This window comes from Sceloporus occidentalis, unplaced genomic scaffold, assembly GCF_023333645.1.
Source record: "Sceloporus occidentalis isolate IW3139 unplaced genomic scaffold, rSceOcc1.0.p SCAF_81, whole genome shotgun sequence".
NCBI classification, from domain to species: Eukaryota; Metazoa; Chordata; class Lepidosauria; order Squamata; family Phrynosomatidae; genus Sceloporus; species Sceloporus occidentalis.
This window is the reverse complement of record NW_028317061.1, coordinates 2,837,246-2,981,424: the sequence shown is the minus strand read 5'-3', so window position 1 is coordinate 2,981,424 and position 144,179 is coordinate 2,837,246. Positions and strand designations below refer to the sequence as shown.

Sequence of the window (144,179 nt, the reverse complement as noted above, 5' to 3'; positions counted from 1 at the left end):
AACTACCAACGTGTATTTGCATACCTAGATAGCTAAATTAGATGGGACAGGACTGGAAAAAAGCAGGACTATCCCTGAAAAAGTTGGGTCTGTTGGCAGGTATGTGGATGGAAAAATGTTATAGTATGAAGTGTGAGTTATAGCGTTAATGCTAGTGAGTGTAGAAGTGAAGGCCAGGACAAATAACAAGAGGAAAGGTCCTTGTGATTTGTGCATTGTACGTGTATGTGTTATGTGTGTTATGTTTGTTGTCACTGTGTGTTATATGTGTTGTGTGTTATGTGTTATGTCACTGTGTTATTTGTGTTATTCTGTGTGTTATGTTTGGTTGGTTGGTTGTGTATCAGAAGGAAAATAATGAAATGGAAATGGAAAAGGAAATGGAAAAGGCGAATGAGTGGGCAATTGGCGACCCACTCACCTGTTTCACCCCAGAGCAAAGCACCCAAACACTGTCAGTCCTAGACGTTTGGCAGCGGACTTCCAGAGCTCAGAACACAAGGCCCTAGCGTAAACTGGCCACTCCGGCGGAGGTAGCAGGCGTTGCCACACCGCAAACAGACGCAGCCAGGGGGGAGAAACTGCCCTTACCATTAGGGACATTTTGGGCATGACTCTAGCCAGGAAGCGAACTGGCAGAGAAGAGATGCTGGCACCACCACAACCACCACCACCACCAGCAGCAGCAGCATTGAAAAATGGGAAAGGCGAATGAGTGGGCAATTGGCGACCCACTCACCTGTTTCACCCCAGGGCAAAGCACCCAAACACTGTCAGTCTTAGACGTTTGGCAGCAGACTTCCAGAGCTCAGACACAAGGCCCTAGCGTAAGCTGGCTACATTGGCGGAGGTAGCAGGCGTTGCCACACCGCAGCAAGTGCAACCAGGGGGGAGAAACTGCCCTTACCATTAGGGACATTTGAGGCATGACACTAGCCAGGAAGCAAACTGGCATTGAAGAGACGCTGGCACCACCAGCAGCAGCAGCAGCAGCATTGGAAAAGGCGAATGAGTGGGCAATTGGCGACCCGCTCACCTGTTTCACCCCAGGGCAAAGCATCCAAAGACTGTCAGTCCTTGGCGTTTGGGAGCAGACTTCCAGAACTCAGACACTAGGCCCTAGCGTAAATTGGCTACACCGGCGGAGATAGCAGGCATTGCCACACCGCAGCAAGTGCAACCAGGGGGAGAAACTACCCTCTCCATTAGGGACATTTCAGGCATGATTTCAGCCAGGAAGCGAACTGGCAAAAGATGCTGGCACCACCACCAGCAGCAGCGTTGGAAAAGGAAAAAGGTAAATGAGTGAGCAATTGACGACCCGCTCACCTGTTTCACCCCAGGGCAAAGCATGAAAGTCTGTCAGTCCATGGCGTTTGGGAGCGGACTTCCAGAACTCAGACACTAGGCCCTAGCGTAAATTGGCTACACCGGCGCAGGTAGCAGACGTTGCCACACCACAAACACGTGCAACCAGGGGGAGAAACTACCTTAAACATTACAGAGAAAAAAAATTAACTTTCCAAGCTAAGAGCTGGGTAACCCAACTTGGGCAGATTGAATTTAAGAAAGGCAATCTGCTCCATCAGATGAGGTGCCATGCGTGAGCGCTGTGGACTCAGTATGTTTCCAGTCATAGAAAACACGCGCTCACTTTGAACAGTGGTTGGCGGACATGATAGTAGCTGCTGCGCAACCCATGAGAGTGCAGGCCACACACTCTTCTTTTCATCCCAGTAGCTAAGAGGATCAACATTAGGCGCAGAAGGAACTTCACAGAGGTAAAGTTTGACCATTTCAGCAGCACTACTCTCCTTTCTGCTGCTAGCTCTGTCAGATGGTCCAACTATACTCCCAAGTGCCTCTTCCCAAAACGCAGCTGCTCCACTCAGCTGTGTTGTGCTGCTTGTGGCACTGCTGCTGATGCTGCTGCTAGGAGTAGCAGACCACATCATCTCTTCCTCCTCCTGCACCTCTCCCTCCTCGGACAGCATTCCCATTTTACGCTGCCAGTCACGCACCTTGTTGACCAATTGCTCCCGGTAGCTACTGAGAACATTACATTTCAAAGCTAGCTTTCCCTTAATTCTTGGATCGCAAAGGCACGCTAGCATCATTTCGGGACTCTCTTCCATTCGTTTGCGAAGGTGTACTTTTAGCAGATCCTTCAGCTTCCTGACTATGGCTGCTACGTCAGGATGTAGAGTGCCACCTTGAACAGCCTCACGGTTTCCAAGGAACACATCCATCTTGCTTCCTAGATGGGAGAACACTGGGATTACCTGGGCCAGACTGGCAGTGTTTGAGCTTAAATTTTCTGTGGCATCCCTGAATGGTTTAAGGACTGCCACTAGCTGGGCGATCACTGTCCAATCCTCCCTATTCAATGGAGAGGTAATCCCAATATTGTGCTCTGAGGCAAGATTATGGATTGCCCTCTGCTGCTCCAAAATCCTCTCCAGCATGTCTAACGTGGAGTTCCACCGTGTACTGACATCCTGACGTAGGCAGTGTACGGGAAGACCTGACCTCTCTTGCTCTTCCCTCAAAAGTTGGCTAGCCTTAACACTATGGTGAAAGTGCCCAGCGATCTTTCTGCAGCGGGACAGAACTACTGCTGCCACATTAGTTCCTTCTGACATTGCTGCCTTCACTACAAGATGGATGATGTGGGCTGCACAGCGCACACCAACAATATGACCATCTCGCAGTGCTTTCACCATATTGGCACCTCCGTCAGTTACCACAAAACCAACTTCAACATTGGTGCCCGCCTCTGCTCCCAGCCAAAGGCTAAACATTTTCCTCATTGCATGCAGAATATTTTGGGAAGTGTGCTTTTCATCCATCACTTCTGCATGGAGAAGGAAAGATCGGTAGCCTGCTGCAGCAGCTTCCTTAGACACACCGGGCTGCCACCAGTGTGCTGTCAAAGAAAGAAAGGCATGCTGGTCGCTAGGTGCACTCCACAAATCTGTAGTGAAATGAACACACTGACCAGCAGCCTTGGAAAGCTCCTCTTTCACTGCTGCAACACAGGACCGATACAGCGAGGGGACAATGTTCCTGCTGAAAGTGGAACGTGACGGAACTGTGTATTGTGGAGCCACAGCCGCCATCAATTGTTTGAAAGGCTCCCCTTCAATCATGGAGAAGGATGCCCCTCCAACAGCAATGAACTGACCAATAAGTCGCGTTACTTTATTGGCCTGCTGTTTGGGCATCGTTCTCTTGGAGTGGAATGCCCCAAATTCTTCCAGGGTGGGCTGGGCATGCAGTGCTCCAACCTGCCTTGGTCTCTGGCTGCCAGCACTAGTTGCTGCTGCTGCTGCTGCTGCTGCTATTGGCTCAGAAGAAGAAGCTGTTGGGGTTTTTCCACGGCCACCAGCTATGCTGCCTGCACTAAGTTTTACCTCTGCATCTTTCCCCAATAGCACAGCGTTGTGTTGAGTGCTGAGGTGATGCTTCATGCTAGCACTGGTAAAATGGCCAGACACTTTCCCTCTGCTTATTAGCTTCCCACAATGTTTGCACTTTCCATAGCGCCCTTCTTCAACATTTTCAAAGTGCTCCCAAATTGGGGCGCGCATAGCCTTGGAGTGTGCCTTGGGTGCTGCTCTTACTGCTCGGGGTGGATGAACAGAGGCAGAACTAGTGGTGGTGGGACTGGTGGTAACAGTACTGGCCATAGTGGGACTGCTAATTGCTTTAGATTTGCTAGGTTTTGCTGCTGCTGCTGGTGGTGGTGATGGTGATGATCGTAGCGGAGAAGGTGGAGGCTCAGGGGAAAATTGTGCACTAGTCATTTGGACACTGCTCCCTGAGGAATCTGATTCCTGACCACTCATCTCCTCTACTTCCTCTGGCTCATAGTCTAGCTCTTCATTAGCCAGATCGAATGGAATTCCTGCTAGGCTGGAGCTAAGACTGATATCGTCGTGAGACTCGTGACTAGTAGTAGTGCGAGCAGGAAGAATAGACTCTGCACTTGGCCTCTCAGTCTCAGGCTCCTCTGCTACCTCGCTAGGTGGAGTTCCACTATGTGTAGCCCTCTCTCTAACTGTCTTTACAAAAATTTTGTAAGGACTTGGTGGCTTGCTAGAGGTACTAGGAGGACATGGCGTGGCGGTACCAGTGGGAACAGTAGGCGCAGCACTAGTGGTGGTAGAGGCGGGGGTGGTGGTGGTGGTGGTTTTCCCTACAAAGGAATGAGATCGCTTTGGTTTGGGACCCCTCTGAGTCTTGCTGCTAATTTGGCTCTGCTTGGTACCTTGCATGCTGCTGGTGGATGGGGAAGATGCTGCTTGGGGCAAAAGGCACTTCTTTTTAGTCACTGGGCTGGTACTACTTGTGCTACCCTTTAACTTTGAACGTGCTTCTGGTGCTTTAGGCTTTCCGTAAAAAACCATAGAGCTTGTGGGCCTAGCCGCACTACTACTGCCTGCTTTTGGTGCCTTTCCTTTACTTGATGATCCTTCAAGCAATGCTTCCCCAAATGATAAGCGAGAGCTTGGCCTACTTGGCCGACTAGACTGACGCAAAGGCTGCATCTTAGAGCTGGTGGTGGTGCTGGTGGTGGTGCTGGTGGTGGTGGTGGTGGTGGTAGATGGAGCTTGTCCCTCCTTAGTCCCAAAAGGAGGATCCATTTCAAATTTTGTGTTGTGTGTGTAGTGTAGTGTAGTGTAGTGTAGTGTAGTGTTTAAAAAACTATAAAAAAAAAAATAAAAAAATAAAAATAAAAAAAAGGAAAAACGAATTAAAGACAAAAAAATTAGAGGAAGTTCTCTTCAGTGCTACTGCTTAAAAAGTAAAACTATGCACTACTGCACTGTGCTGTGTGCAATCTGCCAAAATCCTAAAGTTATTGAAATTATTAACTCAAGATTAACTATTTAATAACTAGCAGTATTTTATTTTTAATTTGAATTTACACGGGCCTAAGAGCTTAGCCTACCACTATGCTAGCCTAAAGCTATATTTCCTTACTATAAGTCTACCTCTAGGCAGACGCTCTCAAACCCACTAAGCTAAAGTGAGGTTAAATCAGATTCAGTATATGATTTATTAATTAATATTAAGTTATATAATATTAATAGATTAGAACTAATTTACTTATATATTATGTATTATAGATAGAAGAATATAGATTATGAATTAGAATTTAGAATTAGAATTACTTATATTATAGATTATGAATTAGAATATTATTATTTATAATATATTATAGATTAAGATTAAAGAAGATTAGAATTATTTTAGTACTACAGCTAGTAGCTTGAAGCTTTGCTTAGTACAGCTCGTCACAGTCAATTTTTCTTGAAAAGAATTAGAAATAAAATAAAATGTCACAGCAAAACGGTTATCTTCACTGCTTGCTGCACTCACTAGCCCAACAAGTTCACTTCACTGATGGACTGAGGTGAGCAAAACACTAAGGGTACTTTTAATAAAATTGAAATAAAATGTAAAATAAATGAGAAAATCTTTGCAAAACAGTTAACGTCACTGCTTGCTGATCAAAAAAAAACACAGCACTTATGCGGCTGCACTCACTAGCCCAACAAGTTCACTTCACTGATGGACTGAGGTGAGCAAAACAAATGAAATAAAATGAAAGATTAATTAAGAAAAATTGACTTGGTCTCTTACTGTTGCTAAAACAAAGCACAAACTATAGAGCTGCAGCACCAGTACTAATAAGATTAGCTGAACTATACGCTAGTAGTAATTAATTAATATTATTACTTTTATTTATAGCTAATTTAATTAACTATTAAGATAAGAAAGAATTAGAGAATTATTGATATTACTGATTTTAGATTAGACACTAGTAGATGTTCTGAATGTCTACAGTACACTCTACACTAGTATACTATTACTAACTATAACTGACAAATATATATATAATTTTATAATGAATTCAATTATTAATTATATTAATTAATATTACTGATTTTAAATTAGACACTAGTAGATGAATGTCTACAGTACACTCTACACTAGTATACTATAGTATATATATATATATATGACTGACAAATATATATATATATATATAATATTATAATGAACTATTAAATTATAGATTCTATTAAATTGTAATTTATAAATTCTATTTAATTTATTTAAGCAGGACAGGCAATAGGCACTAGTGCCAGCCCAGGGCAAGGGCACCCCAGTGCCACTGAGGCACTGGGTGCACTGTCAACTCAACAGCACTTACACTAAAGTTGATGACAAATTAATTTTAAAAAAATTAAATTAATCAAATTATTATTATTAAATATATTAATTAAGTAGCACTGAAGTGAGGATGAAGTACACAGTGAGAAATGGCAGGCTAAGGCTTACCAGTCTCACACAGAACAGAACAATCTCTCTCTGTAACGCTCGGATGCAGCACAGCAGTGTTGCCAAAGCAGTCACAGCGAAAAATGAATGGATCTCTCAGGCAAGCTCTGGTCTTATAAAGGCGCCTTCAGAATTAAAAAAACAGCAGCACAGGCATTGGACGAGACCCTTAGCGTTACGTCACAAGAGTGAGCTGATTGGACAGACGAGGATCAGCTCACTCCTGTTTGAAATTTTGGCGGTTGCGCGGCAAAAACGAAGACGATCACGAAGAATCTTCGATTCTTCGTGATTGTGAGTCTTCGTCTTCGCCTACGGTTTGCCGGCACTGTATTCTGTTCTACGTTCCTTCGGAACGAACAAAAAAACGGCCTCTTCGTGCTCGTTTTCATGTTCGCCCGAAGACGAATGCACAAGTCTAATTTAAACCATACTCTTGGATAAAAAGATTCATAGTCTAAAAACGAATGAGGCAAAACGGAAAATTTCGTCCAAATCCATTTGTCTTGCTGTGCACAAGTCTACTAAACCACACAAATCCACACAAATGATATATTTTGCTTTTTAGGGCAAGAAGGGCTTTCACTAGGTAACATTGTTTTGATCATATCTACTTTACCATTAAAATAAATGAAAGATTTTTTTTTAAAACAAAATCTTTTACTCATCTACAAAAGCTAATGAAAAAGCCTGCTAACTAGATGCAATCTACATGCATTTAAAACAGGAATTACAGTTAAGCACAAATATGGTAAAATGGCAAACATCTCCAGGATTTAAGGAACAATATACCAAGAGAGAAAAGAGGGATTAAAATGATAAACTGGTTTTGACCATTATTATATATATATATATATAGATATATATATTGTAAATATCTCTATGTATGTGGAAGCATAAAACATGGGCTATTGCTCTAAATCACTGTGATGTCACAATCCTATGTCATCGTGGTCACCACATAAACTAGGTATTTCTCTAGTGAAATGTCATTTGATGCTCCTGCTCTTAGAGATTTGGATTCAAAGAATTTAATTTTGACAAAAGGAGTAGGTAACAGCAAAATGAGGGTGTTTGATCTTCTTCCAACTGATGTGGAAATGGTGGATGCTGAACATTATTACAGGAGAGCACTGAAACAATCCTGGCAAGGAGAAGATGATGGCCTTGCTGTTACCAAAAAAAGAAAGATTGAAATCTGTGAGGAAAGCAGGAAAGCTATAAAGCGGCAGTTGGAAGGTGAAGAGGATGACAGTTTGACACCAAAAGGGAAGAAGGGAAAATATTTTGGAGAAGGCACGACTCCTGTGAAGCGGTCCAGGGATGGAGATGATGGGGACACTTTTACGGCAAAGTGGAGGAGAGTGTGCTAGTTACAGCGCCTAGCGCTACTTATGTGATGTTGAATAAAATGTTTGATTTCATTTGGTTCTCTTCTGTGAATGTGATATCTGATGCATGTGTACTTAGTATGTATATATATATATATATATATATATATATATATATATATATATATATATATATAATAAATGAGAAACCGTAACTAGAGATCTATTCATCCAAATTGGTCCAACTTTGGGAGGAATTCAGTCCCATAGCATGCTGCTAGGTGTGTGTGTCCATTAATGTAGTGCTGTTGTAAATGGTGATGGTCCTGCATGCAAACAAGTGTATGGATGTCTTCCTTAAACTTGAGATGCTGCTTCTGTAAGTGAAAGGTGAGTCTAGAATGTGGCAGGGATCTCCCCTTTGGAAATGCCCCTGAGTTGTTGCAAAATCCAAAAAGCCCTTAGAATTTAAACCATACTCTTGGATAAAGAGATTCATAGTCTAAAAACGAATGAGGCAAAATGGAAAATTTCATCCAAATCCATTTGTCTTGCTGTGCACAAGTCTACTAAACCACACAAATCCACACAAATGATATATTTTGCTTTTTAGGGCAAGAAGAGCTTTCACTAGGTAACATTGTTTTGATCATATCTACTTTACTATGAAAATAAATGAAAGATTTTTTTTTAAAACAAAATCTTTTACTCATCTACAAAAGCTAATGAAAAAGCCTGCTAACTAGATGCAATCTACATGCATTTAAAACAGGAATTACAGCTGAGCACAAATATGGTAAAATGGCAAACATCTCCAGGATTTAAGGAACAATATACCAAGAGAGAAAAGAGGGATTAAAATGATAAACTGGTTTTGACCATTATTATATATATATATATATATATATATATATATTGTAAATGTCTCTATGTATGTGGAAGCATAAAACATGGGCTATTGCTCTAAATCACTGTGATGTCACAATCCTATGTCATCGTGGTCACCACATAAACTAGGTATTTCTCTAGTGAAATGTCATTTGATGCTCCTGCTCTTAGAGATTTGGATTCAAAGAATTTAATTTTGACAAAAGGAATAGGTAACAGCAAAATGAGGGTGTTTGATCTTCTTCCAACTGATGTGGAAATGGTGGATGCTGAACATTATTACAGGAGAGCACTGAAACAATCCTGGCATGGAGAAGATGATGGCCTTGCTGTTACCAAAAAAAGAAAGTTTGAAATCTGTGAGGAAAGCAGGAAAGCTATAAAGCGGCAGTTGGAAGGTGAAGAGGATGACAGTTTGACACCAAAAGGGAAGAAGGGAAAATATTTTGGAGAAGGCACGACTCCTGTGAAGTGGTCCAGGGATGGAGATGATGGGGACACTTTTACGGCAAAGTGGAGGAGAGTGTGCTAGTTACAGCGCCTAGCGCTACTTATGTGATGTTGAATAAAATGTTTGATTTCATTTGGTTCTCTTCTGTGAATGTGATATCTGATCCATGTGTACTTAGTATGTATATATATATATATATATATATATATATATATATATATACTTAATATGTATATAATAAATGAGAAACCATAACTAGAGATCTATTCATCCAAATTGGTCCAACTTTGGGAGGAATTCAGTCCCATAGCATGCTGCTAGGTGTGTGTGTCCATTAATGTAGTGCTGCTGTAAATGGTGATGGTCTTGCATGCAAACAAGTGTATGGATGTCTTCCTTAAACTTGAGATGCTGCTTCTGTAAGTGAAAGGTGAGTCTAGAATGTGGCAGGGATCTCCCCTTTGGAAATGCCCCTGAGTTGTTGCAAAATTCAAACAGCCCTTAGAACAGGGGCATCCAAGTTTTTTCTGCAGTGGGCCACTTCATCAGAATTGTATACGTGCGAGGGCCGCACTCATTTTTCACTGAGGGAAAATATGGCCTTTAATAAGATATGCAGATTAAAATAAATTAAATGACACAAAACCTTTACTTTTCCTCTCACTGATTTCTGGGCCTAGAAAGTTTTGTGACTACAAATGCAGGATTCTGTATAAGTAAAAATAAAATAATTCTATTAATTTTAGCGATGCACTAAAATGAAAATTCTGGACCAAAACCGAAAATTCAGGGTTCAATTAGCCGAAACTGAAAGTGACCCCCCACAGACTTTTAATAAAAGTAAGTTACACACCAAAATTGTACAAAAAATTATATATTATGATTGTTAACAGCAATCTCAGGCATACCCAGATTCCAGCATGTACTGGTTGGCTGGGCATTGTACCTGTATTTTTTGTCCAATTTTAGTGTGTAACCATGCTTTTATTAAAAGTAACACACCACAATTGGACAAAAAAAAATCAACAATATGACCTGGCATGATAGGAGTGTGATTGCTAACAGCAAACACACTCTTTTTATACCCAGGCAACCAGTAAATGCTGGAACCTAGGCATGATGGGACTGTGATTGCTGTTAGCTGTTAGCAATCACACTCCTATCATCCCAAGTCAGCCAGTACATGCTGGTACAGGGTGGCTGTAAGTGCAGACCCCATACTGCTGGCAGCATCAATACACAAGGGGGCAGCTAGCCAGGTTTCAGCATATACTGGCTGACTTGGCATGATAGGAGTGGGATTGTTAACAGCAATCACAGTCCCATCATGCCTAGGTTCCAGCACTTACACATCCATGCTATCACACACACAAATTCATTCATTCACAGATTCATTCCCTCAATCAGGCATACTCATTCAAACACCCTCCCCCACCCCCTTACCTGCACTACAGCTCTCTCAATGCCGATCACAGACTTCAGCAGGGGGCGCGGCCTCCCTCGTTCTCCCCACAGAGGAGGCAGGACTGGAGCAGAAAATAGACCCTCCCACAAGTAAGCAGCAGGGCTCTTGTGATCCTGGCTGCCGATCTCACGCGGGCCGCACCTCGAGGTCCCGTGGGCCGCATTTGGCCCGCAGGCCGCATGTTGGATGCCCCTGCCTTAGAATTTTAACCATACTCTTGGATAAAGAGATTCATAGTCTAAAAACGAATGAGGCAGAAAGGAAAATTTCGTCCAAATCCATTTGTCTTGCTGTTCACAAGTCTACTAAACCACACAAATCCACACAAATGATATATTTTGCTTTTTAGGGCAAGAAGGGCTTTCACTAGGTAACATTGTTTTGATCATATCCAGTAGCGTACCTAGCGGGGGGCGGGAGGGGGCGGTCCGCACCGGGTGCCGCTCATCAGGGGGGTGCCAACTTGCCGGCACCCGGCACCCCCTCCAGAGACGGACAGTAATGTCCGCCGCTGGAGGAGCAGGCTCGCAAGGGAGCGGTATCGGAGGTCTTTAACAGACCTCCGGCTCCCTTGAGTGATTTTAAGCCAGGTTCAACCCTTGAACCCGGCTTAAAATCACTCAAGGGAGCCGGAGGTCTGTTAAAGACCTCCGATATCGCTCCCTTGTGATCCGCGCGGCAACAGCTGCTGTGCGCCGGGATTTGTTGTCAGATCCCGGCGCACAACACTGAAGCCGCGCCCACTGAACCGGAAGAAGACAGAAGAACTGAAGAAGAGGAGCGAAGAGGAGGAAAAGAAGCTGTAAGGAGAAAAGAGGAAAGGTAGGAAAGCATTCAGTCAGTGAGAGTGGATTGGTATATGTGTGGATTGGTATGTGTGGATTAGTAGATTAGTATGTGTGGATTGGTATGTGTGGATTGGTATATGAGTGGATTGGTATATGAGTGGATTGGTATATGAGTGGATTGGTATGTGTGTGGATTGGTGTACGTGTGGATTGGTATATGTGTGGATTGGTGTATGTGTGGATTGGTATGTGTGGATTAGTATATGAGTCAGGATTCCACCCTGCTAGCCCGGACCATGCATGATGATTTTTGCGTTTTGTCCGGCTGTTACCACTAGTGGCCACCCTCTCCCTCTCTCTGCAGTGCTCAGGATCAGATTACCAGGTCAGCTGGGTCTGATCACCTGGGTGGTACCTGCCTTTATTGACCTGCCCTGCCCTGTAATCAGGGCCTTTGCATTGAAGTGCATGGACCGCTCTGCTTTGGCCTTGTACCTGAACCCGTGTCCTGTACCTGAGCTACCTGCCTATATCGTGAGCTACCTGCCTATATCGTGAGCTACCTGCCTATATCGTGAGCTACCTGCCTGAACCGTCAGCCCTGCCAGTGGGCCTCCGTACCAGTCAGCCCTGCCAGTGGGCTTCCTGCCGTCAGCCCACCCAGTGGGCTTCCTGCCGTCAGCCCACCCAGTGGGCCTCCGTACCCGTCAGCCCTGCCAGTGGGCTTCCTGCCGTCAGCCCACCCAGTGGGCCTCCGTACCCATCAGCCCTGCCAGTGGGCATCCTGCCTAGAGACTACTGCCTTTACTTGCTTGTGATATCCTATATCAATACAGTACCTTTCCTCGTATTCTGTTGTGCTGTGTGTTATTTCGCCTGTCCGTACCACATCACTTACCGTCATGCATCGTGGGGTACAAACAGAACCCCTTGTATCCCCTGCTACTGGGCTCCTACCCAACCTGCTTACCAGGGTCGTGACAATATGTGTGGATTGGTATGTATGGATTAGAATGTCTGGATTGGTATATGTCTGGATTGGTGTATGTGTGGATTGGTATGTGTGTGGATTGGTAAGTGTGTGAGAGTGATGGGTGTTATGCTGTACCATTTCCAATGTATTTTTCATTATATAATTGGTGTGTTACTTACTTTAAATACAAGTGTTAGATTTTTTTTATGGTGTGTGTGGGGGGGTCATATTCGGTTTCGGCCAGGTAAATGCTGCATTTTCGGTTTCAGTCCAGAATTCGTATCGGTGCATCCCTATTACTAATGAAGTGGTAGGCCTACACCACATCAATGTTTGGCTTAGTATATAGTGATAGGAGTTATGCTGCACTATTGTCAATGTCTGCCTCAGTATATAGTGATAGGGATTACGATGTACCACCGTCAATGTGTGCCTCCGTATATAGTGATAGGTGTTATGCTGTACCACCGTCAATTTCTGCCTCAGTATATAGTGATAAGTGTTATGCTGTACCACCGTCAATGTTTGCCTCAGTATATAATGATAACAGTAAGTGTTATGCTGTACCACCTTCAGTGTCTGCGCCGGTATATAACGGTAGAAACTATGCAGTTTTAAAGTGTGTGTGTGGGGGGGGTGCCACATACAGGATCCGCCCCAGGTGCCAAATACTCTAGGTACGCACCTGATCATATCTACTTTACCATGAAAATAAATAAAAGATTTTTTTTAAAAACAAAATCTTTTACTCATCTACAAAAGCTAATGAAAAAGCCTGCTAACTAGATGCAATCTACATGCATTTAAAACAGGAATTACAGTTAAGCACAAATATGGTAAAATGGCAAACATCTCCAGGATTTAAGGAACAATATACCAAGAGAGAAAAGAGGGATTAAAATGATAAACTGGTTTTGACCATTATATATATATATATATATATATATATATATATATATATATATTGTAAATGTCTCTATGTTTGTGGAAGCATAAAACATATGCCCCATAAATACCCCATTAACCATAGCTGCCCCTAAATTAATTCCATGTACTCCAGATAAATTACCTAATAAATTGGTATGGTTGATGGGGTCTTTAGTAATAATTCAGGGGTAGTTATGGTTAATGGGGTGTTTATGGTTAATTTAGGGGCAGTTATGGTTAATGGGGTTTTTAGGGTTAATTTAGGGGTAGTTATGGTGTATGGGGTGTTAAGGGTTAATTTAGGGGCATTTATGGTTGATGGGGTGTTTAGGGTTAATTCAGGGGCAGTTATGGTTAATGGGGTCTTTAGGGTTAATCTTAGGGGCAGTTATGGTTGATGGGGTATTAAGGGTTAATTTAGTGCTGCGGACTGAGGGTTAATTTAATTAATTTAATAAAGTTAATTTAAGGTGCAGTTAGAGGTAAAGGAGGAATTTAAATCCTGGGGGCAGTGATGATTAATGTATTCATTTATAAAAGTATGATGATATTCCCTGAATGATTCGAATCACTGTAAGATTCGGATCCCTGTAAGATTCGAACCTTTGAACGATTCTCTGCCTTCAGTGACACCACTAGAGTAGGCAGGCAGAAGGGTTCATTGGCTTTAATGGAAGGGGCGGGGCCAATCGTTAGTGTGCCTGCAGGGAGGGACTGGGAAACAGTAACTCCTGTGAGTTACACTGAGTGATCCGAAGATTCGGATCATGAATCGGATCATTTCAGTGAACGAGCCGAAATGATCCGATTCACTTTGCACCTTGAATAGGCTGTGCAATTTTGGGCACCTATTCTAAAGAAGGATATCATAGCACTAGAAAGGGTGCAGAGGCGGGCTACAAAATTAATAAAAGGAATGGAGCACTATAGTTACGAAGAAAGGTTAACTAATTTAAATCTGTTTAGTTTAGAAAAACGGCGCCTCAGAGGGGATATGATAGCATTATATAAATATATTCGGGGCCAATACAAACCATTGTGTGGAAATCTGTTCATAAACAGGACTATGCATAGGACACGTGGTCATGCGTTCAGACTGGAAGAAAGGAGATTTAGACTAAAGCAGAGGAAAGGGTTTTTTACAGTAAGGACAATAAGGATGTGCAATTCTCTGCCTGCAGAGGTAGTTTTATCGGAGTCTGTACAGACGTTTAAACTGCAACTGGATGGATACCTGGAAAAACATAATATTCAGGGATATAATCTTTAATTATGGGGAAACAGCTTATTGATCCAGGGAGAAATCTGACTGCCATTTTGGGGTCAAGAAGGAATTTTTTTCCCTGGTTAGTGCTAAATTGGAAAGAGCAAAACCGGGTTTTTTTTTGCCTTCTTTTGGATCAACAGCAACAAAGTAACAGATATAGGAAAGGCTGAACTTGATGGTCGCATGTCTTTTTTCAGCCTATAATAACTATGTAACTATGTAACTATGTAACTTTAATGATCCGAACTTCCCATCACTGTGTGGCAGGGATCTCCCCTTTGGAAACGCCCCTGAGTTGTTGCAAAATCCAAAAAGCCCTTAGAATTTAAACCATACTCTTGGATAAAGAGATTCATAGTCTAAAAACGAATGAGGCAAAATGGAAAATTTCATCCAAATCCATTTGTGGATCCATCCACATCCAAAATATGTGTCACTCTTGCTTATTGCAGCTGAGCACTTTAAAACTCGGCTGTCTTTCTAATAGGCTCTATCACCCACTTGGGTATAATTTTATCACAAAACTCGGCTCAGATTTGGGATTGAAACATTCTGCCAATTTTCAGTTGTGGTCCCAATTACCACTTCCCTTCATTTGTGTAATAAACCTTATTAAAAAAAATTTTTTGCCTTGGATACTTTATAAAATTCAAATAATCCCACTTCTATTAACCAACCAAGCCATTAATGCATTTAATAGGGTAATGTCAAGTGTTATTTGAAAGAAAAAGTTTTAAAAAAGTAATGCAACCAAGGGAGTCAAAGGGAGTGATAGGCTTAACCTCAGGTGGTATAATATAACACGTATAGTCCTTGTAGTGCGAGACTTCACAGATAGATAGATATACTGATTGGTTGAGAAAGGGACTAACAATTTATTCCCTATTGTAATGTAACCTTCTTGTTGCATGCAAGACCCTCACAGAACACTGTAATCGCAACCCATTGATATATTCCACTATACAAGTGTGTCAAAAGATCAGAGCATATCACTTCTGTAATAAATATTCATCTTTATTCTTTCCCTTCATAAAAATCCTACTTTTCAGGATGCATCTGTGGACCCTAGATTTCACTTGTGGACAAAAAATATGTATGTTTTTTGCCTATTGGCTTTGGAATATATATTGACAGCTTGGCCTCACTACAATTATGAAAAAATAGAACTCAACATTTCATACATACCAAGTGGTTACTTGCTCCGAGAAATAAAGAGCAGAAAGGTATGACACATGGGAGCCCTTATTAGTTCTTTAGATAAAGATAATGATTAAAATATAGTGTTAAGCGTCATTCATGAATAGTTGGATGAGCTTAAGGGCTTTATATGACTTGCCTGTGGTCCAAACTACTGATGCACAGGTTGGAGAGGTTATACCAATTGAGAGAGGCATGACGGAGCCCCGGTACACGGAACCACCACAGTTGAAATACCAGGGTAACATCAGCAGGCAAAAAGAGCATTTGCTAATATCATCCAGGTTAAAAGATTTGGCCTCTTTAGTGTTTTTTTGTTGTTGTTCTCTCTGAAAGAACAGGGTTTGATGGCTTTAGTTTATTATATTATTATATTATTAATAGTGTGAGATCATCAACAAAGCTCCTGACTTAAGTCGTACTGCATAACACTCACTTTGCTTTATGAGATGGATCCATGTTAGACTGCCAGCCTGGTCTCCAATTTAATCAAATAAAAAATAGGCATATCACTTATGCAGATGACTCCAAACATAGGATAATGTGGAAAATTAAACCATTTCATTATCAGATTCAATTAAATGAAAAAACTGCCAGCACTGCAAGGATTATTTTTACTTTTTTACTATGTATTTTTTTTTATCTCCTTTTATATTGGTAACATATTGTACTAATTGATTTCTGGGATATATACAGGATATGTAATAGATACCAATCAAAGTAGTCATTTTTAGTGCACACAGTAACAAGTTTCAAAGGTAACAACATGGTAACAAGGTTCAGAAAGAGAGGATTTTAAGCAATTAAGCTGGAGAGGTTTTTGGCATGAAGCCCAAACAAATTAAATTTTAAATGGAGAAAACAATGTTGCAAAATTTTTTTATAAAAATTCAATATGTTACATTCACTGGCAAATGTCCCAGAAATCAATTATATATTTGCAGTGTCGGTACCTATATCTGCATTCCCAGCATTAGGCACCACTACTTGCGTTAGGAACATGTAAAAATGTGGTACAGTGAATCAAGCCACAAATAAGCTTTTATTAAAAATAATTAAAAAAATAAATTAATTTGAAAAAGTGTCAGTAAGTCAGAAGCTGTAGCCATCCGTTATAATCTTTGAAACGCTTCATATACAATGAAACTACGGTAATATGAATGATGTTCTTGGGCATCATTTGCATTGTTGATTATGATATTTAATTTACCTTTTTAAAAATTATTTTGGCTTATTTTTTACTTATTCAGAGGTCTTTTGTGAGTTTATTAAAATTAGTATTAGGTAAAATGTATACATCTTTTACATATTAAATTACCACTGTATGCAAAACAGCTGTACCATAACTGTGATGATCATGTTAAAGGTTTTAAATGATTTTGTTCCATTACATAAGTTATGGTGGGTAAAGGTGATAGAAAACCCTTTCACTTAAATTTAAGGGATAGTAGAAGTATTATTAAACACTCATCTACAGACACCAGACAAGCCACAAGGCTTGTTTTTCCCTCAGAAATCTCATGGTGCGGCCACAACCACAAGGGATTCTGGGTAGGCGCATGCAAATAAGGTTAACAATGATTATCTTTTGCCTCTATAGCCACTTTATGCATGGATCCCTTGAAAGTAAGTATTTTCATGGAAGTTGAATCATTTACTGGTGTGTAACAAGTTAGTGAGCAATATTTCCCCTTTTGTTTTCTAAAGTCTAGTTTTTAGACGGGTCATTGAATCAAGTCCCCAGAATGTGGAACCACCATGTAAATGCAAAAAAGGTATGAAAGTATTATATAAAACTAACTAGTTTGCAATTAAAATTAGCTCATGTGTTTGTGTTTTTAATAATTATTTTTTTCTATATTTATCTCTGTGTATCGCTGTATTTGCCTTGAAAAAAGAGCGCTTCAAAAGTTTGTCTTCAGCGGCATCCCATGTGTTTTGGTGTTTAAGATTAATGTGGTTGCAACATTATTTCCTTTATCATAAAAATTCTCTCTAGCTCTGAGATCAATAAAATAATTGATCTGTCCAGGAGGTGTAAAAAATAGTTCTATGTTTTGATGAATATGAATACAATATATATTGCCTTTTAAGCAGTAACAAATGTGTGATTCATTGTAATGTTCCAATTAATTTTCTTTCATCTCATCATATTAACTTTGAATGCATACAGTTATTCAAAGCTCAGATGGCTTGTCATTGTAGCGAGGAATATATTTAATTCCTATCTGCTGTGAAGATTTGTGTCTTTATGCTGTACATAAAGTTTAAACATTAATGAGGATACCTTATTCTCTTGATATATAAATGAGATGAGAGTAAAATGTAATCAAAATAAATCCCCAGACATCACTAAGTTTGTAAATCTCGGAAGAAATACATCACAAAACTTTTTGTTGTTGTCACAAGACCTAAGATTTTCAAATGATTTAAAATAGTTTAGCCAAGTGTGAGTAATTTCACACCAACTCACATTTTCCATTACACTAGAAGTGTAATAGTTCTTGAAGAAACACAACAATACTAGGTAGCTGGGGGTTATCAATTATTTTTCAATCATTTTTTTAAAAACAATGTTTAATATAAAATGGATGTTTTTTCAAATAGTATTATTGTTTCTTTAAGCATATTGTGGTTTATTATCTTGCTGTAGTGCCCAGAAGATGCAAAAGGGTTAATAGTGTGTTGAAGGCATGTTGGTGTAAGGGTTAATATGTTGTTTTTCAGCTGTTCTCTGTAGTTTAAATCAAGATGATGTTATGTGAAATGTTCTAGTTTGGCTGAACCCCATTGAATATGTCCTTGGACTAGGAATGCTGGGAGTTTGGGAACCCAGACTGACAGGTTAGGGATACGGCACGCGAATCCTGTTTCTTTTTTGATTATCCACAAAATTTCTAAACAATAGTTAATGGGCACGATCACGTAGACAGATATTTACATAGAATTTCATGTATTGCTAAAGATATAAAAGTGTGCCGCTTCCAGCAATGACGAGACACGGATGAGTGTATGATGTCTGGCGTCAGCTCTGCAGCCCGTCTTGCGCTGTGAAGGAGTGTATAAGCTTCGAGGGTCTCCCAGTGCAGGAAGGGACGTAAGTATTATCTTTTCCAATCTTCTTTCATTGCTGATTATTATGCATGTATTTATAAAATAAACTTTAAACTTATAAAGTGACAATTAAAATGTGAGTTGGTGTGAAATTACTCACACTTGGCTAAAATATTTTAAATCATTTGAAAATCTTAGGTTTTGTGACAACAACAACAAAAAGTTTTGTGATGTATTTCTCCTGAGATTTACAAAACTTAGTGATGTCTAGGGATTTATTTTGATTACATTTTACTCTCATCTCATGTATATATCAAGAGAATAAGGTATCCTCATTAATGTTTAAACTTTATGTACAGCATAAAGACACAAATCTTCAAAGCACTGAGGAAGCCTGATTGGGCGAAACGCTCCCTCAGTGGCGTCACTGAGGAAGCCTGATTGGGCGAAACGCTCCCTCAGTGGCGTCACTGAGGAAGCCTGATTGGGCGAATCGCGTCTGGCATCACTGAGGAAGCCTGATTGGGCAAAACGCGTCTGCGTGTCGACGTCATCACGTTGGATCCGGAAGCCGATCGGTTGGAGAAAATCAGAGAGACTCTTATACTCAAGAGACAGACTTTCAATGTGAGCATACTGCACTTTATTTTAAACATTAAAACTTGTAAAACTTGTATACCTTACCTTTTGCCTCTCACTTCGTATCCTTCTTATCGTTACACTACCGTGTGGACGGATAACCGTTTGGGATAGAGATCCTGAGAGAACTTCGATAGGTGAAAACAGAGCCGGAATCTCCTGTCGTGTGTTCGAAAAAGTCAGAGCAAACTGTATTGCTCAAGTTTATGCGAGTGCGATACTACCTAGGGGAAACACTTTTTTTGTTTGTTTTTTATTCTTCACATGTTGATATGTCTTTGTGACACAACGGATGGAGGTCCAATTTGACAACTGAGAGAAATCTAAGTATTATTCAAATTTTCCTGTGACACATATTTTGTGTTGTTGGTGGTAAAATTAATTCATTGTCACTTTATACGTGAGCAACAATTTGTTTTTCATTATTGTTTGTGGTATCTGGGGCTATACTTCAAGTGTCTGCAGCACTAACTTTAACATTTAATAAACTTTAACATTTATTCACTATATATCTTGTTTTGATCAATTGTAATATTTCTTTAGCACCTGATCGTTATTTTAATTATTATTTGGTTAGTAAACTATTTGCATAATTCTATCACGTGAGTGAAAATGTCACCTCTGTAATCTCAAACCTGCTAACCCTTGCCTGTCAATGCAGGCATGTGTAGTCTGTGTGTTAAAACACTTGCCGCCTACTTTCAGCCATTATCCACATTTTTTCAAAAGAGCATTATCTGTTAATATTTTGTATGCTCAATGATTTTGCTCCAAATGTCATCTACGTGAAAAAACAACCTGTATATTAACAACACCCTTACCACTCATGTTTACAAAGCCTTCTAAAGTTTGCTGGATTATCCTGAAAACAATGGTTTTCTGAAGCAAGGGGAAACACACTTTCCTCCTTGGGCATAATATATTGCGTTATATAAAGTAATGTTTTCTTTGGGGGGGGGTTGGATGACTTTCCCTTCTTAAATGCCACAGAGAGCTGATTCTTTATGACAGTGCTAAAGAAATGTGTCCCTCCACGAACTTTCACTGGTCAGTGTCTGGCAGGGTGATTAAGATAGAGTCAATCTATCACTTTCCATAGACAGTACGTACAGCAGCAATAGCTTGGAGAAGACCACCAATGGCTGATTCAAAAGCCCCAACCGATACCCGCATCCAAAAAGTAATAACTCGAGAAATTGTGTTTTGATTGCGTGATTCTGTTTGTCATCGCCAGGATTCTCCAATTCTCACAGCAAAGTGTGACTTAATCTTGGTGTAATCAGTTCAGTCCTCCAATTGAATCATAGCAACAGAATCAATAAACTCATCATCAAACTATAATCATCTAAACCTTTCATTGGCCATATGAGTATTGTATGTATACTGAGAATGCTATATCACCATAAATGATGGAATAATAACCCGTTTGGCGCAAACTTGGTGCTCACAACAATTTTGAATTGTTTTTCACGCCTGTATTTAATGAACACGATATTATTTTTCTGGGTCTTACTTTAGGTAGTAGAAGGTCTCATATAGACACAAAAGGAAACTCACATTTTGTAAAATTTGTGTATGTTTAAAGATTATATTTTTATTTTATGAGTTATTTTTTTATTGTTTTTTTGTTAATTTTAAGAAAGAAAGTTAAGTTAAAAGCAAATGCAATTAACATATAATTTAAGATATTTTTCTTGTAAAAGTTCATTTTTTTACAAATAAAAGTAAAAGGGTGATGCCTTTAAACAAAGGAATACACATCGGCTCATTTTGGTTTCTTAAATGACATGTCTTCCTCCCTGATAAATTACAGCTATATCTAAATTATAAAAGAAAATTGCTTCATTTTCATAAGTCAGAGGCAATGAACTTCATCATTTATACATTTATCACAGTATCCTTTTGATGAATGTTTGCTTGAAGTTAAAGATCAATATTAATAATTCATTGGATTTAAACAAATATTTTTGTTTGTGTTGTATACATTTGAGCTAATAATTGCATTGTTAAAATGCGATTATAAATATACAAAATATAAGGGTCCTAACCTCTTTCATTCAATTTTTTAACAGGTCCTTGGCATTAAAAAAAAACTAAAAATCTAATCATAGCAGTCCTAACAATTGCAAAAAGCAATTTTCTCTTATAATTGTCTCATGTTTTCAAACAGTATTGTTATTAAATAAGTATGAATTATTGAAATATTCAAGGATTATATGACATAGCTAAATTTGTTAGAAATTGTGTTTATTATATTTCTTACTTATAGGATTCCCACCTCCCCCCCAAATTTATTCAGAAGCGGAACAGCATTACAAACAGATGATTCATTGAAAAAGGTCAAAATATAATTTCATAGGTTTAACATGTTATAAAACCATTTGTATTTCTTTTAAATATGTTAATAAAGCACATATATACAATGCATATTCAGTTCTCCATCATTTCCAGGAAAAGGGTTTCGAAGACGTACTTCTTATATATATATATATATAATGAACGTGATAGGATTCTCTTTCAACAGAGTTCCAGCTAATTGTTTCTCTGCTGCTATCACGCTACCACACAATACCGTAGTAATATTTGTGTACAGCAAGCCTGAACTAAGGAGAATGATGATGCTCTGGTTGTAAAATAACCCTGGTCCTTAAGGGGTAAAAAATTAAATTAGAGTTTCTGCTCATCATTAAAATCGTTTTTTTTCTCTCTTCCTTTTCTCTCTATATAACTTATTATGTGCAACATTGTCTATCAGCTCCTACCTCTCTACAACACTGTGGACCTCCTTCACGACACATTATCCATCAGTCCCTTTCCTGCCACTTATACAACACTGTACAGTAACCCTACCCAGTACACAACACTATCCAACAGTCCCTCTCCCTCCCTACACATAACTCATCTTCCCTCCCTACATATAACATAGTTCTCCATTCCTGCACATCAGGGAAGACAGTTTCTGCACATGACCAGCCGGGTCTTCCTTTAATCTCTGCTCACAAAACATCTAGAACAGACCTGGGCAAAGCACGGCCCGAGGGCCACATCCGGCCCGCTGAATAGCTCGGACCGGCCCGCAAAGAGTGTCCTGGTGACTCACCAATGAGTCCGGTGTCCCCCCCCGCCCCGGTCACTTACCTTAAACTCCTGTGTTGGAAGCGTTTGTCTCGGGTGCCGGCGCTTTACGCTGAGCGCCGGCATATGACGTCAGACGCCGGCGATCAGCAGTGAAGCGCCGGCACCCGAGACAAACGCCTCACGCTTCCAACACAGGAGTTTAAGGTAAGTGACCGGGGCGGGGGGGGAGATCCTGAGAAGGGGGGGTTAGGGAGTTAGAGGGGAGATACTGAGAAGGGGGGGTTAGGGAGTTAGAGGGGAGATACTGAGAAGGGGGGTTAGGGAGGGAGGTCTTACTGTGTGTGTGTGTCTTACTGTGTTTGTGTGTGTGTGTCTTACTGTGTGTGTGTGTATCTTACTGTGTCTGTGTGTGTCTCACTGTGTCTGTGTGTGTCTTACTGTGTCTGTGTGTGTCTCACTGTGTCTGTGTGTCTTACTGTGTCTGTGTGTGTCTTACTGTGTCTGTGTGTGTCTCACTGTGTCTGTGTGTGTCTTACTGTGTCTGTGTGTGTCTTACTGTGTCTGTGTGTGTCTCACTGTGTCTGTGTGTATCTTACTGTGTCTGTGTGTGTCTCACTGTGTCTGTGTGTGTCTTACTGTGTCTGTGTGTGTCTCACTGTGTCTGTGTGTGTCTCACTGTGTCTGTGTGTGTCTTACTGTGTCTGTGTGTGTCTTACTGTGTCTGTGTGTGTCTCACTGTGTCTGTGTGTATCTTACTGTGTCTGTGTGTGTCTCACTGTGTCTGTGTGTGTCTTACTGTGTCTGTGTGTGTCTCACTGTGTCTGTGTGTGTCTTACTGTGTCTGTGTGTGTCTCACTGTGTCTGTGTGTGTCTTACTGTGTCTGTGTGTGTCTTACTGCGTGTGTCTTACTGTGTTCATAGCTTATTCAGTTATTGTAATAAATATTTTAGCCCATTTTTTAGCTCAAAATATTTTTTCCTTTTTTTTCTCCTCTAAAATCTAGGTGCGTCTTATCAGCAGGTGCGTCTTATAGAGCGAAAAATACGGTATGCACTCCGAAGCCTTGTTCATTTTGTTCACTTCTGTGCTGTGCTAATAGTTATTCAGGCCTTACTTATTCAAGCACCTCTACCAATGACGTAGGCTTGAATAACTTTATTAAACAGCACATAAGTTAACAAAATGGACAAGGCTTCGGAGTTTGTAGTTTGTAGAGGTCTGGCCCTCTAAAACCATTCCAATTTCTCATGTGGCCCCATGGGAAAATTAATTGCCCACCCCTGATCTAGAAGGTCCGCTCTACCTGTACACAATACAATCTGGCATATCCTCACCCCCTACACACAACACATCCTGCAAACTCTCCTTCCCTCTCTGCATACAACATGATCTCGCAAGTCCTGGCATTTGAAATGTTGGAAGACATACATGTAGTTCCACACAATGCCAACACAGGTAACCGTTCACAACATTGCAGGGTAAACACATAAAATGTGAATAAATGTCATAATTCTAGTAAATAAACACATTCTATCTAAAAAAAAATGATGTATTTCCACAAGCATGATACCTGTTTGACCCTCTGGTGCACACAATTTTGTGGACTACAAAACCCTCAAATATAGTTAATTAACCTATTTTTAATTAAATATAATCTAAAAAATATATTCGTTGATTTATATGGAAATCATTTTATAGGCAAACAAATATTACAGTACATTTGAAAGTAGACGCCATCAAAACAGGGGCATATATTTATACAGGAAAATACCCCCCAAAAATTTGATGTGGATTCCATTGTAGAAAAATAGTTAATATCTCTTCAATTATAATTAACCTACTATATTTGTCATACTACTTGTCATATTCAAAGATTCATTAAATCTATATTTAAGCAATTAGACTTTGGGTAAAAGTAATCTTAAAATATCATTAGAACTAGAGTCAATGGTTATTACACAAGTACAGGAGTACAAAATTATACAATTTTGGTCAATGTAGAATTAATGAAATTATGGGGGAAAAGAACAATAAATACAATTTTAAAGGTAAGTGTCTGGTCACGGCAATTGGACTATTAAACTTGTTTTGCCTTTAATCCAGTAGATTTTATTACTGGAGGAAGATTAGACCAGAAATAGAATGCCAATCCTCCCATAGACTGCAGTGAAATAAAAATGAGATAAAATCCTGTGATAAATTTTAAGTCAGGTAATAGAATCTAGCAGAATATCTATTAATATCTTAATATCTTAATATCTTTAAGTCCCTATTTATTTCATGTGGTGCTTTTTTACGTCTAAAACCTTATTTTTTCATGTCATAAATGTTATATTCCAAAAAGAAATATGCCAAATTTATCTCATGAGTCAAATAAGAATTATTGATGAACCTATTCCTAGCAAAATATTGAATGTTTAGATGCATGCTCTTTATAAAATAACAAGTCATGTTAAATGGGAAAAAACACGCTTTGAAAAAGCTCTAAAACTAAACTGTTAAAATATATGGTTTTAGTCAGTCTAAAAGATCTTTATCTCCTAACCAGATGGGGACTTAATGAACTTTAGAAGGTAGGCTCATCATGGTCACGGTGAACGTGTGGTGCCTCCTAAAGTCAGTGTCGTACAGGAGATCTGTGCTTAATATAAAAAGTTATAAGAATATTTCACTGTATGTACGTAACATATGTGTCCACATGCATGTATTATACACACAACATACTGTATTTGGAGTTTGGAGCCATCTTTAATACAGGAGAAATCGGGAAGCTGACCTGGATTCAGGCTTCAGGTGGATCCCACCAGTAGCCACCGCAGTCTAGTGTAACAGTGAAAATGTGTTCCGTTTTGTTTTTTTGGGGGGGTAAATTGTGCCTTTTTGTGGATTCCACACAGATTGCCTGGTAGGCCAAGTTTGGGTCCTGATAAAAGGTTCTATAAAGGGTTATAGGTCATCATGAGCAGCCAAGAACCTGCGCTGAAAGTCAAAAGTAATCTTTAATGAAAGAAAATTGTAATAGTTCCCTCCTTTCCACCCTCTCTCTCTCTCCTTCTATTTTTTTTTTTAAGATCTTGTCGTGTGCTTTCGCATTTAGTTTATTTTTTTCTTTTGTATTATAATACATCTTCCCCTTTTTAACATCTATTAAAAATGATGTACTAAATACATTTACATACGGTAAGTAAGATTATATATGGTGTATATCAGCATCATGCATTTTAAGTGACCTCCTTCTTTTCCAAATAGATTAAGTGCTTTGCTGTTTTCTGTAGAAAGCTGTCAATCCGTTCATTTGATGTTTATTTCCTGGACATGTATGATGAGATCAGGAGAAACTTTGACCTTGTATCTTAAACAATGTTATGCATTTTGCAAGCGAGAAACAAGTAATCAAAGAGCGCTCATATATCAATAGTCCAAGAATAAATAAATGCACGTTTCCCTTTCTTTGTATCATTTATATGAAAATAAATGACTTCTTAGAAATCATTTGGAATGCAGAAGAAAACCGTAGAGTAGCCATGCAGCTGTTTAAGAAAGAATTGTTCATTAAAAAAATAACCATAGCGCCAAATACAATTTGGTTGGAAATTCTAGGCATTGATTATGTTTTTGTAATTATTATTCAAAATATTAAATTAGGGCCTAAGCGCATGTTCCTCATGTTGCCTATAGTTCATAGACCAGCCATTCTTGTCTTTAAGAGTATTATTTAGACTTATCATGGTAATTGTGTGAAATTCACATGCGCACATGAGACTTAAATATTCTTACTCTAGGTTTTCTGTAATAAAACACAGAACATGACGGTAGACTCAGTCCTGATTCAGCCCCTGGTCCTGTACTCAGGGTTACCAAATGTCTATAGCATGCATATGTTAATAACCTGTTAGACTTATCAACCACCCTCTCAGTAAACTTCCTTATATTGCATGACATGTAAGCCTTGAAACCGATCAACTATTTTCAAGCCCATAAATCTGAGATCCCTTGGATTTCTGCAATGTGTTTAGAAACAGTGCGTATCATTAATCTTGTTTATATGCTTCCCTAAAATTTTTATATGAGTCTCCTTGGACATCTTTTTGGTTGTGCTGCATACTGATCTGTACCTTACATGGATGTATGAGTAGCTTAATAGGTAGTTTAGTGGAATAGTTTATATAACTTCACTTATGTATGCTACTAAGGCTTTTTGTGTATTTTTTTAATCTAAAAAAGCCATTGGCTGTACTCCACTTTTTTTTTCTTACTCCAAGTCTTTGACACAGGTTACGCCATTGATTTGGACCTTTGGCATGAATTATTTTAGGCTCATGAAAATTAATAGGGAAAAACATTTTCTCTTTGCTATACACAGTAATGGAAATTAGAATTCATTAAAACCTGTTTTTATCTAATTTTGTTTTATTAAATGTCCTTTATCTGCAGACCTGTGGGCGGCCATTGTTGTCAATCAAGTGATATTTGGGTGTCCTTCCCTGCTCAAACACCACACTGAGGTATGGCTACATGGCAATGCCAACAAAGTCTTGCCCGCACAGTGAATTCCTTTCCACTATACACTTTCATCAGAGTGGCAGGTTGGGTGACTAAGACCTGGCCATTCTATTATTTACCAACTTTTTCTGTTTTTTTTTCTTTTATCTGTTACTAATATTATTTTTGGTGTGGTTTCCACTGTAAATATCCATTATAGGTTATCATCTGCACACACCCATGCCCATGTACTTAAAAAGTTATGTGCAAGGTTTCCATGAATCAAAAACAATGTTTTATTGAACATTAAAGCAATATTGCATTTTTTGTTAATCTGGGCAGTCTTTTAGAACTAACCTTGATTGAATTTACATAAACTGGGTTTCAAAGTCATCACAACAAAAGTGTGAAATTATATAAAAGTTAAGAATTGTTGTTTAACTAGTTTTTGCAGTTTGTATTAGTTGGAAAAACTCAGACTGTTCTTGGTCTTTTGACCTCCTTCTTGTTCACGATAGCCTTGCCCATATCATATGAATTAGACATGTGCACGGCAAGCAAAATCGATTAAAAAAATATTTTCGTTTCAATTTTGCCACATTCGTTTTCAGGCAACTAATTTTGTTTTCTGGTCGTTCATTTCAGACAAAATTTGGGGATCTTTTTTTAATCCAAATGGCATTCTGAGGGCGTTCCCAAAGGGGGAGCTCCCTGACATCTTCTGGACTTACCTTTCATTATAGAAATTTAAAAAAAACATTCCTAAACATTACTATTCATTATGAAGAGCCAACACTGGCATATGTTTCCAACAAGAAGGGCTGAGCTAGACCTGTATAATGTATAATTTAATGAATTACAAGATTGAAGAATTCTTACTGACTTCATCATACATTCTACAGGGCCAACCAAGCTCTTTCCACGCCAGAAGCTCACTGGGGTTGAACCTTCATAATACATAGTGAAACAAAGGAGTTTAAACACAACTCTAATGCATACTCTACTCTCCCTTAAATGACTAGATTCCACCGTCATTCATTGTTTGGGCCATGCATTTTTTAATGAACACTGCTTAGTGATGTCACCAGATTTTCAACAAGTTTAACGTTTGTGTTTCAGTTGGTTTGTAGTGTTGTTCTCATAGGCAGAAAGATAGTCAAGACAAATCCAAATTTAGGGGCTGGTGACAGACATAATAATTAGGCAGACGGCAATCAAGAATTGTCCAATAAAGCAGGGTCAAACGCAGCAGATAAAGAGAAGCAGTGTCATGACTATCACCCAGGACTTTCTTCTGTGAATAGTGAACCAGTTCTGATTTGGTTTTGATTGAGGTTAAGCTACTCAGAAGCACTGACCCCTGAGGGATTGTTGTGCTGAGTTGGCTTGCGGTTAAGATTATTTTAGTGCATCGTCAAAGTGATAATTCACAAGATAAAGACCATTTTGATCCTTGAAAGAAAACCTAGTTAATAACCTTATGTCTCCTTCTATGTACCCAGGGTCCTCATTGCCCCTCATTATCTTTCATGTCATTTGACCTTAATTGTTAACTGATTAATAATCCCATTATGAAATTGGAAAAGTTTGCATTGTCAGCAAAAAAATAAATAAAATTGAATTGAAGCCGTGTCTTATTTCTTGAACAAAAAAAATATCATGAAAATGAATATGCGAGAAAAAGCAAAAGATTAGGAGATGTCATCTGCATATCCTGCATACGTTTTTTTTTTTGAGAAATGTATTTGTTAAAAAGTGAAATTCGATTTGCATGTTTATATTCCATCAGCACTTTTCAAGAGAACTGAAGCAGTAGCAGAAGCTTTATAGGATTAGAGAGGGGATTTGTGTTTTGTCTTTATAACTCTTCTGAAATATTTTGTCAAGTAGGTTACTTCCTAAGGGCTTAAAGCATAACGTCTTTAACTGCTCTCTCGCTGTCATCTGTGGTAATGTAATACTTCAACGCTCTGAATTTTTATTTCAGACTAAAATTGTATAAATATATATATAAAAAAACTAATTACATGCTTGCTATCTCTCTCTCTCTCTCTCTCTCTCTCTCTCTCTCTCTCTCTCTATATATATATATATATATATATATATATACAATGCAGTTTAAACAGACACTAATTACATTCCGATTGACCCCCTTAATGATCATGGTTATTTAACACCCTAAAATCTAGGATTTTTTTTTTTTACATTTTTTTTATAATAATTTCCCTTTTTTGCATGTTTAGTGTACACAATGCAGGATCACAGTCTGCAGATCTCACATTTAACACACTAGAAAAATACGTTTGTATATATTTAGTAAAATAAAAGAATAATATTGGACCTAGAATTAGAATTGTGGATATTTTCCTATGTCGCCATTTTTCTATAGCCTATTGATGGACTATAAATTCATACACAAAAGTGTTTGCATTTCCTGAATCTTTTAACTCTTTATTGGAAGGCATTAGCATTTCATTTTTTACTAAGCACTCTTGATGAAAAGTGTTGTTGCCAACTCTATGTAATGTTTTGTTTTTTTTCGTTTCTGTAATTGAAGGGGGAACACGATTGTAGAAACATCATCACATCAAATTTGACAGGTGCAAAACAATTTGTATGTAAATTTAAAGCATTGAATGCTGTCAGGAAGCTAAAAAGGGATTTAAGAATGTAATTAGAAATGCAGTCAAAAAGCATATAGTAAAATGGCTTCAACACGTCAAGAGATAAACTATTGGGAATACACAAAGAGGAATTACAGTCCTTAAACATTGCTAGGAAGAAATTGCAAACACCATTCATTATATGCCTTTATGAATAGCTTTTTGTTTGTTTTAACACTTTATAAGCCAACCTAATATGTGATACGTTTTTTGGCAAGGTGGACCCCAGGAACCAAGAACATATCTCATGCTTGGTGGAACTGTAGGGTCTCAGCTCTGCAATCATGGAGTACAAGTTCCATAGTGCAGGGGAGGCTGCTGGTTGGCTCCTGAGCTGACCACCAGACCTCTTTCTGGGTTCACTAATTCATGTGATTGGATGCATGGTTTGCCATAATATAGGCATCTTGTCCTGAAACAATACATAGGTTTCCCTTAAATAACAATACATTAGGTTAAAATGGATGCTTTTTATATGGTTGTCACTTAAATCTAACTATAACAAAACTCTGAAAATTGGCCCTGTCTCCCAAATAGAAAAATGTCTCACAATCCCGTGAACTCAAAGGGTTAAATATACAACGATATATTAATGTAATACTATTTTAATATTTCATTATTACATCTATGAACATGTAGCTTACTTCTTTTGATTCCACTCTGTCTCATTAATATACCGTATTTTACTTTTTAAAAACGTATTTTTAGGAATAAAATATTTCATCTGATTCTAGTTTAATCAATGCTAGCGAACCACTGGAGTTAATACATAATTTTGCACTGGGGAAAAAAAACAGTTTTGTCTCTTTCATTGTAAATCCTATTGATAAATTTGCCTGAACAACAACAACAACAAAAAACCACAAAACCATATTACATCTTTTGTAATACATTATTTGTTGCAAACTTTCCCAAACTCCAGCCCTGGGGACAGCCAACTGTGTACATCTGTTGAAGTGTATGTGGATCAATATAGGTCTCTTTATTTGGATCCACCTGAGCTAGCTCTCATCCTTAAATTTCCACAGATGACTGGAACGGTGCACAAGCTTCTTTAGAACATCAAAGCATCATCAGTCTGCAACATCTAATTCAATATATAGCCACAGGAGAATCAATCAAATTTCCATTCTCACAAAAACCTTCTTATTGTTGGGCAGGGAACAAATAGAAAGACAAAACTAAAACAACACTTTATTGAATGTTTCATGCATTTTTACATACATGATAATCATTACATTCATCTGAGTCTAGTAACATTTGAGCTATGTACCAGCAATGCACAACGTGGCTCAGATAGTTATTTTGTGCTTTATATTAATAAATTAGGCTTGAATAACCATTGGAAAAAATCATATCAATTAATGAAGAATGGGTTTAAGTCTAATTCAACTTCCCTTCTCAGATTTTTTACTCCTAAAGTGGAGTGCTGGAAATGAGCTTTAGTTATTTTATGCCTAAATATTTTGCGCCATGGCAGAAGTAGTGAATGGGGATTCCAGATGGTCTGCCTACACCCTGCTTAAATCCCTGGCTGATCACTGGTACTGCAGTCAAGAATGCAGGGCTATTGAGCCTGCTAACCAACCGGTTTGTGATCAGGTACAGTAAAAAGAGGAAGGAATAAAGTGTGTATATATATATATATATATATATATATATATATATATATATTTTTTGATTTTTTTATTTTTTTTTTTATTATTCTTATTTTTTTATTTTTTTTTTATTATTATTATTATTTTTATTTTTTTAAAGAGAAAAGTTTAAAAAAATAAACAAAAATGACTGTAAAAATAAAATTAAAAATAACAACCTTAAAAAAGAACCCTTTCTACTAGAAATATATATAATAAAAAAAACTCCTCTGCTCTCAGCACAAAATTCAATAATAATAATAATTTAAAAAAAACAGTGCAGTATGCTCCAAAACATTAAAATATGTAAAAGGGGTGTTACTGCTATTGCTGAACAAAAAAGTGCCACCTTACCTTAATCGTGGGTAAAAATGCAAGAAAAGCAAATTTTTTCAATGTTTCTATTTTTGTTTAAATATATTATTCATATAATAGTATATTATTCATATGAAATAATAGACTATATATTTGGTAACAAAACAATTTGGTAACAAAACAAAATAGAGATATTCCATTAAAAATCCAACTAAAATAAACATTTACAACATTAACAATGTCTACACTTCTGATCCCTTTGATGTTACTTGAACAGGGCAAAATTTGGTTTTCTTTCTAAATGACCCCAATCTTTTGAATGTGTATATGTACACACTATAATTTTGGAACCTTTCAATTAGATGTTTCTATAGTATTTATTACATTGATTTCAAAAATCGATTAAATGAATGCCTGGAAGGCTTACAAATGGTCAAAATGCAATTCCATTGTTTTCATTTGAGTCTACACCCGATGAAGTGAGCCAGCCTCACAAAAAGCGTAGGTCGGGAATATACAGGCCTGCTTTCACATGAAGCAAAGACCCCAGTGTACCATGTCTTCGGCCGGCAGAAGCAAAGTAATGTACCGCAGTTCAAGGAATGGTGAGCAGTATCATAACTGGAATATGGATCTGTTCATTAAAGAGAGTGTTGGCAGGACACTCTACAGGAGTCATGTATTTTTAACTCCATAACTTCATTATGAAAGGCCAAATTTGGTAATAAATATAATTTCTCCAGTTAGAAGGGCTGGCTTGGTCCATAATGCATTAATCAATGGATGATGAGGCTTTGAAGGAATCTCACTGATTTTACTATACATTATAAAGTTTCTGCCAAGCTCTTACTGCAGCAAAAGCTCTCTGGGGTTGCAATGTGTAGGGAAGTCAACAAACACTCCTGTCAACTTTTCCTTTAGTTAACAGATCACTTTATATCCAATAGAGCCTGGTGCAAGCTTCCTCCCATCCCTCCAGTAATGGAGTACTTAGTGGAGGTGACAGCGTCAGCACAGACCTCTCCACAAAAGGTTCTTCTGCACCAACAGGTGGTGTGCCATGGGGAAGGAAACATTTGCATAGAAGTCTGTGCTGGCTGTTGCATAGACCTCCTGATTATGCTGAATCTTAAGGGGGCCCAAATGACAGCTGCCAAGGGCCACTAAGGTAAGCCCGGTTCCAGGATACGTGCCTGTTTTGCTCCACATTAAAGTTGGCCCTGCACGACTCACATATAGAAGAAGTCAATGGTTGTCCATATCTTTGTTCCCTGATAACACTAATAATTACCATACTGGTCACAGATAATAATGTCCCACAAAAGTCTGTGATACCTTTACACAGGTCACCATACTTAGAGTATATATAGAAGCCACATATATAGATACATAAGCACCTGGAAGCACCTTGGCTTAAAAACAGATTCATAGATATAGATCCTCTTTGCAAGACAAAAAGTTCCACAAACTGTCACATGGAAGGTAGCCCAATAGTTCGAAGGTGAAGCAGTAAATATGAGAACCCTGAAAGATCAGGATCCCAGATGAGCACAAGATGTTAGCACTACCTAACCCAGACTGCTTATCGACAAGGGATCCCAGACCTTCATGGCACAAACATACACTGTGACCTCGATATCAGACCTCCAGATCATGCAACCATTTTGTATTCATGCAGCTATATTTTATAACACATTGGCAAGAAGAAAATATCTTACTACGGTCATCGAAATGCAATAACCCGGGTTTAAGAACTTGTGTTCATAGCATTTTGTCGATGAACCCCCACAAAGTATTCTGCAAAAGGGACTTAGAACCCATTAGCAGATATTTTAACACCGTGTTTCGTTCTCAATATTGTAGGGACACGAAGTATATTAATACTCATACTTTTGATCAGGGTGTTATTGTATTTGCTGTCAAAGCATTGAAATAGTTTTTTGATATTATACAGTTGCAGGATCTATTGAACCTGGCAAATTATAGCATCCTATTGTGTGCTGTGGATAAAAATTACTGTTCTATGCGGTAAGAACATTATTGATTCTGCTCACTTTTAAAAGTGAATGAACAACGTGGAAAATTAAGGTGGAAGGCAAGGACAAAAGTTTTATAAAAGCCAGTTGAATGACCTCAATTCCAAAGCATAAACATTGATGAAAGCATTGTTTTCCGAAAAGCTGCACTCACATTATGTCATCCACTTTGTGCCAACCTAATGCCCTAAGATACTTTTTTTTTTGTCACAATGGTCATGAACCCTTGTCATAGCGATGTTCGATTTTAGTTTAAATAATATTTTGTGATGTGCATTAAATAGAAATAGCAACTACAAGGTCTGTGTGCCAGTACAATTATTGTTCTTATCATCATGGTGAAGTAGCAATTATTTACCGGTTTCTGGGAACATTACAGAGACACAGACATCTGGAATCTCATGGCAGATGATAACCATCTGGTCTGCCCATTTTTTTTCCCTGTTGTTAAGACTCAAACCTCTATTTTACCTAGCCTCGTCTTGCATCCAGGAAAACCTTATGCCTATCCCATGCATGTTTACATGTTCTTACTGTATTAACTCATCTGTTACCGTCTGGTGGTAGGGTGCTCAAATTATCTACCACTCTCTTAGCAAAGTAAAACTTCTTTAGTTGCATCTAATAAACATATTTGATAAGATATCTCAGTAAAGCCATATTACCCTCAATGTGTTTTTTTGTAGTTCCTAAAACTGAAGTGTATCTTGTTTTTTATGGTAACCAGGAATGATGTAAAATTATAGATGTCCCACAGTGCCATGCTTGCCTCAAACAGCTTGTGAGTGCCACCTTTGCTCCAAGAAGCTTATCAGTGTCATCCTAACCCCCAAAGATCCAGCCTGTGCCATCTTTGCCCCTAAACTGTTTATATGTGCCATTATTGCCCCTTGCCCCCTACAACAAACCCTCTGGTGCACGTATGTAAACATACTTACATACATTTACACATGATAACACACACACACTCATATTCACTAACAAACACGTACACACTTATTCTTACACACACTATCTCAAATCAGTTACATATACATGCTCACACACACTTACACATACGCATATATGCTCACACTAAACACACACATACGCCTTCATGCTCACACACACTTATACATAGATAGACATGCTGCTGCTATACACTTACACGTAGACATTCATGCCCATATAGACTTATACATAGACATTCATGCTCACATACATACACATAAAAATAAGCTACAGCGTCCAGGTGTAATTAGGAGGGGTTTTTTAGGAGATCACAGCTGTTTTAAGAAGCACTTTAGATGTAAAATGTTTATCCATTAAACAATGTGATGTGAGTTATGGGAAAATAAAATATCCCATATCCATTACCAAGCTCTTGCCCAGCATAATGCCCAGTTAAGGGTAAGAAGAAATCTTACTGCATTACCTTCACACTGTGAAGGGGCAACTTTCCTTGCATTAAAAGCCCTACAGATTTATGTGAAATGTTTCATATAACCTCAAGTTGTCTACTGCTGTTTAATGTATAACCTCAAATTGTCTTGATGTTTTTCAATTGAAGCAGAAGCTGTTTGTGGAGCAGAAATTTATGCACACTTCTGTTTCACTGACTCTTTGTGTGCGGAGTGCATTTATATGATGTCACAAAATGTTTAAACCCTTTTAGTGTTCACTCAGAGATGAAGTCCTACATGGGTGAATCTCATCAGATGTGATGTTAACCTCTTCACTAAGGCATATTTGGGGAGCAGAGTGGCATATCTGGGATATAAGGCATATCAGAGGGCACTATGGCATATAGGGGAGTATAAGGCATATCTCGGGGGGACAGAGTGGCATATCTGGGGGGCAGAGTGGCATATCTGGGGGGGGCAGAGTGACATATCTGGGGTATAAGGCATATCAGAGGGCACATTATTTTAAATAAATGAAACATTTACATTTATTTTTTTATCCGATTAATCGGAAAAAAAAAAACGGCCATATAATTGTTAGTTGCAGCCCTATTCCTGTTAACTGTGTCTCAGCTAGTCCTTGGTGTAATACAAACTCTCCCAAAGAGCTATTTTACTTCTTCCATGACAGCAGGCAGCAGCAGAGCTTCCCCAGGACCCTAGAAGAAAGTTAGCCAGTGACGATGGTCAGAGTGTCCTCATTGTAATCCAGTTCCCATCACAATAAAGAAATATAACAGGATTAAGAAACAAATACTCTTTGGATACATTCATTGACCCTTTCATCTTGACAACAATTTATCTAAAAGTTACTAAAAACCATTGGTAACTTAGAGAATATCTTTAAGAGCTCTTAGGCTAGATAAAATGGGATTTTAAAGAAGAACATCTAAGACAGACAGGTATTCCATCTTTTCGTTACGATGATCCCATTACACTTTAATTTGGTTTCTGCTGTTGTAATCAGCATGGAATGTATTACGTTTAACCAACATTCTGAAGCTCCTGTAATGGAGGGCTTAATATGATCTCATTACCTGGGAAAGCTTATTGATGGTGGTATGGGGGATTATACTGCTCTTGCATTTTCCGTACTAGTTGTTGCTACATAAAACAGCGAAGTAGAGTTGTAAGGTCATTGTTAATCCACAATGATAGTAGTCGTAGTCCAAACCTAATACCCTATGTTTTTAAATTTGTTCACAGCTATTTAGTATGTGGCATTTGTGAAGCTTGATTTCTAAAATGTAATCCAACTGTAGAAAACCAGCATACATTCGTGCCCCATTTGTCTTTTAGGGGCCTTTAAAGTATCTGGGTCCCTTTACTCTTGTTTAAAACAAATGTGAATATTAACCATTATTTTTTTATTTTATTTTTAATTTTTCTATGTATTTTAATTTTATAACTCTTTATAAGCCCCCTATTTTCTTACCCTTAAAATGTGGTTCACAAAATGTTAAGTAATGTCAGACTTTGTTGTAAACAACTCTTAATTAAACATTCTCCCGTGTACGCCGAGTACAGCAGTGGAAACAAATAAGCATATCTTGATTAAAATGCAGTATAACAAAAAAAAAACCATAATTACTTCCTATGGGAAAACTAAATTAGGCTAACTCATATTCTGCTATGGTTTTACTATTTATGAGTGGTGAGAATTGCTGTCTTCATTAAAATACATATTCAACACTATTACGTCTTTAAACACTAAACCAAACTAAAGCCACTGATCTTTTAATGCCTTAAATTTAGACACATACTGTATAGTGTACCATAAGAGGCCACTTTTTATTCTAGTATCCAACCAACAGTATCAAACCTTGACATTGTCTACAGGGAAATTCAACATTTTCTTTCTTATGTTTTTTTTTTTTTTTTTTTGCACTTGATTCTTGAGTTATGGGTTTCTTAGTTCTAAGGCAGCACTTCACAAGGTTGTCACTTTATCGCTATCTAATTTGCATTTTAAGCTCTTCAACAGTTTATTTCTATAAATAATGTATTAAACTCCCATAAGATGACCGGCGGTATATGTGAAGAAGCAAATTAAAATCCAAGTAGTGCTTGGAAAAAAAAAAATGCCAGGATCTTAAAATCAAATGAAATGTGTTATTCCATTATCTGTATATCTGGGAATTTTCATATCCATTACTGTTTTTTTCTTGTAATATTTAAATGACTTAAAATCACAGCCTTGTGATTTGCTATTAAGTAATGAAATGTAAATCAGACACAATTTTCAAGCGTGAAAATCCCTTGGTATCTTGATACGAATATATATGAAATGAGTTATTTTGCAGCACGTTAATATAGTATGTTTAAATGATGCTTTGGAAGAGATAAACAAAAGTAACCATAAAATATACTATAGTTGCAGAACATGAGAAACTGGATTTTCTTGTATTTGTAAAACACAATATTCTGTGTATTCTGGTGTTCTCCCATTTTGGTTAATTCTGTATAACACGACTTTGTATAATTACAAGTACTGATTACTAACCATAATGTAATAATATATATATTTTTTTTTTTAAATATTTTTTTCTATCAACTCAAGACCGCAATCTAACAGGCCATGTCTTATACTCTTCTGCTGGAAGGGCATTTAATTTATCCACGACCTTCAGCACATCTTGGCCTCTGACCCATAGTTTTAGACTATAACTTACTCTTTTTCCCATCCTAAGATTTAACCCTATACATAAAGTAAAAAGTGCATGACAAAATGTCATTGCAAAACACTAGCTCGCAGAAAGCTTCATAGGAAAAACAGAAAGAATAAAGGGAAAAATGAGATAAAATAACAAATAATTCTATTAGATTGTAACCTCTAGAGTGGGGCCCTCATAAGCCCACCATTCCTGTATTAATTAAACAACAATAATTTAAACATTTTTTTTCTTAAAAGCAAGTAGAGGAAAAGAGTTCAGGATAGATATCTGCTATGTTTTGTGTTAAACAGTAGTCAAGACAGATATGCATATCTAAGCAGCAGCGGCAGCATGCCAACCGCTTTGAAATTAACATTATTCCTGCATAAAAGTAAAAAAAAAAAATCAACATCAACAAAACAAAATCCCAGGAATAAATGAAAATGTGAAATTAAATCACTGTTGCATATTTTGAAATATTTTTGCTGTTCTACATCTTCGATAATAAATAAATGTAACATCAACATTGCCATAAAACATTCTAAAATAAAGGCCAAGGGACTAAGTAAAGTACATTAGTATTTAAATCCTTTTTCACCATGTACATACACTGTAAAAAGCTTCTATAATCTTCCCAAGAGTGATTAACTTACGCCGCCATTTGGTATTGGCAAAATATTCTCTCTGCCTCCGGAAATGATTTTACCCCGGCCCTCGTAAAACATGTTTTAGCTGATCTGAGAAATCAAATTAAATTAAAGTAGAAGTCTGTAGTTTCTTTTTAAAATGCATATTTAAAGGACAGAGACAAGAACCAAAGCCTAGGGTTCCATTACAGGCAATCCTAATATATATAAACCGTCCAAGGGACTGCCAACTAAAGCGAAGAAGAAAGCAAATCTAGTACTGTGCAAAAGTTTTAGGCAGGTGTGGAAAAATGCTGTAAAGAAAGAATGCTTTCAAAAATAGACATGCTAATAGTTTATTTTTGTCATTTAACAAAATGGCTGTTTCTCACCCAGCTTTATTCCTCCTACACAGCTGTTTCACTTAATGATTGTGCTTCAACCTACATATTAAAACGATGAGCATTAGAGCCTGTCTTGGATCAAACACCTATTTATATACCGACACAATCACCGACTTTGTGGAAGTCTACCTAAAAGAATTGAACATTGAATCGATTTAGATTTTTCTTCTCTTAACTCACTGTACATTTTGCTAAATTATTAACATGTCTACTTGTGAAAGTATTCTTAATTTACAGAATTTTTGCATACCTGCCGTATTGTATAGAAAATTATCCCAGATTGTAAAAAACAAAACAAAGATAAACACAAACCTCCGAGGGTCACATCAACCTGCCATTAATCATTAATTCATGGTTTAGTTAATCAGTACCCAATTCATGGGGCGCTTTTTTTATTTATCTGATCAGGTTCTATAATGCATTATAAATTATATTCGCTCATCAATTGGAGACTCTCCAGCTTTTAACTATTGCCTATATTAAGAGTTTAAAGTCTTAAGAACATTTGTATTATTCCACTGATGAGATCCTAATCAAGACTATCATTAAGTCACGCCAATTTGCCTCCCACTGCGATACTAGATGACACTATTTATACAGAAATTATTTTGTCTACATAACGCTGTGCTGGGTGTTTTATAAGGTGAGTTGGGAAGTCTCTGGGTTTTGCCTGGAGACTCCGGGTGAAGCGCTGTAGGGGGATACATGTATTAAAAACCTCATGTAACATGGAAGCAGCCATCTTTCTGCTTTTAGGATCGAAACAATTATTCCTTCCCATTTTCCATCCCCCATTTTGGTACAAAATATGCCGCCATACAGATACGGCCATCTGGCACACCAAGCAAATGCACTATGGCCTGATGGCGGATGGTGCCACATACCCACCCGGTGCTGGTTGGGTGCTACAGTATGTGGTCACCAAGTGGACATGCCCGGCACCGCACGCTCTGACTTAAAGTGCCTGGGGGGTTCTTCATTGCCAGTCTGGAGTCTGGCACTCCAATGTCACATTTTATGACCATCTGACCAGAGGTTAATTTAATACAGAGCATTCACGTAGACATTAGCGTTTCTACATTCACCTTACACTCAACCTTTTATTTTTCACTTATTTACGTTAAGTTTGTTCAATATTTTGTATGATATTCCATGAAGCCATGAACACTTTTGGCTTCCAAACTTTAATACAAATATATTCTGTTTGATTTGCTAGCCTTTAAGAATTCATTATATCTACATTTTCTAGGACTTTCAAACTATCTGGCCTTCGATAACAGAATTTTATTTTCTGTTTCATGGTTAAACAGGAGATTAAGCTTTGATGTTAATTGCATAAATTGACTTTTCAGCTGTACATTCATACTTAGTTTATGATTTTATTCAAGTTGTTGGATTTTAGAAATGAGATCAGCAATTCCTTTCATCATGTTTTAGGCACCTATTTAATTACGATGCTCAGGAGATATACATTCATACAGATCCCCGTGGGAGATGCCAAATGATTCATTTTCAGCTAAATGAAGTTTAATCAGTTTAGGGATTTTAGCTCATATTTCTTTTAATAGATTCTCATTTAGTTTTAAAGGATCGGTGTGAAGATTATTACATGGTTCAATATGGTTCAATAAGTGCTGTTTGGGAAAGAAAAAAATGCAGGCGCTTAATCGATAGAATTTTTCCATAAAGAATGGGCTTGAACTAAGTGTTCTGAAGTTCCTGTTAAAAGATTTTTTTGGGAGCATTGGTGACGTGGTTAGCAAGGCTACCGAGTCCACATATTCTGCTATGTATATACAATGATGGAAAATCACGCTTGTCCAATAGGAATCACGCAAAACTTAATTAAAAAGCCTTTGTATTATCAGAAGGCCAATGCTTTAGCGTATCTGCCACTGCAAAGCACCCCAAATAAAATAAGATATTTCTAAAAGTACATAACACGACTGCATATGTAGTGAATATACATAAGGGAAATCTGGCTTTATATACTTGGCAAAGTATATACTTCCATTAGAAGTATATTAGCCATGTGCAAATGGGCCAAAATGTTTTGCATTCATTTTTCAGTTTGTTTTAGGCCCATTCTTTTTAGGACAACAAATTGCGTATCCTGCCAGTTCGTTTCTGATGAAAAGCGAGGGTCATTTTAAATTTAGTAATTAATTTTTTTGTCCGACTCCCACATTTACCTTCACTCACTCTTAGACTCCCACTCTCTCACACTCTAATTTTCATTCAGTCTCTCTTTCTCTCTGAATGTCTCCCTACCTTCTTTGTCGACCAATTGCGTGTCTTGCAGCTCCAATTCTGTGTCTTGCATCTTCTTGTTCTTCTTTTCTCTTCTCTTTTTTCTCTCTACTTTCTTCAGCCAGAATTTCAGTGAGGTTATCTCCGCAGACATAACCTCACTGAAATTTCCGCCAAAATGGCAGAGCTTCTGGTGAAGTCCTCTGTTCTAATCCTCCAACTGCGGGAGAGGAAGTCAGCAGAAGCTCAGCCATTTTAGTCAAAGATCACTCAAAGTTATTGTAGCACAAACTCACTTCCACTTACTATCAGGACCCTAACTGGTCTGTAGCTCAGGGAGGAGAATCAAAACTAATTTTAGCAGCCGCAATCTGCAGTCATTCACCGATAGTGATCTAGAAAGTCGAGCCAGTACCGGAGTTACAGAGTAGCGCAATGCTGGAGGGAGATCAGGCATGTGGTGGTTAACAGAACACAATGTGACACTTACTCCCTGACTCATGTAGGGTAACCCAACTCCATGCATTAAGAAACACAAAGAAAAAAAACACAGTGTACATAAACAAACACACACACATATATATTTGATAGATTACAAAAATGCTCAATACGATGCAAAACAAAAATTGATGAGTCTCAGAAACCGGAGTAGAAGTTTAAACGATAACTGATACACGATCTCCTTTTAGATGCAATCAAGTATTTGCAAATGTTTTCCTAGTGGTTTAAATCATTTGATTTTTAAGTAGAACATTGAATATTTGATGTTGTTTTATTGTGATTAAACAGTGTTATACTGACAATGGCTTTGTACGATTGTATATTATCAATTGTTAATTAAAAAAATGAGTTGCACCGAATGAGCTCAAAACAATATTTATTAATGGGTTTGTTGCTTTAGCCTTTTGAGAGGTCCTATTTGAGACTTCTCCCATGTTCTGATGCAAAAAGGACCAGGTTGGACCACGCATAAAAAACTGGTGGAATACCTAGATCTTCATCACTCCGATTTAACTATACCTTATGCAGGGTAAGTCAGCCCTCCGTGCTTAATAATCTTATTTTAGGTTGCCACAGGGGAAGAGTAGCAATGTGGATGTCCAGCGGCAAGCCTAGGACAATGGCTTATAGGAGCCCAAAAACAGGCAACATGTGTACATTAAGGAACCTACCCCATACACATTTATCAAGGTAGACTGCAGAGAAAACCAAAGCAAAACCCTTAGAAGGGACCCAGCCATGGTACAAATATTATCTAAATATCTTTTAACTCTATACACTTTGATGGTTTTTAAGAAGAAACAAGCTTGTAGAAGTGGCCCAAAATCTTCAGATAAGAACAGCCTGGGGAGCTGCCTCCTGCCTTCCTTGCCAGCCCTACCCTGGGTTGCCCAACTAAATAAATTGTGAAGTAAAAACATTAAGTTTCATGTCGACTATTGTTCAGGCTGCTTTCTTAAACTTTCATAAGACACAGCAGCGATATTCTAGAACGATAAATATTTCCACACCACTTTAAAAACCGCACACTCACAGCGGGTACAATTCATAAATGTGTTCATTGACCTTAAACAAAATTAATTATCTTGTTTGGGATTTGGATTGATGCTGCAGTCGTTTGATCAATACAACCACACCAGTCTTATTTACTTATAATAATGATTTTGAGTAAATACCAACAAAGCAATGAAGACAGAAGACCACAAAACCCGAATACACGGCATAACAAATAAAGAAATATAAAAGTCAACTTTATACTAGAAACACACATTTTTCTCCATGTAAAAGCCTTGATGGTTTTGTTTTAAAAAAAAAATGGACATAATGGTTATTAAAGGGTTATGCTTTTGCGCATCTGAGTTTGATCTGTAGTACATTTATAGATCATTTATACTGTATATAAATAAAAAAAAGAGAATACATATGATTCAATAGGTAATCTAAATATAACAATCAACTGGAAATTGATATAGAAACAGAATTTGATGGCAGATAACAACCATTCAATCATAATCAGCGCTTGGTATTATATTCAGGATATTTTTTTTTGCTTATTCCATGCATGCAAGTTTAAATTCCCTCAGTATATTAACATCTACCATTGCTGATGGGAGGCTGTTCCATTCATCTATCACCCACTCTGTAAAGTAAAATTTCCTTATACCGTATTTGCTCGATTATAAGACGAGGTTTTTTTCAGAGCAAATACTCTGAAAAATATTTCGGGGTCGTCTTATAATCAGACCTCAAATAGGTCTGACTACGAGACGACTAAGATCCAGATCCCCCACAGCTGCAGGGGACCTGGATCCTCCTGTCCCCCCCCCCACTTACCGGTACTGCCGCACCGGTGCGGGGAACTCTGATCTCTGACAGTCGGGGAAGGTCTGCGCGATGGACGCAGACAACCCCCGCTGCCAGCCACACCTCCTGCTGGTTGCAGCGTAAGTGCGTGGGATCTACACGCTGCCCCGGCTACATGACAGGGAAGTCAGAAGCACCAGTAAGTTTGGGGGGGGCGGGGGAGTGTTAAATGAGGGGCATAAGGCATTTCTGGAGGCAGAGTGCTCTGTGAAATGCCTTTTAACCCCCTTAATGCCACTCTGCCTCCAGAAATGCCTTTTTAACCCTCTATACGCCACTCTGCCTCCTGAATGCCTTAAACCTCCCTATATGCCACTCTTCCCCATAATATGCCTTTTAACCCTCTAAATGCCAGAGTGGCATATAGGGGTATAAGGCATTTCTGGAGGCCGAGTGGCACATAGGGGGTCAAAAGGCATATAATGGGGCACAGTGGCATATAGGGTTAAAAGGCATATCATGGGGCACAGTGGCATTTAGAGGGTTAAAAGGCATATCATGGGGCACAGTGGCATATAGGGGGTATAAGGCATTTCTGGGGCAGATGTGCATAACTGGGGGGCAGGTTGGAAAATAGAAGGAAATAAAACCAAAATATTTTTCTCATCATCATAGCTTTTATTAAAAAAAAATAGTTTAGATGAATTAACATTTACTGGTAAAACCTTTTTCCTATAGGGTCGTCTTATATTCAGGCTTTTTCTTTTTTTCCTAAATTAATATTCAGATTTGGGGGGTCGTCTTATAATCAGGGTCGTCTTATAATCGAGCAAATACGGTATTACATTTACGCATCCAACATTCTAATGTTAGAATTTTTTATGGCCTCTTGTTCTAACATTTCTCATCTTTTGAAATAAACTTCCCTCCTGTACTGTTTTAAATCTCATATATATATATATATATATATATATATATATATATATATATATATATATATATATATATATATATATATATATATATATTTGTAGTGATTTTATTTTTTCAGATGTATGACTTTTTGGATCATTTTGAATCTTTTATTACCTCCCCAGGAAGCTGACTTTTTGGACGTTTGAGGACTTCTTTATCTTTCACTTCCATCATGAAATATTAAAGAAATGTGTGAATATCTACACACCCCAATGTACTGCTCATATTTTAAGCTTTATTATACTACTTGTTTGTTGTGTCATTTTGTTCACAATTATATGCACCCATTTGGGTATTTGGAGGAATACTTTGACAGTTTGCTGCAATATGTTGGGAGTATATATTTGTTTAACATACACACATACACACACACACACACAGTGGCTACAGGGGGGCAAGGGGTGGCAATTCCTGCCGAATTTGGAATAAAGTCGCAATGTGACTTTAAATCCCGTCTTTTTTTATTATTATTTATTTTTTTTTAATGCGGAGGAGAGAGAGGCACCGATCTTATGCGGGCCACACCTCGAGCCCTGCTACTTACCTGTGGGATGGTCTTCTGTACTGCATAGAGGAAGCGGAACCTAGCAGAGTTCACGTGACATCACATGACTCTGCTCCAGTCCTGCTTCCTCTGTGCTTTACCAGAGAACACATGGAGGGGGGCCGCGCCCTCTGCTGAAGTCTGAGCAGCATCGAGGAGCTGCAGTGCAGGTAAGGGGGTGGGGAGGGTGTTTGAATGAGTATGCGTGATTGAGGGAATTAATCTGTTAATGAATGAGTATATGAATGAATGAGTGTGTGTGTGATAGCATGGATGTGTAAGTGCTGGAACCTAGGCATGATGGGACTGTGATTGCTGTTAGCAATCACACTCCTATCATGCCAAGTCAGCCAGTACATGTTGAAACCTAGCTAGCTGCCCCCCTTGTGTATTGATGCTGCCAGGGGTCTGCACATCACTTACAGCCATCCTGTACCAGCATGTGCTGGCTGACCTGGCATGATAGGAGTGTGATTGCTAACAGCAATCACAGCAAGCACAGTCCCATCATGCCTAGGTACCAGCATTTACTGGTTGCCTGGGTAGGATAGGAGTGTGATTGCTGTGTGGGCAGTGTGGTTGCCAGGGCTACCTTTTAATGCCGTGTTTTTATGTGAATTCCAATTGATCTGTACCTGCAAAGCTGGGTTTTTGCGTTATTCTGTAGATCCATATCTATATATTTCCATACATTATTTATGTATAACTGCAAATACAGTGTTTGTATGTCTTATTCAGTTGATTAATACCTGCAATGCTGTTTCCATGTATTTATTTGATCTATACCTGCAATGCTACATTTAATATACTATTGTACACCTGCAAATACAGGATTTGTATGTCTGATTCTGTTTATTTGATATATACCTTCAGTGCTGAGATCACAAGTGAATTTCAGTTGATCTATACATGCAAAGCTTGGTTTGTGTGTTAATGTGTTGATCTATACCTGCTATCGGCAACTGGGGCTAATATTAATATATATGGGCAGCAGGGGTATCAATACACAAGGGGCAAAAACACTAAGAGGGGTATAAATGACAATGCAGTGTGAAAAATCCATCCTGATGTAGACGTCTGTGACGTAGATTGTGTCCTGCTGTTTGTGTGTTTGCGTGTCAGTGTGGCAGAGCCTGTCCTCGGTGTCTGTGTATAGGTGTTGGTGTGGCAGAGTCTGTCCTGGTGTGTGTTTGGGTGTTGGTGTGGCAGAGCCTGTCCTGGTGTGTGTGTTCGGTTGTCAGTGTGTCAGAGCCTGTCCTGGTGTGTGTGTGTGTTTGGATGTGGGTGTGACAGAGCCTCTCCTGATGTGTGTGGGTGTCTGTGTGGCAGAGCCTGTCCTGGTGTGTGTGTGTTTGGTTGTTGGTGTGGCAGAGCCTGTCCTGGTGTGTGTGTCTGGGTGTCGGTGTGACAGAGCCTGTCCTGGTGTGTGTGTCTGGGTGTCGGTGTGACAGAGCCTGTCCTGGTGTGTGTGTGTCTGTGTCACAGAGCCTGTCCTGGTGTGTGTGTCTGGGTGTCGGTGTGACAGAGCCTGTCCTGGTGTGTGTGTTCAGTTGTCAGTGTGGCAGAGCCTGTCCTGGTGTGTGTGTCTGGGTGTCTGTGTGGCAGAGCCTGTCCTGGTGTGTGTGTGTGTTTGGTTGTCGGTGTGGCAGAGCCTGTCCTGGTGTGTGTGTCTGTGTCACAGAGCCTGTCCTGGTGTGTGTCTGGGTGTCGGTGTGACAGAGCCTGTCCTGGTGTGTCTGTGTGGCAGAGCCTGTCCTGGTGTGTGTGTTCAGTTGTCAGTGTGGCAGAGCCTGTCCTGGTGTGTGTGTTTGGTTGTCGGTGTGGCAGAGCCTGTCCTGGTGTGTGTGTGTCTGGGTGTTGGTGTGACAGAGCCTGTGTTGGTGTGTGTGTTTGGTCATGTTTCCTGGCACTTAACTTACAGTAGGAATAATAATAAGAGATAAAATGCCCTCCTGAAGTTGTAGTGACTTCAGGGGACAAAACGTTCAAGGCCCTGAAATCATTTAGTGGAAAAGTTATTTATTGTGTTATATTTGTTTCAAGGATTAGTCACACTCAATTGTGGCTTCAGGCTTCCCATGTAAATGATCAAGTATTATTTTAGCCCAATAACAAAAGTATAATTCCATAGCACATTACTTTTGGAAATTATGAATGCCCCCCCCCCCCCAGTTTGACTGTGGTATCTTGTGTGCCCCCCCTATATATTGTTTCTAGAGTCGCCACTGCACACACACCATAGAAGTTTAATGCTTTTTGTTGAAGCCCTAAATATGAAACATACTAACACTCCTTAAATACCTTATATTAAATAGATTAAGACTTGCAACCCAAGGTAACCATATGAGATCTAAGGGTCAAATTAAAGATGGGCTCTTAAAAAATGATTTTTCAGCTTCATTAATGAAAATTAGGGTTATTTTCTTTGGCTTTTGGCAGGCTGCCCATTTCATAAATAAGCAGTGACAGATACTTGGATGTATTGGTTCAGCTAGAGGCGCAGCAATGTGACGCACACAGCAGAAGTAGAACTGTTGTTTTAAAATTAAGTGGCCCTTTAAATATTTTATTTCATGTTTTCCTGAATCAAAGAACAAACTCATCTTGTTTGTCTTTGCAAGGCTCTACAGCTTCCGAAAATCTAATAAGATGTTCTTGCCTATTTCACCTTCAATATTTGCCAAGTTGAGCTCTAAGACGACAATTAACAAAAATGGGGGGGGGGGGGGATGATGCAGTTGAACTCTGAAGGAAGTTGATAAAACTTCAAAAAGAAGAAAGCCGTATGTCTAAAATGAAGACTCCAAAAGAAATAAAAAAAAAATATAACAAATAACAGAGCCTATAGGCTATGTGATAATTCATTTCATTTATATTCATTTTCATGCATTGTTGTATGGTCAATTTGTAGTGACAATATGACAGCCATATCCTAGGTTTTTTGGGGGGTTTTCCTCTTGGCAGCAAAATATTTGACACCTGTAAACTTTACGATCAGTTTCAGACTCAGGTTCTCTTCGATCTGTGTTTTGTTTCACAATGTTCCCATAAGCAATGTTTCTCTGCAGATCTGTAAGTACTGTAGGTCAAAAAGGTTTCTGAGCACATTGAAATGCAGAAAATTGATGCACATTTGGTGGTTGTTACACAAAAAAACAAACAAAAAAACAATCAAATCGTCAATACAACTGATTTACCTTTCAACCCATTAATATTGTTGGTCAGGGCAGGATAATATCAAAGATAATCTATTTGTTTTGATGTTGATTTGAATTTTTGCAAAGGCAAATTGAATTTTTTTTCTTTTGTAATCATGTATACATAGATCTTTTATTTATTTTTTGATCAAGCATGCCAGCTCTCTCCTGGAAGCACACCTCTACTTATTTTTCCAAAGATTTTTTTTTTTTTTGACCAAAAGCACCTCCTAATTATTGAGATAGGGTTTTTCAACCACACCAATTGCTAACAGCTGTAAAAAATCAAGCGCATACGCGGCCAGTTCCATTGTCACCTTTGCCACAAGCCAGTTAGTGAAATTTCTGCCCTGCTAGATCTGTCCTGATCCACTGTAAGTGCTATTATTGTGAAGTGGAAGTGTCTGAGTGACAGCAGCCGTGTACACTCACAGAGTGGGCTGCGGAGTGGAGCGTGTAAAAATTGCCTGCCTTCTGTAGCAACAAACACTTTCCTTCCGGCGCTTCACAAAATGGTTTTCCATGGCCGAGCAGCTGCACACAAGCCAAAGATTCACTCAGATTCATGGGGAACCTGGGTTTGGCGGATGTCAGGACAACGCTGCCGGAATGCCTAGAGCCTACTGTAATGTTTGGTGGAAGAGGGATAATGTCTGCGGCTGTGTTACAGGGTTTGGGCCCCTTCGTTCGTGTGAAGGGTAATCTTAATGCTACAGCATACAAATACATTTTGGACAGTTTGGGGAAGGGTCCTTTACTATTCCAGCTTTCATAAACTATAAACAGACTCAAAACAAGTAAAATGAGGTGCAAGAAGAGCATGGCTGGTCCTGTATAATGTGTAGTTTAATCAGTACAATCTCCAAAGTTTCCTCGTCCATTTGATTATACATTACACAGGGCCACCTTAGCCCTTCTAGCTGGCTGAACCTGCCAGTGTTGGACCTTTGTAATGAAAAGTGAAGTGGGGGAGTTGAAACCAAAACTCTCTTGCAAACTATGATTTCTTTTTTCAGAGGGTCCTCTGGGGTTGCCATATTAGTCTTTAATAATACAACAGCAATGATTTCTACAGGCTGCATGCCAGTCTACAGACTCAGCTCAGTGTAAGTTCAGTGACTTAGATGGCAACCCACAGTTCTGTATATAAAGGAAGTTTATTGGAACAAAACAAAATAAAACCTACCACTACTACATTTAACGCTTAAAGAAAACATTTATTTTCCAAGAGACTTTCTTTATTATAAGTCAGAGGGTCACCCTGGTGATTTTAACCTGAGGAATTCTATTTTTTCACATCAAGTCAGCAAGATATGAACAGAATACAAGAAAACTGCAGTAAAGACGGCGTGCAAGAGCTTGTTTATCTTAAGAAAGGCCCACAAACACAGGTTGGTTGTTTCAGTATGTAGACTCTCTTGGCCTTCACCCTAAAGAATTCTGGAATAAAGAGAATAAAACAATGGCTTGGATTTTGATACAGTTTATACTGAGAACATTTAGGTTATAATCAATCACCTAACAATATAGTGCATCAGGGTATAAATGGGGGTTTATGGAGTGTTTGCAAACATTTTGGTTTCTGTTTTGTCTGGTCGAGGAGGTTTTCACCATACATTTGATACACAATCAGCTTTACACTAACTGTCCAAAACGATACTTATATATATATGTCTATATATAAAAACAGATACAGATAGCTCATGTTTCATATTTTTTTTATTATGATTCAATAAAGTAACACTGCTTTGCTTAATATAGAGATTTGCTTTTTTATAATTTAGAAAATACTTTATATAATTGAAAGGAAATATATTAAACTTCTAAATGGTGGTTCCTTTGCTTATTTCTCAAAAAAAAATAAATCAAAGGTCTAAAATAAAAAAAAATAAAAAATAAAACAAACTGATTTCAGTTTTTACCAATGGCTGGAGCGAACTAATAAACACAATTCCTGGCCACGAATTAGACAAAAAAAAATAATTCAAAAACAAGATTTTCCACACGACTTAAGTAAACTTAAATGTCACAAACTGAAAGTTAACATTTTCAGTTGCCAGCTATATTGCTAATGTTTCATGTCCCCACTGACTTGTTAGACAAGTTACATAATTATAAAACGCTGGTGATACAGTGCAGCTGGAACACCCATCAAAATGAAAGAGTCGTACGTTACAATGAAGCTACGGTCTAAATTAATCAGTTATTTTTTGAACACGGCTATTACATGGATATGAAACACGAACAGTACCAGTCGGTGTGATGCTATGGATTAAAAGTGCATACTTAGTAGGTTGCTATTGACATTGGAAACAGGCAGCCGATTACAATCCAGTTTCATTGGATCTGCTCAGGAATTCTGACAAAATTAAGGTGTCACCAACATCGCACTTACTGAAAGCCATTTAAAGCGTGAAGAACTGGAAACTAAAGAAAAACCTGTAAGTATCTGCGTCATTCGGTATCCTGGAGCTCCAAGAACTTATATGAAAATACAGCATGAATCTCCCATGGACTGTACCAATAAACTGTTATTAAATATGTCTAACGATTATCACTGATGCATTTAATATTATATATAATAAATGTCTTTCTTTCCCAGTAAGTGAAATATATATTCTACTATTCCTGTTTTACCATGCTCATAGTATGTATGCTACATAGTGCATAGGCCAGGGTCGTCCAACCTGTGGCCCTCCAGCTGCTCCAGGACTACATCTCCCATCCTCCTCAGCCAGCCCCTTAGCTGAAAGAGCATTATGGGAGATGTAGTCCTGCAGCAGCTGGAGGGCCGCAGGTTGGACGCCCCTGGCATAGGCATAGGCCTTATAATTACATTAGAAACAATATCATATATCTTGAGTTTTGATTAAATATTAATTTGACTTTTTTTCTGGGCATTTTACCAACATCTGAACAACAGTATTTATGTTACAATTAAAGATAGAGAAACGAGTTCAATTTACGGAAAAGACTGTTACAATTAACTTGGATTAGGGAGTTTCAATTTAAGAACAAACTATTGTAATAAGTTCTGCTGAAGTTAATGGTGCTTAACAGGAACAAACCTATATGTTTCCATCTTTTTTTCTTTGTTTCCTTGCAAATGGCTTTTAGTTAGTGGGATATTGTCGTATTACGGTTCTAATGCAATCAAAATACTGTGAACAATCTTGAACAGCTAGAATGAAATGTGGAGTAAGAAATGTTCTACTTCAAAAACAACAACTTCACACTCATTTCGAATGGAGACGGGACTTCAGTCCTTAGGCACTGTCCACATTTTGAAGAATAAGAGCCACTCTGCATGGAATGTAAACCTGAAATACAGAGAAAACAATGAATTTCAAAGCACATTGACACATATAGTTCAAAATTCACAGTACTCTATGCAGCTCCAAAACATGTACATGCTATAGTGTGAAGTTTTAAAGAACTGCCACTAGAGGGCAGTAAATGATTTATAACATTTATTAAAAAGTTCTTAAAATCTTTTTTTTTCCCCAGCATTGCCAGGTTATAAGTACAGCACTTGCTACAACATTAAAGCATTTGGCAGTATTAACTGCGGTAGCTCAGTTATTTGAAGATATGAAAAAGAAAAAACTAAATTATAAAGAATATAACAGCTAGTCGAAAGATTGGTACACATATTTGAATGAATCAAGATTATGTTTGCCATTTTTATAGGACCAGCATACTGGTTTGTTTTCTTGCTCTTAAATAAGGAAGAAACAAAGATGAATCCATTGCAAACATTCACTATATAATTGCAAACCATAAACCGTAAACTATGGAGGCTGGCCATGAGGAGTGACCTCTAAATACCGTATTGGCTCGGATATAGGCCGCCCCTGTATATAGGCCGCACCCTAAAAGTTTTTTAAAGAAAGTTTTTTTCTTTGAAAAAGCACCAAAAAAACATGCTGCCACTGTCCCCCCCGAGATATGCTGCCACTGTCCTCCCCCCCGAGATATGCTACCACTGTCCTCCCCCCGAGATATGCTGCCACTGTCCCCCCCGAGATATGCTGCCACTGTCCCCCCCCCGAGATATGCTGCCACTGTCCTCCTCCTCCCCCCCGAGATATGCTGCCACTGTCCCCCCCCCCCCCCGAGATATGCTGCCACTGTCCTCCCCCCCCCCCCCCCCGAGATATGCTGCCACTCTGCCCCCCGACTTACCAGAGCAGACTCCCGGTTGTCTTGCGGGGCCGGCGGGGGACATCTACGCAATACGCGTATACAACTTCCGGTGCCAGCACTCAGCGGATGTGCCGGCACCGGAAGTTGTATACGCGTATTGCGTAGATGTCCCCCGCCGGCCCGCAAGACACCCGGGAGTCTGCTCTGGTAAGTCTTGGTGGCAGAGGTAAAACGCATCGTGCGGACGGTCACCGGCTGCGGCGATGCGGGTAAACAACCTCCGCAGCCGGTGACCGTCCGCACGATGCACTTAGACAACCTCCCGTGCCGGCACCCCCCCCCTGGTGGAAAGTGCTGGCAGGGGAGGCTGTCTGAGCGTATCGGAGAGTAGGATGCAGGTCCCCTGCACCGCTGCGGGGGATCTGTATCCTAACCCCGCTGCCTGCCCGGCGTCTGGTACTGCATGTCCCGGGCGTCGGGCGCTAGACCCCGAATATAGGCCGCACCCCCACTTTAAAGACTTAAAGTGGGGGAAAAAAGTGCGGCCTATATCCGAGCCAATACGGTATAAATCCAGTTGTGATTGAGTAAATGATTATAAGGAGACAAAGTAATAGGATAAGACTGTTTTTGACAGTTCTGGGGAGAATACAGCAATAAATCACTAATATACGTTAGCTGATTAAACAAGACACAGGAAGAGAAGGCAGGGGCGAAAAGAAGATTGCTGGACAGACAAAGGAAAGATTAAAGAGCTAAGCCAACCAGACTACAAAACAGGTAAATGAACCTTTACAAGAATCCTACTGACCCATCAAGCATACTGTTTAACACTAATGATGGCAACATATATTTCAGCTGCTGGGAACAAGCATTACATACTAAGAACCATTAAATAGCAGATAGCATCAATCCCATCTGCTACAGCAAAAACCCTAGAAACACAGTCACATATTTGTATGTCTCTGGGCAATACACTCTTTCTTGACATTATGGTCAAATTAAATGTAGAAGTAGCAATTAAGGCAGCCACATAACAGAATATTATGGTGAGATGTATCTGCTGATCACAGCCAGGATGTGGTATTTTAACGATGGCATATCTTCATTTTATTGGGATCAATGAGCTGGACGTTTTAATTATGTTGGTCTCCATATATTTTCATCCATTCCCCGATGAGTACCAGCAGAGGCTCTTTTCCCCCCAAACCGACTCTCGTTATAAATACTAGGGTAACGGGCGTCACTGATTAGATTTCCTTTAGGAATGCGGGAAAAAAACCTTTTTGTCCACCATTAAAAAGCTTTTGATGACATGCATAAAAAAGATGTAATTTCAAATATTTAACTGTACAACTCCAGTACAAATACTGCATTCTGTGAGATTCAAAGTGAATGTTTGGCTTTGTGGAAGCTGGTGAGAAAAAACAAGCGGTGGAAGAATACAGAATCTGCAAATTCCGGGGGAATTCTCCCTACACCATTTGAAAATAATTACTTTAAATAAAAGTCCAACAGGTGATGGAAAAACAAGCAAAGAAACAAACAAAAACTTACCAAGAGTGAGTAAGCACGATTATTGTAGGGAATATTCTCTGTAAAGAACTCTGTGTTGTGGCTTATTCTCTGGTGCCCTCCGTATTCTGCAGCATCAGTATCCAGAACTATCATATACTTACAATTTAAAGATTAAGGACCATATGCTTGTAAGGTGGATGACACAGCCAATACAAATTAGAAAATAAAACGACGCCAATTGTGTGTTCAATAAAATAAATGATCAAATGTAATAATTTTGAGAGTTAGGAAAATATCATGTACAGTCTATATCATGTTGCTTAATAAACTTCACAAACGGACTATCCCAATCCCTTTCCAACTATGAATCATGGACCACCCAGTGCTTCTCCGTATCTTCATATTGGTTTCTGTCTTGATGAAGCACAATACTGAGTAACTAAGCAGGACTGTGCAAAAGTGCAAAAGAGTAAGACATGTTAATAGTTTATTTTAATAATTTAACAAAAATTTAGTGAAAAGTAGAAAAATCAAATGAATATTTTGTGTGAGCACCCATTGCCTTCCAAAAAGCATCAGTCCTTTTTACACTTGCACAAAGTAATGGATTTTGTAGCCACATATTTAGGTTCATGATTAAGCAATTATACCAAACAGGTGCTACTGCACATCAATTTAATATGTAGGTTGAAACACAATCATTAAATGAAACAGAAACAGCTGTGTAGGAGGAATAAAACTGGGTGGAGAACAGCAACAAGACATAAGGTAGTTACACTGCATCTGCAATGTCTCTCCCAAGCAGAAACTTCAAGGCAGACGAGTTTCTAGCACAAAGGAACGGGCAATGTTGAGAACGGATTGCAGAAAATTCAAAATTTGTAATATTGAGTTTGGTCGCTGAAGGTCTGCGAACAGTAAAGTATGGTGTAGGTTCCTTGCAGGTTTGGGGCTGCATTTCTACAAATATAGTTGGGGATTTGGTCATAATTGATGGTCTCCTCACTGCTGAGAAGGTACATACTTATCCATCATGTAACACCATCAGGGGGGTATCTGACTGGCCTCAAATTTATTCTGCAGCATGACAACGACCCCAAACATACAGCCAAAGTCATAAAGAAATATCTTTGGTGTAAATAAGAACGAGGAGTCCTGGAAGTGATGGTACGTCCCCCACAGAGCCCTGATCTCAGCATCAAGTCTGTGTGGTATAACAAGAAGAGAGAAGCAACTGAGGCTGCCTAAATCTACAGAAGAGCTGCAGTTAGTTCTCCAACATGTTTGGAACAACCTACCTGCCGAGTTCCTTAACCCCTTCAGTACCGGGACGTACCTGGTACTTCCTGGTTAACAGTCACCGGTAGACCGGGACGTACCAGGTACGTCTCCTCCAAAAAACGCCCCCACATCACCACAATCGCGGTGATCGTGGGGGCGCTGCTGCTGCTGTCTGCCCAGGACTCCTGGGCAGACAGCACAGCCTGTCTAAGCCCGCCCCCAAGCCCACGATCACTCCCACGGAGTGATTTTGTAGGCAGAAACAGCGATTGCAGAAAAATCTGCAATCACTGTTTCAGCTGCCACAGGCAGCTTCAGGGAAGGGGGGGGGTATTGAATGGGTCCCCACACAAGTGTGGGGACCTGATCCAACACCCCCCTGCTGCCTGATCGCTCCATGAGAGCGTCAGTGCAGCGTTAACCCCTTCAATGCCGCGATCGCGGCATTGAAGGGGTTAATTCCCGTTTTTTTAGGGGGTTCTGCTGCTGGTGGTCTGCCTGGAAGCCCAGGCAGACCAGCAACAGCAAAAACGAGCCCCCAGAAGTCCTCTGATCAGTCCTGTAGGACTGATCAGAGAGACTCCTCCCCTACAATCTCCAGTCTATTGGAGATTGTGTCCCAGCTGCCAGAGGCAGCTTCAGGGACAGGGAGACAGGGTTCTTTGGTCTCCACATGAGTGTGGAGACCAGACCCCCCCACCCCCACCCTTCCTCAGTTAACCCCTACCCCCCTCTTCCTCAATTAACCTCTTCAATGCTACGATTGTGTATGACCCCCATCGCAGCATTGCAGGGGTTAATATTAGTCCCCACAAGCTTGTGGGGACTAAATATCAATGCTGTGCTTCAATGGAGCATCAGCATTGAAAGAGTTAAAAAAAAATAATGTAAAAAATAATAATAATAATTAAAAAAATAAATTAAAAAAAATTAATAAAATAATAATAATAATAAAAAAAAAAATAACAGCACTGACCTGAAAGTCCAGGGTGCTTCCAGGTCAAATGCTGGGCTGATCAGATCGCCCCTGGCCAATAGGAGTGATCGGATCATTATGGCAGCCCACGGATGACCCTGCTCTACAAAGAGAGAGGGGTCATCTAGGGTAATTATGAAAAAACACAAATTATTAATAAAATGAAAAAATCATAATTATTACCTGATCACTTGTCGGTGACATTTTAAGTCGCTGATTATTGATCGGTCTCCCTGATTGATGTCAGCGGCCTAAACCTGTCACTTACAAGTAATCTGATGAAAAAAAATATTTAAAAAAATTTAAATGCACATGTTCCAGTTTTGCCCTCATAGCTTCCTCAAAAAATACATGAACCATGCATGTGAGGCCTTGTTGGAACCGGGGGGTGTTGGTGAACAAAATGTGGTGTTTTTTTTCCAGTGTTACACATATGCTGTGCAAGAAATAAATTGCAACATTGAAATGTATGCGTTAAAAACGCAATAAAATAATTTCCCTGTGAAGTTTGGCAGACATCAGTGAAGAAATGGCTGGCTGAAAACTGTCAAAACTACCCTAGTTGAACACCTTGACTCGTCTACTGTTCATAAATATATACTTTTATGGGGTAATTTACAGTGGGGGGGCTTCCAAAATGTCCCAAATGGGATATGGGCCCAGGAAACCAATTTCTGAAAACTTGCGCATGTTCCAGTTATGGCCTCATGGCTTCCTCAAAAAATGCATGAACCATGCATGTGAGGCCTTGTTGGAACCGGGGGGTGTTGGTGAACAAAATGTGGTGCTTTCTTCCACTGTTGCACATATGCTGTGCAAGAAATAAATTTTAACATTGAAATGTATTTGTTAAAAACGCAATAAAATAAATTTTCCGTGAACTTTGGCAGACATCAGTGAAGAAAAGGCTAGCTGAAAACTGTCAAAACTACCCTAGTTGAACACCTTGACTTGTCTACTGTTCATAAATATATACTTTCATGGGGTAATTTACAGCAGGGGGCTTCCAAAATGTCCCAAATGGGATATGGGCCCAGGAAACCAATTTCTGAAAATTCCAAATGTGAAAACGAAAATGCGCATGTTCCAGTTTTGCCCTCATAGCTTCCTCAAAAAATGCATGAACCATGCATGTGAGGCCTTGTTGGAACCGGGGGATGTTGGTGAACACAATTTGGTGTTTTGTTCTGCAGTTGCACATATTCTATACAAAATATAATATAAAATCTAAAGCAACATTGCAACATATGCAAAAAACCCCCCAAAAATATAAAAATACCTCAAAATTTGGCAGCAATTGGCGATAAAATCCCTGTTTGAAAAGTGTCAAAATGACCCTAGTTGTACACCTTGACTTATCTACTGTTCATAAACATATAATTTTTGGGGGGTAATCAGTATCTGTGACAACTATTGCAGTTATTAGACTACCATGCCAAATTTGAAAAAAATTACATTTCAAAAACGTGATGCATGCCTTGCAATATTTGCCCTATACTGGTCAAAATAGATAAAAATCCTGGCCATGTTGGGTGGTTTCCAAATCAGGACAACTTAATGAATATATTTGGGATAATTTTTTCCCATTGGTTTAATGTGTGTACAATTTGTATGTATACAAAACTGTAAAAAAAATGCGTTTTTTCATTTTTTCCCCACTTTTTCCAGTTTTTTTCAAACAAAACAATGTACTACCCAGCTTACTATGGTTTCAAATGAAAGCCCTACTTGTGCTGAAAAAAACAATATATGATTTGTGTGGGTGCACCAATTGATAAGAGAGAAATTACAGTTGAAGAAAGACATGGCAAAAACACAAAAACGGCTCCGGTCCTTTAGCGACACCTTAGTATCAAAATCCCGGTCCTGAAGGGGTTAAAAAACAAAACAGTGCGCGAGTGTACCTAGAAGAATTGATGCAAAGGGTGGTCACACCAAATAATGACATTTGATTTAGATTTTTCTTCTGCTCACTCACTTTGCATTTTGTTAAATGATAAAATGTAACTATTAACTTTTGCACAGTACTGTGCTTTATTTCATAACAAGAAAGGAAATCTTACCTTAATTAAACATATTTCATTTCACTTGATACGGGTTATAATGCTGTATACATTCTGGGTTTCCTTGGAAATATATTACTTATTTTGAAAAAACAGTATAATCTGTCTATAATTTGTCAAGTCTTCTTGTGCGTTAAAGGTCATTTATCAACAATAAATCAAGTGGAATGTCACCTGATACTCTGTGTTTCTAAAAAGTTCATAAAAAGGAAACAATTTGGTATTTTTGTAACTCAGAAGCATGTGAATCCCTGGAATATACATGATACATACAATATGCGTTACTAATGGAAAACTCAAATTAACTCAAGTTTCCTGAAACATGACTTTACGAGTTCAGTTTCCACTCCAATCAATGGGGCCGTAACTCGCCTCAACCAACAGATCTCACTTATCTCAGTATGTCTCCCATAAGCTTCATAGACTAGTAAACACTTCTGCCTCTAAATCTGTCTCAACAGTACACGTGTTCATCCAAGTACTGAAAACCGCAGTTGCAACGTAAAGAAAAGTTGGGTAATCAGCTGAAAATACATGACTAGTATAAACCTGAAAATAAACATTATTCTAAAAGTGCCAATTAATTCAAAATAACAGAAAGTCAGTGCTTACAGCAGCCAAGTGAGTCAACAACTTTCAAGAGCATTAAAAAGGTAAGCGAAATCAATTAAACCTTATCTTTGTATACCATGCTTTCATCGATAATGGCCATATCAATACGATGTTAAGATGCTTCAGGGCAACTATGTTTTCACAGCATGATGCCCATAGCAAAAATACAAATAAAGTACAACTTTCCTTGACCCCCATGAAGCTGGCAAAAAAAGTTTGAGAAAAACAGGATTACTGAATATTTTTCAGATCTAGGCATTTTATTTTAATTACACAATACGTGTCCAGCAAAGGGATTGGCTACAGACTTCGTACTCTCTTTAAATCTCTCACGGCTCGTGTACAGCAACACGCAGGGGGTAGTAAGTCTCGTTTGTGATAATACCTGGAAATAGCATTCCATTAACTGCAACAGAAAGGCATTACTTTCTGTACACATAATACAGCAGTCTTGTATAGGCAGAGTAATTAAAGCCTAGACCCATAACTATGAATAATTTAGCACTTGTCCAGTTTAATGTATCATGGCCACTTTTATATATGTATCTAGTGGACCATGTATTACAGACCTATCTGATACAAGATATTGTTACTTGAGGCTCAATGAACAGCAGTAAAGAAATTATTCCCCCATTCTACCAGACCATGGTGCCTTTATTCTGTTAATATATGTTAAAGAAAAACTCACTGCTTTACCTCCTGCTTCTGAGCTTCTCCCTAAAGTAAGTGATTTAATTGTATTTTACTTTTTCCAAAGTACTTTAATTAGCTTTCCTCTTTGACGAGGCTGTGACATGAATCTGCCCCTTTAACTATAATCAAGCCTGCATGAACACCACTCAAAAATGATGTTTGGCTGAGTACACTATGTTCAGTGACATTTGTATTGCTCAGGAACATACCCTATACATCCCGACACATCCCTAAAAACATATTTTCAACAGCTTACTCAAGCATTACCACACATGGATCTCCCCAGCATAATTCAAACACAGCAAAAAATTCATAATCATCACATCCTACTGTAAAAAAACCAACAAAACATTTAACAGGGGCGCAGAAATAGCAGCCTTCCGTTAAATGGAAAGGGATATGACAAAAGTCCAAGGCCTGAGGGGGTCAGGAAAGCGAGGACTGGGGTTAATCCTCCTCATCGGGAATGCCAATGATGGCGTAACTCCCAGCAAGCCGAGGATCAGCCTGTGACCGTCGTTATTTAAAAGGCGTTGAAGGAGGTTTAAGCGCATGTACTTCACATCATCTTCTCTGTTATGGTTGATAGCTATCAATATTGTAACTGAGACATGCTTTAAAGGGGATGACAACTACAATATTAAGTGTGCATTTACTAAAAAATTTATATATATATATATATATATATACTTACCTGTCGGCTCTGCTACAGAATGCGCTGCAAACAGCACTCAGTAAAACAAACATGAGCATTGTGGGTACTTGTGTCCCACCTGGTTGCCATATTTTGCAGCTTTTTCTTTACCTCTGTAGTTTTGAATATGTCATAGCGGGGAGACGTCAACCAAGTGCTGCTATGACCAATAACGCAGGCAAAATATCTCAACCAACAAAGCTAAGTCTTTCACTTAAACTATGGATGCTTCGAATAAATTGTTATATTAATTTAGTCCTGCACAGAAAACCCTACTATATGGCATTTATATTTCCAAATGTAAAAAATATCCTGAGCTATAAGGTCAGAAATTATTGAGAATACATTCTTACAGAGAGATGTTAGAGAGGATAATTAACGCTTAGACTGGGCTTGGTACTGATCAAGCAGTAAAACGCTATAAAGTTACACAGCATTATGGAATATGACGGCGCTAGACAAATCAATAAGTAATAATTGACTGGTTATGCATCCCATATTACATATATGTATTTATTATATAAGGGTTGGCGCTTATATAATAAATACATATGTAATATGGGATACAATATGTATGTGCATATGGGGTCCCCTCTAGCCAGAATGCAGCTGATTTTAAATGTAACAAATTTCAAGCAGGTATATTGACAATATAAAAAAACTGTAATCATTAACATCAATATGTGCAAGATATAGACCCACAACTTCCATAGGTCTAAACCACACAAAATGAATACCCGAATAAACACTTTTTTTGGACTGAAGTCCAACATATATATAAAGTTCCCATAAATTATCTACTTATAATAATATGGGGAGATTTGTTTACCGCTACGTGGCAGAATAGTACATGTCAATATGTCTAGGTGTTTATGCCTCACATAAAGACAAGAATCCAATGGAAAATTGAAACAAGATACTTCCCCCATTCACAAGTAAATGAGACGAGCTCAAGGACATAATAAAGGTTTGAGATATTACAATGGGTAGAAAAATGGGCAGATTAGACAGGACGAGCAGAATTATTCCATGTTTCCATGTGTGCTAGGACAGTACAGCCCAGAGGAAACTATATGATTCTTGTTTGAGATCAAATGAGATAGTATGGATGGCATTATCCATAAGGTTAATTACTTATTGAAGACTATTGCTTATTCAGACAATCTGAATACTAATGTTCAAACCAAATGATACATTGCACACAAGGAATGCGTAATGAAACCTACAGCTTCACTAGAACGGAATGCAAATGATATTACGCGGATCAATTTTGCTTTTTAACTCAATTAACTGAGAACCATAGAAAATCTAGAATGGTTTAAAGTTTATGTAGGTTATTAACTGGCATAGTTAAAATGCAATTTGCCTCTTTGCTACAAAAGTCTACGATATAATGCAGAGTGATGCATTAAAGCTCTATTCAGCAGTAATAGGATGACCTTGCAGGGCTAATGATATAGCCATGCAAAGAGGGATGTTTGTTCTGTCTTGGAAAATCTGCTAACATTAAACCTTTCAAAATTTAAACAAAAAAACAACAAAATATTGAATTTGTTATACCTTATTTTAGATACAGTAGAACAGATCAAGCTTACCTGCTACATATGACCGAAATACCTAGAGGATTTACCAAAGGCAGCCAACTGGTGTTATAAAATATAGATGGCCACTACAATGGTGGAGAGGTAGAGGTTAAAAAAAAATATCAGGTATGACTAGAGAATTTAAACATATACAGTTTGATGAAAAGTCAAGAGGACATACTCTTTGATTTGCCCATTACTTGGGACTTTTCTAAGTTGTCATCACTTCTTCAAACTCAATACCATCAACCCAACTCCTGAAAATGAACAATCTGTTTTGCCCACCTTTGAGATCTCCCCACCAATGACTCCTCCAAATCACCCTCACTACAGTCAAGCTCGCCCAAGCCTCCCCTTATCTCTTGTCTCGTTCCTTCTCAACCCATTCATAGATTGTAAGCTCAAAAGAGCAAGGTTTTCTCCGTCGGAATCGGCCGCGCTTTATAAATAAATGTAATGTAATGTTCTTTACAAGTAAGTCAACTTAGGTTCATGTAATTGTCAATTTTCCTTTTTTTTAATTGATGCAATTTTGTTAATTTTCACTCTATTGCAATGACTCTATAGAACCTAATAAATAAAATGTAGATTGGGAGATTTCATACAAGGAGAAATGTTAGAGAAAGAGGTCAAAGATTAGAACTACAGATTCACAGATCTAGATGTAACGTTAGACAGAATTATTATTAACTGGGGGTAGATTTGTGTAAAGTCTGAGGTCTTACTCTAGGTAGAAAAAAACAATGAACTAACAGCCATAGTTTGTTAAAATTCTTCATAAGAATTTTTAGTAAGGCTATCCTCCATTTTTATCTTAGTAACCGTTTCCTTTTGGATGAGAATGTTAAAGTGTATAATAAATTAAGTACTGAAAATGCAAGAAGCTGAGCACTTGATCTCATTCCATAGTACACAAAAATCCTTTACTGTGATTACATACTTTAGAAAAAAGTTGCACTTGAAGGAACAGTCTTAGTCCCTCAGTCGCACTCCAACTGCATTCACATGTATGCTAGCAAAACATCAGTGTTCAGATAGCATAAACATACTTGGCTGCTTCCGCTGCCACTGACTAGAATGGGAGTTCTACTGAGCATGTGCAAGATGCATACTATATAGTACACTTTCGGTAGAGGCAGCTGAGGCAGAGTTAAATGAGGCAAAATAATACCTGAGGACCCCATGCACAACGCACTGCGACATGCATTAAAAGGAAAACCAGGCTTGGGTACATTTTCCCTGTCCATGAGAGTTCTAAGTACCTTTAAAGCACCAATCTGCTTGTCAACACCCATGTTAATCATGTAAAAGTTTGCATGTTTTTATTTTTTTATGGAAACATGTTACACGATGACAGTTGCCATAGAAAAGAGTTTTGTTTTTTAATCTTAAAACATGTGTTTTCATGTGATTAAACATTCAGAGGAATGAACAGCATAGTAGAGAGTGCAAATAATGTCTTGTGTAATTGGAAAAAGACAGTGTTATCCCATGAAACTCTGACTGGGCAGGATGTTACAAATGTAAAGTATCTGGTCTGGAGTTTTTAAAGCAGGAAAAAATTGGTCGCCAGATTCTGTGTTTGAGACAAGTAAGAAAATGAAGCAAAATGGTATCAAACTGTGTTGTTGAGGCTCAGAATTTGGAAATGGGTTTCTAGATAAATACATCATCTTAATCAGATTAAAAAAGGAAAAATCTAGATTCTTAAGTGTTAAATACTAGGACTGGGCTATGTGTCAATTAGCATGTCTGTTTATAAAAAAAAAAATAAAAAAAAAAAAAAGACTTCATCATATGAAGGTTAATAATAGCACCCAGTCCCAAAATAAGAAGGGCTGGGAGATTTAATGGCCAGATTAATAAAAAGAGAATATATGCATTCTCAAACATCAGTGTTTTATTGCTAATAAAAATAAATCACATTTTTCAAAGTGAATAGTAAAGCCTACAATATGAAACAAGAGTCTTTAATGAATGTAATATTATATACATAAAGGTCTCTTAAGGGTGGACACCATCCCGCCTACAGAATACATTTAAGCGTACCGTGCACACAGCGGCAGGGCCAGCTCCATTCCTATGTACAGGTATTATCAGAACGATCCAATCAGGATCAGCCACTCTCGCCGAATAGGAATGCTCTCTGGCACAGAGAGAGATAAGATGATCATGGATGAATGTGAGTGTTGTGTAAGTATGCTTGAATGTGTGTCATTAGATTCAGAATACTGTGAGCGATAGTTTGGCTGAGAGTTGTTAGTTTGTGTCTATGTTGGGTGGCCGCCACCACCGCATGCTTTTGGCCACTATTTTTTTTATTTTTTTTTTATGTATACCATTTATGATCTTCTTATGGGAAAGGGAGTACTTTAAGACCTGTTCCATTTAAAAATGATAGAACAGAGACTACTTAAAAGAAAATGTAATGGTTTAGAGAAAGAAGGAACAAAAAAAATAGTTTTTGATTTAGGTATTGTGATGAAAAATACATTCACAGGCACATGAATGCAGAATAAACCCTCTGTTACATATAATATGACAGGTATAGAATACCGATTGGGATGCACTACGCCTTTGTATAAAAAAGGACATACATTGTTAACAGACACTGACAGTTACATAACCGTACTTCAAAACAGTCTAGAAGTCAACATACTACAAAGCAGCATCTATGCCTCGAGCAATCACACTCCAGTGACTTGCTTAAATGACCTTATTCCCTCATTAGAAGATCTGGGGACAAGATGAAAATGTCATCGAGAGAAAATGTACACTTAAAATGCACACTCCTGAAACATCTGAATATCACATGGACAAATCCATTTGCTACCCGACCATTCTTAAAAGTGCTGTTAATTATAATTTACTTATAATATAACCAAGTAAAGTTTCATATGCATAGACACACTCCATAGCGTACCAAATGTAGACAGAAGGCTAATAACAACCAGCATTTAGCTTTTTTATATTAAAAAAAATAACACTTTAAACCAGCACTTTGCTTTATGCACAGTCTCCAATAGCGAACATCTGAAAACTATAAAAACTATATTAACTACCTAGTGAGCCAAGATGTATGCAATCCTCTGCATTTATCACGCTACGATATCTGCATAAACAAAAGATGCTGTACACTCTCAAGGATTAACAGCACACAAGGTGGTCGGTCACGTATTTATTTATGTTTGAAGTATCCTACCCAATACCCACACCTCCGTCCCTCTTATACAAAACCGAAGGCTCAATACCACCTCCCATCTCACCAACATAAGGACTGGAATTGGGTCAGGAGGTCTATCACCCTCAAGGTTGTTCTGGTTGAAATGAAATTGACCTAAACTGGCAATCAACTGTAGAGTAACAATGGCCACTGAACTAGAATCTAACCATGATCTTCATGAAAAAAAAAACCTGTTGCTCCTCCAGCTAAGCCTGAAAATACATTTGGGGATTACATCTAACAACTTATACAATACTCAGTATGTTCTCATGATCAAAATTCATTTTTGTTGTTTTTAAGTAAAGCTTTAAACATTATAAAAATATTCATGTGTTAATATTTATGAAAGGATATTTCCCCGGTGAGTTTACAGCCACTCTGTACCCAGTGAAACTTTTGTTTGGATGGAAATTAAAGATGAAAAGGAGATTTGCCCTCTCAAACACAATAATCTTATCATCTTCATGTTTTGCACTGACATAAGCCTAGGAGAAAAAAAAAAGAACACTGAAATTAGTTACAAAATTCAATTGCTTTCTGTGATACATGGTGAAACAATAACAAATGTGTGAACCAATATATATATATATATATATATATATATATATATATATATATGTATTTTGACAAAGTTCTGATCTGTTGGTAATATCAAAAGGTTAAAGGGGAAGTTATACCTAAGTATTTGGACATACAATTTTCCAGATTATAAATTGCATTCCATAAAAAAAAACACTAAATGTTTATAAGCAAACATATAGGAAAATAATAACCAATGTTTATTTTCTAAAAAAATTTTTTTTATGATAGACAAGAACCATTTGGTCTGACCATTTTCCCCACTGTAAATACTGAAAACTTAATTAGTCTTTGGTTCCTTCTTATATTCAGATTAGTTTTATGCCTATCCCATGCATATTTAAATCAGTTACTGTATTAACATCTACCACTTAAGCTTGGAGGCTATTTCTCTTATATACAACCTTACCAGTAAAGTAGAACTTCCTTTATATAACATCTACGCCTCTAGTTTTAGATTATGACCTCTTGTCCGAACATTTTTCCTCCTTTGACATAAAATTCCCCTCTTGTACTTTGTTAAATCTGTTTACTTATATAAGAGCTTCTATTATATTCCCTCCTCCAAGAAATACATATTGAGATCCCTTAATCTTTCCTGGTATTCTTTTATCCTGCAAACCATTCACCATTTTAATAGCCCTTCTCTGAACTCTCTCCAGAATACAGAATGAACACGGTATGCCACCGGTACCCCAGCTAGCACGTTTTCGTTTTAATCCTGCACTTAAATGAATGTAGGAGAAAAGGTAGAAGACACAATTTAAAATTAATAGGTGCCTAATGAACTGCTTCTTGGAATATAAAAGTATTCAGAATTTAAATGGTCAACAACCAGAACGTGTACTGGTGAACATAAACATAAAAGGCCCCTTTTGACTTGTTCTAGAACGTAATTAGTTTACAAACATATATAAATTATAATAAATTAATAAAGGGTTTCATGCAGGACCTTGCAAAAAAAAAAATTATATATATATATATAAATATATATATACATAAATTTTCATCATAGCTGGGCCTTCAAATAAAATACATAAGGTTAAAAGTCGTGTATACAGTCGTGTGAAAAAGAAAGTATACCCACTCTGAATTTATTGGCTTAACATATCAGGATAACAACAATCGTCCTTGTCAGGTCTAAAGATGTCTTATTTTTAACAAAAATAAAGCCAAAATGGAAAAGCCATGTGCAAAAAAACAAGTACACCTTAGAATTTAATAGCTTGTAGAACCACCTTTTGCAGCAATAAGGTTCATTAAGGTTTGCGGACATTTGTTATGCATCGCTCTTAATGTGACGCCACAGCATTTCAATCAGGTTGAGGTCTGTACCCTTACTGGGCCATTGCAACACTTTGATTCTTTTCTTTTGTTAGTCATGCTGGTGTACTTGAGATTACCGTGCTTCAGCCAAGCTTTAGCTGTCGGACAGATGGCCTCACATTTGACTCTAACACTTTAAGGAGTTTATGGTCGACTCAATTACTGAAAGGTTATCAGGTCCTGTGGCTGCAAAACAAGCCCAAATCATAACCCCTGGTATATGGTGTTTGGCCATAACGCACAGCACCACGTTTGGCATGAACCAAACATAGCATATCAGCACAAACATCTAAACTTTGGTCTTGTCTGTCCAAAAGACATTGTTCCGGATGCACCTATGGAAACCTAAGCCATTCTGCCATATTTTAGAGAGAAGAGGCTTTCTCCTGGCAACCCTTCCAAACAAACTATACTTGTTCAGTTTTTTACTAATTGTACTGTCATGAACTTTAACATTTGACATGCTAACTGGGGCCTGTAGAGTCTGAGATGTAACTATTAGTTTTGTTTTGCAATTTCCCTGAGCATGGTCTGACCTTGGGGTGAATTTGCTGGGACATCCACTCCTGGAAAAATTAGCAAATGTCTTGATGTTTTCCACTTCTGAATATTCTCACTGTAGAAAGATGGACTTTAAATTGTTTGGAAATGGTCCTATAACCCTTCCCAGATTGGTGGGCAGCAACAATCACTTCTCAAAGATCATTGCTGATATATTTTCTCTTTGGCATTGTGTTAACACACACCTGAATGCTCCAGACTACAAACTGCTAAAACTTCGGCTTTTATAGAGGTGGTCACACTTGGTGATGATCAATTAATCAAGGGCATTTGATTAGGATCACCTGTCTGCTACTTAGCATCTTAATTCCTATGGAAGCAGTAAGGGTGTACTTAGTTTTTCACATGGCTTCTCCATTTATGGCTTTATTTTTGTTGAATACACAGTGTAATAAGTAATGTGTTGTTCTTCGTCTGAGGTTGTTTTTACCTAATTGTCACACCTGCTAAGGAACAGATGATTGTTATGTTCTGATATGTAAAACCATAGAATTCAAAGAGGGTGTATTTTCTTTTTCACACAATTGTAAATCTGCATGTAAGTCACTTTCAGATTAGTCCTCAAGCAAAATGCCAATAGCATAACGTTTCACCTGCTCTCTTGGGACTTAATTATATGGTAAACATTTTCTCCCACACCAAATGTTATGAAGAGGAAGAGATGTGTACAAATAATCACATAATTAAATATACTAAACCAAGTTATTTTTTTTTTTTTAAATCGTTTTTATTGACATCTGTTGACCAAAACAAAGCATGTCGTACAACACATGAAGAGACGCAGGAGACAATGTCCAGCAGGGTTACATCAGCAAATCATGGCGAAGCAAACAAGTGTCTCAGTAAAACAGAGGAGCCGGGTACAACCGGCAGGCATAAGTCACTTCAATCCCGACATGAGAGACGTATCAGACAGAGCAAATCACAGATGCGGTTTTCACGTTTTTATACATAGAAATCAAAACAAAAGAAATAAAAGAAATGCGAACCGGGAGCAGTAAATAAAAAGAGATGAGAAGAGAGAGGAAAGGGAGGAGAATTATAAGAGAACAGAAAAGAAAGGAAGCAGAGAGGAAAAAGGGGGGACACGAGAGAAGGGGGGAGCAAGGAGGAGTCGCGCCGAACTCCCAGGGTGACCTGATGGGAGCTAAAGATGTAGCAGAGGCAACACCTGGTCCTTGTCAGCAAACGCCGTGAGCCATGGGTCCCAAATCGCCTCAAACCTGCGCATAGTGTCGTGAAGTTTCGCCGTGATCTTTTCCATAGTGATCATGTGCCATATATTGGAGTCGATTTCTCCCGCCGTAGGAGGGCGCCCCTTCCACCTGCGGGCTACTGCTTGTTTGACAGCCGCACAAATTCTATGTATCAGACTGTGGTTATGTGGAGAAAGATCTGGAACGTCCACATCCATCACCAGCAGCGCTACTTCAGGAGATTCCGGAATAGGGGAGTGTAAGGCCTGAGACAGCCGCTGAAAACAGTGGTGCCAGAGCGGCGCTATAAATTGACACGACCACCACGCATGAATATAAGAGCCCGTCACCCCACATCCACGAAAGCACCGACGATCACCCCCAGGGCCCATGTGAGATAGCTTCGCGGGCGTGAGGTACCACCGTGCTACCACTTTGTAGAGACGTTCTTTGACCATAGTGTTGATGGTAATTTTATGCATAGACTCAGCAGCATCGTCCCAAGCCTCGTCCGAGAACTCTCTGTGCAGATCCTGATGCCAACTCTGCCTATACGTAGGGGAAGAGCCAAATTTAACGGCCAAGAAATGGTCGTAATGGGAGGAAATGGAGTGGTGTAGACGCTTACGCACTAAAAATCTCCGTTCAAACAGTGTCTGGTCACCCACGTACCCCCGCTCAAGTAAGGACAGCAGAAAGTGTCGGAGTTGTAAGTAGCGGAACAATTCCCGGGGCGGGATGTGTTTGGTGTCACGTAGGGTCTGGTACGAAATCACCTTGCCTTGGCGTATCAACTGGCCCGCTCTACCAAGTCCCGCTGCTATCCACCAGGCGAATTTAGCTGGTGTAAGTCCCTCTGGAAAGGCTGGATTATGTATTATGGGGGTCAAGGAAGACGAGCGTTCTGTAAGACGTAGTTTGTGCTTATATGTGGACCATATGCGGTAAGATGCTTTCATGGTCACGAGGGCGTTTGAGTTCTGGAAGTCCAAAGTGTCAGTCCAGAGAATCAGCTGCAGTTGATGGTGTGAAAGGCAACCGCGTTCAATATCCACCCACGGCAAGACTCCCTCAGGAAAGGACCAGGCTTCCAACTGGGAAACCCTTGCAGCTAAATAGTAGAGGTAAAGATGCGGTACAGCCAGGCCCCCCTTGCACTTGGGCATGTACAACGACCTCCTCTGGACACGCGCTCGCTTGGAATTCCAGATAAAGGTGAGTATATGTGATTGGAAAGTGTCAATATCCGATTTCTTAATTGGCACAGGAAGAGCACGGAACAGATAGAGCAGTCGAGACAAAGTGTTCATCTTTATGGCGTAAATGCGGCCCAGCCAGGAGATGGGATATTGGGTCCACTGCGCTAGTTCTTTACGGAGCGTAGACAGAAGAGGAGGATAATTAGATTGATACAAAGTAGACGGGTCATTCGTAATGTTGATACCCAAATACCGGATATGAGACTGTCGCCACACAAACTTAAAAGCAGCCCCAATCCTCCGGACTAGGTCGTCTGACAAAGTAACATTCAACGCTTCAGATTTGGCATCATTGATTTTGTAGCCGGAGATCTGGGAGAATTCACTGAGTTGAGAATAAAGGTTAGGAAGAGAGATCAAAGGATTCGTTAAGGTGAGAAGAATGTCATCCGCGAATAAACTTAATTTATATTGGCGGCCGTGAGCAATTATGCCGGTGATATCGGGATTGTTTCGTATAGCGACAGCCAATGGCTCCAGGCAGAGTGCGAACAACAATGGCGAGAGCGGGCACCCCTGCCGGGTACCGTTGCGGATCGCAAAGGGCAACGACTCATGTCCCATTAAAGCCACAGATGCTCGCGGATCCCCATAAAGAGCACGAACTCCATTCAAGAACCGGCCGTCAAATCCAAATTTGGCTAAAACTTCCCACATGTACCTCCAATCAATGCGGTCAAACGCCTTTTCGGCGTCCAGAGCTAATAACATGGCAGGTTGACCGGTTGATTTAGCTAAGTCAATCAGATTGACCGTGCGCCGAATGTTATCGGGGGCTTCCCTCTGTGGGATGAAACCAACTTGATCAGGGTGGATGATGGTCGAAATGACAGCACTGAGGCGTGAGGCGAGAAGCTTAGCATACAATTTGATGTCAGCGTTGATGAGGGATATCGGTCTGTAACTGCCACAGTTAGAAGGATCTTTCCCACCTTTATGAATGACTATAATCCTGGCAGCCAGCAATTCGGGCGTAAGGGAGCCCCCATCTAGTAGTGCATTAAAGAGCGGCAACAAACGCGGAATCAAGATCTGTTGGAATTTTTTGTAATACGTGCCTGGTAGACCATCCGGACCCGGCGCTTTGGATGCTTTAAGGGAAGATAAGGCAGCCTTAAGGTCGGCCTCCGTAAAGGGCAAACTCAGGGAAGCGACGTGGGACGCTGACAGTTTCGGGAGCGACAACGAGTCTAGGAAGCGCAAGATATGTTCGGAGCCTGCGTGGTTTCTAAGAGCCTTGTTGCCGTCATAAAGGGATTTATAATAAGAGGCGAATTGTTCCGCTATATCCGCTGGGTTCACCCATGTCTTATGATTAGCATCAATGATCTTGGCTATGTTTTGCGTTTTGTTGTGCTCTCAACCGTCTCGCCAACATTGTATCTGGCTTGTTGGCTTTAGCAAAAAATTTCTGTTTCGTTAGATTCAATGAATGCAAGACCTCCTGGCTGAGCAACAAATTCAATTCACCTCTGGTGCGTATAATAGACTGTAGGGTCGAGGCATCCAACGTGCGCTTATGATGCGCTTCCAGGTCGGTAAGTGTAGTAGTGAGAGCGTTGATTGCAGCCTGATGGAGTCGTTTACGTCTGGCTGCAATTCGAAGGAAGGAGCCGCGAATGTAAGCCTTATGAGCCAACCAAATCGTCTGCGGGCTCACGTCAGGGGTGTCGTTCAGAGAAAAGTACTCTGTGAGGTCTCTGTTAACTTCAGCAACAAGCGATGGGTCCGTCATCAAAAATTCATCCAGCCTCCAGTGTCTTGCAGTAGGAGTCCGGGGAGACAAAACGATGGAGCATTCCACCGCACCGTGATCTGACCAGGAGATAGGGTGGATTCGCGCCGAGAAAGCAGAGGGAATCATATGTTGACTCAAAAATATATAGTCTATACGCGAATAGGAGCAGTGAGGATGGGAGTAAAACGAGTAGTCCAACTCTTTGGGATAACGCAATCTCCAAGCATCAGTCAGAGCTGTCGTCTTCACAAAGTCCCGGAGATATTTCGTATTCTGCGGAGTGTGCCGTAACGGGGTGCCCCCTTTCCTATCCAGGTACGGGTCCCAGATCGCATTAAAATCGCCTCCCACTATAATCTGCTGTGAGCGGTAAGGTAAGAGGAGGTCAGTGAGAAGGGAGTAAAATGATACAGCGTGAGTGGAGGGCGCGTAGACATTGAGAAGTACTATCGGAATGTTGCGGAGAGTCCCAGTAAGAAGTAGATATCTGCCCCATTTATCTGATTTCGAGGTGTGAAGCTGAAATCCCAGGGAAGACCTTAGGAAGATGCTAACCCCGTTTTTCTTTTGTCGCGGATGAGCTGCGTGGAAGTGTACATTATAATTGCGATGCCAGTAGGTAGGTATATGAGTCTTGCGCAGATGCGTCTCTTGCAACATAACCACGTCACAATGAAGCTTTTGGTAGTACCGCATGGCCATCCGTCGCTTTTGAGGCGTATTAAGACCCCTAACATTGTGTGTAATTATTTTGAGATCGCCAGCCATGAGATCCGGTGGAGAAAGAAGCCATTTAATGCGAAGGGAGGCGTAGGCGACAAGGGTGGGTCGAAGGGACCAGAATAGCATGACCCCCGTATAGAGACGGGAAAAAAAAGAGAAGAAAAGAAGAAAGGACAGACGAGAGGAACGACGAGTGAATAAAAGAAAAAAACAAATGCAAAAAAAAACATTCTCAAACTTCGTAACCAGTGAGGTGGGCTACTGCACTGACACTGTGGAGGCCCCATCTCGACAGGAGGTCGAAAGGCCTGTTGGACAGGCAGTAGATAGACCCTAACGGTCAGGTGAAATGGGGATGTAACCTTCAGCAACCAAAACGGCCTCCACAGCCTCAATGGAAAATAATGTTAAACTACCCACATAGGGAGCAGATCAGAGGGATCGAGTTAACGAAAACATGTAAACATGTAAACATGTAGGGGAACCAACCATAGGCACCTTGGTGACACAGTGCGGAGCCAAACAATGGTAACACAACGCTAAATGTGGCGTGGTAGGTAAACCGCGCCAGAATGCCATAATCAAACAATAAAAAAAAAGAACCTAAAAGAAAAACCAGGACTTAGCTGGTCCATACGTAATAAGTGTGAACGGGTGACCGGGTGCTCGAAGCAGAAGAAGTCCCCAAAAAAGGTCCAATGCGGCGGGTGGGATGGACATCTAGGCCCCAGAAGGAACCACCGCTCCACACGAACGGGGACAGCAGCCATGGCAAACGTAGCGGCCCATCTGATGCGGCGCGGAAAGCAGAGGTAGAGCAGCAAACGAAGGCACACGGAGTGTCGAAGGCGCGCACCGGTGACAGTCGGTCGGAGCACCGTCAGCGATGGGAGGTAGGTGCAGTGGATCCAAGCGACGCATCTGCGGAGCGCGGTGCGGTGTCATCAGTCATCCGGCGCCGGGGAATGTCGGTCCATGCGTCCGCGGGGTGCAAGCCGGGCTCCATCCTATTCCGTTTGCGGCCCAGGGACAACGGTGGAACATCCAATTCCATCAGTAAGTCTTCAGCCTCGGTGAGAGATTTGATGGTATAGCTCCTATCCCCGACAGAGGCCTGGAGTGCGAATGGAAATCTCCAACGGTACCTGACATTATGGGCCCGGAGGTGATCTGTCAAGGGTTTAAGGGCTTTACGTCGCTGGAGAGTCCTAGGAGCCAGGTCCGAATAGACTTGGACCTCCTTGTTGTCTAGCGATAGAGTGAGTGTCCGGGCAGCCTTCATGACGCTCTCTTTGAGAGAATAGTCGGTTAGCTTGACTATAATGTCCCTCGGTCTCTCATCAGTCTTTGGCCTCAATTTCAGGGCCCTATGCACGCGATCAATCAGGACCCGATCCGGCGGAGTATCAGGCAACAATTGAGGGAGGAGACCGTGCAACACCTGCGTCAAATCAAGGTATGTCTCCGGTACCCCGCGAAGGCGGAAATTCGCCCTCCTCGACCTGTTTTCCAGGTCCTCTTGAGCATCCTGCAAGGATTGTACCTCCGTGTGGAGGGAGACGATGTCCTCAGCCATCTTGCCATGAGCACGTTGCAGGGAGGCCTGAGCTCGTTCTAAAGTGTCCGTCCGCGTCCCAATCTCGGTGATGTCCCTCTTCAATTCTCGCAGTTCCGTGCGGATATGATCCATCAAATCGTGCTTGACCGAGAGGACAAGGGATTTGATGTCATTGATATCTTGCCTGGTGCAAGCTGTCGTTGTCGCCATGTCGCGCGGTAGGCCCAACGGCTCGGGCTGAGGCAGCGCGGGAAGCTCAGGAGAAGCCGATTTTCGATGGAAGATATCTGGGACCGTCGACTTCTTAGTGGACTTACGCGGTCCCCCGGGCATGCTGCAGAAGATCCCCGCGATTCGGAACGGCAGGGGGTAGAATAAAGGCTAATAATAGTAGTTTATGTAGAGGCTTTGTGGAGGAGAAAAGGCACTACGCGGCCATCTTGGTTCACGTCCAGCCACGCCCCCCCACTAAACCAAGTTATTAAAATAATAAGCATACTTATTATTTATGACCACTGGATATAGAATTAAAAAAAATCAGTATACAAAAATGATCACATCCCAATGCCAAATCAGTAGATTATGTATTATAATGAATTTTATATGTTTTGGGAAAATTCGCTGAAGGGAAGTGGGGGTTCAGGACTTCATTTACAGTTTACAGAGTAAAGTAGTTTGTAATCCATCTAAAATGTGGGGGAATAAGCCTTGTGCATTTATATTCATAAATATAATTATTAAACTGCACATTTTTACAAACATTTAATTTAACACATTTCCATACCCATAAAATGTAAAAATAAAGAGAAATATATATAAAAAAATGATAATTTTATGCACAAAAGTATTTTTTCCTTCTGAAAAGCTTGTCTGTTACAGACAGTTTCAATTAAGTTGGGCTTCACATTGACATTTCATAAAAAGCGGTGCCTCCTAGTTTAGGATTACAAAAAATCCCTGAGAATAAAATAGGGATGATCCACTGGTCCCTGCTCTTAATCGACTTCTGTTCTCATTTCTCTTGTAATTTACACAACCTGATGCAGTAAAGACAGCCATTAGTAGAAGTATTTTCTGCTAAAATGAATCATCAGAAATTGTGATTTGCTTAATAGAAGAAGAAAAAAAAAAGATTTTTGTATTTATCACTGTCCACTACCGCAAATCCAAAGCCAACCTGCCAATGCTATAAAATATTCCAGCAAAAAAAAGTTTTAACACTTAGCATTTCGGCCATCTTTCCTAAATTCTACATTTTGCAGATCTATATACTGAAGAAAAAAACAAACAAACATATAATGGTGTTTACATATTAAACCACAAGCTACAGGTGGTGTCATAACATTCATTTACTGTGACAGCTGTGACCGCTGTTAGCCTTTACACAGAAGGGAGAGAAGAGAACAAGAGAAAAAGAAAGAAAGAAGGTCTGAATCTTCACATTCTTTTGTTAAAACTAATGATTTGTTTACTCCTTTAATAAAAACAGGATGTAATACTGACAATAAATTACTTAATCCCTCCCACACTACAACTTGAAGAACTGTAAATGAAATGGGATATATATATATTATATCATATATCATTACATAAGTTATGGTGGGTAAAAGGTGATGGAAACCCTTCCACTTAAATTTAAGGGGTAGTAGAAGTATTATTAAACACTCATCTACAGATACCAGACAAGCCAGAAGGCTTGCTTTTCCCTCAGAAATCTCATGGTGCTTTCACAACCACAAGGGATTCTGGGTAGGCACATGCAAATAAGGTTAACAATTTCTTAGCTACCCCAAGCCTCAACTATTAAGCCAGTATCACAACCTCATGCAGACGAGTCCCATGAAGGACGAAACAGCTGTCCATGAGTGGTGATCTGGCTGTTGTACCTCTTCCTGAGTTTTGTCTAAAGGCTGTTCTGTACAGCGGGCAATTACTTTCAAGGGATCCATGTATAAAGTGGATATAGAGGCAAAGGTGATAATTGTTAACCTTATTTGCATGTGCCTACCCAGAATCCCCTGTGGTTGTGAAAGCACCATGAGATTTCTGAGGGAAAAGCAAGCCTTCTGGCTTGTCTGGTATCTGTAGATGAGTGTTTAATAATACTTCTACTACCCCATATATATATATATATATATATATATATACATATATACACACACACAATATATATTTATATTCCTCGACTGTGACCTACCTGAGGTGCTGCAAGCCAGCCCAAACGCTCCTCTAATTTATTCATGGCTCTGTCAAAATCATAAAGGTATCTGTAGCGCAGGATTTGATCATCAGCCAAATGAAACTGTCTCCTAGCATAATGGTAACTTTCGTTGTTTCCTTTCCTTGGAAAATCAAGCCATTCCGGGTGCCCGAATTCATTACCTGTATTTAAAAAACAGACGCTTATTTGTTATTATCTGTAACAATAAAAACACACAATGACGAGAACAAAAATCCTTGACATTACTTTTTTTTTTTCCAACCGTGTTCTGACTTTTACAAAAGTCAAGAGAAAGAAGCCTTTACAAAACAAAACTAATTTACAGACAGCTTTTATTGGTTATTTCCGTGGTACTTAAAACACGTAGTTTGAAACACTTGAAGGCTCTAAATGTTGTGGGTTTTTTTGTTTGTTTTTTTAAAGAGGCCACTAATACCACTGATTTATGGATATAATTTATGGATCCTATTCTGCTTGGCTTCTTTCTTACACTCATGTAAGGAAGTGAACATAGCTACCAACAGTCCCAAAATTGAAGGGATTTCATTTGTGACATTTGTCAAGAACTCATGAAGAAAGAAAAAAAAAGGATGATTTTAAGCATTTTAACAGGTTTCGTGACTGTATGACAATGACGAGTAGTTTGAGTGAACTGATTATTGGGTCTAAAGCGGGTATAAACTATTGAGCCAACCAGAGCACGTAATAACCGTCTTAGCAAAGATGTAGGAAATTAAAAAAGTTTACATTAGCGGCTATTAGTTTTTACAAAAAAACAGACTCCACTGTGTGTGTTATTTCCCTTCAGATTGAAATAATTTATTAAACTTTATCTTATTTGCCTCTAGTGGTTTTTATTTTTATTAAAAGGACATTCATCTCTTTTTCACGAAGAGCATTTTGGGGGCCATAACAGCCAATTAATACAAGAAACCCCTCTAATTTAACAAGATACTTTAAATAAATTATTTCAAACAAAAAAAACTTGCATTTCTTTTTAGTTACGAGTCATTAGCAATGCATGTTTTTTACATTTGAACATTTCTTAAGTTTAATTATACTCGGTCCACAGATCCCAAAATCACACAGATTGAAAACAATTGAAAAGATAATTAAGTAACTCCATAGAGAAATATGGATATGTTTAATGCTCTCATTGTCTCCATAAACATCAACAGTGATGCATGGATAATCGTAGAAACATTTGAATGGATATACCACGGAGGTTCTGTTTGCTGTAATTAATTTTAAGTTGTTTCTTGTAAAACTCCAAACTCTATAAAGACAAGAAGTAAGAAGAGCAAGCTATGCAAGTTAAAAACACCAGGGTGCTAATTGAATTGGAAAAAAAATTAATAAATAAAAATCATTAGTTTGTCCAGAGTTTGCGCATCCGAGATTCATAGTTTGCTTCTGTCAGTTTTCTTGTTTAATTGGATTTTCCGACCGTATTGTTTAGTGCTGTTTGCCAACTTATGAGTTCCACGAGCCAATTAATTTAAAATTCAGTGATAAATTTAGTTGTCACTTTCATTTTATTGTAAGCCATCTGCCAAAAAAAATATCTATTAAATACATAAAACAACAGGCAAACATACACATCTGTTTACCTATAGAATGTATAGGCGGTTATTCGGCTGGAATCAAACGTTAATTACCCATTCTGCAGCTTCTCAAATATCATGATGATTTCCATGAAGAAAGCGGTGTTTTGTCTAATTAGTAATCACTGGCAAAGCTCTGAGACAGACACTTGTAAAAGGGCAAGTGTGAGATGTTTTCTCGTGGTCTTCTTCAAGAAGTCTGGTGATTATGAAAGCCTGCTTTCTGAAACAAAGCAACTGCTTAAATAACTAGTCTATAGTTCTAATGAAAAGGTAAGCTCTTTAATAAATTAATTTGATGATGATAAAGGTTCTTTATAATTATTAATTTAAGAATTATTAAAACTATCCCTATGTTTTCAAGCCATTTGTACATATTTTAGGATGTTGTTTGGGCCACAACATGTTTAGATGTCCTTCATCTAATCTGTATTATGATGTCTTAATTATCAGAGTTATTAAACAGTTACATTTGAAAGGACAGCGGGTGTGTTGGAATTAAGTGGCATACAGGCGATCACACAGGGCTGGGCTTAGTATCAGACATCTCAGTCCAACTGTCTGGGGTGACTAAACCAGGGGGACCCGGGGCAGGATTAATACCCGGGATAGCCTTTGCATTAAGAACCGAACTCAAGACCTTATTTCCAAGGTGCGTTCATACTCCACACATGGTTTATAATTCCATGAGATGGGCACTTAATAGATACTGACCATTTTTTCCGGATGTAAGACTCGGTTCCACTTGTCTACCACACTTTTTATAATGTTATGTGACTCTGCACTATTATGGTTGCCACCCTCACAACGTGCAAGGAGGACTTCAGCCAGGCAGAAAATAAATAAGGAAGCACCGGTGATGGATGGAGTTCAGTGGCGTCTCCAGCTTTCATATTTAGGGGAGGCACATGGGGGGACAGGGACCAAAGTGGGGGGGCAAAACGCTAATATACTATATATATATATATATATACACGCGTTGGACATCCATTTTAACTGCATAATATGCACTTATCTCTTTGAAGTAAATACCTTCATTGGAATATGAATTCAAAAATAACAGCTGAACTGGCAGTTATTTTTCATTCTTTAATATTAGACCCTGCCGCCAATATATACTAATATTACACCCTACTGCTAATATATATATATATATATATATATATATATATATATATATATATATATATATATATATATATATATAAATATTAGACCCTGTTGGTGGTATTATTGAGGCGGGGGATCTGAATCTTAGTGTTATTATCTATTTGAGGTTGAATTATTAAACGAGGGGTATTTTTCAGAGCATTTGCTGAATAGATAAAATCGATTCAACTAATCGATAATGAAATTTGTTGTCTTAGTCCATCAGTTTTAGTTTTGTCAGACCCTTTGAATGTAGGGACTGCGCTGCGGAGATTTACCATATAATAATATTCCAATTATGTTTGCAGTTTATTTATACCAACAGATTGATCATTGGATAACTAGCGCTGTTAGCCCTTGATAGGGTAACAAGGCATTAATTGTCTTATCACTTGTCATTCTGCTTACTGAGACGTTGTGCAAGTAAATAAATATATAAGGCGACGGGTCTCTGGCTTTAAATCCTATTTCAGCAGACACATCGAGACTAAGATCGGACCTGTGGGTGCTGTTCAGCAAAATTAAAATTATATTATGTATTGTTTTATGTAGCACCATCATATTCGGCGGCGCTGTACAATGGGTAATCAGGATGTAACGATTAGTATATAACATTACAACAGCACTGCTCAAAGGAGCTTACAATTTAAATGGTCAAACATGTCACTGTTGTAGATTTTACAAAGACTAACTTGGCTTCATTTGCAGATATGTGTTTTGTTGTAGAGATACTTATATCCCTGCTGAGATTAGATAAGTGGAACAGCCACCCATCAGTGGTGGTAAGGGGTTTTAAACATGCATGGGATAAGCATATGGCTCTAAGACAAGTCCAAGGACTGATTGAGGTCCGAGTTTTTACACCAGGAATAATAACGGGCCAAACGGGCCTGATCCGCCATAAAATTCTATGTTTCTGTGATACTAGTCAGGGAGCTGCTACAATGTCACCTACAGCTTGGGGAAAAGGATAAAGCTGTATTGGTGCAACAGAAGATGGAGTCAAATCACAGAGACATTTAATTTAAGTTTAATAAGCGAGTAACCTAGAACTATTACTGCTGGTTATATCACTTTAACATCTCCAGCTGCATGACATCATAAACTACAAGCTACAAGGATAGTGATGTCCCAATAGCAGCGCAGTAAACAAGCCGCCGTCACGGTGAGTTAGACAGTCAGTATAGACCCGTGTTGTTAGCATGATGTCTAGACAAATCCTCTTGCTGTGTATTCTGTTTTGCGGTGTGCGCCTTAGTCAAGTGGCAAGAATCGCACAATGGCTCCAGCTCTAAAGGTAATCGGGGGTATTATAAACTGTTTGCATCGTACTGGATTATTTTAACGATTCTTTGCTCCTTCTCTGAATTATGTCATTTTAGACCCAACACGATAGAGGCTTTTAATTTAAGTTAAATTTTTTTATGTTTTTATAGCTTTTCCCCTCCTTCTTCAAACTAAACCTTATTTTCAGGTTTACCTTTTTTATCTTTAAAGTTTGGATTCCAAGTCAGACTGTGAAACCCAGCAAGTCTCATAAACATTAGCTGGTTATTTTAAATGAACCAAATTATATCTATCGATCTATAAAGATATTTCTAATTTTATTTGAGAAAAAAATGAAATCCATATCTGATGCCCAGATGGGAAAAGTAATATCGTGACTGATTCACTGATTATTCAGATACGATTTGGAAATGTATATTATTTTTCTGTAAGCGATGATCATTATACAGACATTATTGCCTCTTATAGATGTGGTATTTTTGATGGGTTTTAATATTTGGCAAACAGAAAATATTAATGAAACATCGAAATTATTTTTTTTAACTTGAAATATTTCCTTAGGAGATCTGGAAGTAAAACACGGAAAGTTTTCCGATGTCCTTGTCCTAAACGCGATATATGCAATGGTCGGAGTGACCGCGACCCTGTACTTCATTTGTTTCGGCATCATGATATTCTATGTCATTCTTAAAAAAAAAGAGATCCGCGGAGCCAATATCTGTTTAAGCGGACAAAGAAGAGCGCTGCCTGTGTTCTGACGGGAGGTGGTCGGACTGCAGAAATCAAATGTCCGGAAAATCAATCAAATCCTTTTTTTTTTTCTAAATTGACTTTAATTTGACTTTATCGCTTGATTTCGCTTGTGAACTTGGATATCATTCATTCTCAGGACGCACAAGAGACAGCTGGACCCCTGCAGGCGCCTCAGACACAAGTTTCACTTGCAGACTTTGTATTCTAAATCAATAATCAATGTAGATCGTGATATTACAGATTCATTAGATAAAGATTCTTTTGTTCCATTTCCGCTTCTTAGGGCTAGATTCCAGCTGAATGGGTGCGATCACTTTACTTATATTCGTATTAGATCGGATGTTGAACGTTACCTTAGACGGGGGTCTGTTGGTGACAGGAGTCCTCTGACACCTATTCTGAAACAGATCTGTACCGTACTAAAGAGCTAACAGTCTGAACAAACTTACTTATTTCTTCACATTCTTCTACATCAAACACAGATAAATGATCTTATATGATTAGTTGGGGTTTGTCGACATTCCCATTTCTGGGGAACAACGGCTAAAATTAATTAGAGATTCCTGGGGTGCCACTCGTCGTTCTACTCGTATGGAAACCCAAATTAAAGTCCTCATGAGATGGTACGTTGTTCCTACCAAACTGGCCGAGATATATCCAAACACTAATAATTTATGCAGGAGACAATGCGGCAACGTGGGTACCATGCTACATTTATGGTGGTCCGGCTCCTGCATTAACAAACTCTGGATGGCACTATTTGGGGGAAAAATGTCAGCTTCTCCACTTCTGGATCTCCTTCAGTCCCCTATGGACGTACCTGTACGTGCAAAAACTGCATCCCAAGAATCCCCTATGGACATACTGGTACATCCTGCCCTTCTTGCAGCAGACACATCCCTGCCGCTACACGGGAGATCAGGCTGTTTGACTCCAGTGGCGTCTCCAGCTTTCATATTTACGGGGGGCACTATATACTAATAAATATATATTCAATGGGGGGGCACAGCATGATGTAAGGGGGGCCATGGAGTTCCATCTAGTTTAAGACAGTTTCTGCAGTCTCAACAGTCTGTGTCACAGATTAGCCCAGTGCTCGATAATACAGTAGTAGCTTTTCTATGTCATTAAGTGTTCATGAGTTTAACATTGACAATTTTCTATGTTTTAGCGCTTATTTAATATAATTATAGCATGCAGTAACCTTGTTCTCCAAAGGTCAAGCCAGAGACAGTAATGATAAACAAATGGCACCCAAGAGTGCATTTTATTAATGCCCTTGGAGTTTTATCCTCACTTAAGTGCAAAATGATGAGTTCCCAAAGAAATTCAGAGAATACTAAACTCTGCTTGTGTTATCAATATTTGAAGATAGACATCAGGCAGATAAGCAGATGCTAAAAAAATCAATTGACTTGACAGCTACAATCACTGATCTGAACAAATCCATTTTTGTAGAGCACGCATTGGTTTGTCTCCTCCTAAGATCAGACTTATCTGCAGTTTCTAGATCACTTACAGCAGGAAAATATGGGCGAACTACATGGACCGAATGGATCTTACCTGCTGTCTAGGTCTGTGTGTCTGTTTCATTTGAGCCAAGTGTAATATATGATAATTTAGGAAATTAATGTATTGTAATAAACATAAGGTAGAGGATTATATTTAGTATTTGTCCAAATCTATCACGAAACTGTGCGGTACCTACAAAGGGCAGAATGTATAGATCAGTATCCCTGCTAAAAGGGTTTAAAGCGCCCCTTAATTAAAAAAAAAGTCTTTACAGAGTAAACGTTGCCGCTTCTCACCTTTTGTTTCTGTCCAAACAGCTATTGGATGTACCACTTATATCTTGTTTGCCCGCTGCACAGCGCTGCAGAATAATACACTAACTAGCACTCACACACGCAAACATATTGTCCATAATACGTTGTCCATCTTAGTTATTATTTGAGACTACGGAGCTAAAAACTATAAAATAGCCAACAAATCTGCTACACACACGCACTCGAAATCCTAAAGTGTCACAGAATTCAGCGGGATGCTAATGATTACATGGGAGCCTAGAGGTCCCTTTCCTCGCCATACTGAAGTTAAAATGGTTTGGGGCTGTGTCCTGTGAGATCTAGAAGCTGGATGGGGCACAACCAGCCACAACTGGGAAGGAGAAAGGGATATCCACTGGGAAGGAAACAATCCTTAGATACCAAGTTACTTTATAAGTGAACCAAGGCAGGTTGGCAAAATAGTGAACGGTCTGGATGATAACAAATATCAGGAAAGACTATAATATACCGATATGTATAGTTTGGAGGAAAGAAGAGCCATTTAAATACTTAAAGGGCTTTAACAAAGCACAGGAGGGAAGTTTATTTCAAAAGGTTACGAAATCTTAGAATAAGAGGTCATCGTCTAAAATTAAAGGGTCAGAGGATTAGATGTGATGTAACCGATTTGTGATTGAATGCGGTGGTAGAAGTGGTAGAGACTATTACAGTAAGGGTATTTAAACATGTATGGGATAGGCATACAGCTAACCTTAATCTAAGACAAGATTAAGGACTGAATAAGACTGGATGGTTATTATCTGCCGTCAAACTCAATGTTAATAAGAAATTAGGTTATAATAACCCTTAATGCTAAGGTTTAAACAATCTGAAGGGCAACCCAATTAACTATCCAGCTACAGTATTTCCTGAAACTTAGCCTAAGTGGGACAAGGCAGGGACAAGAAGATTCTACTTGGGGCAGAACACAAAAGAAGCCCTAAGTATCTGAGAGGGTGGTTGTAGCGACCCAAACCAGAATATCCCAATTTTATCCAGCGCATGCTTCATGCAGAATTAACTTGTGGATTTTGTTAAAAAATGGATTAAACAGAGAGTTGATGGCTCTGACTGGCCGGGTTCTTTAATAGTTACTGGGCAGCAGTTTACACTGAAACACAGACAGCGAGGCCAATATGTTTACGGGGTATCAGTAAAAATGAATATTGAGGTCACTTTGATTCCTAGAGAAAAAAATAATGGTTTAACGTTACTGGTCTCTGGAGCTCCTTAGATGAGATGATCCATAAACATGATGTTATGGACAGCTCTCTATCAGAAAAGTGATTACTCTATACACTGAGCCGGACCAGGCTGCACGTCTCCCGAGCTTGACGCTGTAACAGCGCAGTGAAAGTTTATCTCTCGCTGTGTTCATTACGTTAAGCTGGTATTTACAATTATAAATCTGAGAGACTCTATCATCAATATGACTCTATATGTAAGATCATCAATCAAGGGAAAGTCTTTAAAATCCCCCACACAAGCCATACTTTAAAGAGACATATATTCTTCTACTTACAAGCCCTTTTGCTATGCACAACATGAAGAATAAATGTTTCCCTTGTTCTAAAAATATTTTAAGATTTCCCAATTAAAAAATCGTTTCAAATTTAGATTGCGTTAAGCATACAAAGATTATAAAGCAAAAGTCGGATGCCCATGGCTATATGGTTAGCAATAAAAGCAGCTGGCATACAGTAAGGTAAACGTCATTTCTCTCTGAAGGACAGAGTTTCCATGTAAACATTATTAATTGGCGGTGTTAGACCATATAACAATAAAATATTACCTACAGCCTTTAGCAATACAGAATAATATGTTACAAACTATTTTGAAGTGATTCCCATACTTCTACTTTCATGGCAGTGATGTTGCCATTGAATACAGAATGGGAGACCAATATACAAACACAACACTCCCAACACTTCTGTTTTAGGGCTTGTGGTCCCAGGTTTTATGGGACTTTGTGACCTACTGATGTCACTGAGTAAAACAGAACACCGATGTATTTTATTTACACGATTTAGTTTCTAAACCCATAAATCCATCCTTTTCATGCAAACCCCCCCCCAAAAAAATCAGAACTCTTGGAAATCAGGAGAATCAGAGGAATTTAGGTTATAAATAGAGACTGTCCCTCATAAAACAGGGGCACTTGGGAGGTATGCAACGTGGCCAGGTTACATGGATCCAGTAAACGGCATCTGTCAGAACATTGATGTATGGAGTTCATGCACGCCATTAATTTCTATTAATGTTAAAAGTGCACGTTCTCATAATTACTCATTATGTACAAGCTGCAGATCTATTAAGAGGTCTGTATCAATATGATCCTTATGCAGATAGGCCATACAGAGATGAAGGTTCTCCAAGGCATTTATAGAAATAATATATTTGCTACCAAGAGAAATTGTACGGTCTTCTTTCCAAGTAAAAAAAAAACAGCCTTGAAAAATACATGATGATCTTGCATTCCTTTAGTAGTCCTTCAAAAGGAGAGATCTTAGAGACACAAGAGGACCCAGGTGCTCTACTAAAAGATTTTTTACTCACCTATGAAATTAAGATATCCTTCCCCTCCCAGAGAATGTGTTATCAGACGCAGCATTTTATGAAGCTGAATCCCACGGTCAACAACAGCAGTTAAAGGGGACAGCACACTCATATTAGAATACATTTCAGCATCCATCAGCCAAAACGCTAGAGTCTTGTCTCCAACTAGAGCCTAAAAAAAGAAAAAGCACTTGTTAAAGATTCATCCTGTGAGTATCATTCCGGTATTAATGTTCCCTAACAGTTTGAATACATGATTGTGGATCATTCCCTTAAGGAAGCTTATGGCCTAATTTTCAATAAGAAAAATAAGCGAATGGGAAAAGGAGAAAAAACCACCATGATTATCATCATTCATTTGTGGCACCACCTCGGCCGCATGCATGGCCCATCAGCTTCAAAGGGGGTGAAGACAGGTGGTTCTGCAGGGTGTTTCACATGGAAAGAGTCTGCTTTGCCCAAGGGAGTCTATGCAAAAGGGAGAGTTGACTGGAGAGTTGTGCTTGCAGCTCCTTGACTTTACCATTTATTATGAAATCTCAAACCCAGTGAGCTTCTACATCAGGGACAGCATGGCTGTATAATGTACAGATAAGTCATCAAGATTCTTGCTGATTTAACTATTTCATTAGTTTCTTTATAATAGCCATTTTTATTACTGACTTCCAGCCCCACATAAACACACACTCGCATATTACCTGGTCGTGGCTCTCAGAATAGGCAATGCATTTTTCATTATGTCTCCTATTGATGAGCGTGTGGACTATATCACCCATGTTCCAGTCTTCATCCTTCATCTCTTTCAAAATCTGCATAAAAAGAAAAGTACTCCTCAAAATAATTATATATCAAACATGTCTGCTTTCTTTCATTTATGTCGAGTAGTTCTGGAACTTTAAGTATCTATTACCGGATTTCTGAGTATTGTACCAAACACCTTTATCCCTCAGAACTATAAATGAACATGTCTAGCTCGTACTGTGTTCTTATACACCATCACATTAAACGTGAGTGAAAAAGTTGATATATGGACCACTTTAAACTTAGTAGCATAGAAACTCATTCATCTACTTGTACACTATGGGTCCCGCAATATAGCAAGCACAGAATTTCTTAAAATGGCAACAGTACGGAGCTAAAAACCTTTTTTGCTAGGGCACTGCTGGACCATAGATGGAATGATGAAATAAACCTTGACACAAGTCCTGACATTATCTATTTAATAGGAAATTAACCTCACCAAGCTAAGTGATCTGTTAGAATGGCAGACTGGGAAGGGAAAGACAAAGAGATTATAAATGTAACTTAATACTGATGGAATATAGTTTACTCTAATTCATAACCTAAACAAACAATGGGGTTATGTGCTAATTATCGATGTAATCATTATCATAAATACAAAGAAACTTCTGTCAAAGAAAGCAGAATTTTAAATAGTACTTTTAGGTTTTTTTCTTCTTGTTTGTAGTATAGCTATATAGTCAAAAAGTGTACAAGTCAGAAGGCGAAGCAGTGAAAAGGAGAAAAGATTGAAGAGCACCATTGGTAGGTAAGCACTGGTGTTAAATGTAAACCCGAGGGTTGAAAATGAAGTGTTACCGTATTTCCCCAGGTATAGGACGCTCCCTTGTATAAGACGCACCCCTATGTTTGGGGGCTGAAATAAAAAAAAATATTACATAAAGTTATTGTACTGGCTGCCTGGGCATGATATGAGTGTGATTGATGTTGGCTGCTAGCAACTGTTAGCAATCACGCTCCTATCATGCTCAGGCAACCAGTACATGCACATCACTTTCAGCCTCCCTGTTCCCCCCTACACACGGATCCATGCTAACACACACATATACATACATACATTTACTCCCCCACCTTACCTGAACTGTAGATCTTCTGCTGCCGCTCGCTGACTTCCGTGGGGGCCGCGGTTTCCCCTCTGCCTTGCTCGAGCAGGAACAGGAACTGAGCGGCGTCATGTGATGCAATGTGCATTCATGTGACTCCACTGGGTTCTTGTGCAGCCGCGGCGGATCAAGGTAAGCAGCAGGTCTACCACCACTGTATAAGACGCCCCCAATTTCTAGACCCCATTTTTTTCTAAAAAAGGTGCGTCTTATACATGGGAAAATACGGTAAGTATATATTGATTACATATGGAATTTATGTTAAACAATGATGAGCAGAGGGGTGGGAGATCTCATTTAAAAAGGTGGTGTTCATAAAGAGACAATATCATGCTAAATGGTGTATATAGACCTATACTACACATTGGCTAACCTTTATCCATTTATCAGGCACAGCCATTGCTAGACGATAATCAAATCCTCCGCCACCTTGTTCTGTCGGGCAGCAGAGAGCCGGCATTCCTGACACATCCTGAATAAAGAAAAAATAAGATGTTTAAAAATGGCGTGGAACTGCATAGCTATCGTGGAAAATGTCATACAATTATATCCATTATAAGTGGATTTGAAAATAAGAAATGAAGGCAATGGAAAACCTTTAATCATTTACTTTTGCATCACAAAAGGTGCTTAGCAACGAGAACGGCATTATTCATACTCTATATAGAGTGTAATATTTCATTTTGGTTTTACATTACAAGGTACTACAGTCTATTAATCTATATTTGCCCTATGACTATGATAAAATGAAAATCATTTTCGGGGACACTAAGCAAAACTTTTTTAAAATAGTTGTCATTTAATACAATAACATTTACAGAAGAAAACGTATAATCTATAAAAATGCACTCTAAGGACAGAATCTTAGAAGACTATTGGAGATTTCAATATTTTCTTTTTGTATTTCAGATGTGATGTATAGTGGTCTTCTAACACATATAGAAGAAAAAAAAATAACTCATTCCTCTGTGTACATTTAACAATAAATGAGTAATATGTTCCCTGCTTGTAACATCTCGGAATAAATTCAGTTTTCAGCTTTGCAAACGTATTTGTTCAAAATCATATACTGGTAATTTTCCCCAAAAGGCTAGTTTTCAGAAAATTAACACTGCCTTCTTGCACAGCAAGAACATCCTAATGCTTTCCAAATGTGCGTTAAGCCTTAGCAGTAGGACGCAAGGTTATTTCAATGACCATTGCCTTCAGACATAACATTGTATCGGGCGCAGCATGTTGAAATGTAACCTTCTCATTCATAAATGTAAACAGCATCCTAATTCCTACTCTCACATTGTTTTATGTCAGCGACGCATTTGGCCAATCAATTTAACATCCACTTGTCTGCAGAAACACAATAATCATCCAGCTTCTTTTTAGCTAGAGTAGTCACAATAAAACGGCTGAAATGCTGAGAGCCGCAGGTTTGGGAAGGTGGTGGTAGCCTGCAAATAGGGTGGGATGTGTTGTGGAGGGCACTGCAGGGCTGTTGGACGGCGATGTGACGGGATCTCATGGAGCTTAGGAAAAAGTGAGCTAAAACAAGGCAAGGGAGCAGCAATATAGAGCAGACCTTCACTCTGCTGCCACGGGTCAGACCCTATCATGAGTTAAGACAGAAGAAGTGGATTATCTGTAATGTTCAGGGCTCGGAGTGGAAGGGGGGGGGTGTTACGTATTACTTCCTTCTTATTTATAGAGTGCTAGTGGATTCCATGGCAATTGTACTAAACATCTAACAGAAAAGTTTAGGCAAAAAAGTGTGTTTGAAGGACATAACTGTATAATTAAAAAAAAAAAATCATAAAAAAAAACTGCATCATCAACTATGAGAGAAACTATGAACTCGAAAAACAAATATACGGAAACATTTTTTATATATTTTCTCTAGTCCATATATCTTCGAGAACTGGCAGCCAGAACATGTTCTGCAGAGTTCTTCCCAGAAATTATACAAATTAATAACATGCACATATTAAATATGCTGGAACTTTCAGTGTGACCTTTCTAGATCTCTCTTTTCTAGGATTCACATAGAATCCAATATTTATCCCATTAATTTATTGAAGAGTCACATATTACGCTGACAATATTATTTTGGATCTCTTTTTCATGCAGTCAGGCTAGAGGCATGGTGGCTGGATGACTTCTGATCTGTCCCCGTTGGCTAAGCATTTGCATGAAAGCAGTACACATTGAAACATATGCCAGCCTCTGGGCTTTAAAACAGTAAGAATTTAAACACGTATGGGGTGGGCATATGGGCATATATATATCCTGAATCTAAGAAAAGGCCAAGGACTGAATAAGGTCTGAGACGTCACATCAGGAAAAATTGGGAGACTAGATAAGCCAAATGGTTCTTACCATTAAACTCAGTTTCTATTTACTACAGGAAGAGTCGGGAGAAGAGTTTGGAGAATAAATGTGTTTTATTATTTCTTTGGTTTCTCCAGCATTTAGGATTGAGTTGGCCATGCATGGGTAAGTAGATTAAGGAAACGCTCAGATTTAACTATACATTATGCAGGGCTTTCCAAACACTTCCCACAGTAGAAGATTGTCACTCGGTCGGCCCTTCAAAATTAATAGTGTTTACTACTTGAGAGTTTAGAGAAGAAATGTTTTGGGTTTTTTTGGTTTTTTTTCTTTATTTCACCGTTCATTGTGAATGACCAACAATGGCATGTTTGTCCACCATTTTGGGTTGTGCTGTGCCTTCTATGGGTAAGGAGACTAAAAAAAATGATGGAAAGCCCCCACCGAATAGAGTAAATAAAAGCAAAATAAAATGTACTTGTGCCAATACAGGCATAAAAGCAAAGTTCCCAAAGCGTTTTATAAACGTTATGCCAACAATAGGCGTATCCTATAAAGACGTGATTGAACACACTACCTCTGCTATTGTAATGGAATTTGGATAAAAAGAGTGGGTCATGTGATTTGCCAGCATGATGTACACAATGGAGTCTTCATCCACTTGTAATCCAAAATATTCACTGTAATCACCAGAGAATCCACATCCTGAAACACAAGAGAAAAGGGTTTTACGGTCATCTAGCATGCATAAAGGACAGCCATATATCTTCATAGAATTCACTGTGTCAATCTATGAGACATGTTTCTTTGATAGCATTTTTACCTATTCCGTGATGGTGATACAGCATGGATGTGACTCCATCAAAACGAAAACCATCAAAGCCATATTCTTCGATCCACCACCGTAAGTTTGATAGAAGGAATCGCAGAACTTCCCAGCTGTAAGGAAAATACCAGTGTTGCTATAAACACGTTTATAACACCTTTTTATCTGTAGGGAGAATAGATATCTGAATAATGTCTCACACTTCACTAAACGTTATAAAGGACCATCCTCAGTGAGCTCCTCGAGCAAACCCTGTTGAAATTGTTCATAATCGTTATAATTAGGCATGCTAATTCCAGAACGGTCATGATCTGCAAAGATAACCTTAATTTTATGATGTCCCTTAACTCTACTAAAGAATACCTTCTTATAAGGCACATCCTGTAAGCCATTTACTCTCCCTAGACAGGTTTTAAAGCAAAGAGAAAATGGCAAAGTAAGGAAAGGTTAAATCTCTTGAGTGCCCCTGCTATATGTAGCGTGTATTTAAATGCACCTAGAGCTTAAGACAAACTTTCTATTTTAGTATTTAATCAGTTCAACACAATGACCTCTTCGAAAGGTACACTTGTATTTATTTATGTTTTAGGATGGTTTGGTAATATTTCCCGCCTAATGAAGAAGTGAGATTTATTGGGTTTGCTGTGTATTTGATGCTTCGAAACCTTGAGGATGACCTTAGCCTTTTCATGTTAAAAAATGTAATTTATTTCCCTGGCTTAGTGTTTTGATCCCAGCTTGACTTTGACTGTGAGTATGTCTAGACACCATGGCTACATTGCTTGAGTATAACTCAGCGATCCTAAATTATCCGCCCAGAGTACAAGTCCACTTGGGAAAGGCTCAACTTGATGGACGCATGTCTTTTTTTCAGCCTATGTAACTATGTAATAAGTGAAGCCTCAGATTTAGTAACTAATCAAACCTCCTTGGCAGCAATAACCTCAAGCAAGGGTGAACCAGTTTCCCAGTAACGTTGTGGAGCGTCAAAGTGCTCGTTGGCAAACTTCAGGAAAACAGCAACGGTAAATTAGAGAGCAGCTGCCTCGTCCCTCGTCTCCTGTAGTGGATATGGAAGACTCATGAACAGAGTTAACCGTTTCCATGATTTAGCGTTGTTTTTTTAATCTCATTGAATTGTGACTTTTAAATCATCATGGCTGGGTGCCCACTTCTAGGGAGAGTAGACACACTACTTTATAAATAGTGTCCATTTATAAACAATTTGTCTGGCTGTGGACTGATGAATATGCAAACTCTTTGAGATTACTTTGCAACCCTTTCCAGATTTATGCAAGTCAACAGTTCTTGATTGTAGGTCTTTTTCATGAGGCATGGTTCACATCAACAGATGCTTCTTGAGATTAGCAAACTCAAAATTTGTGTGTTTATTTTTATGTCAAAGTAGCTCTAACATACATCTGCAATCCCATTTCATTGATTGGACTCCAGGTTTGCCAACTCTTGACTCCAATTAGCTTTTATTGAAGTGACGAGCCTAGGGGTTCACATATCTCCAACACGCACAGTGAATGTGTGAATGACGCAATCACAGGGTTTGTTCATTTTTTTTTAAGTAAGATGAAGATCATATATTTTAAGACAAGCTTATACAAAAGCAAGCATACCACTTACGTTTTATTGCCACTGTGTGTCATATATTAGAATGTTATATATATATATATATATATATATATATATATAACATTCTCTCTCTGCCAGAGTGAAAGATAAGATCATAACATATTGTTCTAGAACTCTCTGCAATTTCTTTCCTCTGGCCCACTTCTCCTTTTACTCCAGTAACTAACTTTTCTCTTCCATTTTGCTCCTATTATTAACCAGAGTAAATTAATGTTCATCCTGGCATTTCCAACCTTGACAGCTTCTCTGAAGTTTTCTCTTTCATTTCCCAAATGTCATTGTACTATGTGAGGTGTACTGTGAAATGTGTGGGCATATGGTTGCTTGAAAGATACTTCTTATAAAACAATTACATTTTTTTATGTAAGCGCCTAGCCAATCAGCACACAGAATCATATTGCCATGGGCTTAAAACTCGAGATAATCATTTAAAGTGAAAAAGTTAAAAGGCACATCTTGAACAGGCTGTGCATTGCAAAAAATGAGAGAAAAGAATATTAGGTTTAATATAGCAATAATCTGGTTTCAAAATCTTTTCCCCACCAGCGATTAAGAAGTCTTTTCTAGAATATTAATTAGCATAAAAAAATGGAAAAAAAATGCAAGGTGACTTTGAGAATAACTGAATAGTGCTATGCCAACGCGCGACACTTACAATGTACATATTTGCAGCGCTGAATATCTAATAACAGTACTAAGTTATCCGTTTTACCATTCATTTTAAGCCTTCGCACAAAGCTTTACGCTTAAAAGAAAACCCAAAAACATGTTTGCAGTGTGACGCTGACCGTTGTATAGCAGATACAAACCTATTAATTGTTATACGTAATGTATCATTTGCTGCTGTACTATTTTTGGGGACACTTCTCTCAGGCAGGATTATTGAATTAACAGATTAATTGCTGTGGCTTTAGTTTTGGGTGGGCACGGTACATTGCCGATGGTGAAACTACAGGAGTCAGGGTTTGGACTCATATGGAGTAGCTTCTGAGCTCAGAATTCATTTTAGCTTAACTCCCCCATCCTATGTGAATTTCACCTTTTCTAATTGTTTGACACACGTAAGCCGGATCGATGAAGTGGAGGCAAAATTTTCCCTAGAACATAGAACACAACCTGCAAATGACACCCATGCTTAACAAAGTATGTTTTGTGTTATTACATACTACTGGTCCTCAACATAGATATTCCAATTATATGGAAAGGCACCCAAGCATGTCACCATGAAATTAAGAGAACTACCCGCAACAGGAGGCAGATTGCTGATGCAACTAAAAAGTCAAGCAGTTACTCTAATAATGAATACTAAACATATTAAATTAATGAATGTCAGTTGGGTGCAGGGAGTAATTGACAAACCTTGGCACGTTGGAAAATTTAGAAGGGAAACACTAAAACTTGGTGGCTGAACTCAATGGGCTCTGCGTATACAGCCTCATAGTTTGGTTGTAGACCCTAAGTGCTTTCCTTGACAGTCAAAACATTATTAGCATTTATATAATAACCAAGTTACGCAGTGCTTTACACAATACATACATTCAAGGGGTCTGACTAAACCAGAACTGACAGACTAAGATGCACTGATACATTAGGTAAAGAGGGCCCTGCTCGCAAGCTTACTATCTAGAAGTAGTCCACATTCCATAAATATGTAACAAGTACACATACGGTTATAAATTTGAAATAATGGGGGAATAAAGAGCATTGGAAGTTATGGAAATGTGCAAAGGCAGTGGAGAATATACCATCAGGAGCCACTTTATAAACACCTCAACAGAATGAATGCAACCAATTAGTGTAAGTAAGTAGGCGATCAGGCGTCTCCTAAAAGATATTAAAAGTGGAACAACACATTTTCACAAGAGGACCAAATGGAGTAAGGAACTTCAACCTGTCCTTCACTTAGACTGTGGAGGACAAACAACAAATTAAACTGTGTATGCATTTATCCAACTATGAAGGCCAATAGGGGATCAATAAGAAGTCTCAGCGATGCACATGTAGGGCTTTTGTTATATGCACGTTTATGATTTGGGGAATCAGAGACACCCATACCGTATTATGATATAGATTGATCAATCAACAGTGGCTTCTCTAATTTAGAGCTAAATGGAAACAGGAATGATTTACACATTAAAGGTAATAAAATACACGAAAAAAGTTTTAATTCACTTATATGTATTTGATATAAAGTCAAAGTTAAGTCTCCACTGTGGATCATACACCTTGCACTGTTTACAAGTCGGCAGTGTTTGTGGAATATCACATTTAAACAAGCTGAATTGCTGAAGCCAAAATAGCAGCACCGTTATTAATTAGGACTTTAGGCAGAGTTGCTTTTTTTTAGATTTTCAGGGCTTTTAAATGGACCATTACAACCACCCACTAAAGCCCAGAAATGTAAATGGGACATTCACTATCAAAATATCCCAGTAAATAAAGTAAATAAAAAGTGTGTTTAAAGAACCAACACCAATTATACGATGTTCACCTACACCCCCAGAGGATACGCTGGAGTACCACATCGCTCACCTCTGTTCTAGCACCAAGACTTGAATCAACATAAAAGGTCTTCTGGGATTTAATTAAGGTACGAAGCGTTTTCACTGCATTTTGCTTTGACGCCGTATAAATAAACATTACCATCTGGGAGTTGAAACATGCTTACATGTGAAAAGAATATTATTTGTAGTTTTTTTTACCTGCCGCATGTTGCTATTATATCTCCTTTCAAAATGAGTTTAAGTGCTGAATAAAATATGAGGGAAGCACGCAGAAATGTATGCATGTCTAATCCTGTTATTTTCTACACATGACAATTACGTCTTTTAACTGCTCTATGATGTCTAAACAAAAAAAGGGCCCATTAACTGTTTCACTTTAAACACATCCAGAGATCATAAATGGAAATGCGTTCTATACGGTAACCCTCTGAACATAGTTTGGCTTTTAGACTTCATTTCAAGCCACTTTCTAATGAAGTGAAGGGTGTAAAAAGGGGCAAACAGTGTTTCTCGATCTTCCAAAAATACTTATTTTTATTATTGTTTTTAAATAGTAAAAAAAATAAAACAGACTTCGGAAATGTCACCATGATATCATAAGGGGTACTGTCCAGTTCCAAGAGAGATCCCCTAGGGATCCCCAATAAAAAAAAAGTGTACAAAGTAAAAGGATGAAATAATAAAATTGAATTTTAATAGGTCGGGTTATGTCCGGGGACGAAGAAAGAGAAGATAAAAGATAGAAGAAGAGGAAGCGGTCGGCAGAAGCGGAAGTTGTTGTCTAAGAGGGCAGGGAAACATTTAGAGAGTGTGAGAGAGAGAGTGAGCGACCAAACAAGAATGAAAGCGTTTGTGTGAGAGAAGGTGAATGTGGGCAATGGGCAATGAATTTTGTTCCCTAATTAAAAATTTTCAGAGGAACCGAATGAGCAGTGAATTAAATTCTGAACCGTTTTTGTCCCATTTGCACGTGTCTAATATGCAGTACATACATATAATATAATATAATTTAGTATAATGGAAACTGTATGAAGTCCTTTGGCAAGTCCTCTAGCAAATATAAAACAATGTGTTCAGGGAACTCCAGAGATCAGCCACAGAAGGAAAGGACCTACTCAGCCCAACTCTGCATTTAGCTAGTTTCTTTCCATTAAAAAAAAGTCTATATTCTTCACGTAGAAGGTTTCTCCCTAGGACTCTTAACCCCTTCGTGACAAAGGCTGATTTTACTTTTTGTACCCTTCGTGACAATGGCCGTTTTAACATTTCTGAGCTGCTCGTGTTTAGTTGTAATTTTCTTCTTTCCCATTTACTGAACCCACACACATTATATATTGTTTTTTTCAGGACAAGAAGGGCTTTCTTTAGATGACATTGTTTTGATTGTATCATATTATTTACTATTAAAAAAAGTATAAAATATGGTGAAAAATTTAGAAAAAAATGACTGTTTCTAACTTTTAGTTGAAAAATCTTTTACTCATCTATAAAAGGTAATGAAAAAACCTGCTAAATAGATTCTACTATTTGTCCTGAGTTTAGAAATACCCAATGTTTTTATGTTTTTTTGCTTTTTTCTACACATTATGGGGCAATAAGTACAGGTAGTGTTTTGCTATTTCAAAGCCATTTTTTCCAAATCTGGTAATTCTTCCCCCCCATGTGCCATTTCGGGTATCTTTGAAGCAGGCCAATGCAATTTACCCCATCAAATCATATATTTTTGAAAACTAGACAGCCCAGGGTATTCCAAATGCTAGTATTTTAACCCTTTCCAAGCACTAATTCTACCATCAGCCTTTGTCAAACTTTATGGTAGTCATTTTTTTTTGCATTTGTTTTTTCACACACTTTACTTTAGGTATGAATAAACAGGTTCTGGTATATGTCACTATCATAAAACACCCCAATATGTGTTTAGCAACATCTCCTGAGTACAGCGATACCTCACATGAATGATTTTGCCTGGGCGTTTGGGGGCAAAAGGGCCACATTTGGGGCATGCGCATTTTCAATGTTGAACTTTGGCATTTGGGGATCCACTGCCCATGCCCTATTTGGCACATCTTTGAGCCGGGCCATTTCAGTGTGCCCAATAAAGCCATATATTTTTGAAAACTAGACACCCCAGGGTATTTCAAATGCTGGTATTTTAACTCTTTCCATGCACCATATCTACCACCAGTCTTTGTCAAACTTTGTGGTAGTCATTTTTTTGCATTTGTTTTGTCACACACATTTTACTTCAGGTATGAATTAAAAAGTTCTCGTATATGTCACTATCACAAAACACCCCAATATGTGTTCAGCAACATCTCCTGAGCGCAGTGATACCCCACATGAATGATTTTGCCTGGCTGTTTGGGGGCAAAAGGGCCACATTTGGAGCGTGCACATTTTTCAATGTGGAACTTTGGCATTTGGGGATCCACTGCCCATGCCCTATTTGGTACATCTTTGAGCCGGGCCATTTCAGTGTGCCCAATAAAGCCATATATTTTTTAAAACTAGACACCCCAGGGTATTTTAAATGCTGGTATTTTAACTCTTTGCATGCACACATTTTACCACCAGCATTTTTTCAAAGTTTGCAGTAGTATTTTTGTGTGTGTATTTTTCCCACACACACCTACTTTATGTATGAATTTACAGCTCCTGGTATATGCCGCTGTCACACGACACCCCAATATGTGTTCAGCAACATCTCCTGAGTACAGTGATACCCCACATGGGTTTGTCATTTTTGTGGGGAACTAAAAGGCCACATTTGGTACGTGTGCATTTTTCTAATTGGAAATTAGATGTGTGGCCATCCTTCCCCCCGTGTTATTTGGGACATTGTTGAACCCGGCCAATTCAATTTACCCCATCAAATCATAAATTTTTTAAAAGTAGACACCCCATGGGCATTTAATATGCCAGTATTTTAACTCTTTCCATGCGAGAATTGTTTTAAGCTAATGTGCTAATTTTAGGACTTGCTCACAAAAATATATTTTTTATATATATATATTTTAAATTTTTTTGCCTTTTTTAAAACATTTTTAAGATTTTTTTTCAACTTGAAGGTTCCCCTGATAGTGACATCAGAGGGAAATTATTTTTACATTTTACTGTTTTTTTACTATTTTTTTTCTAATGATATTAATTTTATTTTATTTTTTTCTAATCACACTGTGATTAGAAAGCTGAGCTCCATTGACTTGCATGGTTGAATGCAGTACCTGTATTCAACCTGCAAGTGGAGCCAGATTTCTCTAGAGGGTCAGGAGACCGTCTAGCGAACTTTTTCGTCTTTATTATTTTTTTTCCCGGGTCGCCGCCATCTTGCTGATGGCGAAGATCACCGGCAGCTGCGGCTGTGACCGCTCTCCGGAGCGGTCACAGTCCATCCAGAGGTAAGTGTTTGGTGTCACTGGATGCCTCCTGATCGAGGCATTCCAGCGACACCATTTAAGCTTAGGAGGTGATCGTTGATCGCCTCCTAAACGCTTTTAAAACGGGCGTCCACCGCCATACATTGTATGGCAGATGTTGACGCCCCGGGGAGGGGCCAGACATGGCCCCTGATTCCGATCATGGTGTTGCTGAATGCCTCGAGGTCGAGGCATTACAGCAACGCCGTTTGGGTAAAAAAAAACAAAAAAAAAAAAACGATCACGGATCGATTTTTTTTACCCGTTTTAACAAATGATGGTCCTGGCACGTCATTTGTCGTTAACGACATGTTTTTCCGTGACGTGCCCGGACCGGCAATTGTCATCAAGGGGTTAAAAGCTACAGAGCTGGTGACTTGGTTTCAATTCAAAGATAAATATCTCCGAACCAATTACACTAATTACAAAACAAAAAGTACAAGCTACATGTAGGTTTAATAAATGAATTTACTTATACTAAACATTTTGATGATGACAATTTACTCTTCAAATACTAATTCAAATTAAAGGTGGTAGAGTAATTTGCAATTGCTAAGTAACTTGATGTTGTTCTTGTTTTACAAATAAGTATATTAATCGTACTTCTACGAGCTTCACATTCTGTAGAAATATGTTTCAAATGTGGCTAATGCTATCATCGAGTTGCCTTCAATGTTCAGTAACATACACACTAGCAAATTATATTGATACAGATCCTGCGGATTTGTTAAACTGGAATGGCAGGGGGCTAGCGCTGACTGGGTGGATTGCAAGTATTTTAATAAATAGGAAAACAGCAGGTCTGCTACTATTGCACTGTTAGTAGATTGCTTGACATTTTACAGGGATTATAATTTGCTCTTCAAGAGCAAACCGGGATACAGGTCATGCCATTTCAGCTGTCGATACGACGGAGATGGGATGTGCTTTAATTAGATATAGAGCAAAATATTTTAATGCAAAGTCAGGCTTAAAATGAAAATCTTCCCAAAAGCTATAGTCTACATTTTCTCCGTTTAAATTGCTTAACAAAACGCATTTCACTATGACAAATAAAACAGAAAATTACGTGATAAAGAAAAGCATAGATCTATGTTCTAGATTTTGGCATTTAGAATACAGAGGCTGATTTACACCTATGACATCACAAGGTGTTCTGCGGAATTCCCATGTGCAGGTATCCAGGAAGCTCCAACCCGCAGTGAATTCTGGATTGTGAAAATTGCACAGTGAAATTCTGAATTATTACAAAAGCTATTTGGACTTTGGTTTATTTTAATTTTTTTATTTATTTTTATTTTACACTTTCCTTCAGTGAGTTGATATTTTGATACGCAGCAAATGCTCGGAGATAATAAGTGCTCTATGTGCTTTAAAGCAAATACTGCAGAATCTGTTCAGGATAAAGCAATGCTATTCTGCCTCTCGAAAAAACTAAACTGTTGTATACCAAGTGTTGATGTTGGGCTTATAACTTGAGCTTAAGAACCACAACAGCAAACCATAGGTTAGGAGTTACGAAATGATGTTACCTTAAAGTAAAACGGATATCAGTGCGACACACTAACTCCTTGGGGAAATTGCAGAAATGCTAGCACAATACCACAATATAAATTATTTTTACATTTCCTTTTTATATCGAGGGAGGCGAGTCTCATGCATTAGGGGAACCCACTGGAAGCCTCATGGCACCCCTACACCATGCCTCCGTAGGAAAGCATAACCCTTGGGCGCCGGGAAGGGGTTTGTTGAACCCTGGCCTATCTGATCTTTTTTACTCACACTTTAACCATAAAGTTTAACCATAAACACAAGGTTTTCCTCTTTATCTGCTGGGAAGGTAAAAGAAGGCCACTGGTCAGCTTACAAGTCGATCAGTGACCTTCTCTGGGTCACACAAAAAGATAGGACAAGCCAAAGTTCCACACATACAGAGCAGGGAAAAAAGTATTTGCCCTTTCCCAATTAATTTTAATATAAAAGACAAAGATAACCCAAGTAAACATAAAATGCAGTTTTTAAATGATGATAACAGATATACAGCTGACGTGAAAAAGCGCAAACGATATGTAACCAAATAAATAAACTTTGTTTTGCTACTAAACACTATAACTACATTCCAACCACTAAAACGGAAGCAAAAAACAAGAAGTCAATAACCCACAGAAGTGTTGAGCACCAAGTGAAATTAAACAAATTATATAAATAGGGTACTTAACCTTTAAAAAGTTTGACAAGGGAACTGTCCCTTAACAGTCCTTTAAGAGTTAATTGGGAGATTCGTTATAATTCCTGTTAGAGAGTACACTATACACTATGGTAGTCATCTACATTAACCACGTCTTCATCCACGGACCCCTGAGTATTCACAGCCATGCTCTGGCTAAAAATATCTATGAACTTCCACAACCCTGCCTGTGGATTGTTATATGCCGAAGATTTTTCTACAGCTCCTGTGTAGTTAAGTCCCCGTGGCAGCCGATTAATCTAAAGCCCAACCATAGGGCAAGCAGCTTCCTCTGGTGAAGGATCAACCTCCCACATTAGACTACCTAAATTTGCATCTGCTTCTCAACGGAGTTATAAAACAGATTTAGTGATAAAAACCTACAAGAGAAAACTGTTTGCAGAGCGGTGGAACACAGATGGAAAACCATACAGTTTGAATATGTGATGACCTAATATACACTTCACTCAATGGCTACATTTTTCATGGCAAATATTTCTAATACAATAAAAAGGCACTTTTGGATAGCAGTTTTACTAATTCTAAGATTGTTGGGTTCCATGATCCAGTAACCAGAGTTACTCATTTGTTCTACACTCTAATCTTGCTGATGGAGTATTAAAGACACACCAACTGAAATAACTCAGGAGATGTTGTGCGTGGGAATTGTTTGATGCTAATGCACAATGAACCATAATGGCTGAAAGTCTGACTGGCACCTTTGATCCATTTAACATATGAACGTCACTTAGGTGACACTTTGCTAAAAGAACATTGTGTCTCGCAGGTTTATTGCTGAGATATTATATATAGCGTGAATATGTTAACCAAACTCAGGTTATTCTAAGAAATGAGAAACCAGACTATATTTAATTGCATTATATCAGATATGTTCACGCAAAGAAAAACACACCGGGTGGATGGTTGGTGGAAAAGTAAAAGTTTGGGATTTTGCATTAGTCGATTAGTTGTTTTGTAAGTACTGGATCTGTCTACTCGGAAACGTTTTACGGTTAGGACAAAAGGAAAGAAAGTAATTTTTCTGCAGGAAGGAAAGTATCTGGTTAAGGACATATAAAGTCTTTTGTGGCACTAAATTAAGGGAGGGAATCAAAGGAAAAGAAAGAAAGAAAGAAATGTAAGGATGGAAAAGAAGATATGCATAAAGGAATTTAAATACATAGAGATATTGAAAGATGTGAAACATATTTATTGATTTATATAGCACCGTCATATAGTGCAGATATGTATAATGTGTAAGCAGGACATAATAAGTAGTGTATCACATAATTTTGACTTAGAAATAAAAGGTAAGCTCAAACAAGCTTAAAATCTAGAAGGATGCGGGCGTATAGTATAAGAGGTGAAAGTCCTAAAGTCTTAGGTGGACCTGTATCTTGACATAAACATAAATACACTTTTAAGTAAAATACGTTTCTTAACCCCTTGATGACAATTGCCGGTCCGGGCACGTCACCGAAAATCATGACGATTATGACAATTGACGTGCCAGGACCGGCACGTCTTTAAACGGGTGAAAAAATCGATCCGTGATCGATTTTTTCACTCAAACGGTGTTGCTCTAATGCCTCGACATCGAGGCATTGAGCAACACCAAAAAAAACATTCCCGGCCCCCCCCCGATCGCTCCTAGGAGCAAATAAAAAAACATGTTTGAAAGACTGCACGTCTTTCAAACATGGCGGCGCCCGCCGCCGAAAAACGGGTTTAGGAAGCGATCGCGAGTCGCTTCCTTTGCTTAGCTGGTGTTGCTAAGATGCCTCAGTATCGAGGCATCTTTGCAACACCTGTTTAGCAAAGGAAGCGACCCGCGATCGCTTCCTAAATGCTTAACTTACCTTCCCGGTACCGGCGTCTTCAAAACACACGCGGTGTTTCAAGATGGCGGCGCCCATCAAGCCGGGGGCGGAGCCTGCTGTCATCATCGGGGGGGGGTGTTGCTGGATGTCATGGACATCCAGTGAATAACATCCCTAGTGGTCAGATCACTCATAAGAGTGATCATGATTTGATAAATCAAAGGCAATGTTTTCTAAACATTGCCTTTGATCAGTATTGGATCTGCCTCCCTCCTTCACTTGCTTCTAGTGAGGGAGAGAGACAGATCAGTGTGTTTTTAGGTATTCTCAATAATATATATATATATTGATCCAAAGGCTCTTATAAGAGCCACCCATTTAATATTAACCCCTTCATTGCCATTGATCACTGCATAAACAGTGATCTTGCATAGTGGCAATTGTTTTTGGGGTTCTTTTTTTTTACATTTTTTTTTACTTTATTTTTTTTTTGTACTTTTTTTTTAGGGTTTTTTTAATTTTTTTTATTAGAGCCATTAACCCTTTCCTTCCCCACTATTTTTGCTGCAATTGTTGCCATGCAGCGGTATACGGCTGAGGAGGCATGTTCCAAATTTGGCCCTTTTGCCCCCAAACAATCTGACAAACCCATGCATGTGGGGTATCAATGTACTCAGGAGATGTTGCTGAACACATATCGGGGTGTTGTGTGACAGCAACAACATACCAGGAGCTGTAATTTTACATCTGAAGTACAAAGTATGTTTAAAAAACAGCAAAAACAATTACTATCACAAACTTTGACAAGGGTTGGTGGTAGGATTAGTGCATGGAAAGGGTTAAACTATCAGCATCTAAAATACCCTGGGGTGTCTAGTTTTCAAAAATATATGGTTTGGTGGGGTAAATTTAATTTGCTGGCTTCAAAGATGCCCCAAATACCACATGGAGACAGAATTACCAGATTCAGAGAAAAATGGTTTTGAAATAGCAAAACGCTACTTGTACTTATTGCCCCATAACGTGTAGAAGAAAGCAAAAAAACATAAAAACATTGGGTATTTCTAAACTCGGGACAAATAGTAGAATCTATTTAGCAGGTTTTTTCAGTAGTTTTTTATGATGAATAAAAGATTTTTCAAATAAAAGTGAGAAAAAAATTTTTTTCTTCAATTTTTCGTCATATTTTATTATTTTTATTATAGAAAATTACATCATATATAAAAAATTATGGTGTCTGAAGAAAGCCCTTCTTGTCCTGAAAAAAACAATATATAACTTGTGTGGGTTTAGTAAATGGGTTAAGAGAAAATTACAGCTAAACACAAACACCGCAGAAACGATAAAACAGCCATTGTCACGAAGGGTACAAAAAATAGAATCAGCCTTTGTCACGAAGGGGTTAAATAAATAACCTACTAGAATAATAGGCTTCCCTGAAGAACAGGTCTTAAGAAGGGAGAGTCTAATAAGGTGGTGCAAGGCATTCCATAGGACAGGGAGATCCCTTGGAAAATTATTTATACAAGCATGAGAGGTAGAGATAAAAGAAGAGTACAGGCAAAGACGATAAGAGCAGAGGGAGCACCTACTTGTGTTGAGATAAGTGAAAAAATTTAGTTAAGGGGACCGCTATGAAGAGCGGCCAGCAAAGATGAGAGTGGAAAGGATGAAGATGATGGGTGTTGTGGAGAGAGGAAGGAAGACTGAATTCTTAGAAACATACAACTTGACAGCGCATAAGAACCATTATGCCCATCTATTCCACCCATTTGTGTTGATTTAATAACTCAAACCTTAATCAGTCCTTGGTCTTGCCTAAGATTCAGGGTAGTCTTATGCTTATCCCATGCATGATTAAATTCCCTCACTGCATTAGTCTCCACAACTTCTGCTGGGAGGCCATTTATCTCTCAGTAAAGTAAGATCCCACCCTATCAGTAAAGTAAGATGTCCTTACATTGCATCTAAGCCTCAGACATTTCATCTAAGATTATGACTTATTATTGTAAAACTCGTTCTTCTTTCTAAATAAAATCTAAAAATATTTATGTTGCTTCCCATATAACATCTAAGAGATAAAGACCATTACATTTCATTATACTGCCTCCTAGAAGGACCAAAACAATCAAGAAAGAAAAGACTTAAAAGATTAAAAGTCTTAAAATACTCTACGTGCTGTAAAAGAGATCATCTCCTTACTTTTAATGCAATTATAAGAAGTAATCGTATTAGGTGTGCTCAGCCACTCGCATGCGCTTTACCGAAAGATATTACCTGTTACAATATTCTTTCCCCTCAAACAATACGTTATAAACAGTAACATATAATAGAAAAAACGTCTATAAACTATGGACATTTTTATAGACATTGTTCTGCTCCATATTTCTGGTTTGTAAAGGTCATTGGCAGAATAAGGTTTTCAATAAAGAATACTTTTATTCATATTTTTTCACAAAGTATGTTAAAACTACATAAGTATTTCATATGAAAATCAGGAAACCTTAATAAAACGTTGAGAACAATAAGCATTCCGGCTTGATCTAATATACCGTAAAGCTATTAATGGACATCAGAATCTCATATACATACAATATTTTACAATGTATATTTGGTTGAATTTTTTTTATTATTATAAATTGCTTTAAATGATGCTAAATGCTATAATTGGAAATACCTATAGCTTTGTGCTGAATTGTTTTAGAAGTGTACCTAAAACCTAAGCTAAGAACCAACTGTTGGACACTTACTTGGAATAATCGAAGAGTCTGCTGTCCCAGAGGTCATGATTTCCTCTGGATCCATCATGGAAAAAACAGGAGCTGGTGCCATCAAAATTGTTGAGTCCATCTTCCGTGTTTTTGGATGCGTGACTATGTACAACATCAAGCAACACTTGGATTCCCATGGAATGGGCAACATCAACGAGTTCTTTAAGATCCTCTGGCGTCCCGTAACGACTGAATGTTAAAACACATAATATCTCAAAGAATATTCCGAGTACACACACTGCTTTGGATAGTAACCATGGGCATATCGCATTTTAAATTACCTTGAAGCAGCAAAGAAGCTGGTGATTTGATAACCAAAAGATGCATAATATGCATGTTCCATGATAGCCATCAGCTGTATGCAGTTATAGCCTAATAAACAAATAAAAAGTGTCAACATTTTCCTGCAATATCACACAGAATATCTTTACAGATAATGTACATTTTACAGTTAAAGTTGCATTTCAGGTTGCCATGGTATTTAGCAGGTACTTTTATTTTTCATATGCATTTTGAATGAGAATGCAGATAATCATTAGAACAATGCCTATAACAGAAACCAAGTTTAATGTCTCAATGTGATCAACCTTCTAGCAAATAATGTGAAGGTCACAATTATTTCCTTTTTTTCCTTAATGTAGACGTTAGTGACTCTTGAATATTAACTTTGTCCATCTGCATCTCCAGAACCTAACTCGCACTTTTGATATTTACAACGTAGAGCATCAAAGCAATTAGAGCCAACATATTGATTGTACTATACAATGTCCTTAACTATAGCTGTTTTAGAAATTTATTTCAAACACACTGTACTTCTATCTCTAATCATTACATATTCCTTATCACATTCCGTTCCCTGGAGGAACCTCTTAAAGTACAAGCATAAAATCAATCTGCATTGCTTTGAGAAGTAGAAACAACAAAAGCTAAAAAAGATTTTTTTTTTGTGTAATTTTTTTTACTCTGTTCAAACCGTTGCTCTGTGATAGGGAATGTAGGAAATCCAACGGGAAAAGTGATGAATCCACAGAGGTTGGAAGAATCCTTCTTAATAAAAACTTTCATTTCAGTAAAAACACAATACTTAAAACGACCAAAAAAATGATTATCAGTAAAGAATGACCTTCAGGTTAATGAGAGCAGACTAAGAAGTCCCTAGCTTTTCTTTCTGAATTCTTAATATACTTTATATTTCTGATAGACACCGGAATTTTATAACACAATCATTTACATTGCTGTTCCAAAAACAGTAAGGTGACTGGACCGAATATTTTTATTCTAAGCACTCATGCATATATGAAATGACCGGACTGAAATCTAAAGCGTACCTTCTTTTGTAAGACGCTTGTGGAAAATATTACATAGCGGGATATCAGAGGAGTAAGTCAGCATGAAACTCACAAAATAATTTATTTCATAATATTTTTATCTTATATTCATAGCTTAACAATAAGACTGTTTTAGCATTTTTGCGGTGTTGCTGTTTAGCTGTATTTTTTTTCCTCTCGTTTGGTGTACCAACAGACAATATATATTGTTTATTTTTTTTTTATTTATCAGGAGATATCATTATTTCTATCATATCATCTAAGTAACTACAAAGAAAAAATAAAATATACAGTGACTTTTTCTGACTTTAATTTGAAAAATTTTTATTCATCTGCAACAGCTAAATAGATTCTAATATTTTCCATGAGTTTAGAAATATCCAATGTTTTTATGGTTTTTTTTTATACGACATATAGGGCAATAAGGCAATGGGGCAACGAATGCATTCCATTGTGAGTCTGTACATGTCGTGAACCAATTATACAAGATCAACAGTTTTATAAAGTAACATACTATGTTATCTAGATAATACTACAACTTACCGAGATCCTTTATTCTCGGCAGTACATTGTAAGTGAAGTTCTTGTAAGTGGCGATCTTTCCTTCATGTGACGCAATTCCAACATGAGCTTCGTATATCCGAACACTAGTTGGCCTCTTTGGACGGTCATGTTTAAGCTTTACAAAATAACAAAAACCTGTTAATACTTTGCTTAGGAATGACATTTTTCTAACATGAATATAAATTCTTACTAGACTTAAAATATGCATCTCACCATAATTACCATACATAACGCTTTTGATCAAGAAGTAACAAGCTTACGGTTGTAAGAACAAACTGGTAGATACAGTACTGTGCAAAAGTTTTAGGCAGGAATGAAAAAATGCTGTAAAGTAAGAATTCTTTTAACAATAGACATGTTAATAGTTTAATTTTATTAGTGGAATGGTAAAACAGGAATACACTGGATCAGGTGCCACAATCCAGTATACATACTGACTCTGGCACTATACATTTACACACACACACACACACGACTCCAGCACTATACATATACACACTCACATACACTACTCCCCCGCCACCTATCTTATCGTGAATCCGGCACACTATGCTTTCCTGCAGGTGAACAGTGGAGAGGGTGACGTGACGCACCTAGCTGGTCACGTAGCGCACATTATGCGACCTCGCTTGGCACCTCACTGCACTGGCTACACCGGATTCATGATGGCAGCCCTGCAAAACCTTGGGTGCCAGGAAGTGGTTTCTGTGTTATATAATCGCAAGACAGAGAGAAATTGTCAATCTGAAAGATTGAATCATATGGTTTTTGATTTGACAAATTATTTTTATTAATTAGACAATCTGCCCCGTGTAATAATACCCCAAGCTGTGGTTGGTATGCTTTTGTGATGATGATGCTATTTGTGTATGCTGATGGTTTATGAGTATTTTTGCTGATCTTCTGTGGCTTTGACAATAACTAATGTTATGATTATTTTATTTCTAGGCAATAAAATCATGTTACCATGGAAGGTTACTGTACATAAACTCATGAAAACATTTTTGGAAGACTATTACTTGTGACATACTCTATTGACTATAAGTAGGTCATAACAATGCAATAACATACGTAATTACAAAAGTATCTTATATTAAGTATTTTGCAGTTAAACATTTTAAAGGCAAACCATTTTATGAAGCATGATTTTTCTGAAAGTGACAGTGAAGTGTAAGTGTTGTTCTTACAAATTTTACATTTTAAAAATACTTTAGTCCTAAACCCTTCCCTTAACAAAATCATTGCATTCGTAGGGCGAAATTTGCGGTTTGTGCTTGGCTTTCTTAACCTCAACCTGTTTACCAGGCTTCCATATTTATGGTACGGGCAAGCTGCTGTTATATTCAGATACTCGGAGACAGGGAAAGTGAAGCAAGCATAGACTGCTTCACTGTTTCCATGAAAAGGGAGGACTGTCTCTTTGTCCATCATCTGCAGGGCTGGACTAATACCATACATAAGAAGTCACAGCAGATATTTTAGGAGCCAGGAAGGATTGTATCCATTAGCATCGATGCATGATAGCAGCAAAGCCGTGAGTAGTTAAAAAATTATATGATCAGTAAGCAGCATGGCTACCCACGTCCTGGGAATATCCCAACCTTACTTCTGTATAATATAATTACATCATAGGATCATCATAAAAATACATTCTAAAAGTTAACTATTGATGAGCCGGCTTGTTAAGAGTAAGTTCTACATATAGAAATGTCCTTGTTTTTTTAAAAGAACCACACATTTTGTCCATTAAAATAACATGTAATGGATTAGAAATCGAGCGCAGACCGTGTTGATGCTGTAACTAAATATTGTAGCTGGTAACATTTTTTAATGGAGTGTCTTCGCTCATGTGTTCCAGTAGCACATTGTGTTTGGTAATCAACGTTAGCCTTTTAAATGTTAATTGATTATTAGAAAGCCCTTTTGCAATTATTTTAGCGCAGCTAGGAATGTCCTTGCTTTCCATGAAAACAGCTAAGTGACCCCAAGCTTTTGTACGTTTTACATGTGCACACGCCAAAAAAATGGAAGCTTACTTTATAAGGCTGCGGTGGTTCCCAATGGACCCAGTCATAGATGATGCTCTTCTCCTCCTGAACCACGTATTTCGCCCAGGGAGATATGCGATACAGTGTTTCTCCAGATTTACTTTTAATTACAACCTAGAAAATAAAAAATTTTCTTTAAAAAACACAGGTTTGTAACTTATTTCTCTTTTACTTCTTATAAGCATAAACTTGCTAGGTGTCCTACATAACAAAAAAAAAACATTTGGTCTGGTTTCATTTAACTCATACTGTTCTATTTGTGATTATGGTCCAAAGTAATCTTATTGCATTAATAAGCCATGGAATGGTCCACTGAGATATGGTGATAAAACTTTTCAAATATGGCGCCACAATCAGTTTTTTTTTTAAGACATAATGTCCTATGTATCCTTAAAATACGCTTTATTAGACCCAGCGTCGTTCACAACAATAGCAATATTTTGTTGCGCTTTGTTTTAGCGCATTTATAACTGTTCTGCATGCAAGCACTTATAATATCCATATAGATCAACAAGTTATAGGACTACAAGTCTGAATGTGTCTTAACTTGAATCCCATAATCAACATTTACGATATTGTCTCAACACAGAATAGCGATTTCTGGAATCAATTCCCTTGTTGGCTCAAGTAACCTCTACCCTATCCTTGCAGACCTAACCCTAGCCATCAATTTTCACCGGGGTTTCTTTCTGCAACATTGAAGAAAGTTTTAAAAGGTAAAAAAATAATACATGGTATATCTGTTGTACTCAATAACAAGACATGCTGGTTCAAGGTTACTTGTGGCCTCAAGCTCCCATACAAGCAGGCCTTCATATTTCACTTTTCATTGCCAGATACAGTATGTAAAAAAAGTTGCTTTAGATTTAAAGTATAGGCAGTCTGCTGCCTCAAGCAGGCACTTTTATCAGTCTATCATTTTAGAACTCAAGATGAATGGACTGGTCAGTAGAGATTTATAGCTCTTAGCCCTTAGCCTCAAAAACCGATTTCAGGGAATATTGTACAATTTTAGAACACAAAAAAAAGCTATAATTTGAGAAACCTGAAAACTGAAAAGGGAACCAGCAATAAAAAATAAAAATAAAATTAAGTGCAGTCACTGTCTAAAGAGATGCAAAAATATCAACAATTAGCATCATGAGCATAAAATTTTGGTGGGAAAGGGTGTTTTTTTTTTGTTATTTTAGTTTTTGCCAGCCAGTGTTGTGCTATTCACAAACAGGTATTGTTTGTTACATGATTTTGTTGAAGTTTGAAAAATGTTATTGTTCGCAGTTTGTTAGGACCAGTTTCTGAGTTCTGTACATTTTCCCATGTAAGCTTAACCCCTTAAGGACCAGGCTCATTTTTCGTTTTGTACCCTGTGGGACCGCAGCTGTTTTGACACTTTTGTGGTGCTTGTGTTCAGCTGTAATTTTCTCCTCACCCATTTAGTGAACCCACATAAGTTATATATTGTTTTTTTCAGGACAAGATGGGCTTTCTTCAGATACCATTATTTTGATCGTATCATCTTATTTACTATAAAAAAAATAAAAAAAACATGGTGAAAAATTGAAAAAAAAACACATTTTATGACTTTTATTTGAAAAATCTTTTACTCACCTAAAAAAGCAAGTAAAAAAACTAGCTAAATAGATTCTACTACTTGCCCTGAGTTTAGAGATACCCAATGTTTTTATGTTTTTTTGCTGTTTTTTGTAAGTTATAGGGCAATAAGTACAAGCAGCGTTTTATGATTTCCAAATCTTTTTTAACAAATCTGGTCATTCTGCCTCCATCTCCTCTTTGGAATATCTTTGAAGCCGGTTAACTCAATTTAACCCATTCAAACCATATATTTTTGAAAACTAGACACCCCAGGGTATTCCAAATGCTGTTATTTTAACCCTTTCCATGCACCAATTATAGAACTACACTTTGTCAAACTTTGTAATAGTATTTTTTTTTTATTTTTTTTCACACAAATTGTACTTTAGTTATAGATATACAGGTTCTGGTATATGTCACTGTCAAACAACCCCCCAATATGTGTTCAGGAACATCTCCTGAGTACAGCGATACCCCACATGCATGGGTTTGTCAGATTGTTTGGCTGGTAAAAGGCTACTTTTGGGGCATGCGTAATCCAGGTGGTCATTTGGTCATTCTGCCTCCATCTCCTCTTTGGAATATCTTTGAAGCCGGTTAACTCAATTTAACCCATTCAAACCATATATTTTTGAAAACTAGACACCCCAGGGTATTCCAAATGCTGTTATTTTAACCCTTTCCATGCACCAATTATAGAACTACACTTTGTCAAACTTTGTAATAGCATTTTTTTTTTAATTTTTTTCCACACAAATTGTACTTTAGTTATAGATATACAGGTTCTGGTATATGCCACTGTCAAACAACCCCCCAATATGTGTTCAGGAACATCTCCTGAGTGCAGTGATACCCGACATGCATGGGTTTGTCGGGTTGTTTGAGATTTAAAATGCCACATTTGGGAAGTGCGCTTTTTTTCTCCGTTTTGGTCAGTCTGGACCTATGCCCTATCTTTGAGCTTGGCCACTCCAATTTACCCCATCAGCCATTTTTTTATATATTAGACACCCCTTGGGTATTTGAAGTGCTTTTATTTTAACTCTTTGTTGAGATTTTTGAGAAATTTTAGCACTTGCTCAAAATAATAAACTTTATTTTTTTATTTTATTTTATCTTTTTAATACTTTTTTATATTTTTTTTACACATTTTGCAATGTACTGGATGGTTCATCTAGTGACATCACTGCATAATTATTTTTAAATGTTAGCACATTTTTTTTTATTTTTTTTCCATTTTTTATTTTTTTTTTAATATTTTACTAATCACATAGTGATTAGAAAGCTGGGCTCCATTGACTTGCATGGTTGAATGCAGTACCTGTATTCAACCTGCAACTGGAGCCAGAGTTCTCTAGAGGGTCTGGAGACCGTCTAGCTAACTCTATCATCTTTATTGTTTATTTTCCCGGACCGCCGCCATCTTGCTTGATGGCGAAGATCACCGGCAGCGGCGGCTGTGACCGCTCTCCGGAGCGGTCACAGCCCACCCAGAGGTAAGTGTTTGGTGTCGCTGGATGCCTCCTGATTGAGGCATTCCAGCGACACCATTTAAGTTTAGGAGGCGATCGTCGATCGCCTCCTAAACGCTTTTAAAACGGGCGTCCGCCGCCATACAATGTATGGCGGCTGTTGACGCCCCGGGGAGGGGCCAGACATGGCCCCCGATGCCGATCTCGGCGTTACTGAATGCCTCGACATCGAGGCATTACAGTAACGCCGTTTAAGCGAAGAAAGTGATCGTTGATCACTTTCTAAGCTTATTTTATTTTATGACGGTTCAGGACCGTCAAAGGTCATTTAGCGACCTTCATGTCATGACGGTCCTGAACCGGCAAAGGTCGCGAAGGGGTTAATAGTTTGTTTTGTTTGTTTTTTTAACTAGTGCCAAAAACATGAAGCATTTGTATATATCAGTCTCTGAATACACATTTTTTTACCAAAATGTTTTTCTTCATAAAGATGAGTACCGTACATGTTATACCTCAAACAGTTGATACTAATGCTATAATGAACGGGAAAAACTAGGCTCCCAAAAAATAATCCGTTCAGGCCAATGGATTTCATGGCCCACAAATCTTTCCATGGGTCTGTAAGATATGGACGTTGGGTTTCTATCGTTGCTGCTTCTGCTGAAAGCCATGTCTTAAGAATGCATTAATCGAATACATGAAAACAGGTCTGCAGCGCTCCTTTAAGCACAAGGAATCTAGAATGGTAGGTGTAAAATAGACTGTAAAACGCTCAATAATGGATACTGGACTGCCATTTGGGGATCTGCTTTACCACCTAGGAGAACAAAACAAGACTTCCCATCTACCATGCAAATCGTGTTAAACGTGTGCAGTCTTATAAAAGGAAGACTTAACGTGTTTAGGAATCAAGACTAGTTTTCTAGTCCGCAACAACGCTTCAGACATTAATATATTCCCGTATTTTAGCAAAGTATTCCCAAACCCACCCATTCATAACAGCAGTTATCACCTGTTATGTTTTCCAACCGCTAAATTATTCGAAAACAGATTTTTACATAAAAATAGGTGTCAGGATTCATACTACTAATTGTATGTAGTTACAAACTGCGTGTGTGATCACTCCTCGCACAACAGGACACCGGCAGCATCGGCTTGATGATAGATATAAGAGTTCCCAACTCACTTACGTACAAAATATTCTGCCAAAGCTTAGCCTCAATACATCTTGTGTCTCATATTCTAGCAGACAGGAAGACAACAAAGGTTGCAGAATTATTTCGAAAGCTAGTACAAAACACCGAGAAAAGTCATTCCTGAAATGCTTCACAAAATTTACGCGCACGCTCGTTTCCTTGTGGAAGGAACTCAATGCTGTAAAGGCAATGCAGTGCTTTCTTCACAAATTAAAGAAAAGCCCTTGAACGTTATGCCAATCAACTGTTTATCACCGCTGGCTAAACGGCAATATTCATACCAGTGACTGGCATTAACTGGTTAATGAGCGACTGATTGAGGATTGAATGTGAAACACGGGGTCCTGATTTCATATATTGGGATGATATGAAGGCTGAGGTTGTGGTGGTCTACACTACACACTAATCTTTTTGCTGTTGACTGCAGCTCCCATGATAAACAGTCGGCCATTACTGGTTGAACATGACAGGAATGGTAGACCGGGGTAGTTGTGGCTAATGTTTACCACCCCAGCGAAGACTAACGTTCCCATGTTGTGCAGGTACTTGCTGGTCTGATAGCTACTACTACCATGCTCATATACGTTTTCCTATGAATGGGTAACTAACCTTTACTTTCCACCAGGAAACCCCTTCCTCCTGACCCCCTAGGAAAAATGCTGCAGACACTCAAGCCAAAGTTCTGTGTTTTATCTATACATTGCTATTATTATTATGATCATCATTAAATATTGTTTTATATAGTCCCATCATATTCTGTAGTGCTGTTCAATGGGAAGACAGGACATAGCAACTAGCATATATAACGTAACAGTATGACTTACAGAAAAAACAGGTGAGGAGAGCCTGCTCAAACGTCGAGCGCACATTTTAGATGTATTGTTCGAAGAATTACTAATTACACACACACACTCCTTATCCAAGATCCATAAACGAAGCCCCTTCTAGATCCTGGATGTAAAATCTGCTTCCCAGCTTCAAACACTTAAATAATCCTCTGAATATATTACATTTACTTTTGGAAATAGCCTATTATGCATGTGTGTGAGATTATATTATATATACACATATATACACACACAGTGTTGCAATGATTAATATTATAGCTTTGGCGGCATCAGCATTCCCTCAGGTGCCATTTTACCTGCCAACATACCTGAGAACTTCCTAAAGTAGACTACCCAGAGTTGTCCCCCTTCTGGGCTTTATGTGAAGGCAGGGCTATCTGTGCTAGGTATAGGACTACCTATCCATAGAGGCAGGGCTACCTCCAGACCTTCTTAAATTAGCAGAGGGTGGAAGGAAAAGTGGGAATGGCCAAATGCCCCTCTTCTGCCCAGAGAAAGAGGAAACCGACCTGCAGACCAGGGGACGTAGTGCTTCACCCAGAGACTCCATATCAAACCTGGAGAGTGTTGAGGCAGGGGTAGCAAACAACTGTTACCATTGTCATACAGGTTAATTGCTAATCCTTATAAATTGTGTCATAACTACATTTTACTTTGAATAACCTGCATTTGTAAGATTTGGCAATAAGTATTTATCATCTCAATCAGACTTCTAAGTGCACATACCTTTAGTTTTGAACCATGCCATATCGCTGAGGATTTATCTTCTTTTGGCGGAATATAGAGCTCCCACTTTCCAAAATCCAGTTTTTTATATGGGTGCGAAAAAGGGTTCCAGCCATCTGAAATAACACGCAGAATTCTATTACATTAATGCTAAAGATGCACTATAAGACTGCGTAAAATGTTGCCTTTCTCATATATTTTTAAAGAAAATAAATAATCATGTGACACAATAGCAGGCATTGACAGGTTTCTGCTTGATAATCTAAAAATCATTCTGAAACATTTCTAAAGCGATTGTTGTGAAGAGATTAAAACCCTTTAACGTCCATTGCCGGGTCAGGCACGTCATGCAAAACGGTCACTTAGCGACCTATGACGTGCCTGACATGTCATGAGACTTAAACAAGCTTATAAAGTGATCATTGATCACTTTCTAAGCTTAAACGGTGTTGCTGTAATGCCTCGATGTCGAGGCATTCAGCAACACCGAGATCGACATCATGGGCCATGTCTGGCCCCTCCCCGGGGGGTCAACATCCGCCATATATTGTATGGCGGCGGACGCCCGTTTTAAAAGCGTTTAGGAGGGGATCAACGATGACCTCCTAAACTTCAATGGTGTCGCTGGAATGCCTCAATCAGGAGGCATTCAGCAACGCCAAACACTTACCCCAGGAGCGGTCACAGCCGCTACTGCCGGTGATCTTTGCCATGCGCAAGATGGCGACCGCCCGGGAAAAAAAATAATAAAGTTGAAAAAGTTCGCTAGATGGTCTCCAGACCCTCTAGAGAACTCTGGCTCCACTTGCAGGTTGAATACAGGTACTTCATTCAACCATCCAAGTCAATGGAGCCCAGCTTTCTAATCACTATGTGATTAGTAAAATATTTTTTTTTTTAAAAATTATAAAAAAAAAAGCTTAAAAAAAACATGGTAACATTTAAAAATTATTATGCATCAGAGGAACTACTATTATGAGCAAATGCTCATAAAAAATCTTCCCAAAAATCCTCACATGGAAAAATGTAAATAAAAGCATTTCAAAAGGGGTGTCTAATTTAAAAAAATTAATGGTTTGATGGGGTAAATTGGAGTGGCCAAGCTCAAAGATAGGGCATAGGCACAGACTGACCGAAAGCGCACTTCCAAAATGTGGCATTTTAACCCCAAACACCAGACAAACCCATACATGTGGGGTATGACTGTACTCGGGTGATGTTCCTGAACACACATTGGGGTGTTGTTTGATAATGACTTATACCTGGAGCTATAAATTTACAATTTGTGTGAAAAAAATACCAAAAAAAATACTACCACAAAGTGTGGCAAAGGCTGGTGGTAGAATCTGATGCATGGAAAGGGTTAAATACTACCATTTTAAGTACCTCGGGGTGTCTAGTTTTAAAAAATATATGTTTGATGGGGTAAATTGTAGTGGCCGGGCTCAAAGATAGGGCATAGACTGACCAAAATAGGGGAAAAAAAGCACACTTCCCAAATGTGGCCTTTTAACCCCAAACAGCAGTCAAACCCATGCATGGGTGGTATCACTGTACTCGAGAGATGTTGTTGAACACATATTACGGTGTTGTTTGATAGTGATGTATACCTGGAGCTATAAATTTATACCCAAAGTACAATTTGTGTAAAAAAAAAAATACCAAAAAAATACTACCACAAAGTGTGGCAAAGGCTGGTGGTAGACTCTCATGCATGGAAAGGGTTAAAATACTAGCATTTGAAATACCTTGGGGTGTCTAGTTTTCAAAAATATATGGTATGATGGGGTAAATTGAATTAGCTGGCTTCAAAGATGGTCCTATTAGGATGACCAGATGTAAAAGTTCCAAGTAAAAAAATGTCCACTTCCTAAATGTGGCGTTTTACCTCCCAAACAACCCGACAAACCCATGGGGGGTATGACTGTACTCGGGAGATGTTGCTGAACACATATTGGGGTGTTGTTTGAAAGTGTTGTATACCAGGAGCTGTAAATCCATACCTGAAGAGCAATTTTAGCGATAAAAAACACAAAATAAATGACTACCACAAAGTTTGACAAAGACTGGTGGTAGAATTAGGTCATGGAAAGAGTTAAAATTCTAGCATTTGAAATACCTTGGGGTGTCTAGTTTTCAAAAATTTATGATTTGATGGGGTAAATTGCGTTGGCCGGCTTCAAAGATACCCGAAATGGCACATGGGGGAAAGAATTACCAGATTTGGAAAAAAATGGTTTTGAAATAGCAAAACGCTACTTGTACTTAATGCTCCATAATGTGCAGAAAAAAAGCAAAAAAAAACATAAAAACATTGGGTATTTCTAAACTCAGGACAAATAGTAGAATATATTTAGTAGGTTTTTTCATTAGCTTTTTTGGATGAGTAAAAGATTTTTTGGGTAAAAGTCAGAAAATTGGGGTTTTTTTTACATTTTTCATATTTTTTATGGGAAATTAGATAATATGATCAAAACAATGGTATCTGAAGAAAGCCCTTCTTGTCCTGAAAAAAACAACATATAATTTGTGTGGGTTCACTAAATGAGTGAGGAGAAAATTACATCTAAACACGAACACCGCAAAAGTGTTAAAACAGCCTCGGTCCCAATGGTACAAAAGGTAAAACACAGCCTGGTCCTTAAGGGGTTAAGCTCGGTCCAAATAGAAAAGATAGCAGAGAGGTCAGAGTTACAAATTGGGCATTTATTTATTTTGTGTTTTTTTTATTCTAAGCATCATTAAATCTATTAAAATTATAGTTAACCAAAGTCTAATAATTTTTATTATAACAAGGGCCCTTTAATAAAATCTGCAGTCAAAAATACAAATTACCGCAGATTCACATCATTAAATTATTGTAAATTTGGGGGGGGGCACTAGTTATTCTAGTATAGTAAATGTTTGTCAATACTATGCTTGATGCAAATGACAATGTACAGGTGTCACTACATGATTTAAATTCCTCTGCTGAAGAGAAACAGGAAAGTACCCATAGTCAGTAAGGAAATGGTAAAGGGAGCCATAACCTATATGCAACAGGGAGCCATAACCTATATGCAACAGGGAGCCATAACCTATATGCAACAGGGAGCCATAACCTATATGCAACAGGGAGCCTTAACCTATATGCAACAGGGAGCCTTAACCTATATGCAACAGGGAGCCTTAACCTATATGCAACAGGGAGCCTTAACCTATATGCAACAGGGAGCCTTAACCTATATGCAACAGGGAGCCATAACCTATATGCAACAGGGAGCCTTAACCTATATGCAACAGGGAGCCATAACCTATATGCAACAGGGAGCCTTAACCTATATGCAACAGGGAGCCATAATCTATATGCAACAGGGAGCCTTAACCTATATGCAACAGGGAGCCATAACCTATATGCAACAGGGAGCCATAACCTATATGCAACAGGGAGCCATAATCTATATGCAACAGGGAGCCTTAACCTATATGCAACAGGGAGCCATAACCTATATGCAACAGGGAGCCATAACCTATATGCAACAGGGAGCCATAACCTATATGCAACAGGGAGCCTTAACCTATATGCAACAGGGAGCCTTAACCTATATGCAACAGGGAGCCTTAACCTATATGCAACAGGGAGCCATAATCTATATGCAACAGGGAGCCTTAACCTATATGCAACAGGGAGCCATAACCTATATGCAACAGGGAGCCTTAACCTATATGCAACAGGGAGCCATAACCTATATGCAACAGGGAGCCTTAACCTATATGCAACAGGGAGCCATAATCTATATGCAACAGGGAGCCTTAACCTATATGCAACAGGGAGCCATAACCTATATGCAACAGGGAGCCATAACCTATATGCAACAGGGAGCCATAATCTATATGCAACAGGGAGCCTTAACCTATATGCAACAGGGAGCCATAACCTATATGCAACAGGGAGCCATAACCTATATGCAACAGGGAGCCATAACCTATATGCAACAGGGAGCCATAACCTATATGCAACAGGGAGCCATAACCTATATGCAACAGGGAGCCATAACCTATATGCCACAGGGAGCCATAACCTATATGCAACAGGGAGCCATAACCTATATGCAACAGGGAGCCATAATCTATATGCAACAGGGAACAATAATCTATATGCAACAGGGAGCCATAACCTATATGCAACAGGGAGCCATAATCTATATGCAACAGGGAGCCATAATCTATATGCAACAGGGAGCCATAAACTATATGCAACAGGGAGCCATAATCTATATGCAACAGGGAGCCATAAACTATATGTAACAGGGAACAATAATCTATATGCAACAGGGAGCCATAATCTATATGCAACAGGGAAAAAGCAGCATAATTTTTTACTGCTCTGCCAGCAGGTTTCAGAGTAAAAGTGATGGGTTCCCTGCAGGAAACATGCCCACCGCGCTAGAATCCAGAGACAGAGGGTTGATATTTTTTTCCCCACTGAAATGATGAAAATAAAGTTTCAAAATATTATTTTTTACATCCAAATGTAGCTGCGACACAAAAGATTAAGCTATATATATATACACACACACACACACACACACACACACTTCATAATATGTATGGAAAACAATCAAAAATAAAGTGGGACACCAACAGTGCTTGTTAAGGCTTCTTTTTCTATAGGAGGCAGCAAGATAAGGCCATGTATGATATAAGCTGTCCGTTTCAAAACCGTGCTCTCCAATGATACCTTTGGCTTGGAACTTTATATTCACAGAAATGATTTAAAGGATGAGAAATAAAGCAGCGTTTGCAACAAATGTTCTTCTAAACAGCTGGTGGAAGGTGAGATTTTGTTTGTTACTGTGTGACTAAATAAAGATGGCTCTCTTCAAGAGTGCCGCTATTAGAATTTAAATATTAGGTCACTGTAATAATTGTTAATTATGCTGGGCGAAGCTAAAAGTGAAGGACCAATCAGAGTGCAGGTGCTTAATGTTAAGCCCAATGTGACCAGCAATTGCTATGATGAGCTGTGGAGGTTCTTAATGCGGTGGTGGATGGTGGAGATGGGAGGCTAAGTATGCTGTGTAAAAGCGGTGGAGGTCGATTGGGTGCAAGGAGGTTGGAGTATGCTGTGTGCGCTGGGGACAGCTTGGGGTGCCGAGGGGCTGAGTATGTTGCGTACAGTGGGGGTAAGTTGGGGGGCAGGAGGCTGGCGATGCTGTGTGCAGTGGGGTGCAATGGGACTGCCAAACAGTGGCATGTGCAGTGGGTAAGGTGGTTGGGGAGGCAGAAGAAGAGAGGAAAGAGTACAACGATGGAGGGAATTAGTTGAGGGGAGATGTTAAGAGAGAGCAAGGAGGAAACATGTCAGGCAGTTTAGTAATGAGGTATGTCATACCCAGCACAGGCCATAGCTGGACAGAAAAGAAGGACAAATACATAGGGGGGTTCAGATGTACATCTACATGCAAGGTGAACAATGTTTATCTTTTCATAGAGCCAATAACATTTAAAGAAGGAAAGGGGAATGCGGTACAATAATAAAAAGCACTAATCTACAAACCAGCTTGAAGATGTCGACAACGGCAGGAAAATACACATTTTAAAAAGTGGGTTTTCAAAGCAATATTAGTGACAATTTTTATTCATGTTTCTATTAAAGGGACAGGTTGTATTTCAATAAGAAACGTTTGTTGGTTATTAATCAGTGCCGGGTGCCAAAAGAGGCATCATTTCATCATTTCTGTGAATATAAAGTCACAGCTTTTAGGAAATATTTAGTTTAAAAGTTTACCTCATAGAAGCTGAAATCTGGACTTTAAGGTGGCTAAAGTTTTCTACGCACCAAGACTCTACAAAGTCTGCCTAAACCAATTAACAATCAGCAAAGAGTTAAGTTACTAATGAAGAATAGGCATGTTCCTCACATGCTATACACATAAGCTGGGATTCCAATACATGTATTTTGCTTATTTTAGTCAACGGTTAATAACTACTAGACAGTGAAAAATAGTATTTGGGGAAAATGACAGATCACCCGAGTGCCCTTATCATACTTATCACATATATAAAATGAGTAAAAAAACCCTATAAATCATAAACGTAATAAAAAAAAAAAATAAAAAAAAAAAAAATCACAAGAAAAAAACACGAAGGGACCTTATTAAAAGAGACTGCTTTCCGAGGACAATCTTGTAATGATTCATGAATATTGATGAGAGTAATTGACTCAATATGCCCAAAGCTAATATCGACAGCCAATGCTGCTTTGCAGGCTTTCTCAAGAATTAAGTACAAAAATGTTTGCTTTTTTCTCAGTCTCCAAAACAGTTTTAATTTAAGGCAAACAGAGAAATTGGTACAAAAACACCGTGTGAATATGAATGTAATTTAACAATATCTGTATTTGCTTCCCTAATTGAACAAAATATTTCAACTGATTGCAATTTAACTTTTTGGAGATAGCAACACAGCCAGAGATAATGGCATTAGCCACAAAGCATAACAGAACAGTAAAAACAGATAGAATACATAAAATACCCTATGCATACACGTTTTAATTCTTATTATCTTTTATTTATAGTGCCAACAACTTGTGTCGTAGGACTAACTGGATGGGTTAGGTAAAGAGGGCCATGCTCACAATGAACAAATATGAATGAGATTTACAGGAACAGTTTAGTTATGTTTTTCAATTTAACCACGCTATCCTACCATGACAGAAACATTATGAAGAGCGTGTTAAACTGTCCTTCTTGCCATCTTATACCCTAACAGGTTGGGTTGGATTAGGGATGAAAAAGCATGTGAAGGTTTCCTGGAGTGTCTGTCCAGACCCTGCCGAGATCTCTCATGACCTCTCCATATCCGATCACAAACACTGTGATCAGGAAAGCAGAAAGAATGGGAACGCGGCAAGAACTTCCACAAAGTCCAAGGTAAGTGCAAAAAGGTGGTGACAGCACTTAATCATAGGCTGTAATGTGTCCACATTATACTCACGTATAAAAAGCACAATTTTTGCTCTTGCCTTGGACTTTGTGGAAGTTCTCGCCGCATTCTTTTTTTCCACGTTTCGTGTCGCTCAATGAGTGAGGTTGCTCAGTGTTGATAAGAAGGTTTCCTGCACCTTAATCAACTAGCCAAGTGAGTTTCTGCTTTCTAAATAATGGACATTACTCTTGTAGGTGTTCAATAACTTTGGTCCTCAAGGACCATCTAGACTCAAGATGGGCACGTTTTATAATCACAATCCACTTTTGCAGGGTGTTCCAATGTCTGTGCAGATTCCTGGGGTCTCAGATCAACTGGCATCAGCCACAGAGCAGAGCCTTTCTGTGACATTCTGCTCCGACTGCAATTTGCTTTATTGATTTATGTTATTGCATTTTTAATTAATAAATTAGGCAATAACCACTTGTTGCAGCGTTTGCCTCATAAGAGAATTTAACATCATCAAAAATATTTTGTGAGTGACATAATAAAGAGAGCTTTTTAACCGGCAGCATCTGAGGGCCAGGACTAGAAGAGTTTCTCATTACTAGAAATTATGGCATTTATGGTACGTGCACACAGGTTATGCATAAACTAAACATACACTACCATTTCAAAGGTTTGGGGTCACTTAAAAATGTCCTGGTTTTTGAAAGAAAAGCCAATTTTGTCCACTAAAATAACATTAAAGGGATCAGAAATACAGCGCAGATGTTGTTAATGTTATAAATGACTATTGTAGCTGGAAACAGTTGATCTTTAATGGAATATCTTTATAAGTGTATGGAGGCCCTTTAATACTTGCATCACCTGTGTTCCAATGGTTGTGTTCGCTAATCCAAGTTTATATATTTAGAAGGCTAATTGACCATTAGAAAACCCTTTTACAATTAAGTTACAGCTAGAAATGTCCTTGCTTTCCATGAAAACAGCTAAGGGATCCCAAACCTTTAAGCAGGGAAGAAAAAAAAAAATGGAAGAAGTAAAAACTTACTGAAGTCCCCAGTAAGGAAAACCGCCTCTGCTCCAGGAGCCCATTCTTTACAATATATGCCATGGTCTGGAAGGACGTGGATTCCAAAAGTCTGGTAACCTCTTGAAAACTTCTCTAGACCACCTTCGTTCCCTTCAATACTCTTCAAACGCTGATCAAACAAAGCATACCTTGCAAGACAAAAGGTTATATATGAACCTACGGCAGTGTTCATGGCCAGGCTGAAAATTAAGACATTAATCTACATGTTTTCCATTGAATTTCTTTCCCCACAAGACATTACTAGAGAGGGAACTGGAACAAATGGACTATTGTAGCTGAAAATGGCTGATTTTTCATTGAATATTTGTAAAGGGGTACAGAGGCCCTTTATCACTCCCATCACTCCTGTGTTCCAACGGCACGTTGTGTTCGCTGATCGAAGTTTACGTTTAAAAGGCTAACAGATGCTTATTATGTTACAGCTAAAAATGTCTTAGTTTTCCATGAAAACAGCAAAGTGACCCCAAACTTTTGAACGGCAACGTATACTGATTGCCGCATTTTTCTTAGGGTTCAGTTTACTTATTGCTACCAAACTGTCTGTACAAAAAAAAAATAACAACAAGAAAAATGCATTCTTAAAGTTATAAAGTACTATTCCTTTAAACCCCTTCGAGACAAAGGCTGATTTTACTTTTTGTACCCTTTGTGACAATGGCCTTTTTAACATTTCTGCGCTGCTTGTGTTTAGCTGTAATTTTCTTCTTTCCCGTTTACTGAACCCACACACATTATATATTGTTTTTTTCAGGACAAGAAGGGCTTTCTTTAGATGACATTGTTTTGATTGTATCATATTATTTACTATTAAAAAAATTATAAAATATGGTGAAAAATTTTGAAAAAAATGACTGTTTCTAACTTTTAGTTGAAAAATCTTTTACTCATCTATAAAAGGTAATGAAAAAACCTGCTAAATAGATTCTACACTATTTGTCCTGAGTTTAGAAATACCCAATGTTTTTATGTTTTTTTGCTTTTTTCTACCCATTATGGGGCAATAAGTACAGGTAGCGTTTTGCTATTTCAAAGCCATTTTTTCCAAATCTGGTAATTCTTCCCCCCATGTGCCATTTCGGGTATCTTTGAACCCGGCCAATGCAATTTACCCCATCAAGTCATATATTTTTGAAAACTAGACAGCCCAGGGTATTCCAAATGCTAGTATTTTAACTCTTTCCATGCACCATATCTACCACCAGTCTTTGTCAAACTTTATGGTAGTCATTTTTTTGCATTTGTTTTGTCATACACATTTTACTTCAGGTATGAATTAAAATGTTCTAGTTTATGTCACTATCACAAAACACCCCAATATGTGTTCAGCAACATCTCCTGAGCGCAGCGATACCCCACATGAATGATTTTGCCTGGCTGTTTGGGGGCAAAAGGGCCACATTTGGGGCATGCGCATTTTTCAATGTTGAACTTTGGCATTTGGGGATCCACTGCCCATGCCCTATTTGGTACATCTTTGAGCCGGGCCATTTCAGTGTGCCCAATAAACCCATATATTTTTGAAAACTAGACACCCCAGGGTATTTCAAATGCTAGTATTTTAACTCTTTCCATGCACCATATCTACCACCAGTCTTTGTCAAACTTTGTGGTAGTCATTTTTTTGCATTTGGTTTTCCACACACATTTTAATTCAGGTATGAATTAAAATGTTCTCGTATATGTCACTATCACAAAACACCCCAATATGTGTTCAGCAACATCTCCTGAGTACAGCGATACCTCACATGAATGATTTTGCCTGGCTGTTTTGGGGCAAAAGGGCCACATTTGGGGCATGCGCTTTTTTCAATGTTGAACTTTGGCATTTGGGATCCACTGCCCATGCCCTATTTGGTACATCTTTGAGCCAGGCCATTTCAGTGTGCCCAACAAAACCATATATTTTTCAAAACTAGACACCACAGGGTATTTTAAATGCTGGTATTTTAACTCTTTGCATGCACATATTTTACCACCAGCATTTTTTCAAAGTTTGCAGTAATATTTTTGTGTGTGTATTTTTCCCACACACACCTACTTTATGTATGAATTTACAGCTCCTGGTATATGCCGCTGTCACACGACACCCCATAATGTGTTCAGCAACATCTCCTGAGTGCAGTGATACCCCACATGCATGGGTGTGTCATTTTTTGGGGGAACTAAAAGGCCACATTTGGTACGTGTGCATTTTTCTAATTGGAAATTAGATGTGTGGCCATCCTTCCCCCCGTGTTAATTGGGACGTTGTTGAACCTGGCCCATTCAATTTACCCCATCAAATCATACATTTTTTAAAAGTAGACACCCCACGGGCATTTAATATGCCAGTATTTTAACTCTTTCCATGCAAGAATTGTTTTAAGCTAATATGCTAATTTTAGGACTTGCTCACAAAAATATATTTTTTATATATATATATATATATATATTTTTTTATTTTTTTTAAAAAAAAATGTAACATTTTTTTTCAACTTGGAGGTTCCCCTGATAGTGACATCAGTGGGAAATGATTTTTACATTTTACTGTTTTTTTACTATTTTTTTCTAATTATTATTAATTTTATTTTATTTTTTAATTTATTTTTACTAATCACACTGTGATTAGAAAGCTGGGCTCCATTGACTTGCATGGTGAATGCAGTACCTGTATTCAACCTGCAAGTGGAGCCAAAGTTCTCTAGATGGTCTGGACTATCTAGCGAACTTTTAAAATTTGTGGTTCCTGTTACAGGACGGCGGCCATCTTCCTTGATGGCGAAGATTGCCGGCAGCTGCGGCTGTGACCGCTCTCCGGAGCGGTCACAGCCCATCAAAAGGTTAGTGTTTGGTGTCGCTGGATGCCTCCTGATCGAGGCATTCCAGCGACACCATTTAAGTTTAGGAGGCGATCGTCGATCGCCTCCTAAACGCTTTTAAAACGGGCGTCCGAGGTCGAGGCATTCAGCAACGCTTTTTGGGTGCAGAAAGCGATAGTAGATCGCTTTCTGCACCCGTTTAAAGACGTGCCGGTCCTGGCACGTCAATTGTCGTAAAGCACATGCTTTTCCGTGCCGTGCCAGGACCGGCAATTGTCATTAAGGGGTTAAATGTTGCTTTTTAAAGCTGCACCTACAGGCATTCAAGAACAACATTTCTGAGATTGGAAAAAGACCAAAATCACAAAAAGAAGGCTTTATCCTGTTTTAATTTCAATTTTGAAATTTCATAGGAATATGAAAAAAAGTCATATTTTCAATTAGTTAATTTGAAAAAAAAGAGACTTGGGGTTCAGTCACTCAGAAAGTTCACATAAAAATCAATACGTTGTAATGTTTCCATCTCTGCTTCTAATTTTGTAACAATAAGCATAATCAATTTGCACAACCAACTTTCTATAATTTAATATGCACGAGGCTGCATCTTTTACCCCAATAAACTGCATACGGAGAAAGAAACAAATCACCAAATCTGCTTGATACATGTTTAGAACACTGCAAGAAGAGGTTACATTTTATGCATCATATAACAGAAGATGATGACACAATGAAATTGAATATTTAAATTCAGAAATCAATTAAATTATGTGTGTATTTATGTTTTCTATTTTTAGGTGAATCTGTTATCTACAGCGAAAGCTACTTTGGAGTTCTGACAAGAACCTAAATGTCTTTGGATGACTGCGTCAAAGCCTAGACTTCCGTTTGATTTACAATGTGGGCCAAGACCCGGAAATTGTGGATTCCAAGAGTCTTCTTGTAATGTCGGAACCGGACTAATAATGTCTAATAGAATAGGCAGGATTCAGACGTGCAAAGCTGATGGATACTTCCAAAAAGTCTCACTGGTGTACCTCCTGCCAACGACTTTTATATCAAGTATTAGAATGTATTCGGACTATTTAAATGTTTGTAAGAAGTACCATTTGTTGAGCCCCCCTTCCTCTGCACAGACTACGAGGATCTGAAATTGGTGGATTTTAGACGGCTTATGTACATGACAGCACCAAAAATATAAGACCAATAAGTGACATACCGTCCCAAGGCCCGCACAAAATGATAAAGCTCTGATTGAAACAGAAAGCTTTGCGAGAACGATCTTGCAGCGAGTAGTGAATACTGATGATGTCTGAATAAAAATGCAGTAGAGCAATCCACGGAGCAACGCAAGGAGTATCCAGAATGTTCTTTGTCTTCCCACCATGAAGCCCCGTCACTTTTTTTTCCCCTAGCATACGGCACGTTACCCAGGACAAACAAGAAAGCCTCCTTACAAATCAAAAGTACGGGGAGTGGGAAGGAGAAAGATGGTGCCGCCACGTCACGAAGCAGTTAGACTTCACACGTTAGTTTCTCCTATAATCTTTGAACAGATACACTGGAGTTTATGCATTGTCTGCGATGAGAGTTGTGGGCCAGTGATTCTCTTTCCAGGACCTCGCAGAAATGAAAACGTCCCTGGATACGTCTAGATTGCCCGTAACTTACTCTAGCTCTTTCACGATCCGCACTGGGGACAAGTACTCAATCCACAGAAGATAAATACCGTCTTATGCAAGGCTGCAAAATTTGATTACAAAAGCACATTAATGCTGGAGCAGCTATTATTCTACTTATTATTATCGTCATCTTATATACGTCTAACGAGATCTTCCTACCAGGAGTCTCCAGTTATGTCCAGCATGTATTATTATAGCATTTATTGCTTACAGAATAATATCAATCAACATAATTAAGCATCAACTCGGACTGCGAATCCGGCAAAATTAAATCTTGACCATTAAGATAGCCTTTAATTGAAGAAGTGATGAATATAACTGGCCAGCGCCAATTCAAAAATACAGATTCTAACCCGACAAAATGTAGCTTTTGCTTCCATATTCAGATTTAATTCTTCCCGGGATCACCTCTACCAAAGAAACATGCCAATAATCTAGCAGGGCTCTAGCAATCTAGTGAATACAAAGAGCAGGGGGTAGAAAAGCATTTATTTGTTAAATATACCCAAAAGCAACCATTCTATAGATTTATTTCACACAGAGCCTCAAAATTATAAATTGTTAAAATAAAAGTGAATATAGCTGTATTAGCTCAAGATAAAAGTTGTTAGTTGAAGTTAATACTTTTTCTTTGGCTGACATAGAAAAATATGTATCCTCGGGAACCTCAGAGGTCTCTTCTTCAGGTGTAATTGAAGCAAGCCATTGAACAGGTTTGGAGCTCAGAGGTTAGTGTTGCCTCTCCCAGCTTCAAAGTTATAAAAACCTACAAGGATGAAATATTAACACTTGGCTTGAAGGTTAGTTTCAGATACGCGTATGAACTCACGTGTGAACTCATTCCATCCGTGTGTGTGTGTGTGTGTGTGTATATATATCCCAAAATTATATGAAAAGGCATTACATAGGAAGGAACCAACAACTACATAAGAGAAAAGAGAAAATAACTAAAAGGAGAAAAGGTAATAAAAATAAAAAATGCAATAGAAAGGCCAAAGTTTGCAATATAAAAAAATTGAAAGCACTAATCACTAATGGAATTTCACTTCAACAATTCAGTGCTTCAAACAAAGAACTAATAAATATTTGGAAGGATATAGTGTAAAACAGATCTTAATTTGAGCTGAGAAAATGGAATATTAAGTGAGAATTCAGGCAACAAGGGGCCGTTAGCTGGTGTTTCATATTACACAGGAGAAAAGAAATGGAAAGGTCAGCGGAGCGGTTACAGCGGTGCCCTTTTCCAAGGTAATCAGCAGAGCACGCAGCAGATACGTGGCCAGAAACACGCCGGGTAACACCGTTAAAGAGGCAGTATCGCATGAACGTGCTTTCATAGGATTTTATTCTTCACGCCATTCTCTCAGGAACAAACAGCATGTAAGCACTGAGAAAGAAACATTTATTCCAGGTTTATATCCCGAAAGGTGCGAAGGCAATGAGCCTGCCTGTAACGTCTTGATTTCAGGAGAAAAGTAGGAAAACGTTGCAGTCTGCCCAGGATCCGGTAACGGCATGCACCCGCTTCTCTAGCAAACTCTATATTCCTAAATATCAGTGTCCAAAAAAAGCTGAACATAAATCAGGGGGTCAACAAATTTGGTTTGGCTCTAGGAGCCCGCCTAACAATTTGAGAAGCAGCGACTTTTTCTTCCCCCAAAAATGTGTTTTTCATTTATTACCCCTTGTTTGCAGTTAAAGGATGTTCATTGGGGCAATAGCACATAAACACCCCTTTCTTTAGTACTCCACCACTTCGTACAATACCGCAGTTAAACCTTTCATGACAAGCTTTATTTCCTATATGAAGACCCAAGCTTGTATGTTTATCCATTATTCTTACACATACACACACTAACACCATCCAGTGACATACACACGCATACATACACATCTTATTCTCACAAAACACTAACATCTTACAAGCACATTCTACGCTCACGCACACATGCTAACACCATACACCAACACATACACTATATGCTGACATACACACTCATGCTAATGCCATACTGTAACATGAACACCACCACATTCTTATTAACACACACACTATCCAACATCATACATTCACACACACGCACTGGCTAACACTATATAAAATTACACACTATACATTTACACACAGACACACTGACTCTGACACTACAGCACACACACACACACACTCCAGCACTCTACATATTCGCACATACCCACTGACACTCCAGCATACACATTCACTACTCACCCCCTCTCACCTTGTGGAGACCTGCCATGTCACTGCCTATCTCCTGCCATGGTGAATCCAGCACCCTGCGCTTTCCTGCGGCATTACGAGCCCTTTTTACGGACCCCTGATAGCACACACAGGATAGTGAAGGGTGCTGGATTTACAATGGTAACCCTGGCCGGTTTTTACCCCCTTCTCCTGCAAAACCCTGGGCACCTAGAAGCATGGGGTTTTTTTTTGTTTTTTAGAATGAATCTTCTTTACACAAGTCTCATGGAAAAATTACAGAATACCAACTTTCTTCTGACTAACCCAATTCACAAACGTAGGAAGTTAAGTTTCCTAAGCGAAATTCCAAAGCATCTGATGCAATTCAAATTGTGAAATCTATTTCAATTTTGTTGTTGATGCAGTTTGACGTCACCGTGGACATAGTACATGCAGAAGCAGCCGCAAGGTCATTTGTAACCGGAATGTGTCTGGTCATTGATCTTGACAGAGGTCAGCGGTAATTATGAGCGGTAGCGGGAGGTATGCAAGAAGACAATATTTTTAGAACAGTTACAGGCTGGTTTTGTCATCTTCCATTCACACAAGGAGACTTGACGTGCACCAGCCAACAGCCTGACCATCTGCCAAATGATTTTACTGGCAGCTTATACAAGAAACGAGAACTCTAACTGTATGTTCAAATTCAGTTAAAGGTATAACGATGAATACTGTATATACACACACGTGTTCTTTCTAAGATGTGTTATGTGGTCAACAGCACAGATCCACACAGTAGGGTCAGTTCTCAGGTTTATTGTTAAATATATTAAAGTGCCTTGCACATGGTTTGTGTTTGTTTTACGGACAGACCTTTGAAAGTTAAAAATATATAAAATTATTTTTTATACGAATGCGTCTCTAGAAAATCTGATTTCAACATTAAATAATACATTTCTAAATTCTTGATTAGGGGCATATTAAAAAAAACACTTATGTTCTGTGCACAATGTGCATTGTAGTGCTGTGAAATATGATTTATAAATCAATAATTATATGTATTAATATATAAATAATATATCAACCGGGGGGGGGGTAAAAACAGGAAGGGCCTCTTTACTCAGAGAACAGTAGATAATTCACTACCTGCAGCCATAGTGCAACGCGAGATACACTTAGGAAGAGGCTGCATGCGTTTTCAGCAAAGATAAAAAATTATGTAAATAATGTAAATTTAGAGAATTCAAAGATAAATGTGATCCCCAGTCTTACGTCCCCGACAGCCCACTAAAGAATAATGCATTCTATAGTAGACCGCGAGTGCTTTAACGCGCATTCTTACAAAGATCTGATGTAGTAGCTGCTGCCCTCCTCCTGAGTGGCCTGATGATTCTTGCCGCTGATTGGCCACTTCAAACAGCCAATCAGTGGCAAGAAAGCACTCCAATTGATGTGAGCACTACTCGGATCTAGTCTGCCCGATTTTCCTAAAGTAAAAATTCACGTCTTGATGGGTCCTTGGTCTCGTCTTAGATTCAGGACAGCTTCACACCTATCCCATGCATGTTTAAATTCCTGTATTAGCCTCTACCATCTCTGCTGGGAGGCGCTTCCATTTATCTACCGCCTTCTCACCTGGCAACGCGATACTGAAAACGCCGATTATAGCTGGTCCTGCTGCACACAATGGTGACCAAAACTGTTCAAACAGTCACTCTTGTGACAAACATACAACATTTCTAATAAAAGCACTGTACAGAACTGTATAGAACACTTTCCTTCTATACACCGTATACATAACACAAAGTTACAGGGCTGCAGTTTCCATAATTATTAGGACTCGGATCATCATCAGATCGGTAATCAGACCGGGTTCATCTCCATTTCACTTACGACATCGTTGTAACAGTCAACAGGCAATTACACAATGGGTGGAAAAGGTACGTTTTTTAGCAAAAGACCGGCGGTGTCAATGACCAGTGATTTACAGCCGTGTGATGAAAACCGAATGATGCAACTTGCGAGCCAGAACTGCAAAATCATCGTGTCTCTCCGTTTATGTTTCGCCTCTTAATATTTCATAGTCAGCGCCATAAATACACTATTCATGTACCAGGTACCTTCACACCGAGACGTTACAAGAAACGTAACAAGAGGTTCAGCATGCCGGGGCAGGGCTCGGGGGGGTTAGAGCGTCACAATTCCGCGCATGCACAGTATACATTCTACAGCGTCCCAAACACTGGGGAAAAATATCAGGACAAGCGAAATAGAGAGGCGAAACTGGGACTGTCCCGCGGCGAGGGAACCTCCAGAGATATTCCACGCTGTCCGAAGCAACTAGATATTGGACCAGGCTGCAGTTTAATGTAGTGGGAGAAAAACATGTCAATGCGTTAAACAGAATTAGGGATGACCAAAAAAAAAACCTCACAGATCCATTATTATTCTTTATCGATTTATATAGCATAAGCATATTCCGGAGCGCAGTACAATGAGTAACCAGGTAGTGACAATTGTACTTACAAAAACAAAAGGTAATGGGAGGGTGCGTATCATATGATATTATTATACTTTTATATCTGGAACCCTGATGTATGGATCAAAAAAACTTTGCTTCTATGGGATTGGGATGTGCGCCCCAGTCCTACCACGCAATGCAGCCCAGTATATGGCTACGCTGGTCCAAGCGACAACTCTCATGACACTTGGCCAGCAAGGCCTGCTGATATGTTAGAAATTGTGCACATTTTTGCTGAGCCTCTCAATAAACATTATTTGAATGAGTACAGGGTACAGGAGTGATGGCAGATCCGGAGCGCTGGGAAGCGCTGATGTGCAGCGAGTTTTATGTAAGTTATGTATAAACTATAATATTATTATGTAATATACTATTATGTATAAACCGATACATGGGGGTTAGAATGAAGCTCTTTAAATGAGTTCCAGGTTAAAGCTACCGACAATCAGCCGTCATGGAGGGGGCGTGTTACAGAGAGGCCCGGCTGCATGCATACATTCATAAACACACGGAGTCATACGAACGCTGTAAGTACGCCATGCAATGAATGAGTCCTGCCTGCACCCCACCGGTCTGTCAGCGGCCAGCAGGCGGGATGCAGCTAGCAGGAGAGGGGCGCGGCTGCCGCCACCGGCCGCTTTACCTCCTCTGGAAGTCCTTCTTGTACGGTTTGAGGTACGGGTCCTGCTCCAGCAGCTGGTGTAGTCCAGGTACGTGCACCGAGTCCGCTGCGTCTGCCATCTTTCTCAGCAGCCCAAACCAATGGATGACAGATAAACAGACGGCGCGATGCAGCTACGACCCGACCTGTGCGCTCGACTCCGCGGGAATCTGGCACTTGGGGCTCAGCCTGTCACATGTCATCGCCTGTCAGACGGCTGGGGACACGCCCACAGGGTGACCCTCGTGTGTCTGTGTACTGCGCTCCTTCCCTGCTGCTGCGCTGGGTGTCATTAACTGCCCTCACTAGTACGTTACTCGCTTTATCCTCCGCTCTGTGTTTCGTTATAGAAAAGAACTCTATTAAAGGGACGTTGCAGCCATACTATGCTCTATGGTACATGTAATACATATGCTACATATAAAACATGATACATATGATAGGAGCACACCTGAGAACTCTCAGTTTTGCCGGAGACTCCGAGTGAAGCGCTGCTTCTCCAGGCCTCTGGGTCACTACGAGAAACTCCAGATCGGGGAGCAGCGTTGTGCCCAACTCCCAGCCCACTTCTCCATTAACAATAGTGTATGTCCAGCGGGACCTCCTACCCGCATGCAGCAATGGGGGGCTTGGGGTAGTGGAAGCCAGACAGTTCTCAGGTATGGATAGAAGGGAGAGCCCTTTAAGTTTCCATTGTGTCCCTTTTGCAAGTGAGCGGAGTGATCATACAGAACCCCCCATTATTTTGCATGGACATGTTTTCATCTCCACGCGTGTTAAATACAGCGTTCTGGCTCGGTGGCCTCTGTGGGCGGTGCTGTATTCAGACCCGTGTGCACTGAAAGTGCTCCTATAGATTTTAATGGGACCGCTTTCCTGACGCTGTTTCGGACCACGGTGGGGGGGGGGGGAGATAGCTGCGGCTTACGTCAAGTGTTCACGGAGTACTTTTTACATGCGTCCCTCCATAATGGGGCTGTCAGGAAACTAAACTGTCCTCTTAATACTTTTTTTTTTTCTAGTTTATATGGTAATAAGCTTTCAGAGCCTGCTTCTGAGTTTGAGAAAACACGCAAAAAGTTATTTGGTTAAAGAATTATTCCTGGGAAGGAGTTCCTGATAGCCCTGCTAAAGAAGAATGCACGAGTGAGTGAATGAGCACAAAATAACAATATCAATCTGAGCAAGAGAGATTTTTTATCACCAATAAATATCTAAAAAAAATTAATAAATGGATGTGATCCAAGCTCATATGAACGATGTGTGAGTCTGTCGCCAGTAACTTGCAACAAATCACTCACCTGTCCCATATCTGGATGGGATCAGGATAATCCGCTCTGGAGAACCTCTGTTGTGTTAAGGAAAAAGACACTCGATGGTCCCATAATCCCGCTTCAGGATGGCTTTGCGGCAAACATCCGCAATAATGGTGTTAACGTTAGTACAGCATAATGTGTTTCGCCTAGCAATGGCTTCCTCCAGGTGCATTTTCACAACGGATCCTCCTCACCCTTTTATATATTGGAAGTGGTCAATGTCCAGTCAGTCCCATTAGAGTATTTAACTCATTAAGTCCTTCTAGAAACATACATATTCACTTACCTGGCTAGGTAAATATTTATATACCTAAAAAATATATTAATCAATAAATAATAGTTATATATCATCCACTCGCTCTACCTTCTCCACCTGGCAAATATATAACACAACTATGAAATACAAATATATAATATATATTAAAAATTACAAACAAAAAGTAATTTAATGTGGGATCATTTTGTGTTTGATATATACACGATAATGAATTATTTTTCTTTGGTTTTTTTTCACATATATATATATATATATATATATACACACACACACACACACACACACACACCTTTGGAAGTAACTATCTAATCTCAAGAATAATTGGAATATATATATACATACAGCACTACGGAATTTGATGGCGCGATACAAAACAATAAATAATTGTTTTTGATTACAAAAATATTTTATTCACAGATTTATATTATTCCTCTGTACTTACCTGAGATGACCATTGCTGCTCTCCATCTCCCTTGTCCACTGATTGGATGCTTGAAATTAATGGGAGCACTTTCTGTTTATGAGTACGGGGGTCCGCTTCAGTGAAACATGTCCGGCATGAAGAATTCTGCAGAATCCCCCTACGTATTTGCAAGGAAGACACATGACAATTTAAAGGGACCACACAGCTATCATATGCATCAAAGTGCACATGATAGCTGGAGTATCATTTAACTATGCTTTATGCAGGGCCAGCTCAGCCCTTCTTGAACAGCAACCTTGCCAGGGTTGGCTCATGTTAATGTATTATTATGATGGGGTCAGGTGAGGAAACCAGTACGCAGGGATAGGGGTGATGTGTACAGCCTAATATAGGCAAAGTCCAACAACGTACCAGAACAAGAGGAGCCAGGTAGCAAGCGAGGTCTGGCAACAGGTATCAAGTCCAGAGTAATCAGGTAACAAGCAGGGTCCGGCAACAGGTATCAGGTAAGCGTAGTCAGGTAGCAAGCAAGGTTCGGCAACAGGTATCAGGTAAGAGTAATCAGGTAACAAGCAGGGTCCGGCCAGGGGCGTAACTAGACGCCTCAGGGCCCGGGTGCGAGAATCTGTTAAGGGCCCCCCCACCCCCACCCCCTCACCCCCCCCCAAAAAACATGATTTTTACCCAACAATTTTTTTTTCAACTAATTCAACAAATTCAATTTACATATTGAATCATATCTGTAAAAAAATCTAAGAAAAAGGGGCGCATGTACAAAGGGCATAATCCAGGGGTGTCCAAGTTTTTTCTGCAGTGGGCCACTTCATCAGAATTGTATACGTGCGCGGGCCGCACTCATTTTTCACTGTGACAAAAAATATGGCCTTTAATAAAATATGCAGATTAAAATAAAGTAATATGACACAAAACCTTTACTCTTCCTCTCACTGATTTCTGGGCCTTGAAAGTTTTGCGACTACAAATTCAGGATTCCCTAGATTTATTCTAGGGATGAACTAAAATGAAAATTCTGGACCAAAACATTCAGGGTTCACTTAGCCAAAACTGAAAATGACCCCCACCTTTAAAAATAATAATAAAAGCTCACATGTTTAATAAAAGTAGGTAACACACAATTGGACAAAATTAGCAATATGACTTGGCATGATAGGAGTGTGATTGCTAACAGCAATCACACTCCTATCATACCCAGGCAACCAGTAAATGCTGGTACCTAGGCATGATGGGACTGTGCTCGCTGTGAGCAATCACACTCCTATCATGCCAAGTCAGCCAGTACATGCTGGTACAGGGTGGCTGTAAGTGATGTGCAGACCCCATACTGCTGGCAGCATCACTACACAAGGGGGGCAGCTAGCTAGGTTTCAGCATGTACTGGCTGACTTGGCATGATAGGAGTGTGATTGCTAACAGTAGTCACAGTCCCATCATGCCTAGGTTCCAGCACTTACACATCCATCCAGTAAATGCTGGAACCTAGGCATGATGGGACTCTGATTGCTATTAGCAATCACACTCCTATCATGCCAAGTCAGCCAATACACGCTGGTACAGGATGGCTGTAAGTGATGTGCAGACCCCATACTGCTGGCAGCATCAATACACAAGGGGGGCAGCTGGCCAGGTTTCAGCATGTACTGGCTGACTTGGCATGATAGGAGTGTGATTGCTAACAGCAATCACAGTCCCATCATGCCTAGGTTCCAGCACTTACACATCCATGCTATCACACACACACACACACACACTCATTTATTCATATAATCATTAATTCACAGATTCATTCCCTCAATCACACACACTCATTCAAACACCCTCCCCACCCCCTTACCTGCACTGCATCTCCCTTCGATGCCGCTCACAGACTTCAGCAGGGGGCGCGGCCTCCCTCTGCCTTCTCTGCTAAAGCACAGAGGAAGTAGGATGTCACGTGAACTCCGCTTCCTCTGTGCTGTCCAGAAGACCCTCCCACAAGTAAGTAGCAGGGCTTGAGGTGCGGCTCGTGTAAGATCGGTTGCCCTGGCTGCCGATCTTACGCGGGCCGCACCTCGAGGTCTCGCGGGCCGCATTTGGCCCGCGGGCCGCATGTTGGACGCCCCTGCCTTATTTAAAAAAAAAAAACAAAACTTAAAAAAGATTTCGGGCGGCCCCTTGGCTTGGGCCCCCCTGCCGCCGGGGCCCGGTCGCAGTCGCGACCCCTGCGACCCCGGTAGATCCGCCACTGGGTCCGGCAACAGGTATCAGGTAGTAAGTAATCATCAAGGACAAGGTAACACAAGGAGCTCAACCATAAAAACAACCGAGCACTGAACGAGTGTCAGTGCTCGGCTTTTAAATGTGCCGCTTCCCCAGACCCCGCCCCCTGCAGTGCCGGTGTCCAATGGACATTCCTGTGTCTCCATGGAGGAATGAGAGAGGAAGGGGGGCGTGGCGTGCAGCACCATGCACGTCCTTCTTTCTGTGGTGGTTCGTTGTTACGTACCGCCGTGCTCGGACACCGTGAGGCATCGGTGCCGTAGCGATCCGGCTCGTCAGGGGGATCGGGGACATAGGAGGACAGAGGAGGTAAGTGCCGGGTACCCGCTAGTCGCGGGTACTCGGGAGACATGCCGTGACATGTATAGTCAATTAACCAGAGCTACAACTCTCCTGCAACCTACCCCATAATGTATTATCCAGTACAGACTATAATCACAAAAATTTCAATAAAAATACATTTTTAAAAATCAAAATTTTCATTAAGAACTAAATGTTTTGTTGTGACATGCAATACTTGTCTGAATCCAGTGTAGGACCAAAATGTATTTGTGTTTAATACGTATTTTATTACTATAGAATTTAGTGCAAATGAAAGTGCAGGCAGGTCACCACAACGTGGTTTGTCACTCAGAGATGCGTGTTGAGATTGGAGGCAATGCTATTATAATAGACAGTGGTGTCCTTTAACTACCCCCGCAATACTGTCCTTATATAGACCAAAGCCATTGACCTAGCATGGCGCTTCTAAATCAGCTCTGATGGCTCTAGACCTATGGTCTATTTAGTCATGACTTACTATTCTGAATTGTAACAGCTGGGACGAGGGCTGCCAAGCGGCCAGTATTTATTGTGTTTGACCATGTTTTAAATGACCATGCCAGTTGAACACCCTGACCAGTTGCATTAAGAGCTGTATTCTACCAGCATTATCAGACAGACACACAGAGCACTGTAACATTTAAAAGGAATGCAAGCAGCCCCTCCTCTGTTAGCGGAACGATACAGTATAATTGATACATTACAAACTAACCAAATACAATTACAGTATAACAAATACCCTAGTTGTTGGCATACAAAACATTGTGTATAGCACACTTTAAAAATGGACACTCCAGCCATCATAATGTACATCAATGCATATGATAGTTGAGTGGTTCCTTAAAATTTTTGTGTTGTCTGTTTTGCAAATGCACGGGGTATTCTGCAAGAACCATCCCATGTGTATTTGCCGCTTTTCACACACCACAGCCAAATGCCCTGGCTAAACACATCATCCTGCAGGTGATACATTCACCTCCAGTCAGATCTACTACAGGCTCCGTGAACGGAGTGAGAGCACATTCCTGTCACTGATTGAGTGGCAAGAAATGTTGGGCCATTGAGTAGGAGGACGCCTGCTGCAGCAGGACGACAACTTCTAGGTCTGACGTTTTGGAAGCAGGCATATTAAAGTAGTCACAGAGTACTTTAATATACGTTCTTCTAAAGTGGAGTCAGGACACTAAACTGTCCCTTTAATACTGGAGTACAAACTGTTTGCCAGTCCTAGCTGGGACTTAATGTGCTATCATGTTTTGGTTCTAGACTTTAATTCAATAAGTAGTTGCTTTGTTGACTAATTAAAATACAGATAAGTGATTAATATATAACCTCAAGATTTTTTTTTCCCCACTAAGGTCATGAAAAAAAATGAATCCTCAACATTTCAAGTGTTACATAATGTAATTTCATCTGTATTTCACGTAAAACCATTCTGACTTAATTACATTTATATTTTAACACTAGCACCAGTATAAAAAACTATTACAATAACTTTTGGCTGCTTTGTTAATAAAGATAAATGACTTTAATAGACTAGGCTTTAATATGAATAGTTGCATTAATTAAAACAATTATTATAGTAGCATGCAATAATGCTTATGTATTGTACAGATTAAAAACACAAAGGTCAAGAATGCGGCCTTCTGTGGGTGAATGAAATTACGCTATCAGACTCCTGGAAAATCAATAGTCTAGATCAATTAACTAAGCAGGGGTTGCATCTAATAACAGTATTTCAATATTATACACAGAATGCTGAGAGACTAGCAAATAATTAAAAGGGAGAAAAGTGAACAATGAACCAAACTTAAAATAGCTATAGGTTCCTGCATGTTGTTACCCGGCAGGTATTTACAAGTCTGCACGCAGCCTTACCCTCCATGCCCAGCGATGTATTCTGGCCTAGGCTGATTAGGTCTAGGGCAGAAGTCGTAAGAGCAGGAAGTCCCTCTGCAGTTTAAAAGGGAGAGGATTCTCCTTTTGGCCAATCAGGCACCCTCACTGCTCCATGGGCTGGGGAGATCAGAGATCTCCCTTGTAACCTGCCCATATACACTATTGAGCACTGGACCTAGCCAGCACAGCTATCATATTGAATTTATGCAGTGCACTCGGACATGACATATATCTCTGCTCCTGTCATTGATTAATGTGCATAACTCTCTGAGTTTGACCCAGAGTCTCTACATGCTTTTTCACACATTGCTTCTCCATTTTGGCTTTATTTTTGTTGAATACATCATGACACACTGTAATATGTCATGTGTTGTTTATCGTAGGTTGTATTTACCTAAGAACCTACAACCTACAGCACCCAAGTTCAAATGTCCTGCTATTATCAACTGTCATTGATTGGTATACATGTATGCTTTGTATAAGAAATAAATCTAAGCAGACATAGAAGCTGTAGTTGCATCTGACCTTTGGTCATGGAGACATTTAGACATTTAGTCAAAACAAATATCTAACGCTGAATAAAATAAATATCTATCCGAATAACAAAGAAGAACAATAACACAACCACATCAGAAATGTTATATTTACAATAAATTCATGTACATGGGTATCTCCACTTTGCTCTTTGTTTCGAAAGCCCTTATTCCCAGTGGTCATTATTATGTGTCTGTGTGCATGTGGATGTTTGCTTTGTGTATTGTGTAATGAAAGATTTCTGCTTTATAGCTCTGTGTTCACTGATGGGCCAAAGCTTTTTTTCTGAAATCTCCTCCACACTTGACAGAAGCTCAATATGTTTACTTCAACATCCGTGATACATTCTAAAAGTGGAACAAATGTCCTAAAAACCCTGTAAATATTTAGCATGTGTACATCTTCTTTAACATGAAATGGTTTTGAAAGCTACGTTGGTTGACATGATTACAAAAGTCAATCCAAGATCTATGATGTTTCCAAGAAGTGATGTTTCTTTATGTCAATGCATACGATTATGGTTCATGATTCATATTACAGAGCAAGAGATACACTTTCTAGAACGTACAGTGATAGAAGCTAAGGGCACTGTGTGATAAAATCGTACCCTTTTTTATTTCTGTGTAGATTTTTATATATATATATCTGTTCAGATTACATTTTCAGATTGCTGCACAGATTGCAATCAGGGAATTTTTCAGACGGTTTAGAGGAGGGTCAATTCCAGATCCTTGCCATCTGTTCATGCCCTACATCACATATAGTCTTCAGTGTCTATAATAACATTGTTTACATATTAAAGGGACACTCCAGTGTCCCAGTCAGCTTTTTGAGCAATGAATGTCTATTAACACCTCCACTACACATGAGATTTAAACGCATGCGCGTACTAGGACCTCCACGGTGGGAATTGCAGGGCCTAATGTTACATCATGCATTTAAATCCCCAGAGCTGCACTCCCATGGCGGTCATCTGCAGGGCGGCTAATACTAGCATTGGAGGTTACCAGACAGGAGGATCCAGGTCCCCTGCAGCGCTGTGGGGGAACTGGATCTTAGCCTCATAGTCAGACCTCTATTTGAGGTCTGATTATAAAACGACCGTGATTATAAGACGAGGGGTATTTTTCAGAGCATTTGCTCTGAAAAAACCTTGTCTTTAATCGAGCAAATACGGTATTTTTTTCCAGAAACATTGCCATCCAGAGTTTGTTAATGCAGGAGCCGGACCACCATAAATGTAGCATGGTACCCACGCTGCCGCATTGTCTCCTGCATAAATTATTAGTGTTTGGATATATCTCGGCCAGTTTCGTAGGAACAAGGTACCATCTCATGAGGACTTTAATTTGGGTTTCCATACGAGTAGAACGACGAGTGGCACCCCAGGAATCTCTAATTAATTTTAGCCGTTGTTACCCAGAAATGGGAATGTCGACAAACCCCAACTAATCATATAAGATCATTTATCTGTGTTTGATGTAGAAGAATGTGAAGAAATAAGTAGGTTTGTAGCAGACTGTTAGCTCTTTAGTACGGTACAGATCTGTTTCAGAATAGGTGTCAGAGGACTCCTGTCACCAACAGACCCCCGTCTAAGGTAACGTTCAACATCCGATCTAATACGAATATAAGTAAAGTGATCGCACCCATTCAGCTGGAATCTAGCCCTAAGAAGCGGAAATGGAACAAAATAATCTTTATCTAATGAATCTGTAATATCACGATCTACATTTTATTGATTTAGAATTCAAAGTCTGTAAGTGAAACTTGTGTCTGAGGCGGCTGCAGGGGTCCAGCTGTCTCTCGTGCGTCCTGAGAATGAATGATATCCAAGTTCACAAGCGAAATCAAGCGATAAAGTCAAATTAAAGTCAATTTAGAAATGAAAAAAAAAGGATTTGATTGATTTTCTGGGCATTTGATTTCTGCAGTCCGACCACCTCCCGTCAGAACACAGGCAGCGCTCTTCTTTGTCCGCTTAAACAGATATTGGCTCCGCGGATCTCTTTTTTTTAAGAACGACATAGAATATCATGATGCCGAAACAAATGAAGTACAGGGTCGCGGTCACTCCGACCATTGCATATATCGCGTTTAGGACAAGGACATCGGAAAACGTTCCGGTTTTTACTTCCAGATCTCCTAAGGAAATATTTCAAGTCAAAAAAATAATTTCGATGTTTCGAGGCAATAATGTCTGTATAATCATCGCTTACAGAAAAATAATATACATTTCCAAATCGTATCTGAATAATCAGTGAATCAGTCACGATATTACTTTTCCCATCTGGCCATCAGATATGGATTTCATTTTTTTTCTCAAATAAAATTAGAAATATCTTTATAGATAGATAGATAGATATAATTTGGTTCATTTAAAATAACCAGCTAATGTTTATGAGACTTGCTGGGTTTCACAGTCTGACTTGGAACCCAAACTTTAAAGATAAAAAAGGTAAAACTAAAAATAAGGTTTAGTTTGAAGAAGGAGGGGAAAAGCTATAAAAACATAAAGAAATTAAACTTAAATTAAAAGCCTCTATCGTGTTGGGTCTAAAATGACATAATTCAGAGAAGGAGCAAAGAATCGTTAAAATAATCCAGTACGATGCAAACAGTTTATAATACCCCCGATTACCTTTAGAGCTGGAGCCATTGTGCGATTCTTGCCACTTGACTAAGGCGCACACCGCAAAACAGAATACAAAGCAAGAGGATTTGTCTAGACATCATGCTAACAACACGGGTCTATACTGACTGTCTAACTCACCGTGACGGCGGCTTGTTTACTGCGCTGCTATTGGGACATCACTATCCTTGTAGCTTGTAGTTTATGATGTCATGCAGCTGGAGATGTTAAAGTGATATAACCAGCAGTAATAGTTCTAGGTTACTCGCTTATTAAACTTAAATTAAATGTCTCTGTGCTTTGACTCCATCTTCTGTTGGACCAATACAGCTTTATCCTTTTCCCCAAGCTGTAGGTGACATTGTAGCAGCTCCCTGACTAGTATCACAGAAACATAGAATTTTATGGCGGATCAGGCCCGTTTGGGCCATTATTCCTGGTGTAAAGACTCGAACCTCAATCAGTCCTTGGACTTGTCTTAGAGCCATATGTGGGGCCCAAGGAAATGCTTGGGTAGGGTCCAATTCTTTCATTAAAAAATATATTGGGAGTAGGGTCTAATATTTATATATATCGGCAGCAGGGTATAATATTAGTATTTATTGTCAGCAGGGTCTAAGAATTAAAAATAACTGCCAGTTCAGCTGTTACTTTCAAATCATATTTCAATCACGGTCTTCACTTCAAAGAGATAAGTACATAATATGTAGTTAAAATGGATGTCTAACGCATATATATATATATATATATATATATATATATATATATATATATATATAGTGTATATGTAGTGTTTTATAATTGCCCCCCTACTTTGGTCCCTGTCCCCCCATGTGGCCCCCCTACATATGAAAGCTGGAGACCCCACTGTGTCTACCCATTGTACAGCACTACAGAATATGAAGAAGCTATATAACACATTAAGTAATAGTAATGTAGACATATATCTACATATGTACTGTGACCATTTTATATCCCTTAAAAGCTCTAGGGCAATAAAGGACAGGAATGGCTTATTCTATTCTGTGGTTCATCAGAGAGGAACATCTCTCTCTCTCTCTCTCTCTCTCTCTCTCATATATATATATATATATATATATATATATATATATATATATATATATATATCAGTGGTGTTTTATAAATAAAGTAGGGGAATAATTTGTTTTGAAAATGGTACGTATGAATCGCTGTCTTGGTCTGTTCAATATCATTGAATAGAAAGCCATGTGTTTATATTTAATATATATAGCAAAATCTAACATGCCTGTCGGATAAAAATTAAAATTGCTGCCTACAAAGCTGTGAAAAGAATGAAACCAATCATCTATTGCAAAGAACTATAAGGGCATTTCTAAAGTTCAATAGGCTCCTCAAAGGGGAAAATGAGCATAATCTTCATAAGAAATGTCATTTTACTTTTGCCTTAGCATTCAAAACATAAGACTGCTTAAGGAATTTCCAATTTATACATTGCAACAACGGGACCAATAATTTATGGAAAAGGTCAGCGTCTTGGCTAAATATAATAGACTCCGTAAAATAGGCTTTCGTTTTAACCAGCGAGAGTCGCAATAACAAAAGGGTTAATTTGTAAGACTATTAGTTCTGCATCACAACAGAAGCAAATATGGTATCGCCACCTTCATATATTTAACTACCTATAGATTGTACTTTTTGCTTGTACTTCCTGCCTAGAGCTATCCTCACACTTAAGCTGTGCACTAGGATATGATGTCATACTCTGGTTTTCTGCTTCACTATGTAGCAAGGTGGAAAGCTAAGTACACAGTCTTTGCCCTGGCCATGATTCTAACCACAAGACTACATCTAGCCAGGCCCCACAATGAAGTTGTCCCAGGTTTGGCCACCTATTATATCCCAATGTCTCCTGCCCAGGTGATAGAGGTCAAAGTCACCACTCCACGTTAGGTCAGTTTGCATATATCTTCTGATCAAGTGGCCCCTGCATGGAACCTGAAAGGCATAAGGAGCCGAAGCCTAAAGTACCTAAAAGATCTGACTCTGACTTGCTATCTATGTTTGCTGCAGGTCTTTCACTTCATCTTTTAGCAACACTCGATAAAAACTATAATACAAAATGGTTGAATCCACAGTTAAGGGACATTAAGGAGGCTTTACTTAGGACAGCCCTTAGGTTCTAAATATTGGCAAACAGAATTGCATACAATTTCAATTTAAAATCCAATATACCGTTTAATAACCCTTATTTAAAATTCATACTTCTGTAATCCTAATGTCATAAACAATTTGTCAGGCAAAAATTGATAACAACCTTTTGATTATAGCTTGTTTTGCTTATCATATGCATTAAAAACAACCTTATGGTACATTACTCCACCTG

At 38.9% G+C, this 144,179-nt stretch overlaps 1 protein-coding gene across 1 annotated transcript; it reads right to left on the bottom strand.

Moving 5' to 3' along the window:
* Positions 1-51,205: 51,205 nt before the first annotated feature.
* LOC149285314 (1,4-alpha-glucan-branching enzyme-like) lies at positions 51,206-132,214 on the bottom strand. Its single transcript, XM_089495530.1, has 16 exons — positions 132,117-132,214; positions 122,234-122,403; positions 114,271-114,386; positions 108,424-108,549; positions 106,367-106,502; positions 104,777-104,867; positions 104,475-104,684; positions 90,111-90,226; positions 89,865-89,992; positions 87,342-87,440; positions 85,763-85,873; positions 85,065-85,236; positions 75,866-76,050; positions 65,087-65,213; positions 53,643-53,764; positions 51,206-51,259 (listed from the first exon to the last, which is right to left on the bottom strand). Exons 1-16 carry the CDS (start codon positions 132,212-132,214, stop codon positions 51,206-51,208), a joined length of 2,061 nt encoding a protein of 686 aa, XP_089351656.1.
* Between the last annotated feature and the right edge of the window lie 11,965 nt (positions 132,215-144,179).

Coding starts and splice junctions, on each gene's coding strand:
- LOC149285314 (XM_089495530.1), bottom strand. CDS start 132,214: ATGGCAGACGCAGCGGACTCGGTGCACGTACCTGGACTACACCAGCTG. Junction 122,404..132,116: donor AAGAAGGACTTCCAGAGGAG/GTAAAGCGGCCG, acceptor TTGTCTTGCAAG/GTATGCTTTGTTTGATCAGC. Junction 104,685..104,776: donor AGCTTCTTTGCTGCTTCAAG/GTAATTTAAAAT, acceptor TTTAACATTCAG/TCGTTACGGGACGCCAGAGG.